Source organism: Medicago truncatula, chromosome 6 (genome assembly GCF_003473485.1).
Source record: "Medicago truncatula cultivar Jemalong A17 chromosome 6, MtrunA17r5.0-ANR, whole genome shotgun sequence".
Lineage (NCBI taxonomy): Eukaryota > Viridiplantae > Streptophyta > Magnoliopsida > Fabales > Fabaceae > Medicago > Medicago truncatula.
The window spans coordinates 933,250-1,077,428 of NC_053047.1; the positions used below are offsets into that span (position 1 = coordinate 933,250).

The 144,179-nt window shown below is 31.0% G+C and overlaps 10 protein-coding genes and 2 non-coding genes across 14 annotated transcripts in view; 5 read left to right on the top strand and 7 right to left on the bottom strand.

Annotated features, from left to right (window-relative positions):
* Positions 1-1,327, bottom strand: part of LOC25495151 (uncharacterized) — a 2,986-nt gene extending 1,659 nt beyond the window's left edge. The window contains exons 1-3 of one of the 2 annotated variants that reach the window (XM_039835270.1): positions 1,187-1,327; positions 592-801; positions 1-477 (exon numbers count right to left, since the gene is read on the bottom strand). The exon at positions 1-477 is cut by the window's left edge and continues 1,659 nt beyond it. In XM_039835270.1, coding sequence (XP_039691204.1) covers positions 1-477; positions 592-769 — 655 coding nt within the window. In that variant the 5' untranslated portion in view covers positions 770-801; positions 1,187-1,327. Of the gene's footprint in view, positions 802-1,186 lie in introns of both variants that reach the window. The other variant, XM_039835269.1, reaches the window with a different exon arrangement.
* A 27,957-nt stretch (positions 1,328-29,284) lies between these two features.
* On the top strand, positions 29,285-33,991 carry LOC11430247 (ADP-ribosylation factor 1). Its single transcript, XM_003618161.4, has 7 exons — positions 29,285-29,445; positions 29,749-29,914; positions 31,716-31,786; positions 32,298-32,417; positions 32,983-33,101; positions 33,323-33,404; positions 33,682-33,991. Exons 2-7 carry the CDS (start codon positions 29,767-29,769, stop codon positions 33,685-33,687), a joined length of 546 nt encoding a protein of 181 aa, XP_003618209.1. The 5' UTR covers positions 29,285-29,445; positions 29,749-29,766; the 3' UTR covers positions 33,688-33,991.
* A 926-nt stretch (positions 33,992-34,917) lies between these two features.
* LOC120580943 (uncharacterized) lies at positions 34,918-36,081 on the bottom strand. Its single transcript, XM_039835296.1, has 3 exons — positions 35,869-36,081; positions 35,257-35,555; positions 34,918-35,161 (listed from the first exon to the last, which is right to left on the bottom strand). The coding sequence occupies exons 1-3, from the start codon at positions 35,944-35,946 to the stop codon at positions 34,918-34,920; spliced, it is 621 nt and encodes a 206-aa protein (XP_039691230.1). The 5' UTR covers positions 35,947-36,081.
* A 15,506-nt stretch (positions 36,082-51,587) lies between these two features.
* On the top strand, positions 51,588-55,796 carry LOC25495154 (MYB-like transcription factor EOBII). Its single transcript, XM_013595327.3, has 3 exons — positions 51,588-51,774; positions 51,893-52,022; positions 55,436-55,796. Exons 1-3 carry the CDS (start codon positions 51,636-51,638, stop codon positions 55,794-55,796), a joined length of 630 nt encoding a protein of 209 aa, XP_013450781.1. The 5' UTR covers positions 51,588-51,635.
* Positions 55,797-74,157: 18,361 nt separating this feature from the next.
* On the bottom strand, positions 74,158-74,977 carry LOC25495155 (50S ribosomal protein L12, chloroplastic). Its single transcript, XM_013595328.3, has one exon. The coding sequence runs from the start codon at positions 74,881-74,883 to the stop codon at positions 74,338-74,340; it is 546 nt and encodes a 181-aa protein (XP_013450782.1). The 5' UTR covers positions 74,884-74,977; the 3' UTR covers positions 74,158-74,337.
* A 105-nt stretch (positions 74,978-75,082) lies between these two features.
* TRNAP-UGG (transfer RNA proline (anticodon UGG)) lies at positions 75,083-75,154 on the bottom strand. The gene has a single exon. It is a non-coding gene; the product is annotated as a tRNA-Pro (tRNA).
* A 6,339-nt stretch (positions 75,155-81,493) lies between these two features.
* LOC11425319 (uncharacterized) lies at positions 81,494-85,035 on the top strand. Its single transcript, XM_003618163.4, has 2 exons — positions 81,494-81,643; positions 82,058-85,035. Exon 2 carries the CDS (start codon positions 82,092-82,094, stop codon positions 84,783-84,785), a length of 2,694 nt encoding a protein of 897 aa, XP_003618211.2. The 5' UTR covers positions 81,494-81,643; positions 82,058-82,091; the 3' UTR covers positions 84,786-85,035.
* A 2,993-nt stretch (positions 85,036-88,028) lies between these two features.
* On the top strand, positions 88,029-94,212 carry LOC11425323 (ATPase family AAA domain-containing protein 3). Of its 2 annotated transcripts, none has more exons than XM_003618155.4 (8): positions 88,029-88,370; positions 88,546-88,641; positions 90,936-91,046; positions 91,132-91,441; positions 91,804-91,894; positions 92,114-92,447; positions 93,065-93,213; positions 93,423-94,212. In XM_003618155.4, the coding sequence occupies exons 1-8, from the start codon at positions 88,152-88,154 to the stop codon at positions 93,925-93,927; spliced, it is 1,815 nt and encodes a 604-aa protein (XP_003618203.2). In that variant the 5' UTR covers positions 88,029-88,151; the 3' UTR covers positions 93,928-94,212. The 2 variants fall into 2 exon arrangements, with proteins under 2 accessions (XP_003618203.2, XP_024642058.1); XM_024786290.2 differs by having other exon boundaries at positions 88,271-88,411.
* Positions 94,213-94,810: 598 nt separating this feature from the next.
* Positions 94,811-99,457, bottom strand: LOC11423774 (universal stress protein A-like protein). Its single transcript, XM_003618173.4, has 4 exons — positions 99,168-99,457; positions 96,486-96,607; positions 95,996-96,114; positions 94,811-95,275 (listed from the first exon to the last, which is right to left on the bottom strand). Exons 1-4 carry the CDS (start codon positions 99,343-99,345, stop codon positions 95,167-95,169), a joined length of 528 nt encoding a protein of 175 aa, XP_003618221.1. The 5' UTR covers positions 99,346-99,457; the 3' UTR covers positions 94,811-95,166.
* Positions 99,458-103,826: 4,369 nt separating this feature from the next.
* LOC25497039 (uncharacterized) lies at positions 103,827-109,416 on the bottom strand. The gene is made up of 3 exons (XM_013596011.3): positions 109,263-109,416; positions 105,686-105,746; positions 103,827-104,364 (listed from the first exon to the last, which is right to left on the bottom strand). Exon 3 carries the CDS (start codon positions 104,336-104,338, stop codon positions 103,847-103,849), a length of 492 nt encoding a protein of 163 aa, XP_013451465.1. The 5' UTR covers positions 104,339-104,364; positions 105,686-105,746; positions 109,263-109,416; the 3' UTR covers positions 103,827-103,846.
* A 5,478-nt stretch (positions 109,417-114,894) lies between these two features.
* Positions 114,895-114,974, top strand: LOC112416127 (small nucleolar RNA R12). The gene has a single exon (XR_003006441.1). It is a non-coding gene; the product is annotated as a small nucleolar RNA R12 (small nucleolar RNA).
* Positions 114,975-138,706: 23,732 nt separating this feature from the next.
* LOC25497040 (cinnamoyl-CoA reductase-like SNL6) overlaps positions 138,707-144,179 on the bottom strand; it is a 6,821-nt gene continuing 1,348 nt past the window's right edge. Inside the window, exons 2-5 of the mRNA XM_013596012.3 lie at positions 141,299-141,468; positions 140,032-140,229; positions 139,610-139,763; positions 138,707-139,189 (exon numbers count right to left, since the gene is read on the bottom strand). Coding sequence (XP_013451466.1) covers positions 138,894-139,189; positions 139,610-139,763; positions 140,032-140,229; positions 141,299-141,468 — 818 coding nt within the window. The 3' untranslated portion in view covers positions 138,707-138,893. The remainder of the gene's footprint in view (positions 139,190-139,609; positions 139,764-140,031; positions 140,230-141,298; positions 141,469-144,179) is intronic.

Below are 144,179 nucleotides of genomic sequence, written 5' to 3' on the forward strand. Positions count from 1 at the left end.
CAAAGTAAGCTACCAAGAGTCTATTCTTTTGTTTCAGCTTTAAAGCAAGTTCCGGCGCATCAGACGGATCATAAACCCGACCTGGCCACCACAGATGACTCTTAATCTTTCCCCAAACAAAATCACCAACAGAAAAGTCACACCTTTCATCGATCAAATCCTCAACTTCAACATCCATGCTCTCACTAGCCTCCACTATTGGATCCTCAATAGTCTCAATCTTCCCATCAGAATTTTCATCCTTGTTTCCTTCCGCGCTCTCCTTCTCAAACATTTCAACATCGATGCTCTCACTTGCCTCCACTGCTGGTACATCAACAGACTCAATCTTCCCATCACAATTTTGATCTTTTTTCACCTCTTCACTCTCCTCATTCATTTCAACATCAATGTTCTCGCTTGTTTCCACAATTGGAACCTCAACAGTCGCAATTTTTTCATCTTTTTTCCCCTCCTCGTTCTCCTTCCCGTTCACTTCAATATCAGTATTCTCGCTTATCTCCACAGTCTGAATTTTTTCATCACCTTCTTTGACTTTCCCCTCACAATTGATTTTCTCACAAACGACGCTTCCATCGTTTTCTCCCGCTTTCAACAAAGAAGACACCCCATTATTCACCTCAGAATCAGCCACAACCTGAGAATCATTCTCCTTCAAAATCAAAACCTCGGTCTCAAAAACACTACTCTTAACAACTTCCTTAACATTTTCAGCTAAACCAGTTTCAACCCCAAATGGTTCCATCGATTCAGTATCAACCACACCCATCAAAAAAGAAAAAATCTCTCGTACAAATCAGCCTATCAAAACAAAAAACACAAACAAAAATTAAAACCCATGTAAAAATCGATACTCTATTCAACAAATTTGAGGGCTTTTCAAAGAACAACACAAAAAATCAAATTTTGAACATAACCCATTGATGAAAATCTTTAATAAATTAAACCCAGATACAATATGTACGTTTTATCAAAATTACTTCATCAACAAAAAAAAACAATAATTTATTCAACACATTTCTAGGGTTTTTCGTTACAACACAAAAATGAAAATTTGAACATGACCCATTAATGAAAAATTAAACAGACACAAAATCAAAATTTTACTATGTGCATAAAGATTTAACTAAATACATTAAATAAAAGCAAAAATAATGATGAAAATGAAAAATAAAATAAAAAGTACCTAAAAGACAAAAAGCAGTGAAGAAACGATACTTGTGTGAGAATATGAAAAGCAGTGAAGAAACGATACTTGTGTGAGAATATGAAAAGCAGTGAAGAAAGATGAAGACGAATGCGATTCTGAGGGTTATAAATATTTAGGTTTTTTTTTAATATCTTCATATATAACATGACATAAATATATTTTAACAATAATTTTAAACTAAACCTATTGCATAAATTTACTATTTTAACTCTGATGCTAAATTCCTTTCTTTAACCTTATTAAATTTTCCCCTTCTCAATTTCTTGATACATCTTCTTATATATTAAAGTTAACACAGAAGCATATTTTAGCATTAATTTTAACCTAAACCTATTACATAAATTTACTATTTTAACCCTGATGCTAAATTCCTTTGTTTAACCTTATTGAATTTTCCCCCTTCTCAATTTCTCGATACATCTTCTTATATATTAAAGTTCACACAGAAGCATATTTTAGCCCTAATTTTAACCTAAACCTATTGCATAAATTTACTATTTTAATCCTGATGCTAAATTCCTTTGTTTAACCTTATTGAATTTTCCCCCTTCTAAATTTTCCGATACATCTTCTTATATATCTTCTTAAATATTAAAGTTAACACTGAAGCATATTTTAGCCCTAATTTTAACTTAAACCTATTGCATAAATTTACTATTTTAACCCTCATGCTAAATTCCTTTGTTTGACCTTATTGAATTTTCACCCTTCTCAATTTCCCGATACATCTTCTTATATATTAAAGTTAACACTGAAGCATATTTTAGCCCTAATTTTAACCTAAACCTATTGCATAAATTTACTATTTTAACCCTGATGCTAAATTCCTTTGTTTAACCTTATTGAATTTCCCCCTTCTCAATTTCTCGATACATCTTCTTATATATTAAAGTTAACCCTGAAGCATATTTTAGCCCTAATTTTAACCTAAACCTATTGCATAAATTTAATATTTTAACCCTGATGCTAAATTCCTTTGTTTAACCTTATTGAATTTCCCCCTTCTCAATTTCCCGATACATCTTCTTATATATCTTCTTATAAATTAAAGTTAACACTGAAGCATATTTTAGCCCTAATTTTAACCTAACTCTATTGCATAAATTTACTATTTTAACCCTGATGCTAAATTCCTTTGTTTAACCTCTTTGAATTTTCCACCTTCTCAATTTCCTGATACATCTTCTTATATATCTTCTTATATATTAAAGTTAACCTTGAAGCATATTTTAGCCCTAATTTTAACCTAAACCTATTGCATAAATTTACTATTTTAACCCTGATGCTAAATTCCTTTGTTTAACCTTATTGAATTTTCCCCCTTCTCAATTTCCCGATACATCTTCTTATATATTAAAGTTAACACTGAAGCATATTTTAGCCCTAATTTTAACCTAACTCTATTGCATAAATTTACTATTTTAACCCTGATGCTAAATTCCTTTGTTTAACCTCTTTGAATTTTCCACCTTCTCAATTTCCCGATACATCTTCTTATATATCTTCTTATATATTAAAGTTAATACTGAAGCATATTTTAGCCCTAATTTTAAGCTAAACCTATTGCATAAATTTACTATTTTAACCCTGATGCTAAATTCATTTGTTTAACCTTATTGAATTTTCCCCCTTCTCAATTTCTCGATACATCTTCTTATATATTAAAGTTAACCCTGAAGCATATTTTAGCCCTAATTTTAACCGAAACCTATTGCATAAATTTACTATTTTAACCCTGATGCTAAATTCATTTGTTTAACCTTATTGAATTTTCCCCCTTCTCAATTTCCCGATACATCTTCTTATATATCTTCTTATATATTAAAGTTAACACTGAAACATATTTTAGCCCTAATTTTAACCTAAACCTATTGCATAAATTTACTATTTTAAACCTGATGCTAAATTCCTTTGTTTAACCTTATTGAATTTTCCCCCTTCTCAATTTTCCGATACATCTTCTTATATATCTTCTTATATATTAAAGTTAACACTGAAGCATATTTTAGCCCTAATTTTAACCTAAATCTATTGCATAAATTTACTATTTGAACCCTGATGCTAAATTCATTTGTTTAACCTTATTAGAAACTCAAGAAATGAACTGATAGTAGTCAAGGATTGTGTGTAGTGCTGCTAAATTTGAGAGTTTGTATGGCTAAAATATGTAGTTTATACCTTGAGAATAAGAAACAGAAAAATTGTACTTGATATAAATAAATTTAGTGAGGCTCAATCGTTTTTCTTTATCTTATGATCAATAATAGTCGTTTTTCTTAAATATCTTAGTAAGTATTTTGTTTGGTTGTAACTAAAGTATTTGTTTTGATTCAAATTATTATTATCATGTCATTGAACTTGAGTGTATTTGTTTTGATTCAAATTATTATTATCATGACATTGAACATGAGTTTTTATTATGTTGTTTATTGTTTATTCTTTACGTAATTTTCACCTATAAATAATAATCTTTGGTTTTTCTTCTTCTTTTGTCATTTCATCATCTTATTCTATTCACGGAGATCTATAATAATGAGAGACAATATTATATAATGTAATGTTCATTTTTTTAAAATTGTTAACGAATGTTTTTCATCTCATAAAACTCGTGCGGCGCACGGGTTAGTAATCTAGTTATATTATTATTTGAATTTAATGAGGTTTTCTTTATTTTATTATTTTTTCTTCATAATAAAATGACGTTTTTGAAAATTGAATTGTATAATGGGAGAATAACATGTCACATTTTTTCCCTAAAAAGAACGCGACGTTGGGTGATAAGAAGTCGTTTTTTTTTTTTAATGTGTAAAAGGATCCAATTCAATGTATCAAAATTTTAAAATAATATTTGATTGTGTATTATTTTAGTCAAAGTAGTAATTGATACTGCAATAGTTTTAGAGCCGGTTTGTTCTAGCTTCGATATCTTTCAAAAGCAATATATCTGCATTTAGAAAAATTTACTTGCTGGTCTACATATACATTCAACTATATCCATTTTAATAATTATACATTCAAAAATAATTTTGATCAAACTATCCAAACAACATCCATTCTGTTTAATCAATCCTACTTTATTGTATCCAAACATAAATCAATTCTATCAAAAGTTGAACCAAACACACACTTGATGTTGACAATAACTCTTTTCATTTGATATTATAATAAATAAATACTTGTTATACCCTGATTTTGGACCTAAAAATACTCATTCAAATTTATTTTCTACTACTGATAATTGTCAATTTACTATTGTTTTACTCTGAACCTTTACTTTGTTTCATCTGCACCTTTTACTGTCTCTGTCTCAAAGTATTTTCAATTGTGATTTTGTCTGTGATTTTCTTGCATAAAACCATCCAAAGTGTCTTTTCTTGTGTTACAAGTCATTAAAAAAAAAGTCTCTCTGAATCATTGCTTTGTTTTCTTGCATTTTAATTCAAATATTTGCAAAAATCGTACAAGAAGGGTATTTTGGTCATTTCCTGCAGTGGAACCCATTTTAGTCCCTGTGTTTGTCTCTGAGTCTTTTCAACTTGTTTTACAAATCATTGTTGAGTCTTTGTTAAAAAATCATTTCAAAAATTGCATCTAAGTCAGTTTGAGTCAGTTTAGTCCCTAGGGGCATTTTAGTCTTTTCCTGTCCAAATTTCGACAGAGAGGTATTTTAAAATACCTCATTGTTGTAATTGGTTCGTTTAGTCCTTTTGCTGGTTTTATTTTAGGTTTCACTTTACTTTTTTTCCAATTTACCAATTTTAATTCCATTTTATTTTTAATTGCATTCTGGTCCCTCAAACAAGTTTCCAGAATTGCACTTTAGTCCAAAACTTTTTTAAATTGCATTTTAGTCCATTATTATTAATTGCAGTTTAGTCCTCAATTTTACTTTTTTGCAGAAAGGTCCCTAGGTCACAACAAGTCCAAGGCCGAGCCATACAAGTCCAGGTGTCACCATTTCATTGGATCTCAAGTACAAGTGGCAGCTTATAAATAGTGCACAGTGTCAGAGAAATCCAAAGAGACCCATTCAATCAGTGCCAACTCACAAACACGTGAAAGATTCTCTCTCTTGGCAGTTAGGATCAAAACAGAAATATCACCAAGAACAATTCACAAACCCTAACTTCCAGAACCAAACTTCATCAATAAATTCAATGAAATTGCATCAATTCTCAGAGATCCATGGATGAATCTTCATCATTGAATTGAAATCTCTGCAATTCAAGGCGTGAATTCCTCACCGGAGGTGAGAAACTCCAGCACCGATCACAGAGAAGAAAGGGAAGAGAGTTTCAAACCGGCGAAGAAGATGAAGAAAGTGAACCGGTGAAGACACCGATTTATTTTCGGTTCCCAAGCAAAATCAACAAAGCAGAGCCAAGAATCAAGTTTTTCTGAAGAATCTCGCAAAATCTCCAATAAAAAACTCAGGTAAAACTCAAACTTCATCTTTTTTTCTCAAGAACAGCAACAAAGACGAAACTATGTAGATCTGTAGGAGTTTGAACGGTTTCATTCAAAAAAAGTTGAAAAAACTAAATAATTTTCAAAACCGTATGAAAATTCTAGATCTACGTTGTTTCAAGCCTTGTTTGTGAAAATCAGTGTTAGATTTTTGTTTAGGGTTTAAAGGCGAGTAGAAATACGTAAAAATCTTGAAGTTCTGGTGAGGTTGGAGGTTGCCGGAAACTGGAGATCTCACCGGAGAAGATGAAGATTCCGGCGGACCTATGAAGGTTCCGGCCAGATCTTCATCTTCCCCGGCCGTTCATCCATGAATCCGGCGGAGGAAGTTAGAGAGAGATGAGAGAAGTGAGAAGTTAGAGAGAGAAAGAACAATAGCAAATGAAAGAACCGGCGCTCCCCTCCTTTTATAGGCCAGTGAACCGGACCGGTCCAAGACCGGTCCAATTCCTTTCATTCTTGGCCGTTTGATCTAGGGTTTGATCCCTTGGATCAATCCTGTGGTTCCTGTGCGTCCGGACCTCTTAGGCTTGGGCTTGGGCTTTTTCCTTTTGGCTTTGCTGCATTTTTGCTATTTTCTTGCTATTCACACCATGTTTTCTTACTGTTTGAACTACTGTTCGTTCTAATTTTCTCGTAAAAATTTCTATGTGTTCCTTGATACATTTTTTGACCTTTTTGTGATGTTTTACATGTTATAAAATTGATAAAAATATATGTGTTGCTTTCTTGATTATTTTATTTTCTTTAGTTGAATTTCATGCAATTTCTCGCTTTTTCCGTTCGTGATATCTTGATCTATGATATGAACGTTCAATGTGCAATTTCATGATGAGAATGCCACTGTTTGTGTGTGTGTTTTGCTGTTTTCAACATGATTTGTTAATTTCTTGCGTTGCAAGTATTGCATTCCTCTTTGTATTGTGGTTATTGTCGTCATTTTTTACCGTTTACCATATATTCCTTTGTTTGCTCTCTTTGCCATATTTTCATGCCTTATTTTACTAACCATTTTTTGTTCTATGTCTCATCCATTTTATAGCATGTCATCATTTCATTCCTATTCATTTTTATGTTAAGTGGACATGTAATAATTCTAGGTAGTTTAATTTCCTTTTAGTTTCTTGCAAGACCATAGCATGTAAACTAGGGCAAAGTGTAAAGGACAATGGACTCTCTATAATGATGTACACCGACACAAGCACCGACACGCACACACGTTGTATGTTTACCGCTTAGATGTATGTTTAGGAAACGCAATACTTAGAAAATATCATTTTCCCGGAAATAACTCCATAACTCAAATCTTTCCTAATAAACCTTGGAGTCAAAACTCCATTGTATTTTCCTTTATTTTCTTAATCAAATTCAAATGAATCTTAATTTCTACTTAGACATTTTTTCGTTAATAATTGAACCAACAATTCACTATCTTTTCCTCTCATGCCTTTACGGCCTCTTTCTCTTCTTCAAAACCATTTTCAAAAACTAAAATCAATTGAAACACACCAAAAATACTTTTGGAAGAGAACTACATGGAATTTTGATCCCTTAAAAGGGTATGTAGGCAAGAGGTCAAAACCTCTCCAAGTCCAATAAAACAAGATCTCAAACATTTCCTCCCTCCATTCTTAAACTAAATAAACTTTTTTTTCAATAAATAAGCATAAAAGTAAAGCGTAGACATAAAGTTAGGAAAGCGGTTCCTATAGAATACTATAGTCGCTACAGGTGCTTAACACCTTCCCGTAACGAAAACGACCCCCGAACTTAGAGTTTCTAAGGGTTTTCTCAATTTTACCCTTCCCAAGAAAAAAATAGAGAATATCAAAGATTGAAAGGTTCAAGCCTAATTAATGACTTGATACCCCAAAATCGAGATAACAATACTTATGGAAATTGATATGACTATAAGTAAGTATATTTAGGGATTAATATGACAGTATTAACGGAACAATTTACACACGAATGACTATTTCAATTGGTGATGTGCACAATCAATGACAATTTTAGAATTTTGATACATTGAATTGGATCCTTTTTACACATTAAAAAAAAACAAAAAGACTTATTATGATCGTTCGTTGCACATTCAGTGACCAAATTGACTATTAGCCTGTTTTTATGAATTTTATATTTGTCATAAAAAAAACCTAATTATTTGTCTTAGTGTGAACTTTATAACATTCATCGAGAGCTAATCGTGGTTAAGGACATGGGTCTTCTATGATTTAGTTTGCTATCTCGATTCATCACTTTGTTTGAAGTTTATTGAGACTCCAGTTTCATAAGCATGTTGTACTCTTTCGAGACATCAAGACCTATAGTGAAGAACTTCCTCTTGTGCATTGTCTACATTCTCCATAAATGCAATCATAATGTTGATTTTATGATCAAACTTTATGCTTCTTATGATTATATCCATGACGACCGGTATTTGTACAGCTTTTAGACAATTTTTGTGATAGCCTCTTGTCCTCTCTTTTTATTGGATAAGAGAGAGAGAGAGAGAGAGAGAGAGAGAGAGAGAGTTGGAATATAATGAGAGTATAAAGGGCGAGTGTTGTTATATACTCCCTCCGTTCCTAATTATAGGACCCTTTTGAAAAAATAACGGGAATTAAGATAGTGGATATTTGTATTAAATATGTTTGTAATTACTATTGTTTTTACAATTTTATCCTTTAAGAGAGAATTGTTTTATGTTTTCAACATGATATTTATTGCTGATTGAAGAAAATTATGTATAATAAATAGGGGCATGCATGTAAAGAAATAATTAATGTAGTTGGAAATAGCAAAGGGATCTTATAAAAAGGGACAAAAAAAATTCTCAAAAGGGTCTTATAATTAGGAACGGAGGGAGTAATTTATCAAAAATTGATTGAACAGACATAATTTATCTACATTTATTAGTCCACACTTTTTTGTACAATTATTTATATGAAATAAACAAAGTGATTTAAAAATTGGGACGGGAGGAAGCTGCTAGCACTTATCATAAAAATATGTTGATAGTTTTCGAGATGACGACAAGTCAGGTTTTATCTTCTCTTGATGTATTTACTTCGTCTTGTTTTTAATACACCAACAAAAGTAATTATAAATGGCGTGTGATTACAACTTAGATGGTAAAATATTATGTAAACATTTGAAATAACGAAACACATATTCAAACTTGTAATTTTTTTCATTCCTCGACACGTTATGTATGTGAGTTTTGTCCCTCACCTCTATTGAAAAGAAAATTAATAATTAAAAGGGATGGTCAAACATAATTAATTTGCTTTTTGAGAGAAATTATAATTAACTTGTTAAAAATCACAAATAAATAAATTTAAAAGTGCCTTATATAAAAAAGTTACTATTGTCGCATCCCACGGGGAAAACTTGTTTTAAATTAAATTAAAAATGAAATAATTTATATAACGTACAATGACAAATTTTATGGTACATCCAACATTTTGAGTGTACTGGTACATTAAACATTAAATTAATAATTAAATTGATTGTTTTTTTGAAGAAAAAATAATTATTTTCTATCATTGACAATTATAATAATTAAATCTTATTTACCAAAAGCGTCGATGAAATAAAATTTACTTTTTTTGAATTTTTATTGCTCATAATGAAGAATATTGATTATTTTTTATGAGAAAATGTCAAAAATTTAATATAATTCATATAAACAATGAAATGATGTTTTTTTTTTCTCATGAGATGGTGTTTTCTAAAATATAAATAATGACAAATAACAACTTATTTCATAAAATGATAATTAATTTATAAATTTATGAAGCAGAGTATTGGTACACCTCAATTTATAAGGTGTACCGTAGAAGCTCCCCACAACAATATCCGCGATGAAATACAATACAACAATGACAAAGAGTTGTTTAGATTGTGGTGGCGGCAGCGGCAAAAACCAATCCATGATACTCGGTGGGAGGTTTCAAATTTCAATCGTTATGTTTTTTTTTTTAATTAAAGCATATCATGTTTAGGAAAAGCCCTCTTAAGAATGCATTCAACATGATTATTAGTATCTGGCGATTAAATTCTTGACTTCAAATTTCTCTTCATCGACATAAAATCTTAGAATACGTTCGGATATAAATCATGGTCAAGGCCAACAACCATTTACTTGCTCATATATTGCTTCAATTATTTAACCTCAAATTTAGTCTCTAAAATTTTGTTTGCGAGTTGGGTTTTAGAGGAAAAGGGAGGGGAAGGAAAGGCTTATAAAGTAGGATAAAATTTCATAATATTGCAAGTGACACAAGATGCAATTGCATACACAGTAAATTCTTAATCTTATATTTCCTAGTTCTTGTTCGTAAATCGTATGTACACTTTAGAGGTGCTGACTAAAGGAGATATTACTTTCCTCCACATCTCAGAGCCACTGCATAATTACTTTACTCCACCTCTCAAATAGTCTTCTTTGTTTGTGTCTTCTCTAATTTAAATTACGTAGAGATGCAAAATTAAGAAATGTTAATGAATATGCCGAAGTTCACCTTCAAATTTGTCTTAGGCACCCAACATTTCCACACCTGCAAAATTTGAAATGGCAACATCATTAAACAAAAAAAGAAATCCACATACACATGCAGAAAGAAAAAAAAAAAAAGAGAGGATGTTTTTTTTTCAAAAATACTCTTAATTTTAAATACAAGTAACACATGTAACAAATAGATAAGAATAAATTTATATATTAAAATAAATATAACAAACACGATATGAATATATATGTATATATGTTTTTTTTCCTTTATCATTTAAAAAGTATAACAAACTAGATGAGTATATTTATACATATTTTTTCATTATTCCAATTATTATTATTTTCTTCACAATAATGTCATTATAGTGAAAATAATTTATCTCATTTTATTTGTTTTACAGTATCAACGGGTCACTGATTTTTTTTATTTCTCTATTTTGAATTCACGTGTTGCAAGAAATTTTTCAAAAATTCATTATGCTCATCATAATTCTTCACATATAAGATTTTGATCCACAATTGTGTAGAAATATTTTTGGGTGCTATTTCCTCATATATTGCTCAAATTTGGAAATTCAAAAGTCAAAGTATCTTTAGAAAATTAGAGGAATCCAAATAAAAAAAATCGAAAAAGAATTGATAAAAGGGTGCAAATAGCAACAAAAAACAGCTATTAAAAACAAAATCCAGAATTATAATTTTCTTTCATCATTCATATTTACACAATTTATCACTATTTTGTCATACTTTTACTATATATATTTATTGATTACTATATCAAATTGCTCATTTTTCTACTATCTTTTATTTTGACATCATATCTAAAATGATGGAAACTCAAATGAATGCCTTGAGGAATGGGTTACTGCATAATAGACCTAGAAGACATGCTCATGACGAGGAAAGTGAATATGAAATAAAAGGGAGAAAGGGAATGGTAGGTATGGAAATCATGATAGAGAAAAAGAAAAGAGGTTTAGAAATTTAGAGAGAGGGGATATAAGGTATGCAAATGAGAAAATACATAGAGCATATAAAAATGAGGATACAAAAAGAGAATATATATATATATATATATATATATATATATATATATATATATATATCAAGGATATATTCGAGATTTTGTGAGAATACATTGAGAAAAAAAGGAGAAAATAAAAGCACATGTACCATGCACATTTGAGAGAACCTTTGTAGAAAAAGAAAATAATGAGATATAAGAAAACTTTGAGAGTAAAAGTGAGAGTAAGGAAAATGAAGAAATATTAGTATGACCATCCATGCATAATTTTTCATACGATTGTTTGACCACTATACTAACATTCTCTCGGGTTATGTAAATTTTTTTTACGTGTTTTTCATTTGATTCTTAATTAAAAATACACTTCTCATGAGTAGTTTATTTAGGAACCATATAAAAAACACCTAAGAAAATACACATAACTTTTTTGCTAGAATTAAAATAGGATAATGCTTAGGCGCATTTTCTTAAATGCTCTTCGTGTGGTACTTCACATAAAATACTCACAACTACATATGATTTCTCAAATCCACAATTTTTTGAAAGTTTGTTATAACCATACAAAAATGGCTTAATTGCACTTTTGGCCCCCTAACTAATTAAAATACAAAACAGCCCCCTATGTATTGGATCTTTGGCAGTTTTGGCCCCCAAGGCCACTTTTGACATAGTCTTCGCTGACCTGACACCCACAATGGTCGACACGTGGCACCTCACTTAAGGGATGTGTGTGCCACGTCAGCGAAGACTAAGTCAAAAGTGGCATTGGGGGCCAAAACTGCCAAAGATCCAATACATAGTGGACTGTTTTGTATTTTAATTAGTTAGGGGGCAAAATCGCAACTTTTAAAAATATAGGGGGTCAAAAGTGCAATTAAGTCTAAAAAAAATAAATATTATTATGTGAAGAACCATACAAAAATCATGTAAGACAAATGCACCAAATCTTTTGTCCACGGGTAAAGTTTGGATATATGGTTGTGTATTTTTAGAAATTTTGACCACCATGAAATATAATAGGTTTTTTCTAGATTACCTTTGAAGAATGGTGGATAATTTACCCACCAACCAATGAAAATGAACAATTTGTTGGTGGGGTCAAGTGTAATGCCCTAGTTATTATTTTATTTTGATTTATTTAGAGTCCCGTATGTGATTTTATATGATTTTTGGTGATTTATGTGGTGTGTGCATTTTATTATATAGTTTATTATAATAATAATTAAAATAAGTGGAAATTAATATTATTTTAGAAATTAGGGAGTTAATTAGAATTTATTAAAATTAAGGGGAATTAATAGAATTGAAGGGAGTTAAGAAAGAGGTTAAGAAAGAAAGAAAAACAGTCAAAACGTTTTTACGTAAGAAAACTAGCTTTGGGAGAAAAGGGGGAAGAAGAGCAAGATCAAGAGAGGAGAGCCTAGAACCGATCCTTGCTGTCTTATTTTCTGCAAAACTAAGGTAAGGGTGAGACTATCTCTCAATAATCATAATCTATAGTTTCTGAAAATTGACCTAATTGTATAGTTTTGAAAAATAAATTGAGGGTTAGGGTTTGATGATGTTTCTGAAGGGAATGGGTAATGATCATACATGAACTGATATGAAATCCGTCATCATCAGTCATGTATGAAATCCGATTTGATAAAAAATATTTAATAAGAACACTTATTTGTTCTACCAAAAAAAAAAAAAAAGAACACTTATTTGTGTTGATATTTTGAAAAAGTCATGAGTATTCAAAATTAGAAACGTAGTGAACATGTAAGGAAATTTGCCTCGACGATCGAAATGGACCCAACCGAGTATTCAAATATGTAGTTAGAAATAGTATATAATTTTTAAAAGTCGAATGAACTGATATGATCATCCATAATGATTTAATTGTTTAGATTGAATTGTGAAGCAGTCAAACGTCTCTTAGGGTTTTGTGTTTAGAGTTTATGTTTTAGGGTTAGGGTTTATGGAGTATATGTTTAGAGAGTATTAACTAAAAGTCGAATGAACCAATATAATCATCCATAATGATTCAACTTAGTAGATTGAAATGTGATCCATTCGATCCATTTTAATCATTTGCAATAATTCGACTTTGTAGATTGGAACGCGATCCATTCGATCCATTTTAATCATTCGTAATGATTCGACTTAGTAGACTGAAATGTGATCCATTCAATCCTTATTTTAAAAACTCTTTGCAAAAAAAATAAAAATATGTAGCCCTCCAAAATAGTCATTTTCCATTATCCTTCATTTCCAGTATGGTATTTGGTAGTAAAAGAAAGGTGGGGTTTAATTTGGGAAAGACTAGTTTTTTCCCACCATGGGAAAAGTTAGTTTTTGACCATTAGATTAAATAGGGAACACAATGTTATTATGGTCTCTCAACACTAAATCTTTCCAACATCATCTTCCACCACCACCCTTCTCCCCCTACCTTTGTGTCTTTTCCTCTTGAAGCAAAGCAACCTCTAACCATAATAATTGTGGCTTCTACCGTAACAGTTACACGATCCCACACCTCCATTTTTCTTTAATTCGACACTTATACAATACCATTAGACTTATATGTGGTTTCTATATCAATATTAAAAGAATCATCTTTTATCTTAGTCTTCATCCTTATACTCACAAAATTCATAACCTTTTGGTTTCCTAGTTTCTCTATCCAAAACATATGACTGTTAATCTTTTTCATCATTATTTTTATCTTAATACAAAATATCTAGCTACTAATTAACCAAAATAACTCATTTTTCAAACAGTATATGAGATCTTTGGAAGCATCAGCTGCGGCAATTGGAAAGAAAGAGTGGGGAACAAGTGGACCCATGAAGGAACATGGAACATGGAATACAAATGAACAAATCCAGTAGTATAATCGAACATGGTGAAAAATCAAATCCAAAACCATAAAATAAGAGAGAGATAAGAATTTAAAAAAACCCAAAACCATATCAATCTTTGATCAAATAATCAAATTATCACAAAATGTAGAAAGAGTGAAGGAGATCTATGTGTTAAACATGATGGTGGTGGTGGTTAGAATGGTACTGTTGGAAGAGAGAGAGGAGAGGAGGAGTAGTTAGAGAGAGAAAGTGAGAAATCGGTTATTGTGAGGTTGAAGAGAAAGGGATAACAGTATAGTATTGAGGGAGTATGATATGACTGTATTTTTTTCATTTAATCTAATGGTTGAAACTTGCTTTCCCATGGTGGGAAAAAACTAATCTTTTCTAAATTAAATGCCACCTAAAAGAAAGCTTCTAGAAAGTGAACCGATTTCATCATGTAACTTTGATAACCAGATCTAAGTGACGATGAAATCACTCAAATACCACCATTTGATGAAAATTTAACTCGTACACCTCTAACAATAATGAGCAATAATGTTTCTTAAACAGAAGTTATGTTTTTTTTTTATTTTTTAAAAGTTATGTTTCTTATGTTAATTAAACATTAACTCTGATTAATACGCAGTTAACTATGCCAATTAAACTTTTCAACAGCTTGATTTTCCCTTCTTGTTACGATGTAAAATTTAATTCAATTTAATTTAATTGTATAAATTGGATTTAATGTTTGTGAATGGGTGAATCTTAACAGCAAAAAATTGTCCACAATCGGTACCCCTAGCCAATTTAACTTTTCCAAAATTTCCTTCACCAAGTGTTTTTCCTAATTCATATTTTCCTAATTGCACTACTTTTCCTTCATTCCTTCTTGTTTGGTTTATGATCACCATTTCCAACGACTCTCTTCTCTATAACACAAAAACAATGAAAATAATCACAAAAATAAGTTAGAGTACGTAAGGTTCAATTAAGCCAAAAAAATATATTAATTCAACATGATTTAAGTATATAGTTTAAACGTAACAACCACATTTCAATAACTTGTCTGTAGTTCATTGGTAATGAAGGCGCAGTTTAACCTTGAGGACTCCGGTTTAATCCCCATACTGACCGAAACTCAAATGTTAATTTTCTTTATCAGCATTTTTTTCTTAAAGCAAAACAAAAATACAAACAATAGGGATCGAACCCGCGACCATAACCCAATTTACAATTCGCTGAACCATTGATTTTTCTTCTAGTACCAATTCTCTCTCCTCTTTATTTATCTATCTTTTCTCTCTTCCGGATTTTTATTAAATCAACATCTCCATCTTTCCTTCATCTTCTTTATCAACATTTTTTTTTAAGGATCTTCATCAACTTATTCATCATCTTCATGAGAGGAAAAAAAAAACATAAAATATAAAAAAAATGAAATTACATAATTTAAAATAAAAACATTACAATTAATTGCATTTCCTTAAAAACACTTCTAATTTCAATTCCTCATTATTTACATCACAAAGCATCATATAGGAACAAAACAACAAAAAACAAAACTGAAAGTTTTTTTTTTTAAGCAGCAAAGTATATTACAAAATAAAAAGAGTGATGCATGTCATTTATCTCAAGTGACTGAATTTATACATACAAACAAGTAACGACTCAGTTCCATACCTGCATAAACAAGAAAGCCATCAATAAAAGTAAATTCCGGAGAGTGGCACATCTAAAAGGGTTCTCAATTTTTAGAATCAAATGGCAAAACTGAAATTTATGTATTGGTTTTTCTTATGTGATTGCCTATTTGGTATCTTTTGGTATGAAATTTGTAACGTCTAATCGTTATTTTAATTATTTTGGATTTATGTGGAGTCTTTTTATCGTTTTAAAATAATATTTGTGGATTTTGTGGTGTGTATTATTTTATTATATGATTTATTTTAATATAATTAGAATAATATGAGAAATAGGATTATTTTGGAGTGTGGGAGTTAATTAGGATTTAATAAAAATTAAGGGAGTTTAATGAAATAAAGGGGGAGTTATAGTTTTGAGAGTTAGGAAAAGAAAAGGTCAGAAGCAGTTTTACGTAAAACAAGTTTTGGAGAGGAAAAGCAAGAACAAGAAAGAAGAGTCTAGGAACCGATTTTGCTATGCAATCTTTCTGCAAATCTAAGGTAAGGGTGAGGTTTACCGCAATTGTATAGGTTCTGAATTCTGATTTTGTTTTTAACAGATTTATGAGAGAATTGGGAGAAGACAACTTCATGGCTCGCCTCGCGAGTGAGACAACTCGCCATGGCGAGTACCTGTGAGGAAAATTGGATTTTTGAAGTGTTGTTATAAGCCGTATTTTGGTTAGTTTTATGTACCTAGATGATTTTAGAGAGGACTGGAGCAAGTTTTAGATTAAAAAGATGAATAGGGAGCTTAGAATTGATGATTTAGTGAGAAAAATGTCAAAACTCCTGAGAGCACCATGTTTTCATTCGCTTTGAGTTCGCCTCGAACTCGCCATGGCGAGTGTCCTGTTTCCTGAGCTCGCCATAGCGAGCAGATGTTGTAACAGCCCGATTTTTAGCTAGATTTATTTTAATTACTTTTAATTGTGTTTGTGTGGGATTATTTATGCTTGTGTGTATTAATTGTCGTCGGGTGCATTTACGTGGATTACCGTATTAGAAGGGTATTTTAGTCATTTGACGGGTAAGGGTAAAATGGTAATTTTGGTGAGAATTATTTTAATAATTAGTGAGAACCCTTATTTTACTAAGTTACTAGTGTAATGATTAGATTTTACCGTTAGTGACATTTTACCGTTATTAATTAAAATATCGTTTGGAGTGTAGTAATATTTTTGGTTTGAATAGAAATGGGTTAAGCCCACTAGAAACTAAGTTAAGCCCATTAGTAGAGATAACACTAGGGTTGTGTTAGGAGAACCAATTCATTCATTTCACAAACATTTCTAGAGAGAGGTAGAGAGAGAAAGAGGTGAAGAGAAGAGCAAAAAGGTTTTGGAGAGAAGAACTTGAAGAATCCAATTGGGTAAGCTTAGGAGCTAAATTGAAGCAAGAGTTTGGGTTAATCTTCTTCTAAGGTAATGGGGTTAGTTATTATCATAATCATGTACAATTTTTGCATTTCCTCATGTTGTATGAAAATGGGTTGATGAACAATTGTTGCTAAATTCGTGCTCTTGTTGTGATGCTATTTTCTTGTGCATGAATTGATGATTATGGTATATTTGTGGGTGAAATTACATGTTTCAAAGTATGTATAAATGTTAAGTTATGAAATTATACTTAATTGATGAAATTTGATATGTTTTGATTGAAATGAGATGTAAATCATATGTAATTGATGTTGTTGTTGCTGAGATATGTTGTTGATTATGATTTATGGATTGGGTGTTCATATACCATAATTGTTGATGAGAAATAAGATGTTGTTGGTGGTTTTGTGAAATTGATGAAGTTGAGTTAAGTGTTCATGTGAAGGACCAAATTGAACTTTGATATTTATGGTTGTTGACTGAAATTTTGGTATTGTTGGATGAATTGAACCTAGGAGAATTTCTGTTTTCATGTTGTGGTTATGTTAGTTGAGTTGTTTGGGAGAAAACGAGTTTTTCGTGTGAAATGTCGATGTTTAAGCGTTTTCGCCAATAAGTGATTATGTGAGGTTTTGGAAAATGACTTTTGGGATGGTTGAAACATGAAATTTTTGTAGATTATGATAGTGCCAAGTGTTAGGAGCATGTAGGCGGAAACGGCATCGAAAACGGATTAACGGTTTGATTTTTATGCGCGAAAAAGTAGAAGTTGAATTTTTGCATAGTCTGCTACTGTCAAAATCATGAAGCGATCTTACAAATCGTGAGGTGATTTTGACAGAAACAATAAATTTTCTGCATAGCCTGATGTTGTCGAATCATGAAGCGATTTCGCAAATCATGAGGTGATTTTGACAGCAACATCAAATTTTTCTACTCAGTCTGATGCTGTCAAAATCATGAAGCGATCTTATGAGTCATGAAGCGATTTGGCAGCCTAGAAACCTTAAAAATGCAATTTTCTTTGATCCAATTGTTTCCAAACTTATTTCTATGTATAGGGACTTTATCCTAATCATCTAGGGATGTTTTTATGGAAGAAATAACTTCGTATTAAGGGCTTAGTGAGTCCTTTTGTTTTCTTGACTTTAATGAAACATTATGATATGAATCTTTGCAAAACTTGAATTTAAGTGAGTTGGCCTATGAAACGTTGATGTATACACTACTGCACTCATATGTGATTTGTGTATATACATGGTTGAGGTCCTAGAGTTTATTTATTTGGTTTTAGTTCATTTGTTCTAATCATGTAAAAGGTGATATTTCGGGTGGGAGTGTGAAAAGTTGTGAAATGGGGTTTTTCATACGAACTTAAGTTGTTCTTGGATTAATGTTTAATGGTCAGGAGGCAACTTAAATTCATGAATACATGATTGGTTAAGGTTGTTTGAGAACTCTCAACTTGTCTATGTTGTTTTGTCTTGGGAATTGTCAATGTTGACCGTTTTCCACTTGACACGTTCTTTGGTCGGAAATGTTTCTTGAACTAATTGTCTTATGAATTGTGGTGACTATTCTTATATGGCTAAGTGAAGTTGTATGAATGAATGATTGTATTGGATATGATATTTGTCATGAAATGTTGTATGTTCTCTTACTTGGAATATGAGAATTGTTTGGAATGGTGAAACTATATGTGATAGTTGATGTTGAATAACATTGTGGATTATTGATGATCATGTTGATGTGATGATGGTGAATACTATGATTTATTTGTGTATGGGCATGTTTTCTTGATAATGCAATGATGTGGAGATAATCAATATAATTGGGTGTTGTCCTATATATTGAGGTTGAGATTGTGAATTGTTGTCGCATTATCGAGTCCTTATACATGTCCATGCATCATAGTCGTTGTTGCTGTAAAAGGGATGACTCTTTTACTTCGAGATTATTGTAAGGCAGGTGTGAGCCCTTACAATCGATGTGCAAGTGGCATCGAAAGGTGACGACCTTGTTGAGATTTGGTACCACATGCATTTATGTGTCCATAAGTGCATATCATAGCATGAGTCTTATGTGAAATATGTGATTGGTGATGAATTGAGATGAATGATTATTGATGATGTTTGTGATTGACGATTGTGAATGAATATTTGTGAATTGATAATTGTTCATGAATTATGATAATGATTGTTCATGACTTTTGATTGGTGATTGTTCATGATGTATATGATCAGTGATTGTTCATGATGTATATGATTGGTGATCGTGTATGAATGACTGTGAATTGATATGTATTTATGATACAAGTAATTGGTGATTGTTCATGAAATGTGATTAATGATTATTCATGATAAACGTGATTGGTGATTGTGAATGAATAATTGTAAATTGATAATTGTTCATATGATTGACGAATATTGATGTGAAACATCGGGGTGTGATGTAAGTATTAATGTGTAATTATTATTGATCAAGTGCATGATGTTTAAATTGAAATATTCATGTTAACTGTTATTTGGATTATGATAATGTAATGCTTACCCCTAGTGGTTTTAACCGCCTACTTGCCTGTATGGGTGAGTAGACGTTGTGCAGGAGTAGTCTCGGTGAGTCTTTGCTTGGGATATCGGAAGCTTCCTCCGATATCGGTGTCGTGTCGGCTCTGATCTAGGCTTGTCGTGTCGGTCTAGATTAGGTTGTTTATATTCTCATTTGGATTATTATTTTGTTGTTGACTACCCGTATGTTTGGGTTTTGAGATTTATCTTTGGGATATGATTTATTTGCTCATGGCATGTATATATTTGATCACTCTGATTTATATTCCGCTGTAACTGTTGAGGTTTACATACATGTCTATCGGTTTTTGAATTTTGAATAAGACGTAATCTCTATTTCTTGAATAAATGTATTATTCGCATGTTTAATTGCTTTAATAGAAGTAGGGTGTTACAGATGTGCTCGCGAGGCGAGCTGCCCAGTATTTGTTGGATTGATTTCTGTTGTTGATGGTTGATTGATCTTGATGATTAAGCATGACTATTATATTGGTGTATTTTTCTGGATGTTTTAAATTAGTTATAATGAATTGATGCTGGCTGAATGTATGTTTTTTATTTAATTAAGTCATACATGAATGTTATAATTTGGAGTGGTGAGTCATATACATATATGTGCATAGGTTAGGTTGTATGTAGATATACACGAGTGGGTCAATTGCATAAGCATAGAAGTGGGAGAGCTTCGGCTTTGGAACGCCTTGTCGTTCAAAGTGGTGGAGCACTCGTTGCTCAAAGTGGTGTTAGAGGTGAGGACTTATGTCCTGAAAATGAATGCTTTAACCATTCTACAGCGGTGAGGGCTACGGTCCTGATTATGGTACCACATGCATGGGTGTTGTTAGAGGAGTCTTAGTGGAGTGGTGATGAGTTGCATGAGTCGTGAATTGGTTTTTAATTACCATTTGTGATGACATTGAAAATGATGATATTTACATAGTGTTGATGAATTATTATGATAGGGTGTTAGATTCAATTGATGCATTCTTTATCTATATTATTGTTGTGAATCTCACCCCTTCTGCTTGAAAATGTTGCCCTTCCTATGGATAACTTGCAGGTGATCCTGAGTAGTTGGTGGTGACTCAAAGTGTCTAGGGCTCTGATACGTGGGATGAGATTTTATTGTTTAATTTCTTTCCTATGTATCAAATTTTGAATATTGCTGTTGTAGCCCTTTTGATGTTGGATTTTATGATGTTAAGGCTTTCATGCCAAAAATTTATTATGGAGTTTAAACAGTTATGAATTGTTGTTTGATGAGAATATTCCGCTGCATATTTAATGTTAAATTCGAAGGATGTTTAATTAAATAGATTTTTTTCATATTCTATTTAAAGTGATTATTATAAATGTGATGTGACATGCCCGTTTGAATTTTACTCTGATATTGAATTATTATTTAATTGATTTTGGAAAACGGGGTGTTACAAAATTACTCTTAAATTTGTAACTTACGTGAAAGAAAAAAATTTGATAGTTTTTTTTGTGTGCAAGAACCTTAAAAAAATCATCAACGATTGGCTCATGGATTAGCAAAAGAAGTATGTGCTTTCTTCTTGACTTTCAATTCCGATCAGAATACCGTAAAAATCGTTGAATTTCATTATGTATAAAGGGAGATCCGTTCGGATCGAAACGCGGGTGGAAAGAACCCGTTTTACAGTTAGGGCGAAGAAGATGAGTATAAAAAATAAAAGGGTTAAATATGATTTTGATCCCTATAAAATTGGGACCCTTTAAGTTTAGTGCTTTTTTAATTTTAATAGTTCTTTTAGTCCCTACAAAAAATTTGTGCACTCAGTATTAGTCCCTACCCAATTCAAATTTGTTTAATTTATGCTTAAACTCTTGAGTTTTTGAACAATTTTTTGCAAACGTGTTAAGAACATTACTAAAAGTTCCTCCGCAATAAATTATCGCAAAATTTGAATTCTACGTCCAGACTTTGTTGCTTTTATCTTTAACTTTTGTCTTTTAAAAAAAATCATATTTAATTCATTTCATGTTAAAAAAATTTAAATTTTAGTAAATGAACCTTTCAAAGTGTTCTAAACATGTCTCAAAAAAATCGTTCGAAAATTTAGGAGTTTGAGGATAATTAAACAAACTTTGTTTCAGCAGAGACTAAACTTATAAGTAAAAAAAAAAAAAAAAAAAACTATTAAAATTAAGTAAGGACTAAACTTAAAAGTTCTCAATTTTATATGGACCAAAAACATATTTAACCCAAAACAAAATAAAAAATCAGCATTGCATGACTCGAACCAACGTCCTATCATATAGATAAGTGAAAACATAACCATCTACACTAAACATACAATTGGTCATTTCAATGATTTTTATTTGATTTTAATTTCTATCACCAGTTTTGAATTGTGATCAAACATTTAATTATTTAATATATATATATATATATATTTTTTTTTTTTTTGCCAAACAAATTCTAATATGGACCACTTGCTGAATTATTTATTATTATATTATTTAATATAATAATATTTACAATGGGTGCAATGTAAATTAATTTTCAAAATTTTATCATATCAACTAATGTCTAAAAAAAAATATTGACTTATTGAAATAAGAACACTATCAAATATAATCAATCGGACCGTTGAATATGACATTATTGGAATAAGAATGAAGTATGAACTGGAGTTTTGGAAATCAGAATCTTCGATGTAAGTCGATCTGACAAACTATATCATTATAAATCAGTCAACATGGAAGGACATTGTTCTAACGATCAAAACGAACCCAACCGAACGCTATCAAATATAATCAATCGGACCGTTGTATATGTTCTTATTGGAATAAGAACGAAGCATGAACTAAGACTTCGGAAATTGGAATCTTCGATGTAAGTCAATCTAACAAACTATCCCATTAAAAATCTAGTCAACAAGAAAGGACATTGCTCTGACGATCAAAACAGACCCAACCGACTAACACTATCAAATATAATCAATCAAACCGTTTAATATGTCCTTATTGGAATAAGAACGAAACATGAACTGGAATTTTGGAAATCGAAATCTTCGATGTAAATTGATATGATAAAATTTTGAAAACTCGTAAATATTTTTAAAATACCATCATTAAAGTTATACTTTGAACTAATGTCTAATAGTTTGCAAGTGGCTTAAGGTCGATAGTACATGATTAATTGAGATTGTTTGAGAGCTTTCTAACTTGAACATGTTACTTTATTTTGGGAATTATCAATGTTAGCCGGTTGCCACTTGATACGGACTTTGCCCATATTAACGCTTTAAAGCCGGTTAACTTATAAGTCTTTGGTGAATAGCTTTGAATGGTTAAATGAAGTTATGTGAATGACTTGTTGAGTGTTGGATATGATGTTCATCATGATATTATAATATTTCATCTTTACTTAAAATGTGAAAATTCATGTAGTGATGATTATTGATGATGATGGTGAAATGTTGGTAAGTGCGTATATGACATGTGAAGATGGATTGTGGATGAATGCATATATTCTAAGTGTTTGGTGAGATTGTGGTGAATTGTTTGTGTGAACATATGTATTGTTGATGAGATATATGTTTATACATACATGACTGATGATGACGGATTTCATATCCAATGTGGTGATTGGTTTGTGTGAACATATGCATTGTTGTCGAGTCATATGTTCATGCATTCATGACTGATGGTGACAGATTCTATATCCAATTGAGGTGATTATGATGTTCTGTTGGCATCATGGGACATATCATATTGTTGCATGAGTCATAAATGTGAAATGATTGACATACATGTGGATGTGAATGATTGGTTGTGATATTGGGACTTATCATTATGAATTATATGGTGAGATTTTGGAATTATGCATGAATGTATATATGGATTTGATTACTATGGATTAAGTATATGATATTTGAATTGAATTATTCATGCCTAACTGCTATGTGGATTATGAATGATGTAATGCTTACCCCCAGTGATTTTGACCGCCTACCTGTCTGTATGGATGGGTAGACGTTGTGCATGATTAGTTGCTCTGGTGAGTTGTCTTAGATTATTTGTTGGATTTTATTTGTGTTTGGAGACTTACCCATCTTGTCGGGACTTAGAGAATTATTATGATTATGTGTTTGACATTATAGCATGTATACTTGGAATTATATGGTTTATATCCGCTGCGGCTGTTGAGAATTTATACATGCACGTTGTTTTGATTTTTGTATGATGACGTAGCGTATAATTCTTGAATATTTATATTATTCGCATGTTTTATCGCTTTAATAGAATTAGGGCGTTACATCAAGGACCTCACATCTTTTAATGTGGCGATGCTTGGTAAACAAAGATTTAAATTTCAAATTGATAACACTAGTCTTGTGTCTCCTTTATTCAAAGCACGATATTTTCCACAGTGTGATTTTTTGAGTTCTAGGCATGGACCTAATCCCAGCTATGTATGGCGAAGTATATTCAACGCTAAAATTATGGTTAAACAGGGTGTTAGATGGAGGATTGGTTCTGGTGCTAGTATTCCTTTGTTCGGTGCTCCGTGGCTTAAAGACGGTTGTTCCCTCTCAACACAAAGCCCTCTTTATGCGCCACTTGCTCATGTTAATGTTCAGGACACCATCGACAAAGGTTTGGAATGCTACTTTAATTTCTAATTTGTTTGATCATAATACTTCCCAGCTTATTTAGAATACTCCTCTCCATCCTCTTGTTCATGAAGATAGAATTATTTGGAAGGCTGAGAAAAATGGTAGTTATTCTGTTTGTAGTGCATATCGAATTTGTGTTACAGAAATTGCAGATAACTCTCATTTGCATGTTCTGGGGAAGTGGAGTTAGATATGGAAGCTTAAGGTTCCTCCCAAGATTCGAAACTTCGTTTGGCGTGTGTCAGGGTAGTTTTCCTACTCGTGCACGCCTAGGTAGTCGTGGTATTCATTGTCCTAATGATTGTGACTTGTGTGGAACTAATTATGAAGATAATATTCATGTCTTATTAGAATGTCCAGGTGCGGTGTAAGCGTGGCGGGAGGTTAATTTATGGGATATTATTGATAGAACTCTACATCGAAATTATAACATGGATGCTTTGATATTTTCTCTTCTTGACCAGCTGCCTTCTGCACAAAAAGAATTGTTTGTGACGATCATGCGGAGCTTGTGGAAGCGTAGGAATTTAAAATTGTGCATGGCAACAACAAAATGAAACATGTCTACGGATTGTTGAACGGGCCTGACACCTCTTAGATGATTGGAGAACCGCCCAAGAAATCAGATCCCACAAAGCTACAGACATCCCTGCTCAGCCGAATAATGTCATCCATGGTCCTGTCATCGAGTGGACGAGGCCAGCATATGGTAGGTACAAATGTAATATTGATGCCTCCTTTTCTGACTCTCTGAATATGGTAGGTATCGCCATATGCATCCGTGATGATAAGGGTGAGTTTGTCATGGCTAAGACATATTGTTTCTATCCTCTTTGTCATATTGATGTTGGCGAGGCAGTTGGACTTCACACGGCACTACAATGGGTGGCTGATCTTCATTATGACAATGTTGATTTTGTTTTGGATTCCAAGTCTGTTGTTGAACATTTTAAGTCAAACCTAGGTGATAGTAGTGAACTAGGTTGTATTATTCAGGCTTGTAGGCAGTTGTTCGATTGTAATTTTCAGAACTCTAATGTCGAGTTCAATAGGAGGCAAGCCAATGGGGTCGCTCGTGAATTAGCTAGGACAACCCCATCTCATGCTATCTCCCACGTTTACGATGATGTACCGTCATGTATCCGAAACTTGATAGCTAATGAAAAACAATGAATTTTTTCCTTAAAAAAAAGAAAAAAGTCGTTGTCACATGTTTGTTTTTATTTAACAGCTAAAAATAATTGTCATAAAGGTATTTTTTGATGGGTGTCATAAAAGTATTTTTTTTTAAAAGAAAAGTCTAAAAAAAGTATTTAAACACCCTTAAAATTGTAACAAAAAATAATAGCATACAAAATATGAAAGGAGTTCAATAGATAAGTTGATCTAACAAACTATCGCTTCAGAAACCTAATCAATTGAGAAGTAATATAATTAGCTGACAAATGTCAAACTTGCCTCCTTAAAAAAATGTCAAACTTGCTAAAGAAGTTAGTTTGTTAAATGATTTGGTTCATGTATTAAAATTGATGGACGGTGCTGCTGCAACGATAAATGAATGGATCAAAACAAAACCTAAAAAGTATAAATCGAAGTTCTAATAAAAAAACTATTACAATAGAAAATAAGGAAAAAAAAAACTGTAGTAATTTTTTTTTGATTACGTTCATATAAAGTCTGCAATAGATGTAGTCAAAATATTTAACGGTGTTTTGCATATAAATTAAATATATATAATTTAACAAAAAAATATTTTTTTTGAATACTTGCATATTATGTTTAATAATGATGTTTTGAAGAAAAAAAATGTCTATATAACATACTTACATATATAATATTATTTCGATTCTAGACGTAAAAAGATAGATGACACAATTGTTACAATTTTGATTTTGTGCAACCATATACAATTTCGATTCTTGCTATCTTTAGTTTTTTCAATTTTGAAATTTTTCTACAAAGATCTTAAAGTCAAAGCAGTTGAGCAATTAATTGGCTTTGAAATCTGCGCATTAATTGAAGTTAATTGGCATTGGAAACACATTAATCAGGGTTAATTTCCATTAATTGGAAACATATTAATTAATGTGCCACCAAAATTACATTTTTCACACTCTTTTTTCCTTTTTTTCCTTCAAAATTTTTCCTTTTTTTTTTTTAAACTTCATCTTCAACCTTCATACGGGTCACTGTTGAAGACCTACGTAACTCAAAACATGAAAACCATTAATTCAAGTCATGTTAACACTAAAATTTGAGATTTAAACACATTCTTGATCAAAAAATATTTTATTTATGATTTCAACAACGGTCAGAGCACATAATCGAATGCAATCCACTTATTCGAATTTATACAAACTAAAACTGATTATGAATTCTAACAAATTAATTTTTTTTTAGGGATCGAACAAAATTAAATACTTATGAAATTAAAATTAATTAATATGCACTCCTAGGACAATGGATTGGCTACAATGAAAGTTTTACTCGTGAGCTATTGAAATAATGGAGCCATGCCCATGCGTAAAAGTTCTTTTAATAATTTCAAATGAATCCAACTTGGAAAACAAAATATTTAGTCGGAAAAAGAAATTTTTTTACATTGGCATATGCAATGTGATATTCAGAAACGAAAATAATAAGTGTTGACAGTAAACTTTTAAATTAAAATTTATGTTTGTCCCAGTTAAATTAAAATCTAATAGTTAATTTTATATTTTATGATAAATCATGGAGCTATGCAATAAACTTCTTTTAATAATTTCAATTGAATCTAACAGTCAATGTTCCTAATTTAATTATTGAGAAGTTGAGTTTTGATTTTTGTGTTTAGAAGAAGATTTGAGGTGAATATAACAAAAATTTATGATATTTAGACATTTATTTGTGTAGATTTTTTTTTTACTCAAGAAAATGATGAAGATCCGAATGAAGAAGATGAAGATTTAAAGGAAGAAGATGAAAATAATGATCATGTTCATCTTATTTCTGGATTTTTTTTTTATTTTTAATAAAAAATATATTTTAAAAAATAAAATTATGTATTTTTAATAAAAATGAGAAAAAGGATTTATACGTGCTTTTATGAGAGATAAATGACTTAAATGGGAAAAAAAATAGATAAAAGACCAAAGTGTCACAAATAAATAAGATAAATGACTCTAATGTAATTTTGCCTTATTTTTAATAATGAAATATTTTTTTATAAAAAGTATTATCCAATGTGGCTTTTATAAAAAGGTTTATTTAAATATTTTTTGAAATAAAAGGAAGAAAAAGTCAAAAAGGAGAAAGGGAATAAATATAATGTAAAAGACAACACAATAACACTAATGAGGTGCTTAATCTGATGGTTCAAAAAAGCTAGTCTACGGTGGAGCATATTGAGCAGGTACACAGTAAATTTCATGCAACAATCAGCACACATGACATGTGACGCATTATTATTGAATGTAGAGTAACTTCATCAAAAAAGTCAATTGAGGAACTTCACCATAGAATTTTCCTTATCATAATATAAGTTGTATTTATGGGATACACAAATTGAAAAACGAAAATGAAACCACAAGATACACAACTATGATCAGAAGTTGATTGTATTTATGATAGTTTTTTTTTTATTTAAAATTGGGTTAATTAAGTTTTTGGTCCCTATAAATATCTGCAGATTTGTTTTTAGTCCCTATAAAAATAAATCACACTTTTTAGTCCATACAAAATTTTATGTTAGTGTTTTTAGTCCGTGTTAAATTAAAATTTGTTTAATTATGCTTAAACTTCTAAATTTTTAAAAGATTTTTTACATACATGTTTATAACATCGTAAGACACTCTTTTGTAAAAAAAAAATTAATTTTTTAACATGTAATGAATTAAATATAAATTTTTCTAAAAGGCAAAATTTCAAGATTATATTAATGAAAATTTGGACCTAATAATAAAATTTTAAGTTACTTTTTTGCGGAGGAACTTTGTATAACATTCTAAGCAAGTATATGAAAAATATGTTACAAATTAAAAACTTTAAGCACAATTAAGTAAATTTTAATTTTACAAGGACTAAAAGTATGTGTTGGTCCCTGTTAAATTGAAATTTTTTTAATTATACTTAAACTTTTATATCTTTAAGTGATTTTTAACAGACATGTTAAGAACATTATAATAATCTCTTTTATAAAAAATTAGAATTTTTTAACATGTAATGAATTAAATATAATTTTGTTAAAACGAAAAAAATTCAAGATAAAACTAACGAAAATTTAGACCTAAAAATAAAATTTTGAACTAATTTATTGTGGCGCAACCTTTTATAATGTTTTAAACAAGTATGTAAAAAATCATTAAAAAATTTAAAATTTTAAGCATAATTAAACAAATTTTAATTTAACAGGGACTAAAAACACTAACGGAAAATTTTGTAGGGACTAAAAAGTGTGATTTATTTTTATAGGGACTAAAAACAAAACTGCAGACATTTATAGGGCCCAAAAACTTAATTAACCCTTTAAAATTTTATTAACATTACATTAGAGTTGTGTATCCCTTAGATACAACTATTATCATATTAATAAACATTTTTTAGAGTACGAATAATATTTAAGCCTTAGAAAAAACTACCTAACTTTTTCCATTAAATTTTAAAAATAAAAAAGTAACTCAAGAGAGTAAATATAGGAAGCTAAAAAATAGTGTAAAATAAAAAAAGTAACGATACATAGACATCCTTAGGTGATAATACACCCTTTGACACCTACCCAAAAATCTGACACCTAGTCACGTAAATCCCGCTCTAGCACACTTTCTCTTTTCTCTCCTCTTCTCTCTTCCTAATGCATGAGATGTACAAGAATGTATGACAATAAAAAGTGTCAATGTATCATTACTAAAAAAAACTCCATTGTCGAACATTAACCAAACATTTATAGATCGCTTATATTGACCAATCACAAGTCACAAAAACAAAGCAACCCAAAACGACTACGTTTTATCAAAACGACGCCGTATCAAAAACATTCTGATTTTTCACTATTACATAAACGTTACAATCATATTCATCATTTCTTTCTCTCTCAAATCGCGTTTCGCTCTTCTCTTCAAAATATCTCAGATCGAAGAAAAAAAGAGGTAAATTTCATTTTCATTTCAATTTCACTTTAATTTCAATTTCACTTTCAATTTCAATGTTAATTTTCATATTGTTGAATTGCTTTCGGTAAATTCAAATTAATTTTCTTCGATCTATCTCAATTTCAATTATGATTATTGATTTTCATTTTTATTTCAATTTGAATTTTCTTCGATCCGTTTCAATTTTAGTTACGATTGTTGAATTTGATTTGATTTTGCTTTTTTGTGATTGAATTGATGAATTTTTTTGGATCTGATTGAAATTTGATGATTGTTGATTATGGATCTTGTGGATCTCAGCGATTTGTGTAGGTGAAAATGGGGTTAACGTTCACGAAGCTGTTCAGTAGGTTGTTTGCGAAGAAGGAGATGAGAATTTTGATGGTAGGTCTCGATGCGGCTGGTAAGACTACTATTTTGTATAAATTGAAGCTTGGAGAAATCGTTACTACCATCCCTACCATTGGTTAGTTCAATTCCCTTTCTCTGTATTCATTTTTAAGAATGTCTTTGTCGACGTGTTCAGTGTCCGTGTTCATTGTCCATGTCATGGTAGGTGTCTGTCTTAGTACTTTGTTGATAACGATACCTTGTGTTATAATTTTGTAGATCAATGATTACACAGGTAGAACATATCGTTAAGATTAACATAATACACTCTCTGGTCTCAAATACAAGTAACGATTCTTTTTTCAGATTCATTAAGTATATGTTTGGTTCCATTTCTAGATTGGTCAAAAAATTAATGGAGGTGTAGAGTTGATTCTGACATGTTTGGTTGCATTCAAGTAGAAGCTTTTGATTCTAGAATTGATTCTTAAACACAATTATAATTCAACTCACTTTTACATGAATGTATCCTAAGTCCAAACACAAATCTCATTTTTCATTCGAATCAATTTTACAGAATCAATTCACTCAAACTAAATTTTTGCCACGATAGAACCAAACATACACCGAGTAATTGATTTATCTGGTTTATAATATAGACTAGATATAGACCAAATACATTAGTTATTCAACAAACGGGAAAAAAATATTTGCTTATATTTGAGATCGGAGGGAGTACAACCTCTGTCATAGGATTGTTACTAAATCATGACAATTAAAAAAAATGGGTTGTTATATGAATTTTCTATTCTTTGAATTTATATGTCAATGATTAATTACACATGAATATAAGGCAAGCGGTCTACAAGCTGCGCCGCTAGGCCTTTTTTGAAAATTGCATTGTTTTTAGAAGTTTGACATCTAAGAGGAAGGATTAATTTATTGGAAAATGATTTATGTTGCGAAAAAGTCATGCGAAAGAAGGCCCAACAATCTTTGATTTCTGATTAAAAACCAACTGAACCATTTCTGAATTTTTTAACTGGAAAGTGTGTCTAGTTACCTTCGTATGCAAAACCTTGCAGGCCATACATCATTACTCTAATTTATTCTCTATCACAATCATCATTGCTAGTTACAAAAAGTGATGCAAAATATAATCTTCATCGCTAGTTACAAAAAGAGATGCAAAATAGATAGAGGTATTTTGGTAAGAAATAATTAGTGAAGTTGAAAATTTGAGAGTTCCTTTAAAAAGAACCGTGAACAATTATTATTTCAAGAGGGTCATATGTTAAGGGATAAAAGTAGTATTTTTTTCTCTTTCTTTTCAAATATATGAATGAATAAACAAATTCGTTCCAATTTTAGTTTTGCTTAGGGGTGGGTTAGGGGTGTCATGGCAAGGAAGTTTGATATATGGTTATTGGTAATAGTAATACTGATTAATTATTAATAAATGACCATTTTTATAAAATTTGGACTTACTATGATCGAAGACTAGTGGAGTTACTGCTGCAAGTAAAGTGCATCCCCTTAGGCGTTCTTACTCTAGTTTAATGCATGATTTTGTCCACAAGTCCTTGCGCCTCCACTTGTGTATGTGAGTTTCCAATGACTCTTGCCATTTCGTCTATCTACCAAAACGAAAAGTGCATCCCCTTAGGTAAAGATCAAATGGTTCAGATTCCAAAATTTGAGCAAAACATATTTAAATCACTAACTTAGGAATGTTAGTTGTCTGATCTTTATCTAACAACTTTGATTTGTCCGACCCTTGGCAATTAAGACATTGCGAATTGGGTTTTGATAAAAAATATTTTGTACTGTTAGTTAACTAGCAATGAGGCCTACACGATGTGTTTTTTAATGTACTTATGCCATCTTATGGCTGGATGTCTATAAAATAAAATAATTTGAGTCATTTCTATCTACAGGATTTAATGTTGAAACCGTGGAGTACAAGAACATCAGCTTCACCGTGTGGGATGTCGGGGGTCAGGACAAGGTACAGTTCTCTTCTGTGTCGATTTATGCTTGTTTGTTCTGGTGCAAGAAAACCAGTAGAGGTCATGCATGGCTATGAACGATTCACAATCTTAAACAGTTTTCATTGTCATGACTCTATTCAAGCTTTATAATCCAGGATTGTTGCACCTGCATGTGGTGTATTATGTGTTTGTTCCACTATTATGAAGGGACAAAGTGAAGAATAAAGGGGGAGATGAGTGAGTGGGTTGTCGTATATAGGCGTTCTTGCTCTAGTTTTATGCATGATTTTCTTTTCTGATGCATATCATTTGCTCAAATTGATGTATCTATTGCTACATCGTTTCATATATGGTATCACTACGTGAACCTTTCTTATTTTGATCAATGTTTGAATACACCTTTTCAGCAAGTCTTATGTACTGTGTATGGCTGTGGTTTTTGCTTACTGGCCCATGTGTATTCCATGACAATTTATTTTTTTATTCTTTTTTTAATATAACGAGGGATTATGCTATTTCCATCTGCAGATCCGCCCATTGTGGAGGCACTACTTCCAGAACACCCAGGGTCTTATTTTTGTGGTTGATAGCAATGATAGAGACCGGGTGGTTGAGGCAAGGGATGAGTTGCACAGGATGTTGAATGAGGTAAACTGATTTTATAGAGATGCATCCTTTGTTATTTATCTTGTAGGATTTTAGTATATCAAATCCTTTGTAGTTCACTTTTGCATGTTTTACAAGTTCTCTAAAAACATAATACTTTGTTTTTGTGGGCTTTCTTCTTGCTAAGCTAATGTGCATGCTTGATAACACTTTTTTTGGTGGATATAATTACAATACTTTAATAGCTTTCCTAGGAAACTAGCAAAAATAATGTTTTAATTATCGTTCAAGACCTTGATAGCAACTCTGTAGACTTAATGGATGTAATTGGAGTTCTATGTGTGTTACTGAATTATCAACCAAGATTTTATTGTATGTTTGTTTTTGGTGTTCTTAATGGCTTATCTCTTGTTGTTTATTCATAGTTTCGCACTATATGGTTTGCACGGTTTTGCCCTTTCCTCTGCTGATGTTTGTTATATAAACTTTTCTTATTTATTTTGTTTACCATTATATATAATTAAAGGCTGTTAAAATTAAGTGATAGTCTTAAGTATATTGGAAATATAATGTTGGTATGTGAACCTGGATGGTAATTTTGTTTCAGGATGAACTTAGAGATGCTGTTTTGCTTGTTTTTGCCAACAAACAAGATCTTCCAAATGCAATGAATGCTGCAGAAATAACTGACAAACTTGGACTTCATTCTCTCCGCCAACGCCACTGGTATGTAGATCTGATCTTTTGCATTGAAATAAATTCTCATTTGTGTAAACCTTGAGTTATCTCAACTAGTTGCCTCAATTATGATTTAGCATTTTCTTGCATATATATACTATCTTGGAGTTGGAGTGAACTTTGTGAGTTTTGTAACCAGATTAACTAATCACCAAGAGACGTGCATGGGTGAACATCCATTTTTAATGCAATGACTTGATTTATTTCAGGTATATTCAGAGCACTTGTGCAACTTCTGGAGAGGGTCTTTACGAGGGTTTAGACTGGCTTTCTAACAACATTGCAAGCAAGGTAATTCATAATGCTATACACTTATGTAGATGATACTAGTTGTATGATCTGTATCATTGTCTACTTGGTAATTTTTAGTGATCACTCTCCATCCTCTTGTTTTTCTGGAACAAATTGTATTATAAGTATGCAAAGGTTAAAAGGAGAAATGTAATATGTTAAGGAAAACTGAACTAGTATTATCTGCATCAAAAGTCTGTCTTCAAACGCTTTTAGACATGACATGTATTATTTGTATATATAAGGTGACTAACCTACCTTTTTTATGTTAACTCAGGCATAATGAGACATTTGAACAATTTTGGGTGTGATCTGATCATTTCCTGAGTCTGGTGGTTCTTGAAGAAGGATGCTTTTCCTTTCAAGTGAATATTGTAATAGAGGAATGATTGTTAGAAATATTCTCCTCTTCAGTGTTACTTGGGTTTGTATGATTGCTTAAATGAGCTAATACTTTTAGCTGTAATTGGAACTCCTGCAATCTGTTTTGGTGTGCCTTCATGTTAATTTTACTAGTTTGATTATCGGTTGAATAATTCTGCAGGTTCTGTTTTTGGATTATTACCAGTAATAATTTTGTCTTGCAATTGATGAAGCAGAATACGAAAAATGCAACTAGATAGCATAAAGTAGAAGAGTTTAACTAGATAGCATAATTCAAGAACTGCATGTTTAGATTCAACAGCTATCCAAATTTTAAAACAACTTTCTCTTATCTAGCATGGTGTCATATTTGGATAAATAGAGCATTTATTGACTTAAAATACATTATAAAATCCTCCAAAATATTCCTTCAAAAAAAAAAAAAAAACTCCAAATATTAAGAGTATATTTTCTCTAAGATTGTCGCACTTGTCTTCCATCGAACTACTTTCATTCTTAAAAAATATCTCAATTGTCCTATGTCTTTTGGCTAGAAATATTGAAACAAATGGTGTTTGAGATACTAAATACTACTATAAGTTTATGATCATCTCTGGTATGACGTAATTTTCATAAATAATAAGATATGTAAAGTCTAGTTAAATTGAAAGTATCAATTTACTAGTTGGAACATGAAACCTCGCAGTTGTATGTGTGAGTTTTAAATGATGCTTGTTATTTCGCCTACACATCATTAAAGTTTACACATTAGTAAAATAAAGTTCTAGTTCATACAAAAGTGTTTATAAACACAATGATTTGTTTCATCATCATGCTAAATTGTACATGATTTGTCCAACACTCAATCTATCCTTTGAGATTTTATTATTGGTCGTACAAGGTTCAACTGCGGGGAAAACAGACAAACCATTGCAATCCAAATTAAACTACATTGAAAAAAATGTGGCAAATGGCATACGAGAATCACGAACACAATAAAGCTAGAGCAGTAATAAACAATTTTAATCGAAACAAATCTTGATACATAAATCTTAAAAAGAAATTTTAGGAAGTCAAGGAAACAAATATGTAGAGATAAAGCTTAAAAAAATTGATATATAAACTGAAAACATAAAACAACTTTTAATTTTCATATTGACCTGCACCTCCTTATTTTCATTTTTTTGAAAGAATATTGATCATCACTTCTTGTGTTGCTGCTTTCACCATATTCCAATTGATAGCCACCTAGAATCGGAGAAAGTCGTCGTTTCAGAGGAATGGGAGGACGAGAAAAAGAATAGTTAGGTAAACGGATGTCCTCTGCGTTTGGGGGGTCTCCTACGACCATGGCATCGGCCTTCATCATGTTCATTTTAAGAACAACGATAATTCTGTTAAAAACATAAACGAGATAGATAGTTAATAAAGGCGTGTAATGTAGAATAAAAATGATAATTGTGTAAAAATAGAGGAAGTGATGCATTACTTGTCTCCACTGTCCAAAGTTCTGCAACAATACTGCATCAACCTTACAATTGACCCAACACGGTACCCTTCTCGAAGGTATGTTCTTGAGAGCGATACACTCAACAAGGCATAGTGTGCATTTTGACCATCCCATAAGAGTAAATGAGGTTTGTTACATAGTCCTTCGGTTATCGGGAAATTTACAATATGTAAAATTTGCATAAGCATATAAGGCTTCTCTCCTTTTAGTGTGCCTTCTTTGTGAACGAAGAGTATGTCATGGATAGCATTAGAGGTCAAATTGACATCTGAGAAAGTCTGAAATCAAAAAACAAATAAGAATCAAGTAATTAACTATATACTTTCATACCTCCAAAAAATTATCAAGTTTTATTGTTATCACGGTTGAAAAACAAAAATTATAAAGAGTAAAACGGTATTTAACCCTAAAGATTGATAATACGTCGGACTAGAAATATAAGTAACCCTAAAAATTGTTTTTTTGAAAAACGAAAAAATCAATAATATGTAACCCTAAAAATTCTTTGAAAAAACAAGTAACCCTAAAATTCCTTGAAAAATCAATAATATGTCCCTGAAAATTGTTAAAAGAGGCAAAAAAGAACATTACCGATTTATATTTCTCTTGGGAAGTAGTCTCCACATCAATCGCAAGGGACTTCATCTTTTTTAGGGTAAGAGGATCCATGAAGGAAAGGTATAAACTTTGAAGGAAAAGAGTAAAAGGTGTGTGAGGGGTTTATGAGTTTGAGCAGAAAACTGATAATAGGGTTTTGAATGGATTTTCGATATATATCCCCACTTTTCTGAAGTTTGTTACAAAACCCACGGGCCTCTCTTGAATGGATTTTAGTTTTAGATTTATATTGTTAATTAAATTACTAAGTTAATTAGTTTTGAGCCATAAATTAATATTTTCTGTTAAGTGTTAACTCTGTTAAAACCATTTGTAGGCATATGCTTACGTTCCAAATTATAATATGAAATTTTCTCTAATGAAACAAAAAAGTTCCAAAAGAAAGTGCGACCATTAATCCATGGTTTTTTTTCTAGATTACTCTATTTTGTTTAGAGGGTAATTTACCCTCTCATGATATCAACCAATCAAAATGTAATATACATTGGCAACATTAAATGTCATAAATGAGTCAATTTTTTTCTAAAAAGAGAATCAATTATAATCATAAGGTAACTTTTAATACTTTTAATTTTTATTTAATTATAGACATGATTACATTAGAGGTCCTTTATCTTATTTATTTGTTACACTTAGGTCCTTTATCTTTATTTTTTCCGCTTAGGTCTTTTATCTCTTATAAAAGCACATATACATCATTTTTCTCATTTTTTTTATTAAAAAAAATACATAATTTTATTTTTTAAAATATATTTTTATTAAAAATGAAACAAATCCAGAAATATGATGAAGATGATATCTTCATCTTCTTCCTTTGAATCTTCATCATCTTCATTGAATCAAAAAAATTTCTACACAAATATATCTCAAAATATCATGAATTAATGTTATATCCACCTCAAATCTTCTTTTAAACACAAAAATCAAAACCCTATAGAGAAAGAGATTTAGTTTCATCACAAAAAAAAAGAGATTTAGTTATATAAATTGTCACGCTGTATATTATTATTATTATTTTCTAACTCAATATTCAAGCCCGACATAAAAATAACCCCAAAATTGAGAGCAGCTTTGCACATCAATTTTGTTGTTTTCAGAACAATCTTAACTTTCTTAAAGCCCAACCCTTCCGCTAGTGACTAAGCCTCCACCATCCGCCTTGCAACATTTGTGAAATTAAGGTTTTGATTTTTGTGTTTAAAAGAAAATTTAAGGTGAATATAACATTAATTCACGATATTTGGAGATATATTTCAGTAGAATTTTTATTTGTTTAAAGAATATGATGAACATCTTCATCATATTTTTGGATTTTTTTTTCAGTTTTAATAATAATATATTTTTAAAAATAAAATTATGTATTTTTTAATAAAAAAAATGCGAAAAAGATGTATATGTACTTTTAAGAGAGATGAAGGACCTAAACGGGAAAAAATAAAGATAAAGGACCAAAGTGTTACAAATAAATAAGATAAAAGACCCATAATGTAATATTGCCTTAATTATATTTTGGTGTTCAATCTTAATTAATTTACACTACATGACTGGCTTAGAACAATTAAAATTTCACATCAAATTTATTTTATCTGAATGTCCTTAAATTTATCAGTTATATTCATAAAATTTCTTCTTCTCATTTTGATTATTCAATTTTGTCGTTCTCAATTGCCGCATTTTTCAATTTTTGTGAGAATCGTCATCGTTCGTTTGATTTCAAATATCGTGAGAATTGCCGTTATTTATAGTACCACGTCAGGTATGGTAACTTGATTTTTCTTTTTGATTTGATTTTTCTTGGTTGTGAGGTAGTTAATTATAACAATTGAGTAAGTCATCCGTTGTACTTTGAGGGCTGATAACAGGTGTTGCCGTTGTGATGTTGTGGGAGTTTGCTAGCATTTCTTTGGTTGCTGCTGAAATGGTTATGTGATGAGGCTTTTGTTATTTTATTTGGACTTAAAGGCTTTTGCTGATAGTGAGACAGGTCTATGCGTGTTAACAAATTTTATTAGGTTGGCTGCTTAAATAAAAAAAATAAGTCACGATACCTGACGCGGTTCTAGAAACAACGATAATTCTCACTATAATTGGAAACTGCGGCAATTTGGAACGACAAAATTGAACAATCAAAAAGGGAAGAAGAATGAAAAAGAAACAAGAATTGATCAATATGGAAGAATAAAGAAGAAGAAATTTGAATGGAGGAGATGTTTTTGTTCTCACGTTCGGGGTTCTGGAATGTAAGAAATTTTATGAATATAAATGATGAATTTAAGGACATCCAGATGAAAGAAATTTGATGTAAAATTTTATTTGTTATAAGTCTTGTAGTGTAAATTAATTAAGATTGAACACCTTAATATAAAAAAAATAAACTAAATCATTTGCTGTTTCAAAAAAAAATAAAATTAAAAGTACTGAAAGTTACCTTATGATTAAGATTAACTCTCCTTCAAAAAAAAAAGATTAAGATTAACTATTTTATTTTTAGAAAAAATCTACTCATTTATTTGACATTTAATGTTACCTATATATATTACATTTTGATTGGTTAATATCATGAGAGGGTAACGTATGTCTCACCCATAACCAAATGACCACCATTCATATGACATATGTTAAGCCTTTAACTACGTCTTAACTTTTAGTGTGCCTTCTTTGTGAACGAAGAGTATGTCTTAACTTTCTAAACCATTTCTGTATTTATAAAAATTTGATATTTTAAAATTATTAATCGACACAAAATTAAAAACATTCTATTTGTTATCATTTATCTTTATATATTAGTACAAAAATAATATCAAAAATATGTTATGTGAATAATACACATTATTAAATTAGGTCACTTAATATTGAACGGAGGAGGTATCTTAAAACTTCCTCAACCAAGTTGACGTCATTCAGAGTAGTCTCTCAATTTTAATTTGTCTCTTAGTAAAAATATGTACGTTGAAAAATCTTTTATGTTTGTCTCTAAGAATGTTGACTTTTATGTTTGTCTCTAAGAATGTTGACTAGGACAAGGGGACAAATCTCAACATTTAGTTACGTATTACCCTAATGATGGATAAAATGAGAAGGAACTAGGGTTTGCAATTTGTTTCTATCTCTTTTGATGGAATATTATTCATCACTTACTAATATTCCATGTTTCTATCTCTTCATAAACTCTTGATATGTGGAGGAATTTTTTTAGTTTATGCCTCTATATGAATGGCTTTACAAACGGAACACTACCTTTAATAAAAGTTTCCATTGCAATATTTGAACCTTCATTGTTGTTCATGCTAGCTTTAGGTCATGCTCGTGCTCCTGGTGGATATGTCTATGTTTCTCATATCTTAAAGGAAGGTTCCTTCTCTACCTTGATCTATACTTGATGATCCCTCGACCCCTTGTTACTTAATTTTTCTTATGCTAAAAAAAATGTGTTTCTTCTATTATTAAAAAAATAAATAAGAAAGTTGGGTTAGCTTAATTAATTGAAGGAGTTAATAGACGATGACTCAAAACTTGCTGAAGAAAAAAATACGAATATTGCAACTAACATACTAACATTTGTTTATCCAAAAAATTCTTACTAAAGCTGGAATGTTCTTAAAAATTATAAGATTTAGTTGTATTTATTAAAGTAATGACTATTTTTTTTTTTTTTTTCACTTTAGGTCTTGTGTAAATTTTCACAGATTATAAGTAAATTTTCACAGTTTATATTCTTAGTTACAAAACTTCTCAATGAAAATGTAAAAATAATTACCTTGACAGTCAATTGAATTACTGTTAATGGATTAATAAGGTTTTATCTAAATCTAAAACAATAGTTTCTTTAATAACAATATTACAAACTCTAAATCTAAAACATCTAATAAATCCTAAAATATGTGACTTTACGTTTAACATGCACAAGTAAAACAGTCTTACATCATAATATATGTCCTTTTTACCATTAAGTCAATAAGTGACATTATATCTCATTAAATTTAATGGTGAGGTTTTTGATCTAATTGTAAAAACTAACTTATACATAATGCAAGATTTGTCTCACTTGTGTATCATAGAATTGGTCAATAATAGTACTAGAATAAATAGGTAAATGTAATTATAGAAAACAATAAGAAGTTGTACTTATTTTTCCTAAAAAAAGAAAGTTGGATCGATTTGCTTGATAAAAGCTGATGAGGTGGTATAATATAGAAGGTTAGATGAATCGAATGTTCCACACTGTTTTGATTGCACTGAATATTGAATATGATATAAAGTGTGTTAAACAACGTATGTTTGGTTCTACAAATTGATTTTGAATGAATTAATTCTATAAAATTTATTTTGAGTAAAAGTGAAATAAGATAAAATGATTTATGTTTGGATACATTCATGTAAAAATGAGTTAAATTTTAAGTTTGTGTGTAAAAATCGATTATGGAATCAAAAACTATAAATCTTAGCTACAAGTAAAATCAATTCTACTCGAAAGCAATCAAACATGTCGTAATCAATTTAGGTGCCATATATAGTCTATGTTTTTTTGACAAGATATCCAATCTTTTCTTAGTATGTACTATAAAATATGCAATCGTGTCATTCATTGTAGCACAAATAAAATAAATTTTTAAAAAAAGAAAAAAGTATTAAACACATAATCCAAATACAAAAGGTGCAAACTGCAAAAGATTATGCAAAGAGAATTACAAAGACTCAAAACAAAACCAATACTTGGCTCCCAAAAGCAAAAGGAACAACATAAAAAGAGCACCAAAATTGAGCATTATTCAAGGTAAAGCAATATTACTAATAACGACCTTAATCGATTATTAGTGGAGTAACCACTAACCACAAGTAGTGTCAAGATTAACTTCTTTGATGTGTAAAGAACATTTTTGGAATGACAGTGACCAACCTATCGACACAACATCCTTTCGTTCTGAGTCCCCACAATCAAATAAAACAAAAAAGTTTTGGTTTAAATATCAATTTATTTAAAATTGGTTTTATAATTTATACAAACAAACTAAGCTGAAACGATTTAAAACAAACTCATTAAAACCAAACAAATTTAAAAAACAAAACGACTTCAATTTAAAAAAGAAAAAAAAAAAAACCAGTCCACATCAATAATTTGGATATAACTTAGGTTGATTTTAGGTGAATCTTAACATTTTAACTTCCTGTTTTTCAGAAAACGGATACTGATAATCGGATTTCAACCGTGAGATAAACATAACATGATCAAGAAATCGAATTCGGTTCTTTCAAACAATTCATTATTTGGCGAAGTTCATTAACCACTTGTGAATTCGTGCAAAAATTGTGTTATTCGAACAACCATTTCAATGACAATTTATGTAACAATTATAATTTACAAAAAACATAAGATAGTGATACAAAATCCAAAGCAATAGAGAGAGAAAGTAAAAACATAATATAAATGTAACAAAGAAAATTGTCGAAAAAGTTGTTAAAAAATAATTATACAAATATCATTTCTCATACGCCAAATACATAAATTATAAGGCTTTAAACTACCTACAAACAAAGTCACGTGGCTCTCTTGAAACAACAAACCAGGTAGTTGCATGAATCTCATATGCTAAATCAAGAGTATAGGAATATTTTCTTCATTGGATAGAAAATGTATGTGAGTATAGAGGCTAGTTGTCAAAATATGAACAAAGTTCATATTTTGCAAAGGAGAGAAAATATCCACTCCACCAATTACCGAGTCCAAAAATGTGAGTATAGACCATATCCATCTATTTGATTAGGCTTAAATGTTCTTTTTGTCCCTTAAGTATTTATTTAGTATCGCTTTAGTCCCATAAGTAATAAAAGGTCCGTTTTGGTCCCTTAACTTTATTGAAAGTATCGGTTTGATCCTTTCTCTTGATTTAATTAAAAAAAACGTTAAATTTTGGTCCCTTATCTTATTTAATTAATATTAGTTTGGTCCCTTAACTTATTTAATTAGTATTAATTTGGTCCCTAAACTTAACGTTTTTTTAATTAAATTAACAGAAAGGATTAAACTGATACTTTAAATAAAGTTAAGGGACCTAAACGAACCTTTTATTACTTATGGGACCAAAGCGATCCCAAATAAATACTTAAGGGACCAAAAGAGCATTTAAGCCATTTGATTATTATATTGTACTTTATTCAATCTTCCAAGATCAATTGAATATCTTTATATATAAACCATTATTTATATTTGAATAGAAAGCAAGCGAGAAATAAGTTGTGCTGTTAGGCCTTTTTAGATGACAAAATCAATCCTCGTAAACACAACATTCATGGACCTAGGAGACACAACATTGCTATGCATGACCTTTTGAACTTACGTAGAAGGTCAACAACCTCTGGTGCTAGGAAACCGAAAATGTCAAAAACAAATGGTATAAAGACATGTTGATTGTCAGAACACGTTTTCTCATGGTTAGCCACTTTGCTTGACACAACTTTTAGGGTTGTTTGTCCTACCGTAAAAGGCCCGACACCTAATCCCATAAGTGGTGAAACTTCAATCAAGTCCACACATGCATGTTTTCCTCCTACCCATCCGTACACTGTAACATCCGCATGCCTGAGTGTTTATAACAATGTTAATTAGTTAGTTAGTTGAGTTGAGATTTTTACAATTTTCTATAAAACAATTGTTATATGGTGACAACTAGGGTACCCATGAAAGAATGGTGGGTAATTTACCCCAACCAATACACATTAGCCACATAAACACATTTTTAAGTGGTATCTATGAATTATCTTGACCCCACCAACAAATTGCTCATTTCCATTGGTTGGTGGGTAAATTACCCACCATTCTTCAAAGGTAATCTAGAAAAAACTTTGTTATATTTATGAGAAAAATGGATACAGATGAGATTGATATCGACGAAAACAGTTTTTAAAATTATTTATCAAAATGGATTCCATCATATATCAATCACATTCCAACTCTCAATTTCTTTTAAGAAATGAAGAATATTTTGAATCTAATTAGCTATTTTCTTAAAGACCTTCGTCTCATCAATCATAGGCTGGCCATCCTAGTAATCATCATGCTTGTATTTGAACAACTCAAACAATCAATGAAACTTTTATGAGTGCACCCATTTTATGCACTCATTGAACAATATTAACTAACACCATTGACAAATTTTGTGAAATTAGTGCACCTTAGATACAAAGGTTCTTCCTTGTCAATACACACATGCTCGTTGATAAGACTACAAGATCACGTTCCATGGTCAATTGTTCATTCATGTCTACACAACCAACTTCCTCTATTTAATTTGCTTTGCAACTGAAAACTCACACAAACCAGAGATTTCAAGTAAATACGAGAAATGAGTAGCCTAACATTTTTAAAATTGAAAGTTGAGTTATGCCTTACAAACTACTTTACGTCATAGTTATGATTTGACGATTTGTTATTTACGAACCCTATTGTTTCTAAAACAATTCCTTTAAATTGATGTTTTGATGATAACAAATCAAGAAAATAATTTACAGCTGATGGTTTGTCCAGGTGTGCATGTCTAGTCTAACGAGTAACTCTAATTGACTAGTGTGTCTTGAACCATATGGACAAGAACTTTAAGTAACTCTTGATTATGAATAAGTCAAGATCTCTAAAGCGTTTGGTGCATGCTTCCTATTACAATATAGTGAGAATAAACTAGAATTCGGTAAGGTTAACTAGAATTAGTATCTTGGTTAGAGTTAGTAACTCTAGTTTATTCTCACTATACTATAATACTTCCATTCAAATAAAAGGCATTGAAAGAGTAACAAAGTATAAGGAAGAAGTGAAAAAGGAAATTATATAGTAGTTAATGCATTAAAATTGTGTAATTAATTGATAATAAAGTCAGAAACAATTTCCTTTTATGATAATAATTCTCTTTTATGGTATGCTTAACCCGTATCCTAGGGACCCTTAAAATTAAGTATCTAAATTTAATAAATTACACTTAAATTCCTGCTAAAACAATTAATAAAATTCATTGATAATGACTATACATACGTTCACTTCAACACTAGTCTTAAGTCTTAACACTAACTTGGCGTTGAAACATGATGCTTACCTACCTATATGTATACTACATACCTTTATCTTTTCAACAAAAGATATACTATATACACCTACATATGATTCAACTCTTTTTTTTGACAAATATATTCCTTGTAAGTTTACTTTAAAAACACAATTTTTTTCATTTTAAAATAACCTAAATTTTAAGAGTTATATTAAATCCAAATTTAGTATCACAATATATCATTGAATTATTCATCCTAAGTTACTTACCTTCTAGAATTCGTTCTATTTCATTTTCAATTTAAATATCGCAAGTACAAATTCGTACTATTGAAATAACTCCAAATTAAAAAATAAAAAAAATCAATCCTTTACAAACCTAGACAAAATAAATAAATCCAAAAACACATCGAATCAATGACAATCTTTGTTACACTATACTTATTCGACACGTATTAATATTATTGGTGACAAATACGACACCCTGTTAACCACAAAAGATGTTATGTGGTAGGGACTAAAACAACCTATTTAAGGGTTGTATCCCTTAATGAGTGTAATCTCTAATTAAATATGTTCACATGTTTGTGAAGTTCTAATTAAGGTCCCCAATCAAAGTAGTATTTTTAGCCACTAATCCCATGTTATCTTGTGCTTTAACTTTAAGCATTAGAAAGTAAACAATAACATTTCTATGTAAAGGAATTGTATTAATGGTCTCTACTAAATAGTGTTGCTTTGCTGGACTTTTAGATTATTATGCCAATGGATAGAAGAATCAGAATCCACATATTACATCTAACGCTATGTATGGACCTATTGAAAAGCAACTCCCTTTTTTGGAATTTTTGTAGTTAGCAAAAATTGATAACAAAAGTTATGGTTATTACATCTAATGGATCCATATACGTTTTTGAACTACTCCAATATATATTTTTTGCTTTGTGTATAGTAAATCTAAAACCGTTCTCGTGAGCATAGTTCAGTTGGCAGGACATGCATTGCTATATATAAGGGTCAGAGTTCGAACCTCTGGACACCCCATTTATTCACCTTAAAAATTGTGAATTCACCACTAAATTAGTTGACAAAAAAAAATCTAAAACCAAAAGGCATCTTAATATTAATATTTTTCAATTTTTTAAGTATGATAAAGAAGTGAGTTATTGTTTTATGAATATGATGGTGTCATGGTGTCCCTAAATATAATTCTCTTTTGAAGAAACTATTGAATCATTTATACAAAACAAATTCAAATCGTTAAAAACAAAAAATATAAATATGTGAACAAACTCACAACATAGCATAAAATGACAACGTACATAAGTATACAAATACGACTATATTCAAATGTCTGAAATATTTATGTGTTTAAATATGTAACATTGACGACATCAGAGTTATTGAATAGATATTTTCTCAAGATCAAAGATAATATTTTAACATGAATCAAATAAATATCACGCTAAGAAGGTAAATAAATAAATAAAACACCGCACAAAAACGAAAAATCAAAACAAACAATATTGTGCTAAGATAATGGAATTAAAAAAACTTAAATTTGTGAAAATAACTTATTTAACTAAAAGAGAAAGAAAAAAAAACATTTTGGATGGATGATTTTGGATAAAAATTTAAGGTAAACCATCCCCCTCTTTGATAGGTCTAGAAATATAAAAATGATGGCGTCTAACTAGAGTTTGATAAGGAGAAAAGAGAGAGGGTTGCCACAAAATCCACACAATAATAACATCTAATAATTAATAAGAATAACTTTATGACGTTATTATATATTTGTGTTTTATTTAAAAAATTGTTATTATGTGTGAAAATATTTAGAAATGACAATTGAAAACTAAGTGTGTCGTGATTGGCTGGCTTTGTTATGTGGTTTAGTAGGATGGTGTGTCATGGTGTCCTACCTTTTTATTTTGTTGCTTTTTTGTTTCTTTTTCACTTTGTTTCATCCCTTATACCCTTAATTAATATATCTTGGCATTTCAAAAAAGTTAATTTAAAACTAATTAAGGGAAAAACATAACACAGTATGAAAGTGGAATGGGTTGAAGAATCATATCAAGAGGTGCACATCACTCAACATTTCAAAACCCATAACATGGATTTCCAAAAATGGTAATGCTTTTATGTAACTTTACTTGATGTCTAGACTGAAAATTGCTTAGCTTATAGGTAAGAAAATCAAGTGAGAAGCACATATTTATTTGATAAGATAATGAGTGGCTAACACTAAGTTGAAGTTAGGAAATGGTCTTTTTAACTAATTAAATGATGTATTTATAGTATGGACTTATAAAGTGATGATATCCTTTCTCTTACTTAGGGCCACGTATAATGTTGTTGTACTTTTATTTATTCATTAAAAATTATTGATATCTCTATCTCTATAATATTGCAACAACATTTTATCCATTGCTTTTCAATCTAGTTGACTTTGCGGCTTCTTTCCACACTTCATTTTCTTATATAGCTGGTCTCTTAATTGGCTCAATTTGAAGTTGGTTTACTGGTATCTTGGGTCAATGGCCAAACGTTCAGGATCTCTGAGAGATTTAGACACCACATTTCCACCCAAAATCTTGAGACATCATGTTTATGAATCTTCTATCTTATATATTCAACATTTTCTCTACTCTAGTTGATGTGAGACGTAATTGATGACACTAGGTCATATATCACTTTTGTTATAGTTTTTATGTAATTTTGGTTGAGTTCGGGTGATTTTGCATGAGATAGAAGCTTCAAATGACACATTTGATGTTGGCAAACAAATAAGAAATCGTGCTCCGATTTACAGCATCGTGCTCCGATTTTACAGCAAATTTGAGACATTTTGTCTCGTAAAAAATCGTGCTCCGATGGAACCAAATCGGGCTACGATTTGGCAGACGCTCCAGCCAGGATATGACTTTAATGAAGCCATCGTGCTCCGATTTACAGCATCGGAGTACGATTTTGGCGTATCTGAGAATTTTCCTATAAAAGGGAAGTTGTTTTCTGAGCCAAGGGTTGGAAATTTTGGAGAAAGAAACAGACTTTTGGAGCAGGAGATCTGGAGAGAAGGTGGGAGACCATCAAAACTCATATCCGGTTACCAATTTCATGTAATGAATCCTTCTTTTACATTAGTTATTTGTGCTTTAGCCATGAGTAGCTAGATCTTTTGTGATTAGGTCAAGAGATGATTTTGTTCTAGCTCATGTTTATGTAACCTGTAACTCTTAATCTTTATGAATGTCATTCTAGTTTATTCAGTATAAATTGTTCTTAATGCTTTTATGATTCTGACCCAATATAATTGATTCAAGAGTTTATATGATTGCTGACACCAACGTGTAACTCTGACATATCTATACTGTTCAATCTAACGGACAATCTAGGGATGGAGCGTTGTTAGGTTGTGATACTTAAATTAACGGACTTAAAACCTTTTATGATTATAGGTTCACCTAAGGAATTAGGGAATTATAATCAGAAAAGAGGGTTTAGGATCAAGGGATTGACCTAAGCTATTTTGTTAATTTGTCGTTAACTTCATAGCATAAGAAACAGGTTGCTAATGAGTGATGAACAGATTAATTGATTGACCTAGTCATCTCTTCATACTATTTCTTAAACCAATTTTTCCTTAACCATTTTATTTACATTTGTAACTCAAACCAAATTGCCTCAGTGCACCCCTCATTTTACATACATCCTTAATAATAATGACATTATCGAGTAGAAGTTGAAACAGTCCCTGTGAATACGAATTTTATAAATTTTATTACTTCGATATAAGTTAGTACACTTGCTAATTTTCTATCAGTAATCACTCACAGTTGAAACTCAACAATTTTCCATTAAGTGTGAGACACCCACATCTTTTTTTCTAGGCTCCTTTATGTTCACAATCACACCATTAGGGCTGATTAAGCATGTTTGGATAAGTATTTAAATCGATTATACATGGCTTTATAATTGATTAGTACTAACTTGGTTTCTTAACCAATGTTTTGAAGGTACTCTTTAACATTTTCATATTTATTTCATTGTTTCGATTGAAGGAAGTTGGTGCAAAAACATTCAACTCAATCTTTACTGAAATATGAGAAAAAATTGTAGTTGATGCATGTGGATTAAAACTTTAACCGCATACGTTGACTTTTCAACTAAATTTTTGCCACAACTTGTATCCATGTAACAGACGACATGTTTCGTGATATTGCCTTTGATGCAGGACCCCTAAATAATTCCCTGATGTATGGGTTGGTGACATTGTTTCTCGCATTAGACACCTATATATACATAAGAATCAAGTGTGTGCATTAAACAAGAAGCATCTTGATTGTTTATATATTGACATAACATTCCAAGAACATGCAGATCGACGAGGATCATTTCTAACATTCTTAGTTGGTCTTGAAATATATAGTGAGGAAGAGATCAACTCAATCATTAACTCAATCATTATTTTTCACAGATCACTTTGAATCTCTCATCAAAACTATTTCAATTACCTTTTAAATGGACACATCCAACAATGTTGTGCTAGCTAGACCGCCATGGATTGCTTCGATGCTCCATTGAGTATGGTGGACAAATCTTTTCCATCTTGCATTAAATGATAAGCATGTTTTGTTCGAGCTTAACAAAGTCTTTAAATAAATGAGTTAATTTTGTTAATGGCTTTCATATCTCTACCGGCTAGGAACGAAAAGCAATTAGGAGACATTGAAATCAAGCATTTGAAGTTCCTTAAGCCACTTAGAGGCTAACTTTTCGTCATATGATGTCAAAGTGTATCTTACATTTGGATTTTCAATCTCTCATCTCCAAGTATCTGTGTAAACAATGAAAAGGTAAATTCATTGTCCTGTGTTTTTCTAGCAACATTTATGATAGTGTTGAACAAATTATCAAAGAAAATCTTCTCAATATGCATCACATCAAGACTTAGAATCAAAGATACTAAATGATAAAGAGGAGGAACACACTACTCAAGAGTTACTTGCTACACAAGCAATCAAAACTCTAGCTATGGAAAACGGTTATAACAGCTTATTAGATAGTTAGTTACAAGAGTAGGGAGCTATCTTATATGTTTCACACATGATAAGCTTAGCATAGACTAGCAAGAGATTCAATATAAATAAATATAAGTAACCTTGTAATATTGAATTAATCAATGAAGCAATGATTTTCTCTCATATTTTCTTCTTGTTCTTAGTTTACTCATATTACTTACACTATTCTTAATATGTGTGAAAAATTTCGAGTCAAAAAAATATATGGGAAAAATATCAAGATGCTTGTAAAAAAGTGATATGGTAGTAAAAAGATTTTTTTTTTTCTTTTTTTGATAGTTTGTTTTCATCATTTCTAGGGATTTTTTGTGGGATGTAATTTCTTTAGATTCTAACTTGTCATTAGTCCTAATAGTAGCATATCTTGATTTGAATAATAACTAAGGCAGAATGGTGTGCGTGTGATAGAGACAATAATTAATAGAAGAGTGACTGCATTTGGTGTAAAGTTGCATTACAGCGGCGCAACGGTGACATTGACTTGAGATTGGAGTTCTTTGAGTTTTAGGTTTCTATTTTTACTTCTTTTTTACTATTACAATATATAAAAATCTAAGAGTTTCTTGAATATGAAAAAGGTATAATTGTGACTTTTATTATTTTTAGGGACTTATCAACGAATGTCTTTGGAGCACTCTTTAAACATTTTAAAATAAGAAATTATTTTTTATTTTTAGGTTTTTATTAACGAGCGTCTTCGGAGCACTTTTAAGCATTCTGAAATATAGGGAGCAAATCTTCATTGAAGTGATGTTATTTAGGTCCTTTCCTCGAGCCAATCTTATTGTTCTTATAGAAAGTTAAATATTTCAATTTTCAATGATTACACAAATTATTATAAAAATTTACCACTTAAAGCTCTTAACGAGTGTCCCGGTGACACTCGTTAATATTTTTCTTATTTTTAATAACCTAATTTGCTAAACAACATGTATTTTAATCGATATGGGTTAGCTTAGCAGTGTAAGATTGACCTTTAGAGTGTGCTCTCTTAAGATTTTAAGTTTGAATTTTCATCCGCTAGTGAACAATGAAATTGAATTTTGAATTAGTCGATTCTTAAGTTGGATATAAGTTTCTAAAATATATAAAATTTAAAGGAAAAAAAATGATGGCTTCATACCAATATTTTTTTTACTTTTTACTTTTTATTTTTAAAAAGAAGTATTGATTGTTAGTTTTTCTTTTGAAACAAAAAAAGGGTCATTATATTAAGGGGAATATTAATTGTTACCGGTAGTTGTTATTTTTGTTAGTGAGGTAGTTGGGCCTAAAACATTTTTGTGAGTTTAAGATGTTCCTCCCTAAAAAATATCGAGTAATTGGTGGATCGAATGAAGCTCTCCTCATATAACTAGTTTTTGGAAAAATAGTCAAAATCTCCTTGTATTTTTTTACGAATGAGTTATTGAACCCTCCTTTTATTTATTTAGGTGTAGTCACTATACATATTTACTATACTTTTACGTATGATTTATTTTGTCATATTCCATCCTTACATATACCTACTTAGTACTTATACATCATCAGGTGTGTAACTTATTCAAAATTTGGAAGGTAACATATATGTGGATAGGATTGTTCAATGTACAACATTATTAGTATTTGTTTTCTTTTTCATTATCTAGTTAATGAGACTTGTAATAAATAAAAAATAATATTAATAATTAGCATCTAAATTTTCATATATATTTTTTAAATATATCTATATGTGAAAACACTATATACTTCTGAGAAATAGGTGCAATCATGTGGGTTAAATAAAATTTACTTTTTTTATTTATTTATTAGCCCATTTTATTTTTTTATGATGCATTGATATATTTTATTCGATGACATATAATTGAGTGCAAGTGTAAATTTTATTTACAATAACACTGGGTATTGCAATGTATATCTTTTTGTTAAGTTTACATATTTATTAATAAATAACAAAAGATTCCCTCAAAAAAAATTAATAAATAACAAAAGATACATATTTTTCCCCTAATTTTTTTTTATTAATAATTTTTAAATGGCCTAAAAAATTAGTAATATTGTTTTTTTTTTTTAAAGAAACATATGAAGATGTTAATAGTGGACCATCCTAAAACCCAGTAGACTAGTCTGACCCGATCCATTTTTATATGGTCTGGGTAAAAAATGCCTATTGTTTTGGGCATTTTTTTTTACTATTCAGTGTATACTAAGATATCAGTTAATGAGTCGGTTCATCTCATTTTTACATCTTTATTATATAATTTTAATCGATCATTTTGTTTTTAACAAAAAACTATATGCTTCTCATCATCATGTGCATGTGACTTCATATGATTAAGGAGGGTTATATTAGTTTATAAAAGATGATTTACCCATGAAATTACAAAAAATAGTGATGCATGCAAACACATTAGTTTTTGTACTCATGCATGCCATGTTAATACGATTAACATAGTTAGGTACGTAAAACATTTTGATATCACTCATAGAAGTACTTTATTACAAGTAACACATCATATAATTCTCCTTCTATTTAAACCCTCCAACACCTATTATCATTTCCATCTCTCTTCACCTTTCACTCACACACACTCTATCTCTCTATCTCCCTCTCTCATTCTCTCTCATATACATATATAAAAATAATGGATAAAAAACCATGCAACTCATCTCAAGATCCTGAAGTGAGAAAAGGGCCATGGACCATGGAAGAAGACTTGATTTTAATCAATTATATTGCAAATCATGGTGAAGGTGTTTGGAATTCCTTAGCCAAAGCTGCTGGTAATTTCTTAAAAAAAAATCACATTTCTTCATATTATTTTCATTACTTCTTTATTTTTCTCCGTAAACCCTAACTAGGGTAATATTTAAATCAACTTTATTTTATTTTTTCTTCTAGGTCTTAAACGTACAGGAAAAAGTTGCAGGCTTCGATGGTTAAACTACCTTCGTCCAGATGTTAGAAGAGGGAATATTACACCTGAGGAACAACTTTTGATCATGGAACTTCATGCAAAGTGGGGAAATAGGTGAATATTTATATGATTATCATTGTATTTTATTCAAAAATATTATATGGTGCATGTGCTCTACCTACCTAACAACTAGATCTTAATTTTTTGTTAAAGAAATGGTATATTTTTAATTATTACTAGTTTAAACTAATTTTTATCCATTAACCTTTATCTTACAAAGATGAAAGAAATTCTTGTTTCTGTCTCTCTCTCTCTCTCTCTCTCTCTCTCTCTCTCTCTCTCTCCTTGTTATATAAGTAAGCACACCATGAGAAAAGTTCTATAAGGAAGAAAACTTTGTGCTTGAGAGAAATCTAGCCAAGAGGAAGACTTCAACACATGGGAGTTTGTAAAACCTATGGCTGAAAATATTGCTTATACGTGCAAAATCAGTTTCTATGTTTTTAAAGGCTTCAAAATGATTTGTTTTGTGGTTTTATAACCGTATGGGAGTGTTGGAGAGTTTTCCTTTAAAGGTACATGTTATATGTTTTCCTTTTTGCTTAATTCAATATCTCTCTCCCCTCCTCTCTCTCCCACTAACTCTCTCACAATATTTTCATTGAGAAATATAAATGAAGATGGAGCTTATAAGTGGTTATGTTGTGGACCTATAAAACATATGCATGGAAGGTTTGGAGATTTTGATCTCACTAGAACATAAGGAATAAAGAGGTGCATCAATGTTATATATTGCCTTCCTCTTTTTCCTTTATATTTTTCATGCCCTTAATTCTTTTGAATAAAACAAATCAAGAATTCATATAGTGCAAAGCTTTTCCTTCTTTTCTCTAATTTATTTCTAACTTTTGAAACTTCTAAGCATCTTTTATATATGTTGTGAAAGATGTGCAGCAAGGTTGGTAGTTAGAGAAACATTTTAGCCTGGAGCTTAGTATACCTTATTTAGGTTTCAATTTTAAATATTAAATATTTTTTGCTTATTAAAAAAATGTATATATGTACTAAATTGATCTTGTACTCTAATTAATAATAGTTTATTTTCTATGAAAAAATGGACTTTAGTTGAATAAGAAAGGTAAAATTCCAAACTCAAGTTATTTGTTTTGTGCATATTTAAAAAAAAAATAACAATACAATTTTAATCAACTTGTAGTAAATTGGATCCCTACGTACCGCCTCTACATCCTTTGCAACATTCGAAAAAAAAAGAGAGAAAATGAAATGTAAAATGGAGTGAAGCAATACAAGGAGAGAATATGAATCTAGGAGACGGAGTGAGAGAGAGAGAGAGAGATGGAGATAGAAATAGCGAGAGAGGATAAAGAGGTTGCGGAGGGAGGTCAGATGTACATGATCTAGACGTTTACTTTGTACAAGATAAAAATGTATCATCATAACCTTCATTGAGAGAGAGAGAGAGAGAGAGAGAGAGAGAGAGAGAGAGAGAGAGAGAGAGAGAGAGAGGCTAGATGTACATGATCTAGATGTTTGCGTTGTAAAAAGTGAAAAAGTACCATCATGAAGTATATTGCCTCTCAGTAGTAAAAGACAAAGATTAAGAGGAAGAGATATAAGACATGATACGGAGATAGGATATGATACGGAGAATGAGAAGAATGAGAATAGATACCTAGAAGATGGAGAGAGCTCCCTTTGCATTTATCTTTGACAAATTAAAAAAAAAAAAAAAAAAAAAAAAAAGGACAAAAGTGAGAGAAAGAAAGAGAGGAGAGTGAGATGAAAATGGAAAGAGATGGAGAGAATAAAGGGGGCTTGTGAGAACTCTCACGTTTGAGGACTTGAATCAAATGAAATGAATCACATAGTAAAAGACAGACTTGGATCCTCTCCAATGTGCATCCCTTTCCTACAAAGAAAAATAAGTGTGGGAGGAGAGGCTAAAAGAAAAAAAGGAGAAAAAGATTAAGAGAAAATGAAATTAATAGATATAGACGATAAAATGTTGGAGATGGATGGAGAGAAAATTTATAGTAGAGAATACAATTTGGTAAAAATTAGAAACACGATAAAAAAAAAAGTGTATAAAAAACATTTAATTTTCTTAAATAAAAAATATATGAACTAGGATAGGTGGTGTGTGCCTCAATAATAATTATTATAGTATAGTATAGTATATATGATAATGATGCCATTCATTTTCCTATATAATAATGATTGAGAACCAAATAGCTTGGACAAGGTCAGCTTCTATTTTAGGTTGAGCTCATGGAAAGTGGGGGCACATTAAAATAGCACTCTAGTCACATGACAAAGAAATTTCAAGAAGTTTGGTAAAAATAGATCCAAACAAAATGCCATGCAACTTTTGGCTCTCTTGTACAAAGGGTGGGAGTGCAATTTTAAATTTTAATGCATACATAAACTATAGCTATAGCTCCACACCCTATCTAGTGTACCTTCCCAATCTTCCAACTCCTTCCCAACCAAGAAAACAAGTACAAAACACTAAGAAGGTAAATAAGTAAATACACAAATAATTGTTTTTATTCCACTAAGTTTTGAAATATTATTTATCTTTTATTTACATAGTATATATAAAGTTGCCAACTTTTATAACTAGATATGGATAATGAAATCTACTAGGTAATTTATACACGTGGCATTTTCTTGAACAAAGAGCTAGAAGTTTAAGAGTCATATAAAAGGAAAGGAAAAAAAATGTTTGGAAAAAAATTCATTGAAAAAATTGAAATTGGAGATGAAAAACCCTATTTTATGAAGATGAATGTATATGAGAAAGAGAGAGGTTTTGAAATGTTTGAATTGAATCATAATTTCTACTACCTTTGAGACATGTAAGTGAGAAATGTGATATTGGTGATCTTGGAGCCCAAGCTACAAAGCAAAGGCATCAATTTTCCATTGTATCATCAAAGACAATAGTCTTTTTATATGTGAAGTCTAACATGCACATCACTTTTATTCTCAACCAAAGAACATGGTCTTACTTGAACACATGACACCTATTTAATATTTTTGTTGCTACTTTTTGCTTATCAATAAAATGTGCACCATTTGACAGCTTTTAATTAATATCCACTTGTTGCATTTCTTTTTCAAGAAACTTCATATATAATTCCACACATGCACATTTTTCTATGAGCCACCTATATCTCCTCATTTTACATATGGTTTTCAAACATACCATGTTCATTTTATAAAAAGGTTTTAAATATACTTAGTCTCATTAATATATAGTACTTAATAAAACTAATAATTTGATACAGAGGTTTTAAATCATAATGGTAGTATTAACAATCAGATACTAGAAAGAAAGAAAAAAAAAAAAAAAAAACTACCGACATAAATTAGTGATGAAAAAAATTATACAAATTATTAGGTTGATCCAAAGTGAAGGTGCTAATATATATATAGCCAAGCATGAAAATAACTTTTTCAGTTATATGTCACTATCTTTTTATACAAATTATTCACCATTGCAGGTGGTCCAAAATTGCAAAGCATCTTCCAGGAAGAACTGACAATGAGATTAAGAATTTTTGGAGGACTAGGATACAAAAGCACATTAAGCAAGTTGATCATCCTCACCAAAATAATTTCCAACAAATGAGTTTAGAGATAAATGATCATCATCAATCAAGTAGTAGCCAAGTTTCCAACATTGTAGAGCCAATGGAATCTTACTCTCCACCTTCATACCAAGGAACTTTGGAGCCATTTCCAGCTCAATTTCCAACAATCAATGATCATCATCCCTCAAGTTGTTGTACAAATGACAACAATAACAACAATTATTGGAGCATGGAGGATATCTGGTCAATGCAATTACTCAATGGAGATTAAATCAATGGTTAATTAATTTAATTAATCATATTATCTCTAAATAATTAATATATAAATTAATAATATAAGTAATAATATAATAATTATATATATTTGCATAAGTGCAATTATGTGCCACTTATATGCTAGAGTATTATATATCTAGCTTAATAACATATATATAATTAGGTATGTTCATATATAAGTAGTTTAATATTTGAGTTTGGTGTTAATTAAGAGCTAAATTAGTTATGGATTGTAATATATAGGTGCATATACTATTATAAGTATATTTGCATGCTTTTTTATTATATAGTAAATGAGTTAGTAGGTTGTGGATTATATATGTGAGATATGTGTTAATTTGAGAAACCGCAAACGATGAAGCATATATATATTCTCATTGGCAAGCATGCTATTATTTTAGTAAAATCCTATATTATTATCTCAATCACTGCTTTTGTTTCAAATTGTATAAATATTTGTAGCTTAATATGTTAAGATTTTGATTTTGAATCTCTGACTCAAGCTCAAGCTAATGATTAGTTGTCCTTACATAATCTAGATAGATTTATTCGTACATACTATATAAAGACTTTTAATTAGTTAGAATAAGAAATTTGTACAAAAGTTGATTAGTCAAAAGTTAAGATTTTAATCATTATAAGTTAGTTACTTTTCTCTTATAATCTTAAACTTGGTGTTTCTTATTTCTTTCTAGTAGATTAGGTAAGGTTATGTAAGATGTGGGTGATTATAAGATATTATTTTATATAGTATAGTTTCAAACTTATCTTATAAGAGTATAAATGGAAAGACACACCATGCGAGTATGGGCATCAACTTGCATTCAAATTTTGGAAAAAGAAATTGCCCATACACTGCCTAACTTAAACCACTAGAAAACTGACACGTGGTTGTGAATAGAAACCTATTAGCCATTTTTGGCAAAAACACAACTCTACTTTTCCTTATTACCCACTTTGGTGCATGGCCATGCAACATATTGGACCCCGACGTAAACCTAATTTTCTTGGGGATGACTGTATAGTTTAAGTCTTCACATGGCCCTCTTAAGATCCATATATCTATATGTAAAACAATCCACATTAAGTTACTTCCTTCGCATAATGTATTCTTTTTATTATAAGAAAATTTAGAGTGAGGGTGATGCCTCAACCCAAGGTAAGAAAGACCTTCGAACTCAAGCAGTTTTAATCGAGACATTCAGGATTTAGCATCATAGCATATATTAGTCTCAAAGTAAAGAGTCAAAAATGTTGTCATGACATAATTCAAGTGGTTTGAGTTAAGTCATCCAAAAGGCTAGATGTGTAATTGAAAGTTAGGGTTGTCATTTTGTGAGCACAAAGTTAGGCAAATGACGACATGATATTGGAGGAGCATTGATAGTGTACCAAACTTGAACTTTAGTTTGCAATACATTTTAGGAGAAAGGGATGAGAGGGTCACTTGAGACTTGCCCTATGTTGTGTTGTATCTTATAAAGGAAATGAGGACAATTACTTGTGCCTTTTTAACTGCATGCCTATTTCTTCGTATCTTCACAAGAAAAAGAGTTTCTTTCTTACACCATTTGCCATTCCACACTCAATTCAATCACATGTTTTGTGTGCAAAAAACTTTTTCTATTTTTTTCCAAATTTAAAGGGAAAATAGCATGTGATGGATAAGGATCAATCATGTTAGGGGTCGGCCACTCAAACTAAACGTCACGCATCTAGCTATTTTTAAAGATGAGACAAAATTAATGATAGTTAATACTTGTAATTTTAGTATAATCACCATTGCTACAATCACGATCAAATAACAAAATGGTTTTCTTAATTCAGAATTGTGGCTACAAATTACATATTTTTTGTCTTAGGTTAGTAATGATAATACAGAGTTTGTCCGAGAGGTAGATAAAGGTTGATCAATGATTGTTGAATCATAGTTTGAACTAAAGTTTATCAACCACTTGAGTTCAATATTGCTACAAATTACATATTTTTTTGTCTTAGTTTGCAAGAAAAGAGTCGTGATATATAATTCACTATTCGTTCGAGAGAAGTAAGTAAAGGCTGACTAGTGATTGTTTAATCATAGTTTGAACTCATGTTTTCTCATACGATTCATCATTATCTAAAGTTTATTAACCACATGAATTCAATATTGCTACTAATTACATATATAATAATTGATATCGTGGATCATGCATATCCTATGATCGGTAAGCAACATGGATATATTTAGCATGTGTTCAACTTGTGAGTCATGCATATGAACATTTTTCATCTAAAAGAGATGATCCTTATATATCCTTTATATCTTTAAAATTTTAATTAATCTCATAGTTGTGCACGGAGAATATCCTGAAAAAACTAATTAAAGAAGTTTTTGAATGCATGGTAACACATCTAAGTTTGTGGCAAAAGGATTAAGTTTGATTCCTAAAAAACATGCAACCGGAAAGAGGTGGTGAGCTTAACTAGTGTACAACAAAGTTTTGGACGGGGATTAATCTCATAATTGATTCAAATAATCAAGTTATGGGATACATAAAGGATTTATTAAGGACTTAACTATAGCATAATGGGGGGATCCTCCAAAGAATAAGTATCTTATGGTGTAGATTATGAGAATACGATATTTTAGATTGGCATAATGTTGAACCAAAGATTCAAGGAGGGCTACGAAATTATGTTTACTCCTTGTATTTAGATAGAGTTGTGTAATTTCTTTAGCTTAGTGAAAATTCTTATACTCATGTTATGCGATTTATTTCTTCTTATTTATTGAAGGTTGTTAGTTATTTTGTTGTTGATAAAAGTCTCATAACTTACAATCTAGCATAGTGGTAAAACTCCTTCATTCACCTTTTTCTTTTGTTGTTGATAAAAGTTACACCGCTTACCGCCCGCTCTAGTCCCTCCCCCTCTTCTCACTAACCACCTTGTAATGAGTAGTCATTGCCTTGCTATCATCCTCATAAATTCTGCATGTAGTCACCAACAAGGAAAATTGGTGAATTTATTGATACCCAATAAACTGCTTGATTTCAGGACGTATATCATTCTCAAACTTCAAGCATTTGGAAACCTCTGCCTCTGCCGCATTGATGTATGGACAAAACCTGGACAACTCCTCAAACTTTGCCGCATATTTTGCTATGGTCATATTTCCTTGTTTCAGTTCAAGAAACTCAATCTCCTTCTTGTTACGTACATCAACAGGAAAGCATTTTGCCAAAATTTCTTCTCTAAATATCTCCCATGTAACCACAGTACCCGCACCCTCAAGCCTTTGGCGAGTGTTTGTCCACCAAAACTCAGCCTCATCCTCCAGCATGTGAGTCGCTAGTCTGACCTTATGTTCATTTGTGGTTACCTTTGCCCTGAAAATTCTCTTGATCCCTTGCAACCAGCTCCGCGCACCATCCGGGTCGTATCTCCCTCTGAAGGTAGGTGGGTGATTTCTCATAAACTTGTCCATACAAAGCTCATCAGCACCCCTTTGCTGATTTTGTTGTCCTTGTTGTGCATTGTTCAAGGCTTAAGTCGTTGCGGTCATAGAATTAGCAATTGCTTGGTCGTTTCTTCCAGCCATCTCTTATATGCATTCGTCAAAACTAGGCAACGATTAGAAATTAGGCTTCTACAGGTGCTACATACACTTGTCGCCTACCGAGTCAAGTGTCATTTAAAAAAAAAAACTAGATCGGATGGATCGACCTGCTCTGATACCAACTATGTAACACCCTATTTCCCGACGATAAATATTAAATAATAAGAATTTATATAATAATAAGGATGTTACAAAACTCGACAGTATATCACAAAATAATAATAAAATGTTTTCTTTCAAAATGAATCAATTGTAGAAGAAGAAAATCATTCACTTATCACATTAATAAAGTCATACTTGTCTTTCAACATTCATAAATAGATATTAACAAAGTTTCCTAGATTCAACTCAAAAATGTAATTAAAAATTAAATCGTCGATCCCAACCTTAGTGTTACAATATCAGAGCTCCATTAAATAAATATCAAGAATAATATGATCTCCATTATCACATCGTCTCAACAGTCATTATGTATAATCTCTTCATTTCACATGTCACAACAACACATCATTTTCACACATAAATAATTAACTTTAACATCAACAATTACACATCATTCATGACGTCATCAAATTACAAAATATCATGATGTATATGCAAAGATGTAACTCTTTCCTAACACCTATATGCATGCCGGTATCGATCTCTACTCACCAAAATTGTATATCAGAGTTATGTTACTGAACATACATGTCACCAGAATCGTCACAAGAATATGCATGAAGAAACTCACCAAATATATACATCACCCAAAATTTATATAGTTACTCACCAACCACATCACCAGAATTCATACAAATACCCACCAATAACGTCACTAGAATTTATATAATTACACACCCACAATGTCACCATAATTTAAATAATTATTACGTCACCGAAATTTATATTAATATTATCTATTTGTAATACCAACAATTAATATTAAAAATCGGGGTGTTACAGTAAAGAATTAATGCGACTTTCATTTAGATTAAATTTATCTTTAGCAATAGTTATTGTTTCTAAAGATAAATTTTAAATCTTCATATTTCACCCATAATATATAAACTCAAACTTGCTAATGTAAAAACCTAAAAATAAAAACATGATCATTTAAAAACAATGAAGTTACCATCTTTGAGACTCTAATGGAGAAAGATCAATGATAAGAGTGAGGTATATAAACCCAAATTTGTTAATATAAACCGAAAATTAAAAACATAATCAATTGAAATAAACTATGATATATGAGGCTTAACCAGTAATAAATAATATAAGTATATATCATTTTTGCATTTTGTATGTTATACGGTTATTATTTTTTTTTTTTTTTGGTCAAGTAGCTTAGTGGTTAGAACTCACAATTTAATTGTGGAGAAGTGGGGTGTCCGGTGTTCGAACCCCGACCCCTGCATATAATATGCAATATCCCTACTAACTGAGCTAAACTCACGGGGATGTTATACGGTTATTTGATGTGACACTTTAAACCCCATAATAAATATTATTAATATTTATATAGGAAAAAGTTTAATTTGCAGTGAAAAAATTCATATAATAGGGTTTAAAAATTTCTTCATAAGGTTAATGACATCACATTAACTCATAACTCAAAATGATTCACTTTTGTTTATTGATATTATAATAGTAACAACAATAACATCAAGGCTTAATTACATTTTTGGTCCTCTAACTATTTAGTTGGTATCGTATTGATCCTCTAACTAAAAATTGATTTATTTCGGTCCTCTAAGTTTCTCACCGTTACTACATTTAGTCATTTCTGTTAGTTTTATTCAAATAAACGTTAGGGTTTGTGTTATGTGGGTACCTATATTGACGTTATAAAAAAAATGTATATGTATTAAGCATTTGAAATTTGACAAATAACCCCATCAGCAACCTCTTTATAATATGTCCAATATTCACTATCCTCGTTGATATTTGATTGGCCAAATTGGCAAGTCCATACATACTCCTGCACGTCCACAACATTGGCCAATCCATGCAAAAACATTCGTAATTGTCCATCCTCTCCTGCTTTGAATTAAATAACATTAGACAATAATTGTAATTTGTGATATAGTGACATCGAAGATTAAAGAAATTTTGAATAAGATATAAGGGTATGTAGAATACCTAGTGAGTTGTCAGATCTTTGCCAAAACTGAAACTTTTGAGGGAAGACTGATGTGTGTGGCTAAAATGATAACAAATAACATTAAGAAATTGAGCTAGTCTGACATAAATATAATAAGTAGCTAACATATTAACAAAAATAATTGGCTTACGAGAACCAAAAAAATAAATAATTGGCTTACGGGATTAAGCAATGCCTTATAGAGAGAATCATCAACAAGCAAAGTGTTTTTAGCATTAAAATTTTTAAACTGATGATCATCCCAAACTTTTTTTAAATCCTTAAACACTATTTCTTTATTGGGTTGATATGGTGTAGGTAATTCACTTTTTTACATTTCGAACGATCCTGCAAAAGTAATAAATACACAAATCATATGTACTTTGAGAAACTAAATCTCAGGCTGGGAATAATCAAATATACGAGTTTTTATTTAACATCAAAAATCAATATATTATATGGAAACGAGTACAAATAGTATTGAACCCACAATATGAGAATAAGTACAAAGCAGTACTAAATCCATCAAAAAAAAAGAACCAAACAAATATAAGAGTGTGTGCTCACCCAAATGAAAAGGAACTTCTCTCGCATATCTCCAAACAAAAGTCTAACCAAGTCTTTAACATTATTTTCTTCTCTACAAAACATAAAACATTGATATAAGTTTCTACAATGTAGATAAATGCCAACAATGTAAATACAAAGAAAGAATAGTGGAAAGAGCCATGAAGAGGGAAAATGTTCTCTGAAAGAAAAATGAAGACAAACCCAACACTATAATTTACTAAAAAAAATTAGAGATGAATGGAGTACCTTGAAGACCAAATAGCCACTACAATTTTTTCAAAACAGAACTCCAAAAACTGGTGACAATGATTTCTCATGAACACTAAAAAAACAACACCAAATTAGTAAAGAGAATAATCTCATTAGAGATGATGGGCAGAAAGTAAAAAGAATCAATCACTTCCACGATTTTACAATTATTGATGGCGATTCCACCCGATTCCACCATCTTCCGATTATGCTTATCACCAAAATCGTTAAGGGCCAGCATAATTGTAAAATCGTACGTTTTTATGCTTTTAATTGTGATTTTGACTACCTTGGTTATTTCCAATTATCTTGTCTGGGACTCGAGAAAAACCAGGTTTGACCGGGACTCGAGAATCAGATTCAGGGTCATATACTATGTCTGCAAGCACCCCATTTATATCAAAAATAAGAAGTTTCTTCTTCAACTGCACATACAAGAGTATGGTTAAGCATGTTATCAATTTTATATATGAAATCACTTGAAGCAAACAAAATGACATTGAAAATTGAAACATAGGTCACACAAAGAAAAATCTTGGTCGAATACCTTTAAACAGACATCTGGTCCGAACTTTCTAGAAGGGGATATCCCAATTCCCAAACCTCGAACACGACCCGAGCGCTCAGGTCCAAATACTTTTCCAATTGCATCGTATGGATTAGCATACATTGTTGAAAAGGCACTAGACTCAGCTGCGGATTTTTGATCTTCGGGCAAGTGATTTAAAACTTTAGCCTAGAAGTGGAAAGTTCAAGTCCTCAAACCAATTAACCGGGGTTTTAAAAAAAAATTAGAAGTAGTCAAGCTCCTTCATTACTCTAAACAAACTTTAGTAGTAAATTTTAATTAGAAAAATTGTATAAGTGAGTCTAGAGCTCTCTAGTTGAACCTATAAATATTTCTAGGTACTTGCATAATTGCATTTTGCATCAAACAATTCACAACTGTATATTTTCTAGGTGCCAGGGAAAAGCCAATGTGCAGGGTTGTTTGTGAAAACAACAACTAATATGTTTTTAATTTACAATGTGTAAGTTAAATATATACAATATGTAATATCAAACTTCAGAGGTACCTACAACTGGGTAAAAAAAATCTATACAAACTTACAACCATGTTTTCTGCATATTTAGTTGAATAGGTTCCGTCTTTCTTCAACCAAGTTGTCACTATAACCTCAGCTCGACAAATGGGTCTTCTCAATTCTGTCTCCTATCATATTATGTTAAAGCAAAGAAAAAGTTAGAGTATGATAGGTAACCTGAAACTAAATTTGCAAAAATACTACCAAAATATGATTTTACACATTGGAACAACCATTTCGTATGCCCTCCTTTGGTTGCTCTTAGTACCATCAGTGTGGTTGATCTGAAGCTTTTTACGTTTCACAATATTTTTTTCACTTGTTTCTTATATTTCTCAAAGAAAACAAATTAGTCATAGCCTATTAAACTTTCTAGAAAATGCACAATATATGTGTGTGTGTGTGTGTGTGCGCGTGTGTGTGCGCGCGTGTTTGTAATGTGATACCTTCATTCTATCACTTTGGTAGTGATCAATAAAATTTGACCACTGGACATTATCTACATCAGGAGGAGTATTTTGAAGTAACTCCTCCTTAAGCTTTTTTAATGCAAGGTATTTTGTTCTAAGGTTATACTTCCAGCTCTTGCCTAAGATCTTCAAAGCCCAATACTCTCCAGCATCGTAATTAAAACTGAATTTTTCTTTCAAAATAATCATCGATTCCAATACCATTTTATTAAAAAGTAAAAATATAATAATATAGAAATGTAAAGGATAGAAAACACTCATCGTGACTCGTGATAAAAACAATAGAAAATGCAATGCTGATTGAACTGGAAGCATGACAAAAGATACACCGAATGAACAATAAACAATCAGAAATAACTCATCATTTGCGAGACACAAATTGATTTCATATTAAATGGCTTGGAAAACAAATGAACCAAATGATAGCAGCCTAGAGGAAAACTGATGCATGAAGGATTCTACTATATACACGGCACAAAATTATAGAAGTTACCTTAATAAGTGCCCATAAGTTGTCTTTTATTGACCTGGGCATTTGAGACCATTCTTCAACATCTATCGGACAATAATCTTTCCTCTTAGCAACCATGCCAAGAAATCTAGTCACCAACAACGATTGATTTGTTCCCACTACAATATTATCTTGATTGATCTCCAACTTAACCTTCAATTTTTCTGGCAAATCCTGGAAAACTAATTTTATCCAATAATAATATTAATATTATCTATTAATAACACTGACAATTAATATTAAAAATTAAGGTGTTACAGTAAGTAATTAATGTGACTTTCGATTAGATTAAACGTATCTTCAGCAATAGTTATTATACAACAATAACATTTACATTAACCCATAACTCAACATTGAATTAGTATGTAATGAATTAGTATTCAACGAACAATAATGCATATGAATTGTTTTGAGATATTCTGAGAGCAAATACTTTTGTTTGTTGTTATCGGAAACATCATAGTTTACACAATAAATTAAATGATTATGATATGTTTCCAATGAACAAATTTTTAATGTGATTCCATTTGACTATCTACGTGATGTCACTGATGAACATGTTATACATAGCTTTTATTCAAAATCTTCCATGATAAATACAAATATTTTGTTGAAAGAATAAAACATAACCTTCAAATGTGATAAGTAACAATGTTGTCTGTATATTCTAAAATGAAAATTATCTTTTAGATGTGAATAGTCGTCATATTGTGAATAATTTTTTGCTTGCAATGTTGAAATTAGAAAAAATATGTTGTATATATATATATAAGATCGATAGAGTAAAGCGTTTCAGAATATTCACTTCACATAATTAAAACTTATTTCTCCAAAACAATTATATTAGAAGATGAAATAGCAAACATAAATGTTGTCTAATCACATGTTATGATTCATAGGAATGGATTGTGTACAATGCATCATGCATGAATAGAAACAACCAAGTATATAGAACAAATAATAATGAATTTAGTAGGGTTAATACATGTTTACATGTCATCATTATTCTCTTATCAATCAAATCAAACCATAATTAAAAGAAAAAGATCATGTCTATTGATTCACCCTTCAACTCTCAAACAATTCTTCAACCCAGAGTTAACTCAGTCAGGCTTTCAGAAATCATTCGATGCAACAAGTCTCTCAACCGACCTCCACGTGATTATGTTATAATGTTGTATGTTGTGTTCACTGATTGAGATTGTTCTATATTGTACATTAATGAGTTTATACATGTGTGAACTGAATTGGTATGGTAAATTAATGAGTTTATGCGTGCATGAACTGAACTGCTATGGTAAATTAATAATATAGTACAAGTTTGTACAAGAAAAAATATAGTACAGTTTAAACATTTGCTACAAAATAAAGTATATAGGTATTTTATGTGGCAAACAGTTGATGATGTAAATGGTAGAAGATATTTTAAGGGTCTTTCTTTTTAAAGTATCTTGTGTCTTGGTCATGCATTCAAATTTCCTATGTTGCTACCATTTTATCTTTTTACGTTTTTGTCTTTGTTTGTTGTTGTTGCTTGATTGTTGTCATTTTTATGTTTTTATCATTTACATAATTTATAGTTTGCTTATAATTCTGCTGAGAATTTAACGTCTCTGCAAACTCGTGAACTATTCATTTATGTATTGAAAATGAATAAACAATATTCATTTTTATAAAAATAACGTATTGATTTCAATAATTTTGAAAGTGAGAGGTAGGAAATTAGGAAAAATAAGTGATTTTATTTCAATAAACAATACTTATTTATCTTGCATGAAATTGTTAAGTACGTCTTAGATTATAAATGTGTGTTTGGGAGAGAAAAATGAGTATTTTGTCTTATTTGATATTGTAAAGAAGGACGACTAGTATAGTAAATATGGCATGACAGTATTGATATCAGAATTGTGTATCTTGTTCTTATTCATGTAAGATCTTATATATACAAGAATACAAGAATATTACCTAATAATGACTAACCTATAATATGATTATAATATAAAAACTATTAAATACATTACATGAGTCAAATGCTGTACAAGGAATATGTCATGATGTGCTTCTTTAATTCCATAATATGCATTTATATGTCAATGATAATTAGTGTTGACCACATTCCATGATATACTCTCAACACCCCCCCTCAAGTTGGAGGTGGGATTGAAATTTCAATGACACCCAACTTGCCGAGTATTCGTTTATAAGCGTCACCTCCAAGTGGTTTAGTAAAAATGTCAGCTAGTTGGTCAGAAGAACGAATATAGGAAGGAGTTATGAGACCTGATTTAATTTTCTCACGAACAAAATGACAATCAATTTCAATGTGTTTGGTGCGTTCGTGAAAAACTGGATTTTCAGCAATGTGAATGGCAGCTTGACTATCACAATAAATTGTGATCGGCTAGGATGATCAATACCGAGATCAGAGAGAAGATATTTTAACCATTGCAACTCAGAAGATAAAGTTGCGAGGGAACGATATTCTGCTTCAGCAGAAGAGCGAGAAATTGTTGGTTGTTTCTTGGTTTTCCATGAGATGGGATTAGAACCTAACATGGTAAAATACCCAGTAGTAGATCGCCGAGTTGTAGGACAACCAGCCCAATCAGAGTCTGCATATCCAACTAAATTAATGGAGCTCGATGCCGAAAGAAATAAACCTTTTCCAACACTACCTTTAAGGTATCGAAGAACCCGTGTGGCCGCATCGAAATGAGAGGAATATGGGGATTGCATGAATTGACTAAGAGTATTAACAACATATTGAATATCGGGTCGTGTCACTGTTAGATATAGGAGACGACCTACGAGGCGATGATAAACTGTCGGATTTGAAAGAGGGGTTCCGTCATTTGGACGTAGACGAAGATGTTGCTCCATAGGAAAATCTGATGGGCGGCAACCAGTCATACCAGAGTCAGATAAAATGTCAAGTGTATATTTTCTTTGACATAAGAATATTCCCTTTTTAGAACAAGATACTTCAATGCCTAGGAAATAGCTAAGATTACCAAGGTCTTTGATAGAAAAAGATTGAGCAAGAAATTGCTTTATTTTTGAAATGGCATTTTCATTGTTGCCGGTGATGATGATATCATCAACATATACAAGGACAAATATGGTTGTTTGATCACAATTATAAGTGAATAAACTATAATCAGAAATTGATTGACGAAAGCCTTTTTGAATAAGAGTGGTGGAGAATTTAGAAAACCATTGGCGAGAAGCTTGTTTAAGACCATAAATTGATTTATTTAGTTTACAGACACATGGTTTCTTTTTATGAGAGAATCCAGGAGGTAATTTCATATAAACTTCTTCACTAAGATCTCCTTGAAGAAATGCATTGTTAACATCAAATTGATATAATGGCCAGTTTTTTATGGCAGCAATGGAGAGAAGAAGCCGAACTGTGACTAGTTTGGCGACAGGTGCAAAGGTATCATGATAATCGATGCCTTGAACTTGAGTGTAGCCTTTGGCAACTAAACGAGCCTTATATCTCTCAATGGATACATCAGAGTGATATTTGATTTTGTAAATCCACTTACAACCAATTGCAGATTTACCTTCGGGGAGTGGACATAAAATCCAAGTGTTATTTGACTCAAGGGCTTGAATCTCCTTAGCCATAGCGTCACGCCATTCAACTGATTTCATGGCTTGAGAATAAGACTTTGGTTCTTTATTTTCAATGATATTAATGAGAAAAGCTCTATGGGAATTACTTAGATTGGATAATGATAAATAATTTTCCAAAGGAAAATTAATTTTTGATGTAACATTATTAATTTTACATATATAGTCCTTGAGATGAATTGGAGGATTACGAATACGTTGAGAATGACGATGATTTGGAGGGTTCATTTCTGTAGAAGGAGGATTATTTGAGAGAGATTCTGCAGAAAATGATGGAGGATTAGATGAGGCATCATCTTCAGGAGTGGAAATAGTCACAATTGTATCATTTGAATTATCATTGTGACTATTTTCAGGAGGAATATTAGGATGAGTTGGTGAACCAGTAAATAGGTCATCAAATTCATTATCAAGAATTTGAGTGTTAATGCTTATTGCATTATTAAATGGAGGGGATTGAATATCTTGATAGGGAAAAACAGTTTCATGAAATTGAACATCGCGAGAAACATATATTTGACAAGTTTTCATGTTATATATGCGGTATCCTTTTTTATTAAAAGGGTAACCAACAAAAATACCAGGTTTAGAACGCTCATCGAATTTATGTTGAATGTTCATATTTTTAGCAAAACATAGACATCCAAACACGCGAAGTGATGAGTATGAAGGAGGAGAACCAAGTAAAACTTGATGAGGGGATTTAAATTTTAGGATTGGAGTTGGAAGCTTATTTATAAGATAGGCTGCAGTAAGAACACATTCACCCCAAAATAGAAGAGGTAAGTTTGCTTGAAAGCGTAAAGCTCTTGCGACATCAAGAAGATGTCGATGTTTTCGTTCCACAACTCCATTTTGTTGCGGAGTTGCAACGCAACTGCGTTGATGAATAATTCCATGATCATGAAACCATGTTTGCATTTGTTTTGACAAAAATTCTGAACCATTGTCAGAACGAACAGTTTGGAGTTGAGGAAGAAAAATGTCTCTATTACCAGATTTGATTTGATCAATTTTGATATTAAATTGACGATTGATTTGATTAAAAAAATGAACTAACATAGTGAATGTTTCTGATTTATGTTGCATTAGATACAACCAAGTACATCGTGAATAATCATCGACAATGGTTAGAAAATAGCGTGATCCATTATTAGATGGAATGGAGAATGGACCCCAAATATCAACATGAATTAGTTCGAAATAATGAGATGAATTAGTTGTTCTTAAGGAAAAGGGTAAACGTGGTTGTTTTGCACGTGGACAAACTTCACAAGAAAAATCTTTGTTTGCATTAATTTCTGGTGAATTTTTAACAATGAAATTGAAACGAGACATAGATGGATGACCTAGGCGTAAATGCCATAGGTCAAACTTATTACAATGCTTAGAACTAAACAAGGAATTTAATGGATGACTAAGGCAATAGTGATCCTTGTCATGCTTATTTGAGACTAAATCTTGATTCAGATAGTAGAGTCCGTTGCGAGCACTACCCCGACCAATCATCTTCTTCGTTGCTTGGTCCTGAAATACGCAACCAGAAGATGAGAAAATTGCATCACAATTAAATGATTCTGTTAATTGTGTAACAGACATTAGATTGAATTTGAAAGTTGGAACGTGATAAACATTTGTGAGTATAAGTGATGGTGAACAATTGATAGTGCCTATGTGTTTCACAAGCGCTTGAGAGCCATCAGGTTGTTGAACTGAGATTTGATTATTAACGGGATAATATGAAGAAAAAAGGGAAAGAGATGTACATATATGGTTAGAAGCACCAGAGTCAATAATCCATGAAAACGGAATACAAGTAAAAGCTGTACCTGCTAAATTCACAGATGATCCCACATTGTCCTCTTTGGCTAAGAGAGTCAGAAGCTTGTGATATTGTGCACTTGACAGTTGATTAGCGGAAGTGGATGGTGATGTTTCTGTTTTCTTCTGTGGCTTACTTGGGTTACTTGGGAAGCCATGAATTTGATAACAAGTAGTGATGGTATGGCCATGTCTGTTGCAATGTTCACAGAAAGGACGCTGACGTTTTCCTGGTGTGTGATATGGCGCTTTAGAAGTTTGGAGTGCAGCAGATTCTACAGCAGGAACAGGTCGAAAATTGATCTCTTGCTGTTTTTCTTCTTGGTGTACAATATTATAGATACGCTGAATCGAAGGGAATGGATCCATCAGGAGGATTTGACTACGAACAGCAGAAAAACGATCATGAACGCCTTGAAGGAATTCCATGGCACGATCTTGATTATGTTGATCAAGGATGCTTTTAGCATTACCACAGATACAAGGATTGACAAGAGCAATAGAGTTGAGTTCATCCCAAAGAGATTTGAGTTGGGTGAAATAAAGAGAAACAGACATGCCTTCTTGTTTGAGGGTAGAAATTGATTGTTTTAATTGATATATTTTAGGAGCATTTGATTGAGAAAATCGATCTTGTAGATCGGACCAGATCTGTGCTGCAGTTTCAGCATACAAAATGCTGGGACGAAACTCAGTTGAAACTGAGTTAAGAATCCAACTTGCAACCAAATCATTGCATCGTTGCCATGTAAGAATGTCTTCTTTCTTCTTTGGAATGGTTAGTGATCCATCAACGAAACCAAATTTGATTTTTGCACGAAGTGCCATTGTCACTGCACGACTCCATGAACCATAGTTATCACCTATAAGTAAAGGGGTGACAAGAACAGTTGAAGGGTTGTCTGAGTGATGAATGACACAAGGGTCTGGATTTGAGGTTGAGTGGACAGTTATGGGTGAGGAGATGGAAGAAAGTGGAGAATTTTCTGATGGTGGTATATCAGACATGATGGCAAACAGAAGCAAAGGGAAAAATATTTGGAGCAAAGTGATGATATAAAGAGGACAAACAACTGATACCATGTAAAGAAGGACGACTAGTATAGTAAATATGGCATGACAGTATTGATATCAGAATTGTGTATCTTGTTCTTGTTCTTATTCATGTAAGATCTTATATATACAAGAATACAAGAATATTACCTAATAATGATTAACCTATAATATGATTATAATATAAAAACTATTAAATACATTACATGAATCAACTGCTGTACAAGGAATATGTCATGATGTGCTTCTTTAATTCCATAATATGCATTTATATGTCAATGATAATTAGTGTTGACCACATTCCATGATATACTCTCAACAGATATGAAATTATAATAATAAACTTCTTTAGAATCCGGTAACGTCATTTAAATTACAAACAATTTACAAATTACTACATTTATATCAAAACTTCATAAGAGCTTCTCTTCTATTTTATTATTTATGTGCTGAAATTGAGAAATGTGATGAATGGGTTCTCTATTATTCTCTAAATTAGTACGAGTATATGCTTTTATATGATGGTCACATCTTGTAAATGAGGCGGTTGTGATGAATGAGTTGGTTGACATGGTTAAGAAGATAGATATATAATATATAATATGATTTTTAAGGTTAATTTCAAAAAATGGGTTATTTTAATGGCAAATGTTAGTATTTTAATTGTTATGTTAATTTTTTTCTTGGTAGGACTTGAATTATGACCTCCAACTCATTAACTCTTAACTAAAAAAATGGTAACTTCATTAATTAGGGATTCATTGATCATACTATGATAGAAGTTTAGTTTTCCTAACAAGTATAGAGTTCGGGTATATGGTGGTTGTGTTTTCAGGAAATTTGGCGATGCTTGTAAATAGTATGAAAGTTAATATCTAAAGAGTTTGAAGCAAGGTGTTCTTTTAGCTCCATTCCTTTTCTTTTTCGTTGAAGAGAGTTTTGGAGGTGTTATCAAGGAGACTGTTCTTGGGTAAGTTTAGAGGGTTCACATAGGAAACTATAATCTAGTTGTTTTTCATCTCCAGCGTATTGATGATGATACCTAATTGATCGAGGAATCTGAAATATAGAATGAAATGGGGTCACCTTTTCATATACGTCAAATTGATCAAATTGATTTGAAGTCATCTAAAGTATCCTCCTTCAACACTAGATTACAATGAAAATCATCTTGGAATACCAAATCAATATTTTCTATGGCCATTACTTTTTCTATCTCATGAGCTTCTCGCACGCCCTATTCAGAATCTAAAATCTGAAATATTTCAACGTGTTTTTGGAGATTTTATGGGGGTTTTATGCAGTTCGGATTCTAAAATCCGAACTACATAGGGTGCATGAGAAGCTCGTAGGGAGGGAAAAGAAACAATCATTTTCTACTGTGTCACCTATTTCAACCTTTCAAACTTTTTCTCCAAGGCCCAACAGGGTCCAAACCAGAAAAATATAAATGAGCCGAAAATCCACACCCCTCTGATTTAGAAAGTATATGGTCGCTAAAGAAAGGATCATCATATCATCATCCATTATCTTAGTATGACTAAATGACAAAAACCTAAAGCTATGTTTTGTCACAGCGTTCCTGGAGACCGTTAATAAAACACAACCTTGAGCAACAATGCTAAAACCACAGCTGTGTATTTAAAACAAATCTACATTAAATTGGCCTAACTATGTCTCTCCATATTTGAACAAAGTCTCTCAACAAAACACTTCAATTGCTTCTTATTTTGGTTTCTTATAGGTTTCCTCCATTAGAGTTAATCTTATTCGCGGTGGTCTGACATGAAATGTAGATCTCTTTCGGCTAGGATTTGAACTTTAATTCACCGTGTTGTGAAAGTGTAACCCATTCTACCAGAACCAACCCTCGTCATTACTTTGATTATTACATTATATGAGACATTTTATAGTCCAACTAGTCTGAAATATTTCATATTTTTATAGTCCAACTAGTCTGAAATATTTCATATTGCGATGAACTATTGGAAGTAAGAGCAATGCAAGTTTTGTTAATAGCAAGTAGCAACCACTTTCTCTGTGCTAGATGTCTTTAACAAACTACATAACACATACAATGACTTCAACTGTTTCTCAATTTTTCTGATACAAACCACTAAACCAGCTTGTAATTCATAACATAGTCACAATGCAAAGTCAAATCTATTTCAATCCATGTCAATTAGCAATGGATAATTATTATTCAAACCCATGTCAATTTTCTAATTTAATTCATAGAAACAAACACAACAACCAAGTTATGATGCAATGGAACCATGCACCTTTCAAGTGTAAAGTCTCAACCCATCCCCCTAATCCAAAATCTTATCCAAACATAGGGTAAGACACTGGTTATAACCATTGGGATAGAAACCAAGATAAGATATATTTTGAAAAATGTTAATCTTAAGTAAGAAAAAAAAGTTTATTTTCCCATCTTATCTATTCATTTTCTGAGTTTAATAAGTGTGAATAAGTTTTAACACAGAATTATGGATTTGTATTTCCTGCTAGTAGTAGACAATTTTAACTGTTAAGTTAAAATCACGACTATGTCGAAACAACTCGAAAACTTACACTATATCTCAACACCGTATACAAATGAATGTGGACGTCGAACTCCAGAGGAAAAGCGATAACCTGTAACTATATACGGTGTTGATGTCGGATTTTGTGTATGTAAAAAAACATACTTCATCCTTGAATAAGTTAAACTACATTGTATAACATTAAACAGTTCAAACAATTAAAAGTTGTTACTCATACACATTAACATTAAAGAATCCATCCATGTATCATATTGGACTTATATTTACATCTTTAAACAATCTCAGCTATTAAATTAAAATCTTTTACATTCACATCAAATAATCAAAAAAAATATTTTTCAAACAAAACTAAGGGACCGTTTGGATTGCCTTATTTTGAACTTAAGAAAAATAGCTTATACAAATAAATAAGTTATTATGCAAATAAATTCATAAGTTCTCATTATCGAAAATTGTATCTTCATCAATTGTTTTTCCATAAACTGACTTGACAAACTTATCTAATATTACATAAAAGCTTATTTACTTGCATGAGCTCAAAAATAAGCCACAATCCAAACATGCCTAACTACTTTGTAATTTCAATTTTATTTTATCCATGTTTTCTTGCATCCAAACAATCCTAACCTAAGAAGATAATGCACAAATAAAAAAATGAATCCAACAAAAAAACTTTGAACAAAAAATTAATACAGCATTCAAATTATTTGTTTATTTAATTTAGATTCATAGTAACAAAACCATAACTAAATAACTCAATTTTCTTCACTACAACAACATAATAACAATAACAACATGAAATTGAAACAACATTGCTATGAAATTACAAAATTAAATTAAAATTGGGGGAAAAACGAAACCCTAAATTAAGCAATGGTAACTTTAGCACCTGCTGCTTCAAGTTGTTTCTTAGCATCATCAGCTTCATCTTTACTCACACCTTCTTTAAATTTCTTCGGCAAACCTTCAATCAATTCCTTCGCTTCTTTCAATCCCAAACTCGTTAAAGCTCTAACCGCTTTAATCGCTGCAATTCTCGCGTTACTGGGAACTTCTTCGATGACAACATCGAATTCGGTCTTTTCTTCGACGACGGCAGCTTCAGCGGCGGGTGCAGCAACGGCGGCGGCGGCGGGAGCGAAGGAAGCGGCGGTTACGCCGAGTTTTTCTTGGAGGTAGTCGACGAGGTCTTTGGCTTGGGAGAGAGTGAGGTCGGAGATGTCGTTGCCGAGTTTTTCTATTTCAGTGGCCACGGCGGAGATGGGACGGAGACGGGTATGGTGGTGGTGGTGGGAGATGGAGAGGGGTTTGGAGGGGAAATTGAGGGTGGAGATTGGTTTTTTTGAGAGGGGGGTGTGGTGAGAAAGTGTGAGGGTTGAGATAGTTGTGAAAGCGGTTGTTGATAATGCCATTGTTGTTAGAGAATTGAATTGAAGTGAAGTGAAAGTGAGAATGAAGAGAAGATGAAGAAAATGAGAGGATAAGGGAATGGATATAGTGAAATGAAAGGCTTAAGATTAAGAATAAGAACAAGTATTTAAATATTGAAAAAAAAAATTGTGAAGAAAATAAATAAAATTAAAATCACAAAAAAAAAGAAAAAGTAGTTGAGGGGCATTCGGAGAATCGAACTCCGGACCTCTCGCACCCAAAGCGAGAATCATACCACTAGACCAAATGCCCAGTTGATGTTAACGGTTCAGTTTATACATTAATATAATGTATTTAGAAAATAAAATCAATTCATACCTTTAATTTTTTAGTTATGACACTTATGCCTCATTTTGTATCTTTCAGATTTGGATCCTGTTGAGCGTTGATGTTTTTTCTATAATAATCATGTGTAAAAAAATTAATTTTATTTTTTTACATGGGGTTATTTACTCTATGAGCTTTAAGATAGGTGGATAATTGGAAATTGATTTGCAGTGAGGTTATCAAGCATGTTTATTTATTGGATTAAGCGTGTTGCAATGTCGTATATGTATCATGTCTAACATAAAAAAAAAATGTTTACATTAAATTATGTTACTTTTTGAATTATTATTAAAGTTGATGTATATGTGTCGTATTCGGTGTTCGTGTATGGGAAAATTGGAAATGATTTGCACTTAGGTGATGAAGCATATAGGTGCGCATCAAATTAAGTATGTTCTTGTGTCGGATATGTATCGTGTTTGACACCAACACATATGTTTACATTAAATTATATTATTTTTTAAATTATTATTGATGGCAATGTGTCAGTTTCGTGTTCAGTGTTTGTGTCTGAGTCTGTGTTTCATGAGATGACATAGTAAAAAGAGGAAGTATTGGTATTGGAAGATGATTTTCTTTGTAATCCAATGTTGCATAACCTCACCCTCAATGAGGAGGTTATTGAAAGAGGAGGTTTTAGATGATTTCAAATCTATTGAAATTGTTCTTAAAAGATAAATCTATTGAAATTGTATGATAAGTTGATCCCATTTTGTTCTATATTTCCTTTGTAATAGTTGCCATGGTTTGGATCTGAACCACCATTTTGCAAACATTAACTATTAGTTTGACAAAATAAATTTAAAAAATGGGATATATATACTACTAAACACCAAGTTAATAAATATCCCTACTTCAAGACTAACATACATAATATCAATAGAGGCAAAAACATCTCCTACTTTGCAATTTAGATAACCATAACCCTATGTCAATGAGACTAAACATCCATCTACATTATTCACCAAAACAAAGCCCTTTGAGAAATTATCCCTCGTGCCAAAAGCATGTCCAAACCACGTTAGAATTCCATAGGTTCTCAACACTAGGTTCCTCAATTAGTTAGGTATCATCATCAATACTTTGGAGATGAAAAACGACTAGTAGTAGATCATAGTTTCCTATCTTGAACCCTCTAAACTTACCCAATGACATAGTCTCCTTCATATGACCTCCAAAACAACCATATATTTTAAAGAAATGGAGTAAGAGGATCATCTTGCTTCAAAGTTCAAACCCTTTGGATATCAATTAACCTTTGTTAAAAAATCAATTAGCTAAGTGTATGTTTGGTTTTACTTCTAAAGGGATCACAGTTAATTCTAACATATTTTATTTCTGTGTAGTAGAATTGATTATACCTCAAGAATTAATTTTACTTGAAGTTATGATTTTTAACTTTTGATCATATAATTGATTTTTAAACATATAGTTATTGTTCAATTCACTTTTATATGAATGTATTTAAATACAAATCAGTTTTAGTTAAAACCACTTTTAATTAGTGAAATCAATTTTACTGCATCAACTATATCAAAATCAATTCTTACGATCCAATCAAACACATACTCGGATACACTTTTTCGAACTTAACCTCAATTATAACACAATCTAAATATATCCATCTTCTTAAATAATAACACAGACTAAATATATTCATCTTCTTAACCATGTCAACTACCACATTCATCACAACCACCTCATTTATAATATGTCACAATCAAATAAAAGCCACATTGATTTAGGGAAATAATAGAATTTATATCCTGTAATGCTAGAAGAGAGACAAGACAAAAAATTATCAAAACTTTATAATGAATCAACTTTAGGCACAAAAATTAAAATAGAATGGGAGGCTCCTAAGAAAGTTTTGACATAATTGTTGTTTGTTCAATTGAAAAAAACGTTCCTCCATCGGTATAATAATAGAGTTATATTTACCTTGATGGAATGAAACTCATCGGTATGCATTTCATCGTATTCTATTACTTACCTTCATGTTACTTATCCTCCAGTTTGTTTAATTAATAAATTACAAAATGCATCCTTGTTTTCAGTTAGCTTCAATATGTAACAATGTATTGAAAATTTTCAACAATCTTGCTCGTGGACTTGGACACTACGAGCAAGATTGTATGACAAACTTTTCATAAAGCTATTCTTCCATGATTACAAGACCAAATAAATAATTTTTAGACACATTTCACTCACATGAAGAGATTATTTTTAAAATATTTAATATTTTTTATTAATTTTCTTTTTATCATTAAAAAAATACTTGTTTATGTGTGTGTGACCAAACACTATTTATTTGGTCTTGTGACCATGTTAGAATTTCTCTTGAACAAATTTATCTTTGAGGAACCTTACAAAGAGGTATTTTGCTTAGTCCATGTTGCTCTTCATGCGTTTGGAAAGCTAGTCCCATTATAATGCATGAGATGACAGACAACTTCAATAGTTTTTACAAAGTTCAGTTATTCAGTTAAAAGGTAAAAATCGATAAACAAAAAAAAAAAAAAATTTATTAAAAAATGGTGGGGATGAAAAAGTGACATCATTTGAAGTGTGTAGTGTAATTGATGCTTCTTAAATCTGAAGAGAACAGTCATAGATATTTCGTGGAGATAAAGACATCGTTTCCTATTCCACCGCTACATTGCAAATTGCAACAATCATCATACTCCTATAATTTTACGGGGATTCCAAAAGTTAGTGTAACATTTTTTTTTTTTTTAATTCTTCTTCAAATTATATAATTTAATTAATGAGTTATTTTCCTATTGGATTGGAGTTTCTTAAGTTTAACCCTTATATATCCTCTTAGAAAAAGTTTAATCCTTCGATAAATTTTGTCTAATTTTATCCTTAGAAAAAGTTATTTCGATGATGTTTTTCTCTTTGTCTATGGACAAAAAAATATTGATGTGAATTTCATAAAAATAATAGATAAATCTTTTTTCATTTATGATATTACTCCCTCCGTCCTGCAATAAATGACATGTTTGAAAATGTGTAATTTTGACCAAATTTACTTTGACTATATTTTTCTACTAATATACAAAGATAAATAATATCATATAAGATGTCGTTAGATTCGTCTCGATGAGTATTTTTAAAATATCAAATTTTCATAATTTTTTCCAATATATTATTCAAGATATTTAAACTCAAAATTACTCATTGGTATGCGTAATTGGGTCAACTGTGTCACTTATTAAGGGACGGAGGGAGTACTTTTTATGGAAGACAATTTTAAATTTAGGGTTAATATGTATTTACCTCTTGTAATTTGGGCGAATTCCAGTTTATCTCCTGTAAAAAAATTTGTTTAAATTCCAACCTTGAAAAATGAAGATTCTCCACAACACACCCCTAACCCCATTAGACACACTCCATATGCTGACGTGGCACGCCACTGTGTAATTAATTTAATTTCTATTTTTTTAAAATCTAACATGTGTGTAATGGTTTAAAAAATTAATTTTATTTTTGATTTAAAATTATTTTTAAAAAAGATTGAAAATTAATTTCAAAAATTATAAGAAAAAAAATGTATCTTTTTTTAAAAAACGAAAAATAATCGGATTTTTTTAAAAAACATTCAGATTTTTTATGAAATTTAAAAAAATAGAAAAAAAAAAGCAGATTTGTTTTTTCAAAATTAAACAAAATCTGGAAAAAATTAATACATATATAAATATTTGAAAAAATCATAAAAAATCTGAATTAAATTAAAATAATAAAAAAAATATATAATATTATCTATTTTTTATTTTGAAAATTAATTTCCAGAATTTTATTTTATTCAAAAATATAATCTAGACGAATTAGAGGATATAATTGATATTGATATTGGTTGACACTGGTATATAAGTCATGTTATACTGTTTAATAACAAAGCCTTAATTCTATTCTTCATAATTTTTTCTATTTTTTTAATTTTGAAAAAGATATTTTAAAAATTCTAGAATAAAGTTTTCAAAAAATATTATCTATTTTTTAAGTTTTCAAAAAATATTATCTAAATTCCAGAAAAATATTTTTATTTTTTGTATAAAAAATAAAGAAACGAACTTTTTAATTTCGAAAGAAAAATCTAAATTTTTTTAGTTCCAGAATTTGTCATTTTTTTATAATAAAACTTCTTAATTTCGAAAAAAATATGAATTTTTCCAGAATTTATTTATTTATTTCTGAAAATTTTCATTTTTTTTTTTCAGAATATTTTCAATTTTCCTGATTTTTATTAATTTTTTAAGATTTTTAATGATGTGTAAAGCTATTACACGCATGTTAAGTTTTAAAAAAAAAAATTTAAATTAATTACACAGTGGCGTTTTTCGGAGAATCTTCATTTTTCAATGTTGGAATCCAAACAATTTTTTTTTACAGGAGGTACACTGGAACTCAACAAATGACTGGGATGTAAAGACATATCAACCCTTAAATTTATTTATTATGTGATTTTTAACAAATTAATTATGTTTGACCATCTCTCTTAATTACTAATTTTCTTTTTCAATAGAGGTTACGGACAAAACTCACATACATAAAGTGTTGAGGAATGAAAAAATTACAAGTTTGAATTTGTGTTTCGTTATTTCAAATGCTTATAAAATATTTTACCATCTAAGTTGTAATTACATAGTCATTTGTAATTACTTTTGTTGGTATTAAAAACAAGACGAAGTAAATACATCATGAGAAAATGAAACCCGACTCGTCGTCATCTCAAAAACTATCAATATATTTTTATGATAAGTGCTAGCAATTTCCTCGCGTCCCAAATTTTAAATCACTTTGTTTATTTCACATAAATAATTGTACAAAATAATATGGATTAATAGATGTAGAGAAATTATGTTTGTACGATCAATTTTTTGATAAATTCTAAAACAACTCTCGCTCTTTATACCCTCCTTGTATTCCAACTCCTCTCTCTCTCTCTCTCTCTCTCTCTCTCTCTCTCTCTCTCTCTCTCTCGCTTTTATCCAATAAAAAGAGAGAAAAAAAAGGCTATAACAAAAATTGTTTCAAAATGGTTTTACAAATACCAGTCATCATAGATATAATCATAAAAAACACGAAGTTTGATCAGAAAATCAACATTTTGATTGCATTTATTTATGGAGAATGTGCACAGTGCAGGAGAGGAAATTATTCACCATAGGTCTTGATGTCTCGAAAGAGCACGACATGCTTATGAATCTGGAGTCTTGATAAACTTCAAACAAAGTGATGAATCGATATAGCACTAAATCATAGAAGACCCACATCCTTAACTAGTATTATCTCTCGATGAATGTAATAAAGTTCATGCTAAGAGAAATAATTAGGGTTTTTTATGACAGATAAAAAAATCATAAAAAAACGTGTTAATTGTCATTTTGGTAACTAAATGTGCAACAAGCAGTCATAATAGTCCCTGAATATATCGGATTCTAAAATAGTTATTGGTTGTGCACATCACTAATCGAAATAGTCTTTCATGTTAAATTGTTGTGTTAATACTCTCGTATTAATCCATCAACATACTTGCTTATAGTCATATCAATTTTCATAAGTACTTATTTATTATCATATTATATAAATCCCTACATGAAATGAGTTATTGTCAACGTTAATACTATGTTTGGATTCACGTCAGGAGAACCAATTGCGCATCCCAAGACATAAAAAACGTGAAAACATAAAAGCTGTGAAAGGTAGCTTTCATGTTAGGGCAGCTCTCTGCAATGATTTTCTCTAAAGTACCGCGGTACCAAACACACTATAAGACTATTACATTATTTTTTTTTTTTGAAGGAAGACTATTACAATATTAATGACTTCTTTGACTAAAGAGTTATTGTCAACATTAATACTGTGTTTGGATTCACAGCAGGAGAACCAATTGCGCATCCCAAGGCATAAAAACGAGAAAACATAAAAGCTGTGAAAGGTAACTTTCACGTTAACGCAACGCTCTGTCGTGATTTTCCTTAAAGTACCACAGTACCAAACACACTATAAGACTATTACTACAATATTAATGACTTCTTTGACTAAAATAATGCACAATTAGATATTATTTTAAAATTTTGATATATTGAATTGGATAATGAACCACCCAATGTGAAATTCTCTTTTTAGGGAAAACATTTGACATGTTATTCTCCCATTGTACAATTCAATTTTCAAAAACGTCATTTTATTATGTCAAAAAAATAATAAAATAAAGAAAACTTCATTAAATTCAAATAATAATATAATATTAAAAAAAACCTAAATATTTATAACCCTCAGAATCGCATTCGTCTTCATCTTTCTTCTTCTACTGTCATATCATATTCTCACACAAGAATCGTTTCGTCTTCACAACAAAACTCGAACCTTCCAAAGTTAGTTACTTCACTACTTTTCATCTTTCAGGTACCTATTACTTTTTATTTTCATTTTTTTAATTATTTTTTGCTTTTATTTAATGTATTTAGTTAAATCTTTATGCACATAATAAAATTTTGATTTTGTGTAGATTTTCTGTGTCTGTGTTTAATTTATATTAATTTTCCATTAATGGGTCATGTTCAAAATTTCGTTTTTGTGTTGTAACGAAAAACCCTAGAAATGTGTTGAATAAATTTTTGTTTTTTTTTTTTGTTAATGAAGTAATTTTGATTTTGTGTACATTTTGTATATGGGTTTAATTTATTAAAGATTTTCATTAATGGGTTATGTTCAAAATTTGATTTTTGTGTTGTTCTTTGAAAAGCCCTAAAATTTGTTGAATAAAGTATCGATTTTTAACATGGGTTTTAATTTTTTGTTTGTGTTTTTTTACAATAGGTTGATTTGTACGAGAAAGATTTGTTCTTCTTTGATGGGTGTGGTTGATACTGAATCGATGGAACCATTTGGAGTTGAAGCTAGTTTAGCTGAAAATGTTATGGTTGAAGGTTCAGAGCAGGAGAAGAACGAGCTTAAGGAAGTTGTTAAGAGCAGTGTTTTCGAGACCGAGGTTTCGGTTTTGAAGGAAAATGATTCTCAGGTTGTGAATGATTCTGGGGTGAATAATGGGGTGTCTTCTGAGATGAATAATGACAGTGCTGTTGAAGTTGTTAAGATTAGTGTTTTCGAGACCGAGGTTTCGATTTTGAAGGAGAATGATTCTCAGGCTGTGGCTGATTCTGAGGTGAATAATGGGGTGTCTTTGTTGAAAACGGGAGAAAACGATGGAAGCGTCGTCGTTTGTGAGAAGATCAATTGTGAGGGGAAAGTCAAAGAAGGTGATGAAAATATTCAGACTGTGGAGATTCCAATTGTGGAGATAAGCGAGAATATTGATATTGAAGTGAACGGGAAGGAGAATGAGGAGGGGAAAAAAGATGAAAAAATTGCGACTGTTGAGGTTCCAATAGTGGAAACAAGTGAGAACATTGATGTTGAGATGAATGAGAAGGATAGCGAGGAGGGAGAAAAGGGTGAAAATTGTGATGGGAAGATCGAGTCTACTGAGGTACCGAAAGTGGAGGCAAGTGAAAGTGTCGATGTTGAAATGACTGAGAAGGAGGGTGCGGAAGGAAAAAAAGATGAAAATTGTGATGGGAAGACTGAGACTATTGAGGATCCAATAGTGGAGGCTAGTGAGAGCATGGATGTTGAAGTTGACGATTTGATTGATGAAAGGTGTGACTTTTCTGTTGGAGATTTTGTTTGGGGAAAGATTAAGAGTCATCCGTGGTGGCCAGGTCGGGTTTATGATCTGTCTAATGCGTCAGAACTTGCTTTAAAGCTGAAACAAAATAATAGACTCTTGGTAGCTTACTTTGATGGAACATTTGCTTGGTGCCATTCGTCACAATTGAAGCCTTTTAAGGATAATTTTGATGATATGGTGAGACAAGGTAGTTCCAAAGCTTTTACCTATGCTGTTCAAGAAGCTGTAAATGAGGTTGGAAGGGTTCTGGTTACAAAGATGAGTCGTTCATTTGTTGTGGCAGAGGAGACCAAGTCTGAATTCGCTCCAATGTTGGCGAAAAATTCAGGAATCAAGGAAGGTGTATTTGTGCCAGATAGTGGCATAGAGAGCATTTCGGCGGTTACACTTGAACCGGCTGAGTTACTTTCTCAAGTGAAACAAATTGCCGAAGTTATTGATATTGCCAGTATTCTGGAGCTGGAAATATTGAAGGCCCGGCTTTCAGCTTTTTATTTCTCAAAAGGAGGATATAAGTTACCCTGTTACGAGCCTCCCAAACTGGTTCTTGGACTTGAAGATAAAGATGATGTCAATAATGCAGTCGAAGCACCGTCTCAAGGGCCGTTTGAAGAGGACTACTCTACACTGCCATTGACCCCGAAATCGGGTTCAGGAAGTAGACCGAACCGTAGAAGAAAGCAGAAAAGCATCGCTGACATTATGGGGGAGGATAAAGATGTTGATGCAAAAGATAAGGAATGGGATGCAAGTGATGATGAAGTTCTTGTTGCGATTAAGTCAAGGGGTAGAAAAAAGAAAAAAGACAACGGCGATGCAGGGACATCTGAACCAGTTCAGAAGACAAAAGAGTTGCTTGGAGGTACTGATACAGAGACTGTAAGAGGTGGAAAAGAAAGCTGTGAGGACAAGGAAAACAGTGATGGGGGCAAATCGCAGCAGTCAGATGAGGAAAAAGAAGCTTTTGGCAATGACAACAACAGCGATGGGAGCAGAGGGGAAAACGATGAAGGGAAGCCGAAAGAACCAAATGAAAAAGGTTTTTTGTCAAGAGAAAGGAAGAAAAGCAAGTATTTGTCGCCTCCTTTCACTACTTCAATCAGAGACTTTGTGAAGGGAAGAGGTTCTGGCCCGCTTTCTCCTCGAGTTTCAAAGTATAACAGTGAGGCATTTCAAGAGTTTGAATTTTCTGTTAGCTTGAATCACCAAACACCAGATGATGAGAAAGAGACTCTTGATCCAGAGAAAGTCAAGGTTCCTTCAGTCGAAATTCTGTCCAAAATCCGAGATGCTGCTGTTAGTCCACAAATTTCAAGGAAGGGCACTTCTTCTGATAGACTTGTAGACTTTGTTTCTGTCATGAGAAGTTCATTGTATCGTGAAGGATCATTACACAAAGAATACAATGAAGCTGAACCTGGAACTGGAAGGAAGAGAAAGAAGCCAGAATCTGAGCTTGATCAATCTGATAACATATCACCCAGTGAAGATTCTGGACCAGCCAAGAAAAGTAAGGAGAGAACTACAAGTTTGTCAAAAGTGAAGAAGAGAGCTCGTGAAACCAAGACTAGTGGCAAGAAGGGGACCGATGAAAAATCTTCAGCAGCTGAAAGATCAAAGAAGTCTAAACCTTCACAAGACAAGAAGAAAGAGAAACTCCTAACTCCAGCCACACCATCACTGTCGCAGGGTACTGAGACATCTAAGTTGATCGTCATAAAGCATAAACTTCAAGGTCTGGTCTCAATGCTTGAATCATCCGACGACAAATCGCCTGATTTCAAGACAAAGGTGGAGAGCGAGGTGAAAGGTCTTTTGGAGGATGTGAACAACATGGTTGAATCTACTTCGTCTTGAAAAAGACACATCGGTACCGGTAATTGTGTAGTTAATGAGTAATGATCATGGTAGATTTATCAGAGTCTTTTTAATATTCCATATACTATATCAGGTTATGTAATTGAACATCCCTTTGCATGATTAGTCTTTATAGAGAGATTAGTATCTTTTTAGATTAGTCGGTATCTTATCTTATTGATAGTTATATGCAAACTGCTTTTAAGGATTAAAATTCTGTTGGTTTAAATATTCTCCTGTTAAATTCTCAGTTATGACATGAAGTGCTTGTTTGGTTTCTTATATTATAACGGTAGTAACTCGCGTCCAATCTGATGATCATGTTATTTGCTTTCATCTCACCGTGCATTGATATGTTTACACCGCAATTCCAATCACACTAGGAATTAACGTGTGGTGATTATTGCATAAAGCCTGGAAGAAATACCTGCAGTTTTTCAAAGTCTATATGGCATATGTTGAATTTGCTTTAGTGTTTGCAAAATGATGTGAAAATAAATCTGTGAAATGAGGATCCTGAGAAGGTAAATGTTTGGAAATTCTTGTATCCTATAGTCTAATAACACACATTATGGACTGTGTTTGCAGTTTGCACTTAGCAGAAATCACAGAAAGTTGTTATGTTCTGAGGATTTCAATAATGGAAATATTTGCATGCTATTTTATTAATGAAATTCTGTTTTTGCCATTTAAGCAAAAAACAGGTTCTACAATGCTATCGTATTATGTGTTCTTAGTCATTTAGTAGTTATAACTATGGTCGTCGCTCTGTCACGATATATGTGAGTCGTAACTTGATTCGATATTCAAAATCGATACACATTTTAAATGAAATGGTTTTGTTATGATATGAATATCATTTTGAATCTTGATTCCTTTTAATGAATCATTTCCTAAATTTAGTGTAGTTAGTCGCTTTTCTTTAAGTGGCTCACATTGATATATCAGTTTATAATTATGTTACTTGTCTGTACTCTTGAATGTCAATTTTTTTTTGGCCATTTATTTTTTGATTCACAATTTGGAAAACAGATGTTTTGATTCACCATTTTGACTAGAAATTCACGTCTTAAAGGTGAATAAGTGGGTGTCGGGGTTCGAAACTTCTAGTTTCTTTGTACTCCCTCTATTTCAAAAACTATGCAATCACAATGTCAGTTCCGCCTTCAATTTTCTTTTACTCAATTTCATAAAAGTATTGGTTAAAGTATTTCAGACTCGAGGACCAATTGGAGATACAAATAGTGAGTGAGTAATTACTCGACTCAGTTGCGCACAAAAATAGTGACCCTAAATTGTTCTTCACAAAAAGCAAGTTATGAAATGATTCATAGCAATTGTCCTTCCGTTTAGTCGGAGCTAACATGATCGTTCGATATTATCGTCGTGTGACGTGCAGTGGCGGAGCCCACACAACCTGTATCTTTTACATCCCCCATATACTTGTCCATATGAAATTTGCACACAATTTATTCCATTTTATTTTATTTTTCCCACCACACAAACATAACATGTTACACACTCATATATTTAATTTTTTAAAATTAAAATAAGCAATTTTTATCACACCCCGTCTCATTATCAATTAGAGAGTCTCACATTGTTTGAGAGATGACATATATAAATGCTTATAAATGGGGGCAAGGCAATACTTATCTCACATGACATTTTTGTGAGATTTTATTTCTAAACTCACCTAAATCATCTCTTTCTCCCTTCCGACAAATTTCGTATAATGATGTTTCCACTATTCATAATTCCTGGCTCCTCCGATACTGGTGACGTGCCATGTTTTATGTCCAAGTTAGCTCCACAACTATACATGTCAACAAATAAGAAATTAATTTTGAATGAAATTAAATGAAGAGATTAACATGTCCCCATTTTGTATTTGTAAAAAAAAAAAATAGAGTCTCCATTTTGAGTGTCAATGATCATTTCACATATTTCATTTTTAGATGACTATTTTGGGTCGTTTACTTCTTTTTTATTTTTATTTTATTTTATTTCAGAGACTAGTTTTAGTATTTACTTTCAAACAATTTTAAAATAACAGATTTGAGTAAGTTTGAATCTTATGAGCTTTGATGTGCTAAAAAATGGAACAAGATATAACAACTTTAGTTACATTGTGTTTGATTGTAAAATATTTTCAAGGACAAGATAAACTAAGAGACAAGAGACATGATAAAAAACAAATTTTTGTTGTCACTCATTAAACCATAACAAAACTTTGTCTCAAGTACAAGTTATCTAAGACTAAACCACAACAAAACTTTTTGTCTCAAGTACAATTTATCTAAGACATGACAAAAAAAATGAATATTTTTTGTCACTCATTAAACCACAACACAACTTTTTGTCGTACAAGTTATCTAAAATAACTGAATAGTCTTTTGTCCAATAAACATGGTATAAGACAAAAAAATGTTCAATACATTATAAGTTTGTCATGTGATGTTCTTTCTTATGTTGTGTTGTTTTGTCTCGTGTTGTTCAGTACTTACCTTTTAGCGGATCAAATGTGCCCATATGATATGATACCGAGAATTTAAGAGAAGAACACTTAAAGAATTTTTTATTTATTAAAATTTTTCTTGTTTTAATTGGTGTATTTAATCGAAGTGAAAAGTTAAATCATTTTGTATAATTTTTTTTTTGTTACAGTCATTTTGTATAATTTAATTTGGAAACACTTTTAAGTTTTGATTATAACAATTAACTTGTCAAAAAAAAAAAAAAATTAAAAAATCGGGTTATTAAAATTAATCAAGAAGAAAACTAAAGAGGTTGAAATCGCTTACTTTTATGTTCTAGCTTATCATTTTTTCTTTTAATTTTAACTTCGTCAACTTATATCAAAAAATTAAAATTGTTAAACATATGATTTTTAAATCATTTTATATTTATAATTTTTTATAGATATTTTATATTTATAAGTTGATTCAACAACTAATTTCATCAAATATTACAAATTTAATCAGTTAATTTATACACTATAAGCTTGCTTAAGCTATTAGCTAAAAACATGTCTTTTATAAGTTAATTTATCATTTATCCATTATTTTTTTTTATCAAAAAACCGTCATAAAATCGCTCGTAACCAATATTGAAAATCAAAATTATAACAAGTTAAGCGGAGTCGACCCAATAATTTTTCAAGAAACACTCAAAATAGAAAGAAAAAAAAAAAAAAATCTAATAGTAGCTTGTTGAATAAAAAACAGAAGAATCTAGTTAACTTGTTGGAAAAGTGAAATTCGGGTCAAATCAAAGCTCCGAATAAAAAACCCATTTCGTTTTCGGAACCCTACCAAAACCCTCAGAACCTTTTCTTCACCATTCTTCGCCAAAACCTCCTCTTCAATGGCGAAAACCACTTTATCCGGTTTATTCTCAGCCTTATCCGCCGCCACCGTCGCTTTCTCCGATGGCGCCATTCCTTCTTCATCTTCAGGAACCGATTCATCTTCGAAAGCTAGTAACGATAATCCAAGGACTACTTCTTCTGGATTCGATCCTGAACCTCTTGAAAAAGGTCTTAAAGCTCTCAAACAAATCTCTGCTTCATCATATGCTAAAAAGGTATCGTATATCAAACCTGACACCGGACACGACACTGACAGGTCTGCTTCAGTTGTAATATGAGAAACTAACTTAATTGAATGTAATCACATGTATTCGTGTCGGACACGGACTTCTATTCTATTAAATTATTCTTTTGCATTATGTTGAATATTTTTTGTTTTGTTTTTTGAAGGTGTTTGAGATATTGAAGAAACAAGAGGAGACAAGGCAAGCTGAATTGGCTGCTAAGGTTGCTGAGTTTAATCAAATGAAAGCACAATTGGAGACTGTAAGTTTTGTCCAGAAATTCTTATGTTGTCAGTTTCGTAAGTAGAGCTCAAATTGCAGAGACATTTGATATGTCGAGGCGAAGATTGTGTGTAAAATAGCATGTTTGTATGTGAAATAGGTATTTTTTCGTCTGAGTAATGATATTTGTACTAACCATTTTCTGACAACTTTCGGGACAAATTTTTTTTAATGGTCAAAAAAACAATAGAGAGAGTAAGAACTTGATGAGAGTATGAGAGAGAGTTGTCCAAATGGTTGTAAAATTGTATTATGTCAGCTTCGTAAGTAGAACTCAAAAGATGGTAAATGACTGCAGAGACAATTGATATGCTGGGTTGCGAATTTAATGTAAACTTGCATTTTAGTAGTGTGTATAAGTTGATCGCTTTGAAACCAGATTTTTTTTTAGCAGTAATCGCATGTTATCGGTCCCGTAATTAGAACTCAGATGATAAAGATTGCAGAGACATTTAATATAATCAGGTGCAGATTTCATGTAAAATTGCATTTTAGTAGTGTGTGTGAGTTTGCGCTTTGAAACCAGATTTTTTTTTAGTAGTAATCGCATGTTATCGTTCCCGTAATTAGAACTCAGATGATAAAGATTGCAGAGACATTTAATATGATCAGGTGCAGATTTCATGTAAAATTGCATTTTAGTAGTGTGTGCGTGTGAGTTTCGGCGCTAGGCTCTTTGAAACCAAAATAAATTAGCACCTTTTTTTTTATTTGTTTTACATTATTAATTCTACTCTATTTAGTATTCATTATCATACACATGTTGCTTGGGAATGTTCTTTTGTAAACAAGTTTTTTTTATTTTACAATAATCAAGTTTGTTTCAGAGAAGATAGAATTTGAGAGACAATCTATGTAGTTTTGTAGCTAGAAGGTTTGTGTGGGTGTCCGACATGTTTTGGACACTCAAACACTTGTACACCCGACACAGAAATGCATACACCTTTGATAATTTGAGAAAATAGAATTGATTAAATGTAACATCTGTTGGTGCCCGACTCATGCCATTGTCGGACACCAGACACACCTTCAATATGAAGTGCCAATGCTACATCGCATCTAACACTCCATTTCATTGTCTGAAAATATATTATATTTTTTAGGCTAAAATATGGTTTTGGTCCCTGCAAATATGCTTCGTTTTGGTTTTAGTCCCTGTAAATTTTTTTTGTTGTTTTTGGTCCCTGCAAATATGCCTCATTTTGGTTTTGGTCCCTGGCTCCACTTTTGTGATGATTTGCACACATGATGAATGAACCCATTTATTAGAGAAATAGTCCCTGCAAAATCTTTTGATTTTGAAAAAGGTCCCTGCAAAATCTTTTGATTTTGAAAATAGTCCCTACTGGACTATTTTCAAAAGCAAAATATTTTACAGGGACCAAAAACAACAAACTTTTTTTACAGGTTACAGGGACTAAAACTTTTTTTACAGGGACTAAAACCAAAACGAGGCATATTTGCAGGGACCAAAACCATATTTTAGCCTATTTTTTATTATTTTTTCCTCAGCATGTTGAAGACGGTGCTGAAATTGATTTGATATATTTTTTTTATATATATTTTCGGTATTAGATAGATGGAACGTGAAAGACCTTGAATAGTTCAACATGAATGAATGGTGTCTCTCAGTACTTTACATGAGTCTGTATCATGGGAAAAATGTAATAATTCTTGACAAATTCTCGTTTGAATTTTATCCAATTGGGGTGTACGTGTTTCATCTCCCATAATTAGGACATTGCTGTCTAGGATTTCTGTGTAAGTTTTTTTTGTTAATGACAAATGTCAGTATTTTCAAACTCTGGACTTTAACTCCTTAATTCCTTCAAACCCTGGACTGGAAGTGCTTCATAGAAGATGAGAGTTTTTTTGGTTTGTATCAATTACTAACAACTTCAAAGTACTCGTAGGAACAGAAGACTAACTCTAGCTGGAAGACTCTAGAACAATAATGACAATGTTTCAGGGGTTACACCTTTCCATACTGCCTATCAAATTTTTATTATTGTAAGTTGAAATTGTCTACAACAACAACAACCAAGCCTTTTCCCACTAAGTGGGGTTGCTACCTGGATCAAATTACGCCATAATGTTCTATCAGTTTAATAAATCATATACATTATAGCGTAAGTTCTAGCTTTATGATGAAATGAGTTTATTTTATTGAGTATGGCCTTAAACAATTGAATATATGTGTGAAAGTGAAACCTTCTTTGCTCCTGTTCTGTGTGTATTTTGATTTTCCGGCTTATCAATTGGGTTTCTTGGCAGGAAAAACAAAGGATTGTATATGACGAAGAAAAAAAGCTGGCCCAACATCAGGCACAAACAAAATCTCAGATGGCTAAATATGAGGATGAGTTGGCAAGGAAGAGGATGCAGGTATTACATTAAACCTTTTGAAACTTCGGGTTTTTGTTTTTGTCAATTTTCAAGTCTTTTCTGATTCTCACATTTTTATTGTCAGGCAGAAAATGAGTACCATAGAGTAAGGAACCAAGAGCTTGTAAAATTGCAAGAAGATTCATCAATCAGACTGGAGCAAACTAGACTTGAAACAGAAAAACACATTCAAGCACTACGAAAGCAAACTATAGAGGAGCAGGCTAAGCTTGAACATGAAAAAATCAGAGAAACAGCACTTGCAAAAGCAGTAGGGAGAGTGGACGAAATAAAGCAAAACGAAGAGATTAACAGGAGAGATCAACTTGTTGAAGGTGATTTAGTCCGAGAAAAATGGATTTCTATCATAAATACTACCTTTGACCATATTGGAGGTACATTTTTTTACCAGATGCGAACTATATATTATGCAATTAGTATTTGTTGACTTGAATGCATAGACTAAAGCAAGCATTCTTTATGTACTCTTTTACTTTTAAAAATGAATTCACGTTGATTTTTGTGGTAATGCTATTTTGTCAATTTTACTTTCGTCGTGTTGTTTAATCATTAGTCAGCATAATTGTAGTTTGTTGGTTGTATTATTGTTTAATTTTTTAATCGTTATTTATTGTTTCTAATTACGTGAAGCATTGTACCTTAATTGGATGATGAACTCAATCAATATTTTTGCTTGGCTGGGCTAGACAAACTCCACACCAATCCCCAAATCTGAAAACTCAATTATCTTTTGCAGGGGGCTTTAAAGCCATTCTAACAGATCGAAATAAGTTGGTCGTAACAGTTGGTGGAGTGACTGCTCTGGCAGCCGGGGTCTACACAACAAGGTATAAATATAAAGTTTGGAATGAGCTACTATAAATGAGGAAGGAGAGAAAAAATTAGTTGGGTGTTATTTTTGCATGGCTAACCCCATTTTTAGAGAATATACAACTTTAAGTTTATGCCCTCTATTTATCAGACTATTTCTTACCTAGTAGTGAAATTTTACTTTGTTATTTGCATGCTGCTATGTATAATTTACATTCAGATTGTACCTAATGTAGGGAAGGTGCACGGGTTATTTGGGGATATGTTGATAGAATATTGGGACAACCATCATTGATCCGAGAGTCCTCCAGAGGGAAATACCCCTGGTCTGGCACGTTTTCTCGAGCCAAAAGCACCCTTGCTCGACTTGCTAAACCAGAATCTGTTTCAAATAATGGAAAGGGTTTTGGCGATGTAATTTTGCATCCTTCTCTTAGTAAGAGAATTGAGCAGCTGGCATTTGCAACTGAAAACACAAAATTACATCAGGCACCATTCAGAAACGTGCTTTTTTATGGCCCTCCAGGAACAGGGAAGACAATGGCTGCCAGAGAGTTGGCATACAAATCGGTATGACTTTGTACTTATCCATTTATCTTCTTGTTCTAATTTGATGTTTTTCAATGTCCAAAAAAAAAAAAATACATTTCATGTTATTTACCTTGTTTTGTCAACGTGCCAAATAAGTAGGGAATTGGCTGCGTGCATTGTTTATGCTATCCTATATTAGTAGAAGTGATCCACATATTAGCAAAAACGTTTCCTCATTTTTTAGATTTTTTATATATTCGTCTTTATAATTTTTGGCTGACAGTCTAGGGTGAACAATCTACAAATTAATGAATCTAAAATCATCTTTCTTAAAGGCTCTGCAAATTCATTTTCCAATTGTCTTTCTAAATTCAATGCCAAGTTCTTTTTCTGTGGAATTTTGCAGTTATTAGCTTACAAGTGGATATTCAGTACCATGCATCTGGTTATTGCTGTTTTATGAATTGCATTTTTTTTAAATGGCAAATATATATTATATATTAAATATAAAAAGGAGAAATCTCCTACAAGAGAAATCTCCTCGAAGTGTATCCTGAACATTTGACCTTATTTGCTCATCATTTTTTTAACTGATATTCTTTCCTTCTAGATAAAATGATATTTTGTCTGATTTTTTGTTTTCAATATAAATTCAGGGATTGGATTATGCATTGATGACTGGGGGAGATGTTGCTCCACTGGGATCACAGGCTGTAACAAAGATACACGAGTTGTTTGATTGGGCCAAGAAGTCCAATAGGGGTTTACTGCTTTTCATTGACGAAGCAGATGCATTTCTATGCGAGTAAGCAATGCCTTCTACTATTCCATGATTTTTCATATATTATTATCCATCTCGGTTCTTGTGGCAACGTAAGATGATTATGATCGGCTAGATGCAATTTCATTTCTTATTTTAAGAAGCAAAGTTCCAAAAAGTGAGTAAAAGTTGCAATGTTAATGAAAACTAACATTAGTTGAGAATTGTCTGAGTAAATTGGGTGAATTTTGCAGGCGGAACAAGACGTATATGAGTGAAGCACAAAGAAGTGCACTAAATGCCCTTCTCTTTCGTACCGGTGACCAATCTAAAGACATAGTCCTTGCTCTTGCGACAAACCGTCCTGGTGACCTTGATTCAGCTGTAGCAGACCGTATTGATGAGGTCCTAGAATTTCCCTTGCCAGGGGAAGAGGAGCGTTATAAACTTCTTAAGCTCTACCTAGACAAGTACATAGCTCAAGCTGGATCAAGACAATCTGGTTTATCATCATTGTTCAAAGCAAACCCACAAAAGATAGAGATTAAAGGATTGAGCGATGATATCATAAAGGAAGCCGCAGCTAAAACCGATGGATTTTCCGGAAGGGAAATAGCGAAACTGATGGCAAGTGTCCAAGCTGCCGTGTATGGAAGCGACAACTGTATCCTTGACGCAAGCTTGTTCCGTGAAGTGGTAGATTATAAGGTTGCTGAGCATCAACAAAGAATAAAATTGGCAGCTTCTGATAAAGCTTAGTTAGTGCATGAGGATGTATCTTCATAAAGAGATTTTTTCAGCAGTCTTCTAATGTAGGGCTGGTCTATTCTGAGCATGCTTTTATCATTGTTTGTCCCTAATTGATGGGAAGATTTTGGAATTAAATTATAGTGAAATTTTATTTAAGGCTGATAATCACTATTCAATATTAATCCATGACTATATGTAACACTTGATTCAGGTTTTGCTAGCTATTAAGTTTAACATTCTTTTTCTCCCTTAACCACGATAATTCATGAACTACGGTGATTGAGGAGATTTCTATATTTTGGTGTAAGTTTTTATATCAGTCACAATAATATATATGATTTTCTGGGTTTCATTAGTGGTATTGTTGTCGAGTGTGCAAGCTCTTAAGTAAAGAATGGATGTATTCATTAAAAATTGTGTAATTTTTAATCTAATAGAAGCAATGGACACTAAAAACCAGTGATTATGACTTATGAGAGCACATTGTATACTTCCACGTTGTATTCCTTGAAGTTAAACACGACTATTCTCTTTCCATGTTACATACTTTGGATCCATATACTTTTGAAATAAACATCAATTTAGTTCTAAATTATCACTCTTTAATGATCTTTGAACTATAGATAAATGATACATAGTTCTAAACTTTTTTAATCCATCAAATTAGTCTCTAATCTTCATCCTCTCTCCTATTTTGAAAAGAATTGAAGAACTAACTTTGAAGGTACACATCTCCTCTCTTTCCATGTTGCATACTTTGGATCCACACATTTTTGAGTTGATATTCCAACATTGTGATATTATAAAAACCATACTTTGCTGACATACTCACCTAAAAGTCTAAAACACCAAAAGAATTAAAAAAAATGAACTAATAAGAGAGAGAGAATAATTAACCATGTGCAATCTTGCATCTACCAAAGATTTTGGCCTGCCAAAATGATATAGTTCATGCATAGACAAGTATATTATTGAGTGCTATTACACAATTGTATTTCAAAAGATAGAGAACAAACTACAAACCACACAAGCAGATAGCTTTGTACATGCATTCAAAGAAATCAACAACTGCAGACAGATACAAATAAAGGAGACAATGAACAAGCGCAAGAAAGCTCGAAAAGTTCGAGATCATGCTCATGTTCCTACACTGAACAACTGCATACACTAATCTTCATTATGTTCAATATTTTGTTTTTATTTTTTCAGCTCCACAAACACAGGTAATCTATATCCAATGTCGAAATACTAGTCATCAACAGGGTCCCTTGGAGTTTCATCTGCATTGCGTTTGATAGTCATGACAGGGCATTCAGCATGCTTCCAACAAAATTCACTAACAGTGCCAACAAAAACCCTGCAGAACAAGACAACTCAAACTGGTTATTGACCGTAATTAAGTTACTCGTTGGACTAGTAAATCACCAGTTGAACAAATTGAACCAGTATATGAAACTTCAAGAGATTCATAACATGTTAATTTCTGTCAGAAACTGGTACCAAAACACAATTTAATTGTAGTAACTGACTTTTATTGATGGTAGAATATTTTTACAATAGAAACAGAATTATGCGTACGATAGAGAAGGCAGAATTCACACATAAACTAAGTAAAGAGATAGTATACTGTTACAAGACAATTCCTACCCAAGAATTCGAGAGTCTTGGTCCCTCCCAAGAATCTCTCCTTCCCATGACCACTCATTAACAAACTATCCACCACTTTCCTCTTTTCTTCTCTATTTATTCCTAAAATTAATTAACATAACTGACACATAATAAAAGCATAACTGCCATAATTTCCAAAATAAGAAGTCTGACAATTTCATACTAGAAAGATATTTCCAAAAAATTCATTTCATATTTAAAAATTCATACCATACTTCAATAGACATTCATATTTAAAAATATCATGGCTCTGATATAGCACATCATTTATGACAACTGGTTATGTTAATTAAATCCTTAGTAACATATTTCAGAATAAATTGAATTCTAAGAGCTATGATGCATTCTTGATTTTTTTTATATTTTAAAATCAGACAATTCCTAATGGAAAAAGAGATCATGCACATACTTTTGGAAAGGTCCAAGACCTCTGCTTCCAACAACTAGTAAATCTGGACGAACCCGTTTCACCTCATTCAATATCACTTCTTTGGGATCACCCTGCTTTATCCATGCTTCACAGGTCACCTACAAATGTATAAATATTTAGCTTGTGGTCAAGTGGTCATAAATCTCAACCAATCAGATGCAGATCAAACAGCTTATATTCCTTGACGGTCGAAAATATGAGCTGTCCAATCTTCATCTAACGGTCGAGATTCCTTGACTGCATATTTTTCTTGACAGTAAAGAATCTGAAGCTGTTTATGAAGAAGTTAAACATGAACTTCTCAAAAATTTAAGATAGAAAAGATAGTTTCACAGGTTATGTAAGAAATTATTGTTTAAAAACCTCAGTCATTACAAGATTCTTTAAAATTTTCTTTTACCGCTAGTGCTTATGGATAAGTTTATCCAAACAAAATCCAAAATAACAAGTACAGCAGAAAAAGTATTACCCCAATTTCGTTACACCTATTGACAAAGTATTCCAGCAGATGAGTCCCTCTAGCCTTTTCTTGCTGTTTCATGTTCTTAAAGTCTTCACCCGATGCATAGATACTATCCACATCATCGTAACCTACAAGAAACGAAACACAAGTAAAACCATTAGATTGCAGTTCCCTTTATTTTGCTTTGTATAATATAAATAAATGCATCGCCGGATTAGATTAAGTTCAAAGTAAAGGGACAATGGATCACAGTGAATGGAAAATATGAAAAAAATATGGCAAGAACACATAAAACAGGAAGTAATCGAACCCAAGATAAAGATATAATATAACAGAGAAAGATACTTTCCCTCAATAGGCTATCAAAAACGAGAGGAGATCAAATTCATCATCTCAGGGAATGTTGATATGGGAAAATTTTGAACACCAAATACTACAAGGATGCATTCTGGTAAACAACTAACTTAAGCGCTTATTTTTTTTTATTTTTGATAGGCAAACTTTTATTAAATGGGAGTAAACTAGCTCAAAACGTGTAAAGCTACTCCAATAACAGCAAACAAACAATATACAGCTTCACAATTCCAGAATAGAGGATTGACAGATACATAATGAATACAGATTACAAAGGTCCAATTGTCGGCACAAGACCATTGCCGACTACATAACACAATTAGAATTGATCTCCTACAGCTCCATCCAACAAAGAAATGGAGCGCGTACTGATATGAGCACAGAACCAGCCCCACAACCCTTCAGTTCAGCTCCCTGCAAACACCAGACCCGCACAGAAACTGATACGAGTAAAATAGAAAGAGCCACTACAAACATTGCAAGAAGGCGACGTTCAAATACTTCAGATACAAACAAGTGGATTCAACCACCAATAGGATCATCGAAAGTTCGTGTTGAACCCCTCCCTACACATAAACCAAGACCAAGATAGGTGTTTGATAGGATCAACCACCTCTAAACAATTCACAACCTACCATTTAAAAAGAACATTATAACGCTCCAACCAAATACACCAAGCTGTTGTTAGCCACACTAAATGCGATACTTTTTTTACCTTTCTTACCCTCGCAAATTGAATTGAATAAAAGGAAGTTGTTTGCTACATAACAATCCCAACCTTCAGCCTCCACTCCCAATCAATTACAAATCAAGCTCCATACATCCGACGTCTTTGAGCAAGATGCAAACAAAGGGCCAGATGTTTCAATTTCTCTAAAGCACCACACACAACATTTTTGTGAACATCTCTAAACACATATCGTTCGAGTACTTATATATAAGCTATTTCTATAACAACACGACCAATGTGTAACATCTTTTCATAGGTTATCCCAGTGAACTTATTGCAATAAGCCGAAAAGGACTTATAGACATAAGATAGTTCAAAATAAACTCTAAATTAGTTCACCCACAAACACTTTCTAAGTAACAAAACGAAACTTTGCTTGACAAACAACTTAATTAAGCGCTTACAGCATCGTGATATAGATATGCATGTATAAGTTAATTCTATAATAAAAGATCAAATAAATTCAAAAGGTTTAGATTTAAGCTATAAGCTATTTTCATAAGTAAAGAGATCATAGAAATAAGCTGAAAACATCTTATGGCATGTTATATGTTGTTTTGATAAGCTCTCCGAACAACCTTACAAGTCAAATCCAAATAGTTACCAAGAGCACAAATCAAATCAAATATGAAATGCTTTTTCATCATAATTATAAGCTATTTTGATAAGTTATCATGGAGAGCTTATGGAAAAAAGCTCAAAACAGCTTTCGTACATACCATAAACTATTTCCATAAGCTCTCACAAAGAGTCTCAAATAAGCTAATCCAAACATGCCCTAACATAACAAATCAAAATAACACTACAATCTTATCTATGTTCAAACTCGATCTACACAATCTCACCTAAGTAACACATACACACTACAATCACCAGATTATTATTATTATTATTTTTTTTTTTAAATTTGCATATAATTATAAAATGATTTAATTAATTCATATCCACCATCATTAAAAAGAATTTTTACACTAACACGCAATCACATCCATTACATCATCAGACACATTCAACTTTTACCACAACCAATTCAAAAGTCATACAAATAATTAGTTGCAATTCATGCACAAATCTTTCTACACTTACATCGTCGAATTTAAACTCTAAACCAAGCACCGACACAAACACACTAACACCAACACATTGATATCAACAATAATTCGAGAAAAATTACATAATTGAATGTAATTAAACTCTAAAGAACATTTCATCTATGAAGTGCCAACAAAAACACACCAACACCGACACATTAACGTCACTAAGAAAATAACACAAACGAAACGAATGTAATCACATGTGTCGTTGTTGGACAAGTGTGAGACAGACAGACAGTCAGTCACCAGACACATCTTTGATCATAAGTGTCATGCTACAAAACATTTCATTAAACAACACTAACACATCGGTAATAATTTGAGAAAATAACGTAGTTAAAGGTAATCACATGTGTCAGACACACTGATTAGAAGTGTTGACACTGAAACATGATAATGAGGCATTGATACTGACGCGTCTTCCATCAGAAGTGTCGGTGACACAAATAATCTCATAACATATAGTCGATTAAGAGAGAGAGAGAGAGAGAGAGAGAGAGAGGAACTGACCGTCTTCATCAGGAACTTGAACATGAAGAAAAAGAAGATGAAAAGCAGAAACATTGTTACGAATGATTTTGGAAACGGTCCAATCGAAAGCACCTTTGCTACTGATTGAAGGATGAGGATAACCCTTCAAGCTTGACTCGTTCACTCCAATCATAACTCGTGTCGCTTCTTCTCCCATTTCTTGATTTTTCACTGAGTCAACTCGTTCTCTTCTTCAAATATGGTTCTTCTCTTTTTCTTCTCAACGATTTTGATTTTTTCTTGAGATATTATACTTTTTATTTTAATTTGGATTAAGTCTATAGCGTATTTATAAAAAAAGTAAATAAACCAGCAAAGTTTTGAAAATTGAACGAGTAAATTACCAATTCAACCCTTGAAGTTTTAGGAGTCAACCTATCTTGCAATTTGCAAATAAGAGTATTAATTTGGATAAATTCTCTATAAATTGAGTTAAACTCATAAAAACAACGATCGCTCGTTCTATTAACATTTAAAATGTCTAATGTATTGTATTCAAGAGATTTAAAAGTTAAATTAACAGGTGCAATTCAACTATACATGGTAGAAGAGAAATAGAAGTGATGATTGACTTGCTAATTTCAACTTCTCTTTAAATTCTTTTGACATTCATGTCATGGAAACTCCTCCTAGTGAGATTTCGAGTCTCCTTTTTTATGATATTTCTGGAGCTTGTTTGCCTAAAAATATTCATATAACTATATAGTTTTTTTTCTCATTTCGCTTGGGGCTTTTAGCCTTCTTTTTCCAAAAAAAAATATCATATTAAGTTATTTGAGAAATTTTACAACGGATTAATATTTAAATAATATTTAAAACTCCAATGACAGTAGACGCCGTCATTTGGTAATATATGTTAATGATCCTTCTCACTTTTATGATTGAAATTATGACTTAATTGATACAAGTTTGATTCAAATAAAGAAGAATAAATATGTACCATGTATTGAACCGACATCATTCAGGTCATCGTCCTAGCCATAAATATGACAAATGTCATGAATTTTTATTTACGAATAGTATAGCCAATTGTCATTGAAGTTTATGATAATCTTAACTTCTGGTTCATAACATACTACTTATGAAAGTTGTCCACCGTAGTACTCGTCAGGGGTGATATACTGATATAATTCATGGATCAATTTGTTAGTAAATGATGTAAATTATGGACTAATTTGTAAGTAATTGTCGTAACTTAAATACTATTTTGATAGTAAATTAGATACAGGTTTTTCTTAACATGTGTAAATTTACACATGTTAAGAAGTTTAAAGTAGTAACTTTGACTTGAAAGTTGTGCATTTTATATTAAATATGTAAATTTTTAATAAATAATTGTTGGTTTTCAACGAAAAGTTACTACTTTTAGTTATTTAATCATGTGCAGTATTGCACATGTTAGACAAACTTATCCGATACACATGAGCAAAAACACTAAGTTGCTCAACATAATTGAAGGATTAAGTGCAGTTTTGACCCTCCTATTTTGACCAAACATCAGTTTCGATCTCCTTATTTTTAATAGTGGAATTTCGGTCCTTCACTTAAGCCTAAAAAAAATTAACAATCCAATTTGAAGGGGAGGCAATAAAGTAAGAAAAATGAGATGAAAATGAATAGTTACAAAATGATGTGTTAAATTGAGTCATAACTAATCATATAAATCAAAAGAAGATCAATAGAAATGATACAAGATGTGTTTTTTTTTACAAAAGAAATGATACAAGATGTTGAGAGTGAACAAAACTACATTTAAGGCCAATTTTAAAATCAGAATCATTTTTTACTACTCTCAAATGACAGGGTCATAATTGTCCAACCACTGCAATTTTAGAGGGAAGTAGTGGTTTATTCAAAATTGAGTTCTCAACGTTTTGTTTAAATTGTAATACACGGGACCCCAAAATGAGGTGTCGTTTTGCATTAAAACGGCGGGGACCTCTTCTATGGCATGGAAATTTGTAAACAATAATTGTTCAATTACGTGTCGTTTCGTTAATTCGTTGAATAAAAAATGGTGGTATTTCATATGGGAGAGTATAAAATCTTCCCACCATGGGACAATTCACTTTAACTATTAGGATTAATGGAAGAACACAATCTTATCATACATTTCCAACACTATATTATTTTCTAATACCTTCCACCACCCTTCTCTCTCCTTCCTCACTACTACAAGCAACATCAAACAACAATAAATACATTGTTTTATAAAAAAAAACCTGCAACGCAAAATTAAAAAGTTTGGAGAAGGTGGGATCGAGCCACCATTTGAATAGGTTCATAGTGTTCATCTTACCCATCTTTTCTGCAATAACAATTAAGGTTTTGAATATCAATTGCTAAAATTAATTAAAAAGTTAAATGAACACCATTTTAAGTATATCCAGTTTACTTGCACACCTCTAATTTTAACTACTGTTAAAGTCTTCCTTTACTTGTTGTTTATTGAATTCAAGGGTTCAGCTTTGAAGCTTTACTGGTAAATCATTTCCATATCAATTGTTGGCATGTTCTTTTTCTGGCAATTTTTTTTCCCATGAGAAATGTCACCATCAAAAATTGTTGTTTCATTGTATGGTTGGGACTTGGGTCATGTGTGAGTGGACTATGGTATGTATGGCTCCAAATCTACAAACATGTGTGTATGGTTTTTGTACTTGACTTGTCTTAAGATTATGTAACATTTTAAAAGATTGACATCTTTTAATAGACATTCTTTCAATTGAGAGTCGAGAATCAAAATATAACGGGACTATGAACGAAACTGCAATATTTGTACGTGATTATCCTTGTGTTTTATAGAAAATTCATTTGAACCACACTTAATAATTTCAGTGATAATTTTTATTTCTATTTTGAACCCCATTTCATGATTTATTTCTTCTCCTGTTTTGCAATTTAATTTTTTTATATCATTTGTATTTGTGAAGCACTGCTCTACGCATTCAAATTTCAAACACTATTTTACATTTGGGGCGTGTTTGTATTGGTTCATTTGAGTCTTTTAACTCGCACACATACTTGTGAGATTATTTGGGAGGGTTTTGGAAACAACTTATAACATGTCTATAAGTTGTTTTTAGCTTATTTCCATACATTATATAACTTTTATGAGAACAATTTAGCTTCAATTTTTCATTTGTGACACAAATAGTTTATACCAAACTACCGGTTATAACACTTATATGATAGGCATTTATGAAGTGTGAGTAGGAAATTGTGTTCTTGTATGCTTGACATTAGTTTCGTTGGTACTTTGAAATTCAAAATTATGAGGGAGTATCGGAAGGAATATGATGAGATGTCTAATGTCTGTTTAGATTGGCGGTGAGATTATTGAACTCAAACTGACAATGTGCTTTTGTTGAAGCTCTTGTCAAAATTGAATGGTCCATAACGATTCTGTCAAACTCATTTTGTCAATCCAAAAGACACATTAAATCATAAAAAATTGCCGAAGTGACTTTGATACGTGCACATTTAGACACACATATGATTATGAGATCATCGCTGAAAAAATCCTTCACATGCTCCATCTAGATCTAAGGGATCCAGTTCCAGGACATGGTTCAACTACAATCTCAAACCACAAAAGATTCAAGAAAGTAGCAACAGTGGTGAGAGTTGCAGTGTTTGCATATTTTTATGTTTCTTTAAGAACAAGAAAACCTCCTTGTATGCTCCAAGTTCACCTCGAGATTTGTATGATCCATACAATGTAGTTAAAATTGTTGTTTCAAGCTACAACATTGGAAGCTTATCAGAAAAGACCGAGACTAGTTCTCTAAGTTTAAGTGATGAAACTCAAAATTATCTCCTGATTGAGGCTGGTAACGGTGTTATATCCGTGCAAGTACTATGCAAGGTTACCAAAGATTTTGCATTGGAAATGAGCTAGGCCGTCGTGGATTTGGAACTGCTAGAGCGATGGATATCTTCACGGTCTTGCTCGCGAGACCTTTATTCACAGAGATCTTATGTCTTCTAATAATGTTCTACTAGGTGGTGGACATGTTCATGCAAAAGTTTCGGATTTTGGTCTTGTGAAACTTGTCCCGGATGGTGGAAAATATTCAGCAACAAAATATGCAGGTATGACCCTGCTCTAAATCTTCTCTTAATTCTAAGGTCTAAATATGAAATAATCGTAGAAATTGAGCATTGACAACAATTAGATAAAGCATGACACCCTTTTGAATGTGTAAATTACAAACTATAAGTATGTAGTAGCATGTTAAATATACTAATATAAACCAAGTTTATTGTATACTCGCCTTAGTTTGATTCAATGCAGTAGCACTTATATTGTCACCTTTTATCTAAATTTCCATGAAAAAAAAATTGTACACTTAAAAAAAAACAACGTATTGACAAAGTATAATAGCCATGTCCTAAATTTAATTCAAGTAGAGTGTCCCAATCTACCCAAATCACCATCTCCATTGACACCCAAAAAAATAATATAGAGTTTAATTTATATACATTGTCAATGTAATTGTTTTTACACCATCTACAAATCATGATTAATCAAATGAATAATTTCAATAGTAGTTTAAGATTTTAAATAATGTTAAATATTTTTAATGATCTGACAATTATGATTAATTGACAGTATTTTTACACTGAGAGTGTATATGAATTAAATCCTGATCAAATTAATCACTTGATAATGAAACTCTACCAAAATCTAAATGACCAATTTGATACAACTCATGCCAAACCTTCTCAGCTTCAAATCCAACATTAACATTGACAATATCAATTGGTGATTCTGGCCAATCCATCTTCATATCAATTTCTTTATTCCTTTCCAACACAATATCTTTATGCCCCTTTTTGCAACCACTTTTCTTCTTATTCTTTTTCTTGTTCCCTAACCCTAAACATTTCCTTCCTATAACCCAAGGTGCCTTTATAAAAGCCAAAGCAAAACAATGTAACACAACACAAGGACAACAACATAGTGCAACACAATCAGCTATTAATCCTGTTGTGCATGATTTACAATACTTGCCGGAACACTCTATAATATCCCCTTCGCCATCGTCCACGGCGGCGAATCTCTTGTTGCTGAGTCCATTTCTTTTGCTACAACTCTTATGTGGTGTAGTTTTGCTACTTGAAACTCCATTTGGATTCTCATCCATTTGATGATACCTTATTTTTGTTGACTCTGCAAATTTATTTGTGGCAAGAATATGCTTAGAGTCAAACTACTTACCTTATAAGTCACCTAAAAATAATTTTTATTTATAATGTAAATGGTTTTGATTTTGATAAGTTTATCATGTCATTCAACAAATAACCCACAAGAGAAGCATCTAATTAATTAATAAGTTTCATAGTCAAACTCATTAAATTTATAAAATTAAATAATATAGCATAACAATTTTAAAATATATGTAATATATTGAATTAAAATTTTCGTGTGCTTATATAAACTAAAAAAAACAAGCTTAAAACAAGCGTTTTCAATCAACTTGGGCTGGGTCTATAGAATTGATCAGCATAACGAACCATAGCTCGAAGCATGACCGAAAGGTATGCTCATATTTAATACCGAACAATGCCTCAGATATAATTACATTGGTGGTGGGGAGAAGCTAGGAAAAAATACACATTTTCACATAGAAATTGAAATAAAATTCGATCAAACATCATTTTTGTGCAAAATAATTGTTGAGTTTAGTGGATATACACTAATAAGATCAAAATATTTTATGGAGTCATTCAATCTTATCTAATTATAATTTAACTATGATAAATTAGTTACTAAAATATCCCAAATATTCATTAAAGTAAACATTTCGGTTCTTCTAAAAAAAATATTGATGAATATCTTTATCTTTTTTGTTAAAACATCATTGGCTCTCTTAAATCTGTATCACTCCCTCCGACCCTAATTACAAGACAACTAATAAAAAAAGTTTGTCCTTAAAATAAAACCATCAAAAGTATTTTGTGTTTTGTCTTGGATTAGATATAGGATTCTAAAAGAATTAATTTCAGCTGGTACAAAGAAATAATATTTGTACCAAAAAAAGAATTAATTTTCCTTTAAAAGAATTATTTTTTGTGCCTATTTAAATAATCAAATTCAAACAAGTCAGAAGAAACGGCTACAGGTATAAACTCGTTTTTTTCCTTTCCCTATTTTGACTCGTTTAAGGTTATCTTGCAAACAAATTAATATTTTACAAAATAAAAATATAAAATTATAACAAAAAAAAAATATAGCCGTTATTGACCAAAAAAAAAAAATATAGCCGTTGGTGAATCCACAAAAAAACTTATCTAAAACTCATATACATTAGGGACATGTTTGGATTTCCATTGCAAAAGGTACACTTAACACAGACAATTTAGTGATGACTATAGGTTAAAGATTTTGCTCATTTTGATGGCTTTCAATCATGGTGTTAATTAAATTCAAGATAAGGAATTATGTATTAATTTGTTATAAATTCATAAATCACAAAAGTACGTAAAATAACCTGATAAGCAATTGCGATTTTATCCGATTTGATTTTAGTTTCCTGGCCGCCTCTGGAAAATCTGACAAAGTTGCAAGTGATCAATATATCAAGAGTAGAGAGAGATAGACAAATAGACATAAGGTGATGGAGAGTAAGATAGTAAATACAAAGTGGTGACATAAGGTATAGAGCTTAAAATGTTTTTACCTAAAGTTTGATGAATTATCAAAGTAGGGAGCCAAGTTTATGAGTGTGAAGAGGTTTCCAATTCCTAAAGTATGTTACTTAATTTCATATGAAGAATTGTGGAGGGTTGATTATTCTTTTGATTTGATAAATACTAAAAAGCACGAGTTTCTTGACAAATTAATAAAACAAGCACACGAGTTCAACTCTCACACACCACACCCTTAAATTTGAATTTATATTATAGTTGAATTAAATAATGTGTTTTTTTTTATGAGATTAAATTAATTTGAAATTTAAAATTAGTTATTAATTTTACTTTACTATCTATAAGAATATCAAACAACGTAACTTGACAAAATTTATGTCCACAACATCAACAATAATCAAGTTTTATCCACTACCGTAGAGTCGATTACCTAGATCAAACAACATCATAATATGTTTTATCTATTAGATAATCATTTATTGAACTCGTGTTGTTGGGTCTTTTAGATTTATAAGTTAATGTTTTAACCCTTTTAGATTTCACTGTATATTCGATTGTAAACTTTATTTTGATAAGTCATGTTATTGGTATTAATGAAACCGTAGCCGCACTTATCTTGATAATCTCTCTTTTGTCAGATACTATCATATATCATATCATTTTTCAACTCAATTATGTCAGAATCTTTTTTATATAGTTTCTTTTACACTTTTTTTAAATGAGCTTATCCCACATATGTATTAGAAATGATACCTTAGGATAGATGTAAAGTTAAGCAAATAGCTTCTATCCCAAGAATAGAGGACTGTGTTGTATACATCTAAACCTAAGTTACTTCTCCAGAAGAGGAATCTTGAAACTCAACTCTCTTCCACTACATTTAGTAATTTGACTATTATCAATTTGATTAACTTTATCCATTACATTATTTATATGTATTCTCTCTACATGATCAAACGATCTAAATCAAATTTTCACATTATTATATTATATATGATAAGTGTTACCTCATCGCTCTCTAATATTTTCATTTATGTTAAAAACATGAAAACTTCACACATAACACAATTTTTATAGACAAGTGTTGGTAAATAATTGCTTATATTGGTTTTCAAGATCTAAAAGTTCACCAACCAAACTAGCAATTTGATTCTTCCTGCTTAATTTCACATTCAAGACCTACTTATGTCAATTTTCAATTTAATTATTAAAAAGAAAATTTATATGTATAAAAAGATATAATAAATAATATGAGTATGACAAAAACTAATTCTAAAATAACAAAATATCAAAAGGGTTATATTATTATTCACAACCAATTGAAATTGAATGTGAATGGAATTGACAGAGAAAAAGTAAATTCCCATCAATGGCCAAATTCTTTGAAACATCATCCACCAGTCAGTCACTATTTTTACTTTGAGATGGGAATCTCAGTGCTAATGGAAAAGTCATGCCCCACATATATACGGTATCTACATGGTACAAATTAAAGGATTCCATTGGGAGAAAAATAAAGCAAGTGCTTTTAGAAAAATATTATGAAATAAATATAATGATTAAAGAAACTCTATATTCTAAAAAAATTACTTGGAGAATGTGATATTTTGGTAATTTAAGACTAGTTTTTCACATGACAAAACACTATAATTGTGCTGCTCCACATGGTTTCTTCAAAAACAAAGATAAATAATAAGAATGATTTCTTGTTAGTTACTACTCAAATATATTAATGTTAGGGCTCATTCTCCAAGAGATTAGCCAATAAAAATGAGAATCAAAACTGAAAGAGAAAGAGAAAACAGATCTACTAGTACTATTGGTGCTGCTAAGTTAATTTCTTTTTTTTTGAAAGAATGCTGCTATGTAAATATAATAATTTATATTATTTATGATGTTTCACTTAATTATTTCTTCATATATTTATATATTCCTTAGACTAAAAAAAATGGTGCAATTGGTCCTATAGTTAAGTTTCAAGAGTTAACAATGAAACTCACAAACGCTAAATGAAAAAAATAGGTGTAATGCAAGTTCGGTGTAATATATCAAATGTCTCTACATACTTTTTTTATCATTCCATACTTTCATGATTGTAGTATTATGGAAAATTCGTCTTTCTAATCTCTACTCTATACTAGGTTGAATAGTTCTACTTGTTTGAATTAAATGTTAAGAAGTTAGAAGTAGAGTTCAAGTCTTGACGTAGAGAAGAAAAAAAGATCATAACAATATCATATCATATTAACATTTGTCTTTAAAAATAAAAACACTACTCTATACACTCTTCTTTTATCATCACAAAAATTATGAATAAAGGTAATTATAAATGTCACACCATAATACATTCTTTTGCAATGGCTATCAATTCTCTATGTATAGTTTTTCAGATCAAGAACTTTTTAATAACTTGTACGAACTTTCTTTTAATATTTTACTGTGGGGTGTGTGAGTATCTAGCTATAGCTTTACTATAAAGAAAAAGATACCATGTTTTCACTAAAGTTTTCGATAGTCACACTTTCAAATAAAAAATATATCTAAACACACTTGTATATATTTAAAAAATTAAAACAAAAATAATTTATTGACATCAATTTTTAATTTTATAATTTTTTTAAAATTTCTTTATCTATGTATATGTATCCAAATATATTTTTATTTGAAAGTCTTATTCACTTTTGAATGTCTAGTGTAATTTTCTACGATAAATTTAAGGTGGCAAGATAGTGCTGAGTATAATGTATAAAATACCTTAGACTAAAAATACTTATAAATATATTTACATTTATCCATCTCTAATGGTACTAATGGTATTAGTGATGTTTGAATCTGGAACCTTTGGACTTAAGATTTTTCCCTTTATCATTTGACCAAATTTTTAGAGTTATGATCATAAGATTTACATACATCTTATATCTATGATCATTTTGTTGCATATTTCCTTTTGAAGTTGTATGCAAATTAAAGGTGCTAAAGTGAGTCTAAGATTCACTTCTACCATATCTCACAGTCATATTAGGGGTCATCCATTGCTCTTAAACAAGCAAATTTATTAATCAAAACAAAATTAATGATCTAATTAAACCAAAAACAGGAAATAAAAACATTGTTAAGGTTGAAGGATAGTAGTAAATAGCTTAGCTAGTAGATATGTAAAAATGCATCAAATTGATGAAGATCCAAAATGCAATTAAGATCCACTTTCAAAGTTTAATATTGAATGAATAGATTTCAACAAAAAAAAAATACATTATATCATAAATATAAATTGCATGCATTATATTCTTATTGTCAATTTTGAAGCTCAAATTAAGGTCAAGACCGTAGTATAGAACTTATAAAACAAAGTGCATTAATCTAATAATGTACATATTACATTGACTGAAGAAAAAAAGAGAGCTTAAGAGAGTAAGTTACCTTAGAGTAAGAGTGAAGCTTCAAAATTTAAAACTCCAAAGAATTGTTTCTGATTATAAGATTCATCTCTCTTAATCTCTTGGTGTTGTAAATTGTAGTGGCAATTGCAATCACAAACTTGATCTGATATATAAGAAAAACCCATTTGAGGAATCTCTCCCTCTCTCTCTGTGCCTATCTGCAAGCTTTATAGTAGTTTATTTTTATCATAGTTTGCATAACTTTATTATTTAAAAACTAGACCATTATATATTATAATAATAAGCCTAAGAGCTTAGGGTAAGAGTATATTATATTACTATATACTATGGATTTGCGTGGCAGCAAATTTCACGCAGGAAAAATATCGGTGACTATTTTCTCCACAAAATAAAAGGATATTGGTGGTTGTTGAATTAAGATCAGACGGTCTATACATCAAGTTCGTTATTTTAGTTTAGGTCTTGTTTCAATGTTTATTGATTTGTTGACTGCGTGAATGCATGAATTTGTGACCATGGCAAAGAGCTTGGGGACGGTATATTATGTTACTTACTATGGATTTGCTTGGTAGTAAATTTCACGAATTCATGCAGTAAAAACATCGGTGATTTTTTCTCCAAAAAATTAAAGGACATCGGTGGTTGTTGAATTAAGATCGAACAGTCTATACATCAAGTTTGTTATTTTAGTTTAGGTATCGTTTCAACGTTCGCTGATTTGTTGACTGCGTGAATGTATGAATTTGTGACTATGGCAAATTCAAATCAATATTATATAGTATATACTAGTTAACAAATACACTAGTGTAGAAAAACTGTCTGAGAGAGATCACAAGCAAGGAAAAGGGTGTGTGGTGAAGAGTTCCAATGAGAGGGAATATTGGAAAATGTTGCTGTTTTTCTTAGCTCTTTTTCCACTTAGTCTGACCATATCGTATGTTTGATTTTGTTAATTAAATCTGACCTGAGCAATATTCAGGCACGTGAGAGGCAGAGGGCACGTGCATCCACATTGGTCTATGCATTTCTTTAAAATTAAAAGGGCTTGATTAGCAAAAGTGACTCAAGTCAAATGTGTTTCAAAAAAAGTTCTGAAATCGCGATTACCACTGTGACATTTGGCATTTTTTTAGTATCCGTAACTGCGGTTAAGTCTTTATTAACATATTTTGAACTTATTTTGATTGTATGTAGTTGAAATTGCATTACTTCACGCAATTGAAGTATTGGTAGTTGTTAAATCAAGATCATATGATACATAAAATTGGCCGATATTTAAAAAAAACAAGCTTAAAATCAAACAATTCAACCTTGATCTACAACTTGTCGAATGACAACATAAATGAATGAGATTATGATTGTATGCAATCCAAAACACTCGTATTAATCACATTTGATTGCATTTCCATGCAATATAAAAATCACAATGCTAACGCAACTACGATTAACAATTTTGAAGAAGAATGGAAAGGTTAAGAGAAATATAACTATACAAGGATATCACGTGTATTTTTTAATGAATGATTTAATCGTAGCCCTCTGTATTAATCCATTGGACAATATTTATTTAATCCTCTTATCTCTCACAATAAATTAACACTTCAATAAATCTTTAAAATATCTCTCACAATAAATTAACACTTCTATAAATCTTTAAAAAAATTCAAAAAATAATAATTTTAGGATGACCAAAACCAAAAGTTTGTATATTTTAGAAGGATCATTATTTATTTAACGCTTTGAAAAAACAAAAGGTTATCCTAAAAATTATACATATATCATTACTCTTTAAAATTTTGGTCGGAGGTGTCAAAGTACAAGATGAATACATGTGCATATGTTGTATTTGGTAAGGAGAGCAAACTATTTTATTTTAGTTCATACATGAATGAGGGGAAGTAACTGGAAAGTAAATTGGGAAAGATTAGGATAAGAGATTGATTTGATTTAGTTTATTCTAAAGAGAGATTTGGACGGTTTGAAAGTTAATATGTTCAAAACCTTTACTTTGCATAAACTAAATAACTTTATGTTATGATGATGATACTAAGTTTTTCAAGGAAAAGGAGTCAGTTTGGATTTGGAGTACTGTTCTTTGAATTTTGATATTCCTAAGGTTTAGTTGCATTTTAGTGCATAAAATTGGTACTTTTTTAACGTTATCTCTTTTAAATTTTGAAACAGTATTTATTATACAAAAACTATACATATTTTCAATTACTCACATTTTTTGTTAAGGTCTATTTTCATGCTTTGTCTCCGGTGGATGAGTTGATCATGTTTCTCACTGTGAGTGAGTTCGTTTTTACCGTGCGATATAATATTAAATTAATGAACAGACATGGTCATGAACCGGTAACATAATTCTACAGTGGTCTTCCAAGTTTTAATCAAATACCGTAAATAGCACGATTCTATGTTGTACTTTGTAGAATTGTGGATAATTTATCTAACACCAATCAAAATCAACCGTGTTGTTTACAATTTACACATGGCCAATTCTTATTAGTATTGGGTAAATGCACACAACCACAATTGTTTCAAAGATAACCTAAACCTCGCCTATTTTCTAAGGCTTTGTTTGGGAGTTTGGAGGGAGGGTTTTGGAAAAAAGGAAGGAGCAAGTGGAAGAAATAGAAGACATTGGAAGGAGAGGGCTTTGGAGGATAATTTTTTACTCATAATAAAAAATTTCTCTCATTTGGGGGAAGTAAAAAATTGTATTAGGGGAGGGTTTTGGGGGGTTATGGAGGGTTTATATGAATTTTTCAAATTCAATCTATGTTGTTATAATATTCTTAAAATTAAAAGTATATTAATCACAAGTATTAGTTTATCATTCTCTAAATATTGTTCTTTAAAAAAATGTGAATTTTTTATCTATTTTTCTATATATTTCCAACCCCCCAAAGCCCTCCCCTCTATTCCCCTCCAAACTTTCAAAGAAAGCCTAATGGTTTGAAGTTGAACCACAAGACATGAATCCACGTAAGTTAAACTTGAACAAAGGTATTATACAAGAATAGATTAGTATAGGAGTAATGTTCTGAAACAAAACACTGTAACATTATAAACCCAAAATGAAATATTCAGTGCGAACTGCGAATGAGATGTTGTCAACAAAAAATCAACATATATATTCTGCTCCTTTGGAATGTGAACTAAATTGACAGTCCCATGATACAAGGTATTGAAATTTCTAGTATCACAGAGACATACACATGCAAACTTACATTTGTAATATTGAATACAAGGTTTAGCGCTTCCAAATAATCACTCTCACAAATAAAGTGTATATAGCCGAGATCATAACAAGTTACAATCTTAAATTGAATAGCACAAAGTTCTGCCAAAAGTGCATCACCATCATTTACAAAAAGAGTGAACCCCACTCAGTAGCATCTAAATGTAAGCAATAGTGCATACAAAATATTATTTGAATCCTACAGAATAAAGCTACAGATTTTATAAATCAAAATGTACTCCCCATAAAAAAAATGAAAGAAATTACCCAACAATAGATGGTTGAAATTATTTGAAAACATGTCATGAAGATATTGAATTTTGCTACATTACTGAACAGATATTTTTTAACAACTAAGCGACTCCCTCCTTTATCCTAACATGTTTCTTATACATATCTTCAACATTTATGCTAATGTTAGTTTTAAGTGTCCTCGTAAGCTTAGCTCAATTGGTTAGTACAATGCATAAAATATGTAAGATCCGAGGTTTGAATTTTTGTGGATGAACAACAAGATTGGTGAGGTGGAGAATTGACATTTTGCATTTTTGGATAGACAAAACGCTTACAATGAACTCATGTCTAAGGAGCCGATGCCGCCAAAGAAACCAACAAATGAGCACAATCCAATTGTTTGTGATGATACTCCCACTCCGCAAAAAAAGGAACAAGATCTTGAATGGACGGACGACATGGAAGAAGACGACAATTTAGGACTTTCACTAGACCTCTTAGATAGGTTATTATAGGTTAGGACACTTATAGGTCGGTCGGTGTTCGTCCTATTTTTTGGTGGTATTACACCCCGACTTATTTTTTGGTGGCCGGTTATGTAATTTGGATATTTGTGGCCAATATGTAACTAATATTATATATATTAAATGAGATGAATTATTTTTTTGGTGGTCGGTTATGTCACACCAATTATTGCTCGCATTACTTACTTTGTCACTAATTATTCAACTATTTATTTTATCTCATTTATCTCATATTTGTTCTCATACTTTCATTATATTTTTGTGAAGTGAAACATGTGTGAAGATGCACAAGATCCGATTAAACTTCATGTCCGTTATGTAGATGTGAAAAGGAGGGCGTGGTTCACTATAAACGCCACCAACAAGTTGGACGGGTTGAAGACAAAACTTGACGACTTTTTTATCCATATTGTTTCAAATCACATAACATATTATGTAGTAGTACAAGTTCCAGGTGTGGACTTGGGGGAGGATAAGGAAGAGGACCGTTAAAAGACCGTGTATTTTCCACAACTAGTCAAAGATGATAGTGACGTTGATTACATGTTTCGCGTGATGGTTGAAAATAACCTTTTACATCTTTATGTCCGATGCGTTGAAGTGTAATATTTATTAACGTGTAATAGTGTAATGTTTTCCGAATTTGTGTCCGTATCGTTGAATTTTAATGAATTTGTGTTGATGTAATTTAACGATGAATTTGGGTAATTTTGACCGTTTATGTGAGATTATGTAATTTTAGAAATTTATGGACAAATTTGTGTAATTTGGATCGTTTACGTGTCATTAAGTGTGTTTAAATGATTACGGGTCATTACCGACGAATTTGTGTAATTTGGACCGTTTGGATCGTTATGTGTGATTATGTGATTGTGAAAAAACAATGTTTTTGTGTAATTTTGATCGATTGTGTCGTATTATCCAATAATCTTGTTAAACTGGTGTAAGTCGGTTCAATTACGAGCATCTTAAGGTTACGTGCCTTTGATGACAGATATTGCATTCAATGCATATCAGTACATCATTTATTGCTGTACTGATATATTAGTAGAGCGTGAGTTAACTCGCGCAAGTGTTAACACTATGCGTGAGTTAACTCACGCAGTGTTTTACACTTGCGCAACTTAATTGACGCAGCCTCACGCAGTGTTTTACACTTGCGCATCTTAACTTGCGCATTGTTTGTTAACTAACACATAGTTTTTCACTTGCGTTAGTTAACTAGCGCAAGGGTAAATTTGGAACGGCTGGACGGTGCGAGCAAAATGTGCTGGGTGGAGAGCAGAGTTCTCAAATTTATGGGCTACATGAACAAAGCCCATTAACCTAAATGGTTAAAGCCCATTAGCCAACACTATGGCTATAAATATTTTCGTTATGTGATTGCTTAGTTCACAAACCCTAATATTCATTGTGCGGCCATAGCTTCTCTCTCAATTGGTCTTTCTTTTCTGTTTCTGTTCAAGTCTTTTAAACTCATTTCTTTCTTTCAGTTATGATATGTAAAGTTCTCAAATCCAAGTTTATGATATGCAAAGTTCAACCATCACTTTTTCATATTTTTTCATATTTCATATATTTTCATATTATTTATGTGAGTTAAATTGGCTTTTTGTTGATTATGTTTTATATGTTTATGATATAAATGATGTTGAGTGATGAAAAAAATCAATCGGATTCCCATTGATATTTTCATAGATGAGATTACAACCAGCTACTTCTGACAACATCATGTTTATTTTTTATTTTACTTTGTTCATAGTCTAAATTTTTATCTTGTTTATTTCTGTGCTCTCAAGATTTATTACTACCACTTATGTTTTGTACATTTTATATATTATTATTTATATCTTCTCATATTCCTAGATTAAGTTTTTTTTTTATAATAATTAATTTATTGTTTAATATGTGGTACGAAATTCGTTAAAAGAATGTTTTTTTTTTTAAATCAAATAAGATTATTTCTTGTTAATTTTTAATTCACGTAAGGTTTTATTGTTGTCAAAGAAGCTCAAAGTTTAGTTATTTTAATTCATGTGTGAATTTGCTAGTAAATAGTACCATAATGTTGATTGTGATACAGGTAGAAATAAATTAAGACAACAACCGCAGCTTCCTTTACAGCGGTCTAATAGTTATTGTTGTTAATGTCGACCAAGTCTTGTTGACAATGAATAAGAGTTGTTGATTGCTGTAAAGATAGAAATGGTTGTAATGGGGAATTATAGGCTTACAATATTTTTCATGGTGGTATTGGACTAGAATACAAAAACACACAGCCTTGAACTGTTAACGAGAATGTACGAAAAAGTATGTCATATGGTAAAACTGTTAAAGTGAATGTAAACCTTGAATTCATCAATTTTTTTTCCTGTAATACTAATATATTATATAAATAATTGAAAAATGATTTTTTTTTTTTTAAACGTATCCGATCAAAAATGATTTTTTTTTTTTTTTTTAAATTCGAGGGGATCAATCCACCGTTTACGTACCAAGTCTTGAAGCTAGAGTTATGGATTTATTCATCAAAATTAGTGTCGGAGAAGATTGAACCTAAAACCTTAAAAAGAGCATTGATTCCAAACCAACCACTAAACTAACTCCAAATGAGGTTTTTCTAAATTATCTAATAATCGAAAGAAAACATCAACAAATACTTCCACATCTTGAATAAAAGTGTTCAAGCTTGTCCCACAATTGAAGTTTACTCCAATATGTAATACTATTTCATAACAACAAAGGAACAAATGACAATTATACTCATATATGTCTTACACATAAATCTATGTCTATTAGTTAAGCAATCCATCCCAACGCGTCACATAATGTTTAACCTTAAGGGGGATAGGTAGTGCCCATAATTTATTTCAAATAAGGTGAGGAGGAGAATAGGTAACGGGAGAAATACTAGCTTTTGGAAGGATAAATGGGTAGGGGATGCACCACTATTTAGGACATTCCCTAGACTTTTTTCTTTGTCCAACCAAAAGGAAGCGAAGGTGGGGGATGTGGTTGAGATCCGAGGAGGGGGGTGCGTTTGGAATACTACGTGGAGGAGGAACCCATTTATGTGGGAGACTAATCTCATTCAGAACTTGATGGCCATTTTGGAGGATGTTATGTTTGGAGGAGGGGAGGATAAATGGGAATGGATTCCGGAGGATAATGGTTTATTTTCAGTCAAATCCGCTTACTCTATTTTGGAAAATATTTTCCTTTTGTAGAAGCTGTAGGTGTGATCAATGAGGGGGTTTTTTCCGCACTTTGGAAGAGTCCGGCTCCTTCCAAAGTTGTGGCGTTCTCTTGGTCCTTGCTCCTTGATCGTATTCCCTGGAGGGATAATCTAGCCCTTCGTCATATTCTTGACCTGGATGTGTCTATGCTTTGTGTCTTGTGCGGGAGGAAGGTGGAGACATCTACCCATCTCTTTTTGCATTGTGATGTCTCCTCCTTAATTTGGCGTGGAATTTTAAATTAGCTTGGGGTTAACTTTATTACTCCACATAACTTGGCCGTACAATTTGAATGTTGGAGTAATGAGGTGGTTTCTAAGAGACATAAGAAAGGTTTTTGGTTGATTTGGCACGCGACAATTTGGTTGATTTGGAAGGAAAGAAATGCAAGGATTTTTAATAACAAAGCGAAGGAGGTTGGTGAGATAGTGGATGAGATTAAAGCGGTTTCTTGGGTTTGGACGTTGAGTAGATTAAAGATAGCATCGTTCCTCTTTTATGAGTGGACTTGGAATCCTAAAGAGTGCCTAAATAGGGAGATGAAAGGTGCTGTCTTTTTGGATCAACTAGTGCAGGTTGTTTTTTCTCTATTTGGCTTTAGGAAGGGTCTTTGTATAGATTATTTTTTGGTACTGTTAGGCCTTCCTTCAGTTGTTTTTTGCTGCGCTAGTTTCCTTCATTGCTGCTGCTTTTTTGGTACAGTAGGGAAGGGGCTTCTATTTTGTATCTGCTAAGCATTTTGCACCTCTGGTGCGTGCTGTTTTAATATATGCCGATTCAAAAAAAAAAAAAAAACACCCCACACTTTCAATCATCCTGATCTATTAACACATTCACACAAACCCTATTTTAAGTATGCACCTATTTATCAAACCAAACGGTGTCGTTTAATTTGGGAAAGGTTAGTTTTTCCCCACCATAGGAAAGTTAGTTTTTAACCATTAGATTAAATAGGGTACACAATTTTATCATGATCTCTCAACATCAAATTTTTCCCACATCATCTTCCACCACCACCATCACCACCAAAAAACTTTGTCTTCTTCAACTCAACACCAGATTATTTGTTTTACACTATCTTTCACCCTCTTTTTTTTTTATGTCCCCCACACATCCACACACCACCACCACCACCACTAAATCATAGATTCAGCAATCACTTTTACCACCACCGCACCACCACACACCACCATGGTTTGTTGCTGGAAAGTTTCTGGTGATGTATAGTTGTTTATTCTTAAGTAACCTTGACATTTTTTGAATTTAGAATCATAAAATAATTTCTCGAATCCTTCTCCTAAGCTCATTAACATAAACTTTAAAATTCTTTCTGATAAATATGTCATCTTACTACAATAGTTCTGCACTGCAAATATAACCACCGTCAGCGACGAATCTTCCACAAAAGGAATAGAAGTTCCTCTCAAGAATGTCCATCACTCCACGGTTGTTTTCTTCCACAATCGAAGAGAGAATGATGGTAGAAGAAAGTGTGGAAAAATTTAGTAATGAGAGAGTATGATTAAAATGTGTTTCTCATTTGATCTAACGGTCAAAAAAATCTTTCCCATGATGGGAAAAAATTAACCTTTTCCAAATTAAATGGCACCTTATCAAACCGCCAATAACTTTTCTTCTATTCCTTCAAAGTTAAGAAGCGATACGTCTTCATTCCACTTCCTATAAGTTGACAGTGTTCCGAAGACTCATAGGTTTTTATTTATATATAATATATAGTCATCTGTCATTGGAATTTATGATAATTTTAAGTATTAATCCATAATTCCTTCAAAAAAAAAAGTATTAATCTATAATGAACCACTCATAAACATTGTATAACTCAACCAAAAATTAGTATTGTGGACCACATAAATGTGTACCAAAGAAAACAAAGAAAGTGGGCAGTAGACACTGCATTGTTATTTCTATCTTCAACAACATCCAAATCTGTGAAGCCCGGATACGAGATACGATACGGATACGATACTGCACCGATACGTCGATACGGCAAAATTTCAAAAATCAAGATACGATACGGCTGAGATACGTTAATAAAAAAATTATATAATTAAATGTACTATATAATTATAACCATTTTTTTATTATGCAAGTATATTAACAAACACAAGAAACCAGACTCGTAGCACATTAATATAAATATAATATTGACGATTAAGAGAGTGGTCATTAGTCAATTACATACGCAATATATACCAAAATTAAGAGCACCATCAGTGTTATACATCAATGCTACACTATATCCAAAATGAACTTGTTAGTGATATACTATATCGATCCAAAAAAAAATCACTATATCCAAAAAAAGAACACATCAGTACTAAGAGTTAACACTAACAAGTAACTGACGTTTACATCTCCTCTCCTCCATTCCCATCATCAAGATACAGATCAACTTCCAAATCCGGTTCATCCAAAGACAACTCTGCTAACTCAATTCCAACACCATCAAGCGGTTCATGCGCATCTCCTCTAATGTCCCACATTCTTGATTGTCCTTTCTTATATCCACATTCTTTCCTTGACAATAGTCGAAGATTAATATGCACATAAACCAAATCTTCTACCCTTTTTGGATCCATTTTGTTTCTTTTCAAAGAATGGATAAAAGAGAAAGTACTCAAATTTCTCTCACAACAGGAGGAAGAACAAGGTTGCACAGGAAGCTTTAAAGCAAGCTTTTGGATAGTTCGACGGTGGCCAAAGTGGACGGCGACCACTTTGGAAGAAAAAGTTGAAACCCTAATTTCTTAGAAAGGGAAAGATGCAATTGGTTGTGTGGTGTGGTGTGGGTCGTACTGGCACCAAAGAAAGATAAAGGAAATATATATATATTATAGTAATATAATGTTTTTATTCTTATTTTTTACACAAAAAAAAAAACAGAAATCAAAATAATATAAAAAAACACAAGTATCCGTGCGTATCGGGATGTATCGGAAAGTATCGGATAATTATTTTTTAAAAAAATAAAATTTAATATTTAGATACTCTCCGGATACGTATCGGAAAGTATCGGGCAGGTATCGGTGCAGGATACGCAGGGGATACGGTACGTCATCCATTTTGAAGTATCGGGGCTTCACAGATCCAAATTCATCTTTCTCATTTACTTTTCAACTTTTTCCATTTTTATGCTCCAAACCATTTAGAAAGGAATCTTTGACCTGAGGAGTAAGAAAAAGATGGATAAATTGTTTCAATGTCTTAATTTGTTATAATAAAACTTGATTAAAAATGCCAACCGAAATGCAAACGGTTAGTTTTTGTTTTGGTTTGGTATAAACATATATTTATTAACTAAGTTAAGAAAATAAATATTGGGATTTTTTTTATTTTAAAATCCAAAAAATCGAAGGCTATTCTAGGGTTTTGAGCGGCTTTTATCATACGTGTAATAACTTAGTTGGTAGTGACAATACAATATACAAGAGTTGGAGTTTAAACCCTAATTTTTCTATTTATTCATCTTAAAGGATGAATTTTTAATCATTAAACAATTTGATTAAAAAATAATAATATTGAGCCACTTCACTCAAACCCCAAAGATGGATTGTGCTTCATTTGGTTGGACTGGATTTGTCCACAAAAGTTGAAATCAAATCTAACGGTGAAACTCATAATTTCTTCTCATATAAATACCCCAAGCATCTTCAATATCATTTCACAACCCGAATATCATTTACAATTTACTATTTTCCCATCTTTTCCTTAGGGTTATACACTTATACTCTAACACCTTTTTCGAAGATTGTTATTACGATTTTGCTCTATATGTTTGTTGTATTAGTTCCTGCTGTGAAAGTTCATTGAAAATTATAACTTGCAGATTGCCTAAGTCTTAATTTTCAACAAAGAAACTTTGCGATGACAAAAACAATTTTCAAAAACTCTTTTTAATTACTATTGTTTATATTCAATATCAAAACTCAAATATAATTATTACAAACCTGTACTGATTTGCTCATACTTCCTCTTGAAGGGGCTGAATTTATTTTTGAAATGCTTTCTCTTGTATCAATTTTTGAGTGAAAATTTTCATTTTTATAATTTTTTATTCAGTTTGCTAGGGTTGTATTATTTTTCCAATGCACAGGTGGACATCAAATACTTATCCAAGAAGAATCAAATCCTTAGCAAAATATGGTCACAACCATAGCTTCATTTAACATTTATCGAACGATTCTTGTTGACAAAGTCAACCAAATCTATATCTTGTTGACAAAGAACAAGAATTGTTGATTGTGTTAAAGGAAGAGATGGTTGTAATGGGTTTCAACCGTCCTTAACTTCTAAAGATCTCTAAGAACGAGTTTTTAGAATTTTTTTAGCGAAATAAAAGTTGCTAGAAATTTTGACAATTCCATTCTTGTGGAAGAATTGGGCCACTTACGGCAATTGTAGGTTGCGGTGCAAGAATCAAACGATTGACATGATGAAAATTGATGTTCCCACATCAAAGGTTGTTATGAAACACAACAAAATTACCAATATAACTCTTTCAGTAGTTAACTGCCGATGAATTTTATCCGACGGTAGTTAATTGTTGATGGAATTTGAAGTTAAATTTATGATATCATGATGTTTCTTAGCATTGAGTGAAGTGTGAAAAGTAATTGTTTGACTCGATAACTTTGAAGATTTAATTTAGATTCATTAAATTGGTTTGATAATTACTTTTTATTTTTATTCTAACTACATCTAAAGTAACACATACATGAAAATTAAACTTTGTTGAACAACTTAGTTTGCTAAACTACCAACCCCAACACATAAATGATCCCTGCCCCTGGGTATGTGAAATTGACGAAAAAGAGATATTAAGATTGCAAAGAAAAAAGATTTGTCTTCTTTAACTTTCAAATTTGATATTGTTTTTTTATCATAAGCAAAAATTTATCAAAATAAAGTACAAGAGGGTATTCAACATAACATAATGAATTCCAAACCTTAAGAAATCATCTTCACTTATGCTATAATTGTTAAATGTTCTAACATAGCTCTTTCAAACTTGATTTCATTTAGAAGTGGCCATAAACTCTAATCAATATATCATACTTTTTTTTCTCTTTTCTTTATGAATATTAATAATTCATGTTGCAAATAGATCCAAATATTATGTTATGAAAAAATTAATATTAAAAAAATGAATGGATTATTTTTTTCTTAACTCTTCAGTTTTTAAAAGAATATTAAAATATTAGGATATATAAAAATCAAAGTTTAAACTATGAATTCTGCACTTATTTATTTTAAAAAATAAATTTCTAATCTTAAATTACGTGATTAAAAAAAATATCGGGCCATTTATCTCAAACCCAAAATTGAGGATTAGTAAATTTTTGTAAGAAACACTTGATAGTACTTTGAATGAAAGGTGTAACTTGATGATTGGTCCTCTTGAGTAAGACATGGATTGTGCTTCATATTTGGTTGGACCAGATTTGTCCACACAAGTTGAAATCAAATCTAACGGTGAAACTCATAATTTCTTCTCATATAAATACCCCTAAACCCTAGCATCTCTTCATCATTCATTTCACAACCCTAATATATAATCTACTACAACCTCCACTCTCTTAATTTTATTTCACTACCACTATTCTCCCTTTAAATCCCTTCCTTCGTTTATATTTCCTATGGTTGAAGTATTTTTGTGACTTATTTACTGATTTTTTGTTTTGTTCATAAGTTCATTCTTTGTAAACTATTTAATTTATTATATTTTCCTGTCGATAATTGTAAATACTAATTTTCTATGTGTTCATTGTATCAGTTTGTGAGTATAAGTGAGTAAAGGGATTCGTGAAAATTATAACTTGGGTTAATATACACTGATGACCTATGTTATAATTTTTTAGAGTCCTTCTTAGTCACTAGCTGCTTCAACTGCTGCAATGGCAAGAACAAAATTCTATTTCCAATTTTACACAATGAAAAAGAATAACAAAGCTCAAATGTTAAATATCAAACTAATCTTTTTGTTTTAAAATCATACCTTTGTACTCTTTTAAGCCTACAAACCTGTAATGATTTGTGGATATGGTTGCAATTATCGTTACTTCTAAGGGACTGAATTTATTTTGAAATACTCAACTTTTTTAGTGAAACATTTAATTTTATGTTCTATTCAGTTTGCTAGTGTTGTATTCTAAAATCTTTGTCTTGCTTGTTGATGGACTTACATTGAAGGGATTTTTTAATTTTCAAATGCACATTTTGACATTAAGAAGAATCAAATCCTTCGCCACATATGGTTAATTACATTTATCGCTTCCTTTGTCGCAAAGTTGTTTATGCTGTTGTCCGAATCTTTTGGACAATGAATAAGAATTGTTGTTTGTGACAAAGGCAGATGGTTGTAATGGAGAGGTATCGGATTAACCTTGACATGTTAATATTAGTAAAGGTGTTGTATTGTGGTTAGCAAACCACTCGTTAGAACTTTAGACCACCCGCAGCATAGTACCCTAAACTGGGTGATTAAATAGGTCTCTTATGTCTACGTCACTTATTTTACTTTACGGTAATACTTAATAATCATCCATTTTCTCCAACTCAACACCTCAAAATAAATTATTAAATATGTCCCATAAATAATTCTATATCATCACATTTCAAAAAAAAATTATTTATTTTATTAATATTTATTAACGAGACCTGCGAAAAATGAAGAGAGAGAGGGTGCTTCCATAGCGACCCTTCTTCGTAGCCTCACATTGTAACATTGTTTATGAGATGCACACACTTGTAACATTGTAATGGAATAGCCTCGCATCTCAAGCTCTTCACAAATTTAACCACGCAAGAAAGTAGTTTAAATTAGATTTTAATTTCAAAATTAATTTGCATTGTATATTTAATGAAAAATGTATTTTCTAACAAAACCTCAAATATCAAACTGTTCACTTTTTTGAAACGGAGGGAGTAATAAACTGTTCTTGATATTATTTAAAGCTCAAGATTTAAATTTGGGTCTAGGGAAATATTTTTTTTTTTGCAATGTGCACTATTCACTTGATTTACTTTGACCATACTTTTTAACTAATGTATAAATACAAATATTAACATGTAAGATGTTGTTTGATTTGTCTCGACAAATATTTTTAAAATATTAAATTTTTATAATTTTTTACTTTAGATAATTAAATATATTAACGGTTGAAATTGTGCATTGACATATGTAAAGTGGTTGACTTGGACGTGTATTTTGAAACGGATGGAGTAATAAATAATATCAATCAATGAATTAATATTTTCTCCTAAGTCATTTAGTTAAGACAAGGCATCTTTCCCTAGACCCAAATTTAAATCTTGAGCTTTGTAAAATTATAATTTTAGTTTTATAATGTTGGTTTTTAAAAAAAAAAATTAGAAAAGCAGAACTAATATTTTCTTTATGCCTCTAAACATATTTATACTCTTAATATTATGTGGTAACCATTTTTGTGCATTCACAGAGTTAAGTTTTGGGTTGTATATGACCAAAATTGGTAGTCTTCTAAGTTTGTAGATTGGACAATGTTGAAGTGATCGACCAAACGAATGTGGTGTGTATAAATCATTGACACATAAAAGAATGTTATTCACTCTATTATTCTTTTCAAAAGAATTGAAAGAAAATAGTTCAATAAGAAGAGAAGATGTTCAATTTTCACTCAAAAAAATATATTATAGAGTAAATTTGGACACTATTTCTAATATAATAGTGTCCAAAACGAATTTTCTCTTCTAAGAATAACTAATATCCCCCTTATATTAGTCATTTATGTAATCTAGTCGACAATCCGTTACATGTCCTCTTCTACAATTTTTTTTTTATTTGTTCTAATCGAGAATCTGATAGTTGTCTAAACAACTAATTGATACGACATTGTGTTAGAGCCACCACATGATCTATATTTTGTAACTTAATATTTGATTTTTGAACTTCATTTGACGTGTGGCTAAATCAACAAATGTGATAACCTATTATTGTTCTCATTTAAACTATTATTGATATTATGTCTATATAAATAACTTATTTGTTAATTTATTTTTGGGTGTAAGTATGTAAATATGATGTTGTAGAAGAGTCTTATAAAATTAAGACTTATGCAATATGAAGATGGTTTCCCAAGTCTTGGATTTATAAACTTCTTAGCAATATAAACTACTGCGAGCACGTAACATAATCTTATTTGCAATTTTATGTCAAATTAAAGTCAAAATAAAATAACAAACAAGTTATCTAATATGACCCTGGCTTACATTATTGAATAAATAAAAGTAATCGTCTTAGACTCTTTTTATTGAGTATTGGGAGTATTATTGTCTGGAATAAAAGTGATTGCACTCATTATTGAACATCTAAGGGACTGAATTCATTTTTGAAATACTTCATCTTCCTTATTTATTTTTCAATATTTTTATTTAAAATTTTCATTCTTATGTTTTTTATTCAGTTTGTTAGGCTTGTATTCTGAATTCTTTGTCTTGCTTGTTGATGTACTTACATTGAAAAGATTTTTATTTTCAAATGCACATTTGGACATTAAAGAAGAACCAAATCCTTAGCAAAATATAATCATATCACATCCATAGCTTACAATTGAATATAACCCCTGATCTGATTTAACGATTTTACCTTAGAGATAAGAAATTGTTTATTATTGGATTCCAATTTAATCTTAGACTAAGGTACAACAGAAGAAACTAATCAATGAGTTGCTAGTTTCCAACTCAGCTAGTTGAACCAACTAAGTCAGTCTAGGTTTTAACACACTGATCAAAAGAGTTAAAATATGAGACAACTCACCTACATGAACATGTTGTAAAAGATGAAAATAAAATAATGACATGCAAATGTTAAGAAACGAAACCCACAAATAGAACTCAAATCAATGCGGAGGTCTGTCCTTAGAGTGAGTGTTATGAACCTAAAAACCTTTCTGCACAACCTTTTGCATAGTCTTAGAAACCTCAATAAAAGGTTTTTACCTTAGTAGCAAATTGATTCTTCAAGTAGTTGATAATTGCCTCTCTTTCTTCCTCATTTGTATAAACCCGAGGCTCACTAACACATGCATTATTGTCTTTCAAATACGGCCGCAAATTCTTCGAGTCATGAGCGATGTTAGTATTTAAAACATCCTTAGAAACCATGATATTGGAAGAACTTGAACCATGCCAAGGCTAGGGATCTTGATTTTAATCTAAATCCGTCATAGGGTCACTCCATAGACCAACGATGTTCATATCCGAAAGTTGGTTGCAATGCAAAACTTTTAATTGAATGTGTTTTTAGCAAATGCTTCCATAACATTCTCTATTACACCAATTTCAATTTCAGCCATGGAATGTAAGAATAATTGAAACATTGAGGATTAAGCTTGACTCCACCATATTAAGAAATATTCCTATTGTTTATGAGAATCACACACTTGTAACATTGAATTGGAATAGCTTCACATCACAAGCTCTTCACAAATTTCACTACACAAGAAAGTAGTTTAAATTAGAGATTAATTTCAAAATAAATTTGCATTATATATAAAACTCAATCTATAAAAGTGGATGAACTTTTTCTCTGAAATTCAAATATAGTTCTCACAAATTTTCACCGCTAAATTTTTAGTTCTTGATATTTTTTTTTTACTTAAACTAGTCTATCATATTTTCGTATTTAGACAAATAAATCCCTCTTTTATAATGAGTAAAAATTAAGAGAAAGATTAATTTGTTATTAATCTAAAAATTTCATGGATTCATTTTAATATTCTTTTTTTTTAATCAAACATTGAATTTTTAATCGACTTCTCTTTTCTGTCATTTGAGTGTACTCTTTCTACTGTTGGGTCTCACATGGATGTCCTCACATTTTTTCACTTTGGACACCAACACATGGGAGTCAGTTAGAAAAATAGTTATTCCGACAATTTCATATAAATTATGAGATATAATTTTTAAAAAAACAAATTTTAAGTTATTTTGCAAATTTATATTTCGTTAATATTACGAGTAACAACATTTAAGATAATGGGAAAAAGATTGAGTAACAAATAGTAAAGAATATGATAAAAAAAAGAAATATATTTCGTTGATATCGTAAAGATTCTTATAATTTGAGAGAATATTTTTTGTAAATTGATTTATAATTCAAAAATATCGTCTGTTTTAGTTATCATTTTCGTGTGTTGCTTGTACTCTTACTAGAATCAATGAGTATCTCATTTGGTCTTTTATTTATTAGAATCTCTTTATCTTTGCCAAAAATAATCTTATTTTTTTTTATGTTTGTCATACTTATAAATTTCTTCTTAAAACTTAAATATCCAAAATTAACACCTTCATTCCCTATATTGATCTATAAACACAACTTATGAAAGAAAAAAAAAAGTGAACAATTTGATATTTGTAGTTTTTTTTGGATACATATCCAATATAAAATTATTAAATAACGCATCATTTTTTATATTTACTTATTTTCAATCAAATTTAAATCTAATCAGTGAAAATAACTTAACATTATAACCTCAAAGTACAATGTTCAAATCTCTACGATGACAATTGCAAAATGATAATTAGTGTCATTTTAATTAAAACAAAATATTCTTTCCCCAATTTTAATAATAAGGTACCGATACCACATGTAACTTTAGATTATCAAATAATTTCACAAATGTGTACGATATGTTAAAAAAAAAACAAACACAGTCATCTTTTTACGGTACATTCAATGTTATTTCCATCTTCAACAATATCCAATTTTATCTTTTTAATTTACTTTTTCTTTCTTTTTCTTCCTAGTTGTTTTGTGTCTCACAGTTTTTTCTCTACTTTCTCCACCATCTATCATAAAATGGGGTGCTAAGTGTTTATATTTGTTTTGAATTAAAGTTGTTATCAATGTTGAAATTTATAAATTTAATTTTTTAGATACTATATATATAGTTTCACTATTTCGTTTTAGTTTTTATTGTAAATTTAATTTTATATATATATAACTGTCTACGATTAATATTAGTTAATTTTTGGTTATATTTTGTCTTATCTTTGCTTTTGCCAACTAATATAAATAAGAACAAAAATAAGAGGGTGGTTTTGATTTCCAGAATGCGATTTTTATTTGGTTATTTTTCTATATCTTTGGAATGTTATTCTTGTATTTTGGATTTCAAATTGATGAGTGTTTTTCCCTTATTATATTTATTTAGTTTTTTTTATCAAGCTTACTCATATATATTCACTTTGTTTTAACGGAAGAACTATGCATTTTTTTGGTTACATGGAAGAACGAGGTATGTGTGCATTAAAATATTCTTTTTGTTATATATTATAGGTTATCATTAAACTATGGACAATCAATGAATTAATATTTTCTCTTTCCTTAGACCCAAATTTAAATTTTGAGCTTTGTAGATTGGACAATGTTGATGTGATCGACCAAACAAATGTGGTGTGTATAAATCATTGGCGCATAAAAGAATGTTATTCACTCTATCATTCTTTTCAAAAGAAATGAATGTAAGTAGTTCTATAAGAAGAGAAGATGTTAGAGTAGATTTTCTCAACAAAAAAAAATGTTGTGTAAATTTGACCACTATTTCTAATATAATAGTGTCCAAAATGAATTTTCTCTTCTTAGAATAATTATAATATTTCCTTATACTAGTCATTTGTGTCTTCTAGCCAATAATCCATTAGATGTCCCCTTATACAATTTTTTTTATGTGTTCTAATCGAGAATCTGATAGTTGTCTAAATGATTAATTGATACGACATTGTGTTAGAGTCACCACATGATAAATTATCATAGTTGTTTTTTATTCATTTGATAGAGTTGTTTCCGAAATCTTTGTCTTGCTTGGTGATGTACATTTACAGAATAAGAGTTGTTGATTGTTCTAACATCATTGAAAATAGAGGAGAAATTGCTCTGACGAAATTAACACAAGTCAACATTGGCCTTCAGATCTCCAGGTTTGTTTGGGGCATTCTAGATGAGATTATCAAAATTCATCATTGATTTTGGTGTAAATGTATTAAGTGTGAGTTCGACGAGTGGTAATGTAACCTTGTCGTGTTAATATTATAAAAGTTGTCATATTGTGGTTTGCGAACCATTCACTGGAACTTTAGAATCATACATGTTGAATTTATGTTGGATAAGGCACTGTATTAAACTGAATTCTATTTTATATTCAGTTTGTTGTATGTTTATTCTTGTTTTTTCAGTCATCTAGTGTAGCTGAATGATTAAAAGGATATGACAACTTACCTAAATGATCATGTAAAAGAGAAAATTTACATTTTGTTGTAGAGTTATTCATTGCTCCATGTTCCATGCTTCTATTTGGTGACAACTTTGACCAAATTCAACACATGTCGTATTTGGCCTTGCAATGCTGCACTCTAATTTTACGAAAGCAATATTAAAATTTTCCAATTAAATAGATTCTAATATGTTAAATTTTAGACTAAGCATCAAATTTGGTTCTCACAATTTTTTGCCGCTAAATTTAATTCTTTGTTGAAAAACCATTAATTTTGATTCTTGGTGACTAGGTCAACTTTGGCCAGCTAGTCTTTTGAGTGTGCTCTTGACTACTCTGTTTAGCATTTAGTGGTGTGAAGTGGTCCTCACTTTTTTTATCACTTGTAGACATCAACATGTTGGAGTTAGTTAGAAAATTAGTTAGTACAATTTCATATAAATTATGAAAAATCATTAATTTTGTACGAAAAAAATTTATAAATTCTTTTACAAACTTATATTTTCATTAATGTTATGAGTAACAGATTTTTAAAAAATTAAAAGAAGTTATCTATATGTTTTGTATACATGTTTCATTAATATTGTAAAAATTCTTATAATTTGAGGCAACATTTTTTGCAATGTGGTCTATAATTTAAGAGGGAGAAAATTCATTGTTACTATTTTCTCTTTTAGTTATAGTATATGTTTGCTTTAGCGGTGGAAGTTCATTAAACAAACGTTTTGTCTAATGCAATAATTTGTGGCTTCTATATATTTAATGGTAGAATGACATCGAAACGCGAGAATTCAAACTTCAATGTACAACCAAACATACAGTTTTGTGTGGTGCTTGGACTCTTACTAGAGTCAATGGCATATCGTTTCGCCTTTTTATTTATTAGAATTTCTCTATTTTTGTTAAAGATAATCTTAGTTTTATTATGTTTTTGATACTTGTAAATTTCTTCTTAAGAATTGAAAATCCAAATTATACACCTTCAATTCGTATATTAATCTATAAAAGTCACAAATCAAAACTTATAAACAAAATAGTGAACAATTTAATACTTTGAAGTTTTTTTTTTGTAGGAGATACTTTGAAGTTTTGTCACGTACGTATCCAATAAACAATCATTGAACAACACATCATTTTTTATATTTACTTATTTTCAATCAAATTTAAATTTGATTAGTAGTAATAACTTAACTTTATAACCTCAAAATACAACGTTTAATTCTCTTCGATGACAATTACAAAATGATAATTAGTGTCATTTAATTAAAAAATTATTCCCCAATTTTAATTATAAGTTGTAGTACCATACATAACTATAGATTATCAAATAATTTCACAAATAAGTTGGGGAAGCTAAAAGAAGCAAAGAAAGTGGGTCGTAGACAATACATGCAACGTTATTTCCATGTTCAACAAAATCCAACTTCATATTTCTAATTTACTTTTTTCCTTTTTCCATTTTTATATATATGCTTCAAGCCATTTAGAAAAGAATCTTTGGTGTGGGAAGTATGAATAAGATGGATAAAGTTTTTTGACCTTTGGTCAATGTCTTAAACTATTATAAAATAAAATGAAATAATTTTGCTTAATAATAAATAAATTAGGTTAATTTCCACTTCAACATGTAAAATTCTCTTTATGTTTCCCTTTCATTGTCTATAAAATAAATTGAGTCAGTCCATTCTCTTTATACACCACCCTCTCTCTTTTTTGCATTCACTCAATTTATACTTTTCTCTCTAATTTTGCTTCTGCATTCTTTTGTTTTACTTTTTTTTTCTTTCTCTTGTTTGTTTCCTCTTGTTTTTTATTTTGTGATCACTAGATCTTACATGAAATGGGGTGCTGAATTTTTATATTTGTTTTGTTATAAGGTGTTGTTTATGTTGAATTTTCTCATATTTTGCTCTTTAGACACTATACAGTTTCACTATTTTTAATTTTAATTTTATTTTTTATGGTAAATTTTGTTATTTGTTATATATATAGTCTACTGTTAATATTGGTTATTTTTGGTTATATTCTGTTTTATCTTTACTCTTGCCAACTAGCATGAAATGACCTTATTTGTGAGTATAAATAAAATAAAAAATCAGAGTTAAAAAGAGGGAAGAACTTGCTTCTTCTATCACTTTTTATTGTTTCTTCCTTCCTCCATAGTATTTATTGTTTACCATTTCATTTTATTAACATTACTTTTTTTATTTACTCGTTTATGCATGTTGTTGTTGGTGGTTTTAATGTGCAAAATGTGACTTTTAATTTAGTTCTTTTTTTTTTTAGCAAACTTTTAATTTAGTTCTATTTCTTCGGAATGTTGTTATTGTATTTTGAGTTTAAAACTAATGAGTGTTGTTACCTTAGTTTATTTATTAGTTTTTATCAAGCCTTTTCACATTCCTTTTGTTTTAACGGAATAACCATGTAGTGTGCATTAAAATTTAATTCTATTTCTTCAATTTTTTTTCTTTCCAATTTCAATTTCAATTTTGAGGGTTCTGTCCTGCGTTTAACAGTATTAAGCCTCTAAATTTCCATTGTTGAACTAAAACCAAAACGGCCACAATCTAACAACCAAAACGGCTACTATTTATTCCTATCATTCTCACATAAGAACATGAGTCACAGGAATGTATTAAGCCTAATTTATTTGAAGTAATTGATATACATAAGGCTCTTAGTGGTGCAATGGTAACGTGTTTCTTCTATAGGCTAGCTGTCATGTGATCAACACCCATCCATGCCATTTTTTACAAAAAATTATTTAATTAAAATTATGCTGCACATTAAACCGGTCCGGTTTTCAAACACCTCCGGTCCGGTCCAGTTTTAAAAACTATGATCTCTCCTCTCCATCTTCTATTTCGTTTTCTCCTCTTCAACTGTCTCACGGACGTCACTCTCTCTTTCAGTTGTTGTAAGCGGTCGGAGACGGATCTGTGTCGTTGTAGTCGGAGAAGACGAGTCTGAACGGTGGTCGGTGGCAAGGACGAAGCCGGTAATTGAGGTCGAAAACAGTGTGTGGCAAGGACGAAGGTGGTTATGGACGGAGGACTGGTGGGGACGGTGATGGTCGTTTCCCAAGTTTTAGTTTTACAAATATTTTCGACAATTTGAACTACAATAGAGACTAAACTCGATCATATTCGCACTGTTACATTGAAGGAAAATATCGAATAATTTAAGAAAATAATATGACCTGATGTGCACCAATTATTAGTAATAATAATAAAACAGATTCTCTGATTAATTATGCAAATATACCTTAAAAAAATATATCACTTTTCCTTAAAAAAAATATGTCACTTTGATTTTAGTCTATAAAACTTTTAATTTTGTCTTTCACTATTTTTTTCTTTTTAAAAATGTTCAAGTAACTATTTTTTAATGATGTTGCAATTCCACCTAAATTTTTACAGGGTTTTTAAAATAATTTATTTTAAACAAAAGAACCCCAATTATTCATCATTCGACTCTATATTTATTTTTCTTTTATTTCAAACACAAAACTCTTAAATCAAGAAATCATTCTTCAAACCTTCAATTTTTTCAACCTACGACAAACCCTAAAATCCCCCCCTCTCTTTCAAAATCTTTCTCATGCTTCTTAACAATAGTCTTCATCACTTTCTCCCCTTCTCCCTCAGAATACTCTTCATTCATTAGGAGAAGATCATTCTAGCTATACCTAACCGATGAATAGATTATCTTTCGAGTAAATAGGCAATTACCCTCCCCCCCCCCTCTGAAATTGTAAGTTTCGTCAATGACCCTCCTGAAATTTATAAAACTTCAATTACCCCCCTGAAATTGCACAACGTTAATCAATTTACCCCTCCGTCAAATTTTTCTGTTAGTGAACATGATGTTTTGCAAATACCCCCCCTGAAGTTTTGCACTTATGTGCCAAATGTCCCCCGAACTTAAAAATTTATATTATTTTTTCTTAAAGGCAAACAATTAACCTTATTCACCTTATTCTTTCTTAACCATGTTGTATTTTTATGGAAGAATACCCTATTATAAATAATACATGTAGGACACTTGTGATTAGATCTAAGGAAGAAGTTATGAACTAACTTAAACAATAGTAAACTAAAATAAATATAAGTATAATTCATTGAATATTAACTTAGAATACACTTCTTCAAAATGCATGAAAATTGTAATTCCAGTCTTACTATATAAAATAGAGGTTAAAAAGTTTTACTTCCTAGGGTAAGATGATTTCACACATTTGCACCAACATATAAAAATAAAGTTGAAAAAGGAATGTGAAATTTTAAACTGCGGTTGCAGTAGTGACTGTCATTACGATGCAAACCTCGATATTATCGAGAAATACGGCTAAATGTTGCCACAATTATGGTTCTGATGTCGTTGTGGATACATCTAAAACTTTTATATTGTGGTTGCGGAAATAATCACCAAGAATATCCAAATGTGATCAACAAAAATAAAGGAGAATTGCAAGAAAAGATGATTTTTTGGGAATATGAAATGTGATCCAAGCAGAGATTAGGACAAATTGAGTGAAAAAAATGAAAAGATATAAACATTTTTTTTTGTTACAAAAACATATAAACATTTGATACTATGCTTCACCCTTTTTTTTTTTATGTAACCACAATAAAAAAAATGAAATAATATAAATTTTTAAGTTTGGGAGGCATTTTGCACATAAATGCAAAACTTCAAGGGGGGTATTTGCAAAACGTCATGTTCACTAACATAAAAATTTGATGGAGGGCGTAAATTGATTGACTTTGTTAATTTCAGGGGGGTAATTGAAGTTTTGTTAATTTCAGGGGGTAATTGACGAAATTTACAATTTCAGGGAGGTAATTGCCTATTTACTCGTTATCTTTCTTTACTTTGTCATGATGCTCAAGATTGGTATTTACGAGAAAGTCCTTAGGTACTACTATTCTATTATTATACCTATCTTTGATGCCCCAAATGCATCTTATCATCAGTTTGTAGGTCGGATAATGTTGAGGTGATCAACCAAAAGAATGCGGTGTGTATAAATGATGTAGTATCAAAAGTAAGTATTTTTTGTTATCGTCTCCATAGGGACTGGTGCGATATTCTAAGCCGTTCAACAATCAGTATCGTTTTGAGCTAAGGATTCAATATTGTTTTGTTTCATGAACTATAAAACTACGAACTTGTAAGAGATATGAGAGTTAACAGGGAAATGATTATGTTGGGATTCAACTTCATCAACCTACATATACATATTCTAGGATTAGTTTTGCAGATTCTAATTATCAATTGATATTATCACATATTGCTCAACAACATCATTCGTGTCCAAATGATGTCGTGATTTCTATTGAGTCGTCTAATCGTCGATTTCCCAAACTATTAAACTTTCCAATAGTCGATTGTATTGTTGTATAGTTGATTTCCCAAACTATACAATGATACGAAAGCTTTAAGTTCCAATATTCAAAGTGATTATCAAACCTAAGTTCCATGTATAGAACCTAAGCATTGATAGAAGATTATTCTCAACTAGATTCAAAAAATATTTTTCAATAACAATTCAAATCCATAGGATAGAAATGAAAAGCAAGAATAACATCAATATCTTAAGATAATTTAGAATCACACAACATTCAAATCAAAGGGAATACATATTAATAGAGTTAACTACATTTAATCCCAACAAAAAGAGTTTAACTACTCATTGTCATGGTAACCTTACAAGGAGAAAAGAAGAGATGGAATAGAAGCAAGCCATGATGTCTCAATGATCTTGTGAATCCCTTCAATCTTTGTGCCTGTTGCTCCTTAATTGTCTCTTTATGTTTCCCCTGTTTTATCTCTTCCTAAAGTGGCTTATGTTCTGATTATTTTCCCTGAAATGAGGGAAATGAGCTTTTATACATATGTTGAAAAAGTGACATTTCGCCTGGCGAAGTTTGGCTCGCCATGGCGACTTAAGCTTTCTTTGCCAGTGGGTTTCTGCCACGTCATTTTGATAAGATGAAACCTGCTTTCTTCGCCTGGCAGAATTTCTGCTCGCCATGGCGAAGTGCTCTTGTCATGTTTTTCCAACTCTCTGGAACTGCTCGCCATTTGGCTCGCCTGACGAAATATTTCGCCTAGCAAGATTTCTGCTCGCCATGGCGAAGTAGCTTTTTCCCACTTTTGTTCTTTTTGGTCCTTGCTTGATGTTTTGGCACTCAATTCCTACACAAATGGGTAGAGTAACATGAATAAAGCGTAATAGGTCAATAATCACTTTTCTCTCGGCTTTTCTCTGAATAACTTGAGAAACAAGTAACAAACGTGCCGTAAATAATTATTTTAAATACTACTTTCTGCTCTTATCAATAAACCATTGGTGTATAGGAGAAGATCATTCTAGCTATTATTTTTTGTCCAAAAAATTGAGTGAAAATGTCCAACAAGAAGAGAAGATGTTATATATTAATATTAAGTTTGGAGACTATTTCTAATATAATAGTGCCCAAAACAAAATAAATCCCTCTATTTTTAGAATGACTGATAACTCCCTATACCAATAATTTTGTAGTGAATATGGACATTTTTTTTATTTAGCAGTGTCATCTACCTAATTTTTCTATTATTAGAATGACTAATAATCACCTTATACTAACTAATCATTTATGTCTTTTAGTCGATAATCCGTTAATTAGAGTAACCTTACATAAATTTATGGTTTTCTATCTTTAAAAAAATTATTGTTTTCTAGTCGAGAATCTAGTAGCTGTCCAAGGACTAATTGATCCATAATTGACATTTTGTTAGAGCCACCACATGATCCGTATTTTGTTATTTAATATTTGATTTTAAAACTTTATTTAGTGTGTGTTTAGATCAATCAAATGTGACAACACTTTGAAGTTTATGAAAGAGTGATATACAACTCAATTTGAGTAGGGATTACACTCCAAATTTAAAAAATAAGTTAGAAAGCAAACCGGATTATTTTTTATAAAAAAAAACCGGTTTCCTAAATTTTTATGTTATAAATTTTTGGACAATATCAACTACAGCAAACCTCTGACATCCTTTTTGCAACGTTACGTCAAATAAAATATGATATAATTATCTACAAAAAATAGAACCTAAAGTGCACCAGTTAGGCAATTAGTAGTAATAATAACTTTAATGGAATGTCTTTGTCGATGAAATTGTAAGAATGGCTTGGCGATCTAATTGTATGAAATGACAATGCATGGTGCAAAAGTTAACTCTCTTGTGCATGTTAGAAAAATATCAATGTTAGATACATGTCATAATGAAAAATATCTAAATATCGTTGATGGTTGGCTCTACACAACTTTTTTTAAGTATTTTTTTTTTTTTTTCGTTTCAAATAACATAGTAATTAAAAATTACTTTTTGAGGTGAATAAACGAGATGTCTGAAGTTTAAATTCTAAATATAAAATAAAAAGATACGAAAATATTTTATACCAACAATGTTTTCATATTTTTATATCGATAAACAAACAATACTCGTTTAGGATTCGAACTTTAATATCAATGTTTGTTTGTTTATTGATACGTAATATGAAAATATTGTTAGTTTGAAATATTTCCGTATCTTGTTGAAAATTTGATACTAGAACATTATAACTTTCCTTTCGCAAGTGCATTTTCTTTACCTAATTTGGAAACCTACAAGAGTATTGTTTTCCTTCCCAAGTGCGTCAATTTTTTGACATATATAGAGCTGACTATTGAATTGAAGCTACGTTGTTAGAAAAACAAATTACTCCTTCCTCATATTGTTGTATTTTATTTGATATATTTTTTTTACAACTTTGTTTGATCTGATCTCATCGTTTGAATACATTTGATGGTTAGAGACCAATCCTTTGATGCACTTCTTAAGGTGTGACTTCTTCTAGACTCAAACCTCTTACCATATACATAAAATACCAAATTATATGTTCAACTATTTTGAAATGTAGAATTCAATTTTTTTTCTTTTTATAGAGATTGAATCATATAACTGAATTACTCGATTCAATCGTACAGTCCGACTAATAACCAATTGTTTAACAAATGATCCGATACTTTTGAGTTGACAACTAAATCAGTTTTTAAAACACTTGTTGAACTTTCATATATATAGAATAAAAACGAAAAAGAAAAAAATTAATCAAACTAACTAACAAACCTAAACAAAGAAAGAAACTCAACGTGTATCTAATCTAGAAAGACCAGCAGGGTCGGAAAATGCAGAGGTATGAAAAACTCGACGACATCCCTCAAATGCTTTCTCCAAACTATCTTTGCAATTATTATTTCCAAATTATTTCTCATCTCTCCATGTCTTTCCATTTCCTCTGCATTAAAAATTATAATAAACTATATCATTCATATATGATATTAGTTTCATAATGAGCGACTCAATTTGATTATGCATTATTCACATTACATACTTTGACCATATTTTTTAATAATATATAAAGACATAAAAACATATAAGATGTTGATAAATCTGTCTCGTTGAATATTTTTAAAATATCAAATTTTTATAATAAACAATTAAAAACATTAAAAGTGAGATATGTGAAATAATCAAATAGATTACTCATTATAGAATAAAGGGAGTATCTACCTCCAGACTCACATTAATGTTTCACCTATCTCTTGACTTAAAAAAAAAGTTGCATTCTATTGCGATCCCGTAGAAAAACAAGCTTTCCAAATTAAGACAAGCAATTTTCGCCAAACTCAAACAAGTAGGATACATAGCAATGTGGTTTTTTTTTTTTTGTTTTGAGGATATAGCAATGTGGACTTGAAATGTGCTAAAATTAAACTTATGAAAACCCTTTTTCATTGAAAATTGTTGTTTACATTTTGCATAAAATTAAAAAACATCATGAAATGACAAATTTAATCCCAATTTTTATTGGCAGTTAGAACCCGTCGATAGTTAACTGCCGATGAACTTATTCTAGTATTTTCGTGATGTTTTCTAGAATCCTTTGATGTGGGAACATCATTTTTCTTTTTCATTATAATGCCATTTGATTTAACCATGTAACCTATAATGTGGACATTATTTTCTCATTTGTGGTCAATCACAAACTACTTAAGCATCAAACAAGCATAAACATATAATGTCATTTGATTATGTGGACAGTATTTTCTCATTTGTGGTCCATCACGAACTAGATGATTTTCTTTACCTAATGGAAGTCTACGAGAGTATTCTTTTCCTTCCCAAGTTGGTAGACTTTTGACATATAATATATAGTTGACAATCGAAATGAAGTCACTTATTGAGAACAAAAACAATCTCCTCCCACACATTGTTGATTTTTATGGCTTGCAATGACCTCCATGCTATGTCCAACTATGTGAATGTACTTATATCGGCTTTTGTTAAGGACTGTTTCACTATGTTGAAATGTATTTACTTCAATTCAGATTGTTGGATGGTTTCTTTAAAAACATATGCAACACTTTTTACTTGATTTGGCTCTCTTGTGTTTGGATTGTTTGGCGTGACAGAAATGCTAGAATTTTTAAACATCAAGAGGACTTTATTCATCACCTTTTAGACAAAATTAAGTTGCAATCTTATTGGTGGATGAAGGCAACTCATCCTAATTTTGCTTTTAATTATTACATGTGGTGGCTTAATCCCCTCTTGTGTTTGGGGAGTTGTTCTTTAGTTTCAATTGTGTTACGGTATATTTCTGCTGCTTGTTCACGCAACGTTTCCCCCTGTTCTTCCTTTGTTTTTCGTTGTATCAACTGTTAAATTTTCCTTAGTTCTCTTCGGACACTTCTTGTGCCAGGGAGACTAAGTTTATTGGTTATTATATTCCATTTTAACTTCTTAAAAAAAAAAAAGATCAAACCGAGGAGCTTCAAATCAGTTTTAACTAAAGTTTGTTAATTGTTTGAGTTCAACCACTTGGTTAAACTATTTACTACGCACACATTAAGTTAATTTTTTATAACAAAATTGAATAAAGATATAAAGAAAATTGGATGATAAATAAATACAAGCCTTACTAAACAAACTACATATTACCCATGTGAGACACCACATCATAGACCCCTAAAAAGCATATCAACTCCTAAGAGAAAGAAATGCCAAATCTTAGGACATAAGGCATGCCATGATTTTCATCTAATTCTCACTAGAGCACCTAATTGGCCTAGACATGAGTCTGCATAACTTGTTATTCGATAGTTCATATCTTTGCAAAGAAATGTTTGATGCATCTCCACATATCTTTTCTTTAGGCATTCCAATATCCTTTGCTAGCTTCTCTGCTTCACTTTGAGCATCAATTACATTATCAAAGCAAATGTATCTACCATAAGCATTTTCATTCATTTCCTTGAACACACATGCATGAGCTTCAGCCACTTTCTTTACATCAACTGTTGCTAGCAAACCATTAGAATACATTTTTTGTGCTCCTGCATTTGAATTTTTAATTGTTAGGTTCTTCTACTAGTAAAGATCCAATGCAAACTTTCATCTAGATTTTACAACTATACACTAATTTTTTTTGAAGAAGCTAAATTAACCCACCTAACTTGGCACCAGAGAGAATCGAACTTAAAACCTTGAGGATGAGCATACTCCCAAGTCCCAGGCCAATACCACTAGGTCAACCCAAGTGGGTTACGGTACACTAATTTACTAATAGTTTGTATCATTTTTTTTTTACTAATAATGTAAATGTTTCACACATATATTCAATATTATATTTAATAATCCTAATAAACAAATTTTAAGAAGTAATTTATTTTAAGTTGTAACAAGATGATAAAGTATGATGTAAACAAAACATTTTTGGTACAAGAAATTGGACAATGACTTTGGTTACATAATACCTTTGAGGTAAGCAATTGTTGCTGTTGGGTTCCTATGACAAAATTCAGGACCTGTGATAAGTGCTGGACAAATGGTAGTGAGTTTTAAACCTCTTTCATTGGCTATTCTCCAAGCAGCCTTCTCTGCCCTCATCTTGCCTAATGCATACCATAGCTGCCATAAAATTAAAAGCAATATTTTAAAAATCGGATCCATTATCGAATTGATGAGACCTTCAAATCATGCTTTAATTGGTTCAATCGGTTTAATTATGGTTGAATCAGATGACAAATAAGGTATAAAGGAATCAAACCAATATATGAATTGGTCGATTTCCAACTCAACCAGTTGAACTGATCGGTTCAGTCTAGTTTTAAAGAAGAAATGTTCTAAAGAAGAAAAGAAAATAAATAGATGAGGTGCTAATGTCGAGGAAATTTACCTTTTTGTCTATGCAAAGTGATTCACTGCTCCAAGAGCCATGGTTAATAATTGGAGTAGTAAGGTCTGAATTCACATTGTCTTGCCAAATACAAGCAGCTAGTGATGATGTGAACACACATCTTTTAATTGAAGGTGTTCTTGCACATGCTTCCATCACATTCTCAGTTACATTGACTTCAATCTCAGCCATTGATTTCTATATATTATACACAAATAATTGCTTATTAGATATATATACTTATACATAGTAACACTTTCTTGTACCCAAAAAATAACATAGTAACACTTTCTATTGTAGATATTCTCACAATAATTACACCAAGTTAAAGTTAACATGCTAGCTGTAAAGGTATGATATGTCAAAAGTTTAAAGTTGCAAGGAATCAATTATTTTCAAGAGAAGATTTTTAAACCTTATTATATTTGAAGTACTACACAATATATAACAAATAATTAAACTCTTATTAAATTTGGGTTGGTTTCTAGTCATTTAACATTGTCACTTTTAAGATAGTGTTAGAGTTGTTCTAAATCTATTGAACTACATCTAGTGGCCAAAGTCTACAAGACTATAACCACTTTCTTACTACATCAAATTCTTGTCTCCCAATACAAAAAGTGCCATTCATGTTATGTGGTAGGGTAAAATAATTATTACAAAAAGAAATTTTTCCTCAAAGGGTCAGGTTGGTAGGGTGTACACATTGCCAAAAGGCCGTTGGACCATCTTTATAGGTGGTCCGCTATCCTATGGACTAACACTTCAAAAATATGAAATCTTTTATGATAATTGGCGTTAATATTTGAAAATAGAAGTTTGCAGTCTTCCTTATTGTAAGATTTAAGATTACAGGTATCGATTTGGCGAAACAAATAAACATCTTTAAAATCTCAACTCATTTATTTTACATTTTTTTTTGTCAAATCGACTTTGATTAAATTACCTCTTGATCATAAAAATTAAAGGAGTTGTGAACTTCTACTTCTAAGAGCCGCGCGTCAGTCGACATTAGTGTTTTTTAGTAATTTACAAATATTGATCCACTTTAGACCATATAACTCAATTTTATAGAAACGAGTCACATGGTTGAATCATTCGACTCAATCACGCGGTTTAACCAATAGACTAATAGTTTGACTAATGACCCAGTACCCTTGTCTAAATCAGCCAAATAAATCGATTTTTAAAACACTAACATAACTTGCATACAAAAGAAAAAAGAAAGTAAATAATTAACCAAACAAGCACATAGAAAGAAACTCACAGTGTATCCAGAGAGACCAGCAGGGTCGGTAAATGCAGAGGTATGAAAAATGCCACGACATCCTTCAAAAGCTTTCACCAAACTATCAACATCATTTAGCTTTGCAATTATTATTTCCAAATTATTTCTCATCTCTTCATGTCTTATTTCCCTCAATTTCTCTCTGTCTCCTACATTAATTAATTACAACCAACTGTATCATATATCAGATCAATTCGAATGCGTACACGTAAACAACAAAACATTGAAAGCAACATTTAGGCTAAAAAATAGAGCTGCATTGATGCTTTTAAATTATAGTAGTTTGTTTGGTTTTTCCAAATACAATGTTTACCCTAAACGAATAATACAATAAATTTTAATGTAGACCTAGCTAGCTTTCTACTCAATTTCCTATTTTGGTATTTTTCTAGTGGAGTACCACTATCTCAAACTCGAATATAGCATAAACGTCTTGAATTATGATTATTAACATTTAGTGTTACAAATGATGGGTATCCTACATATGATTGAGTGTCTGTAAAAATTAACTCATAATGTCTCAATTTGTTAATTTAATTTTATAATTTAAATTTTTTTGCATAAATTATTGTTTATATTTTTCTCAATATTTTGTTATTTCAATATAATGGTCATCTACAATCTTTTTTTTGGTAGGAAGCCACAATAATTCGAGTATTCACCACCCCCAAAGTATCTTCATAAGTTTTAGACTTTTAAACCGATTATGAGACTTATCTCAACTCATATTTTTAAATTGATTAATTTAAAGTTCTTCGTGCTCTTTTCAAAATTATGTTATGTGGAGATCGAACATTGATTCTCTGTCACAAACTCAACACTAAGTGATTAGTCATGTACATTGGGGGCATCTAAGGTTTATTCAAGTGGAGTAAACATATATGAAAAAAGATAAATAAGTAAAATAGACATTAAGATTTTTGAGAGGAAAATACACATCAAGTTAGAGTAAATAGTCAATTTTTCCCCTGAAATTGTAAGTTTCATCAATTACCCCCCTGAAATTAACAAAACTTCAATTACCCCCCTGAAATTTCACAACGTTAATCAATTTACCCCCTCCGTCAAATTTTTCTGTTAGTGAACATGACGTTTTGCAAATACCCCCCCTGAAGTTTTGCACTTATGTGCAAAATGCCCCCCAAATTTAAAAATTTATATTATTTTTTTCTTAAAAACAAACAATTAATAGTTAAATATTAAAGCTAACTATTAATTTTTGAGTTTGGAAAAACTACATACATATATACATCAAAATAGGGAAAAATGTGTATTTTTAAAGTGACAATAATGGTTATTTCTAATAGACAAATTATTATTTTAGAGGTTTATAAACAAATTAATAATCAGATTTAAATTTAAATTTTCTCCTTCACCATCTTAGTCTTTTAACTCTTCCAACTCCTTCAACAATTTCTTCAAACCATTTAAACTACACAACCCCCAATATTAATCCACAAATCATCCCATTATTGTCACTTTAAAAAATGCATATTTTTCCCCATTTTGGAGCCTATTTTGATGTATATATGCATATAGTTTTCCAAAATTCCAAAATTAATAGTTAGTTTTAATATTTAACTATTCATTGTTTGTTTTTAAGAAAAAATAATATAAATTTTTAAGTTTGGGGGCATTTTGCACATAAGTGCAAAACTTCAGGGGAATATTTGCAAAACGTCATGTTCACTAACAGAAAAATTTTGACGGAGGGGGTAAATTGACTAACGTTGTGAAATTTCAGGGGGGTAATTGAAGTTTTGTTAATTTCAAGAGGATAATTGATGAAACTTACAATTTCAAGGAAAAAATTGACTATTTACTCCTTCAAGTTAGTTATAGAGATTTTATATGAAAAAGAAATAAAATAAAATAAAAATCGATATAGGTGGGGTCATATCGACATGTGAGTTTCTCTTTTTTTGGAGTCAACATGTGACTATTTTTTTTATTTTTTTTTTGTGAATCACGTGAGCTTTCGTTTCATGCTGTGTTAATAAATATTTACTACACTTTCCCTAAAAAAGAAAAAAAAATTACTATACTATATAGTCTACAAAACATTACACACCCAAGATTTAAAAATAAAATAAAATGAAAACATTACGCAAAAAGTTTCTCTTGAAAAATTATCTTAATTCACCGATCATAGTTTCTCGTAGCAACACTCTTTGGGTGTTTGTGAACAAATAATAAATAAACTACAAGTAAAAAGATAGTGCATGATTAAAATAAACCATATGATCACACACGTAGAAACTATATGGATATATATATAATATAAGTCGGCTATTTTTAAGTATACATATCTCTCAAGAAAGATCCGTCAAAAAATATCTCTCAAAGAAGAGACTAATTCTTATTCAAAATTGGAGACTTGAATAATCAATATGCATGGTCGTATTCGTATATCATCATAAATAAAAAAATAATAAAAATGTGACATGCATTCTTCATATTATAATTTGGAATTTGAAATTTATACATATGTACGTACAATAAAGACCAAAAAAGTTGAGAAAAATGGCCCTACGTGTACCCTACACCACACTCACATAGTCACATATGTCACATGCTGTGCCGTATAATGTTTAGTTTATTTTTTTGACAGACCAAAATATTAAGTTGACCTTAAATAAAAATTAAATTTTATTTACTAAACAGATTTCATAAAATTATTATTTTATTTGATAAACTTCATAAATCACATTGAAGACAATGACAAAAAGAAGAAGAAAAAAGTTCAACCAAACAAAAAGAAGAAAAATTTATATAATACAAAAACAAACATTGCATAAAAGAATAATGTTTTGTATAAAATTTATATAATAATGTTTTGTATAAATTTATATAAACTCAC

Bases quoted from the DNA above. Each gene is read 5' to 3' on its own strand.
- LOC11430247 (XM_003618161.4), top strand. From the start codon at position 29,767: ATGGGGTTAACGTTCACGAAGCTGTTCAGTAGGTTGTTTGCGAAGAAG. The intron at 31,787-32,297 runs GTACAGTTCTCT...TTCCATCTGCAG, and splicing joins ATGTCGGGGGTCAGGACAAG to ATCCGCCCATTGTGGAGGCA. The intron at 32,418-32,982 runs GTAAACTGATTT...ATTTTGTTTCAG, and splicing joins TGCACAGGATGTTGAATGAG to GATGAACTTAGAGATGCTGT.
- LOC120580943 (XM_039835296.1), bottom strand. From the start codon at position 35,946: ATGGATCCTCTTACCCTAAAAAAGATGAAGTCCCTTGCGATTGATGTG. The intron at 35,556-35,868 runs GTAATGTTCTTT...TTTTGATTTCAG, and splicing joins CCCAAGAGAAATATAAATCG to ACTTTCTCAGATGTCAATTT. The intron at 35,162-35,256 runs GTAATGCATCAC...TGTTTTTAACAG, and splicing joins ACTTTGGACAGTGGAGACAA to AATTATCGTTGTTCTTAAAA.
- LOC25495154 (XM_013595327.3), top strand. From the start codon at position 51,636: ATGGATAAAAAACCATGCAACTCATCTCAAGATCCTGAAGTGAGAAAA. The intron at 51,775-51,892 runs GTAATTTCTTAA...TTTTTCTTCTAG, and splicing joins TTCCTTAGCCAAAGCTGCTG to GTCTTAAACGTACAGGAAAA. The intron at 52,023-55,435 runs GTGAATATTTAT...TCACCATTGCAG, and splicing joins CATGCAAAGTGGGGAAATAG to GTGGTCCAAAATTGCAAAGC.
- LOC25495155 (XM_013595328.3), bottom strand. From the start codon at position 74,883: ATGGCATTATCAACAACCGCTTTCACAACTATCTCAACCCTCACACTT.
- LOC11425319 (XM_003618163.4), top strand. From the start codon at position 82,092: ATGGGTGTGGTTGATACTGAATCGATGGAACCATTTGGAGTTGAAGCT.
- LOC11425323 (XM_003618155.4), top strand. From the start codon at position 88,152: ATGGCGAAAACCACTTTATCCGGTTTATTCTCAGCCTTATCCGCCGCC. The intron at 88,642-90,935 runs GTAAGTTTTGTC...GTTTCTTGGCAG, and splicing joins TGAAAGCACAATTGGAGACT to GAAAAACAAAGGATTGTATA. The intron at 92,448-93,064 runs GTATGACTTTGT...ATATAAATTCAG, and splicing joins GAGAGTTGGCATACAAATCG to GGATTGGATTATGCATTGAT.
- LOC11423774 (XM_003618173.4), bottom strand. From the start codon at position 99,345: ATGGGAGAAGAAGCGACACGAGTTATGATTGGAGTGAACGAGTCAAGC. The intron at 96,608-99,167 runs GTCAGTTCCTCT...CGTTTCTTGTAG, and splicing joins TCAAGTTCCTGATGAAGACG to GTTACGATGATGTGGATAGT. The intron at 96,115-96,485 runs GTAATACTTTTT...ATACATTTGTAG, and splicing joins ATAGGTGTAACGAAATTGGG to GTGACCTGTGAAGCATGGAT.
- LOC25497039 (XM_013596011.3), bottom strand. From the start codon at position 104,338: ATGGATGAGAATCCAAATGGAGTTTCAAGTAGCAAAACTACACCACAT.